Below are 136,354 nucleotides of genomic sequence, written 5' to 3' on the forward strand. Positions count from 1 at the left end.
AGAGACTGCCAAGACGGGCACGGAGTCACCATCGCTCAATCTCCCAAACTGGGCACTCGAGAACCGGTCAGGAGCCGGAGGAGGGTGGGCATCTGGGGAGCAGCCGGGCGAGGATGCTCCATTTAGCAACCAAACCATTCTAGAAAGGACAAGGAGCTCCACAGAGGTCATCGGATCCATCCCCCTGCCTCTGAATAAGACTGCCCCGCAACGGACCTGAAGGGAGAAAAAACAAAATCAGCATCCGCCCACCTGAAGAGGCCGGGGGCTCGGATCCCCCCTCGGCCCCTTCCGATCCCCAGATTTGGTTCGAGCCGAGCCGGGCCTGGGCCCACGGCCGACCTCCGTCTTGGCCGACTCCTTGGGCGGCGGCCAGGGACCGACGAGGGGACACGCTTTCTTCCTGGAAGGATTCTTGGCTCCAATTCCCGGGTCCGCTCCGTCCTCCGTCTCCCCTCGGGAGCTGTCCCCACCTCCCACCAGGGCCTTGGCTCCTGCCGCCCCCTCAGCGACTCCTTCTAGGGATAGGGATAGAGAAGCAGCGTGGCTCAGTGGAAAGAGCCCGGGCTTTGGAGTCAGAGGTCACGGGTTCAAATCCCGGCTCTGCCAACTGTCAGCTGGGTGACTCTGGGCAAGTCACTTAACTTCTCTGTGCCTCAGTTACCTCATCTGTTAAATGGGGGATTAAGACTGTGAACCCCCCGTGGGACAGCCTGATCACCTTGTAACCTCCCCAGCGCTTAGAACAGTGCTTTGCACGTAGTAAGCGCTTAATAAATGCCACCATTATTACTATAATTATTATTATAACACATCGGGGGCCATCCACACAAACTCAGTTCAACGGGGTCAGCTCTTTCTTTTTTTTTTCAACGGTATTCATAAAGCACTTACTAGGTGTCAGGCGCTGTACTAAGCACTGGAACAGATACAAGCAGCGTGGCTCAGTGGAAAGAGCCCAGGCTTTGGAGTCAGAGGTCATGGGTTCAAATCCCGGCTCCGCCAACAGTCAGCTGTGTGACATTGGGCAAGTCACTTAAGTTCTCTGTGCTCCAGTTCCCTCATTAGTAAAATGGGGATTGGCTAAGAGTGTGGGCCCACCATGGGACAGCCTGATCACCTTGTATCCTCCCCAGCACTTAGAACAGTGCTTGGCCCATAGTAAGTGCTTAACAAATGCCATCATCATTATTATTATTGTTATTATACAGGCTAATCCAGTCCGCGTGCCACATGGGCCGCCCCACGTAAATCTCCATTTCACAGACGAGGGAACCGGGGCACAGAAAAGTTAAACGACTTGCCCCGGGTCACGCAGCAGACGAGGGGCGGAGCCAGGATTAGAACCCAGGCCCGCGTTCTATCCACTACGCCAAGTGCTTCAGATTCCTCATCACAATCAATCGTATTTATTGAGCGCTTACTGTGTGCCGAGCACTGTACTAAGCGCTTGGGAAAGGCACTGAAGACCCGATCTTTCTCCCCCGAGGACTGCAAGCCCCAAGCGGAACCTGATCATTCGTACCTACCCCAGGACTTGGCACAAAATCAAGACTTAATACAACGATTATTAAACTCTGAATTGACCACGAGCTTCAGCACAGGTAGACTGGTTCCCCCAACTAGGCTTCCATCATCCACCACCAACAGGGAATGGGGGAGAAGCAGGCTTCACCCAGGTCTCCGTGCCGACTGGGAGTCGCCAACTCTTGGAGTTTCACCTCTGGGAATGGCCCACGGGAAGAGAAAAAACAATCACACCCCTTTCCTTCTATCGGGTGCCCTTCTGCAAGGATCTCGAACCCTAAATCTTGAACTCGAGCGGTTGGATTTAAAAACTGTCTTCAACTGGCAGCCAGAAAGCCCAGGGGGACCAGAGTCGATGCCGTGCTAAAGGAGCGGGGGAGTCCCGGGCCTCGCTCCCAGCCCGGGAGTCCCATAAGACTCACGGCATTTGGGGGGAAATCAAGGGGTGGGAAATCTAAGGAAGGCAGGGACAGACATCCCCACTCCAGGACAAACCAGCCAGCGCTATTTTATTATTTCCTTTTTAATTTTCCGGAAGGATATACACCAAATATCCCATTGGCAGTAAAGCGCATTCAATGTGTTTTATAAGCCAAACAGTCACTTTGTTTAAGCAAACACAATTACAAAGTAAAAATGAGACCACAAAATAATAAAACGCATGTTCATAACATACAAAGAAAAAAAAAAAACGCCACCTACTCAGTAGGCAACTTCAACATTCCAACTCCTGAATATGTATTTATAAATTTACATTTTCACTTACAAAAATAGACTTCTGTGAGTTCGGATTTAATTGTTTTTTTTTTTTTTTTTGTTTCGTTTTGTTTTTTTGCTTACATTCTGGAGAAACGAAGCCGACAGCTTTCAACCTCCCAACCTCCTTCTCCTCCTCCTCCCCCCAAAGACTCCCTGTTGTCTCTCTGTCCACCTTAAGACCAGAATCAGGCACGTCCCACACAGAAACCATGTGTCAAGGCGGCAGCCAGAGGCGTCACAAAAAGGCACCAAGACGTGGAACTTCTTCAAACCGAAAGGAACGACGAAAACCAAACCAAACAAACCTCCAAAAAACTTTTTTTTTTTGCCACATGTGAGAGTACGGTCAGTTGGTATTTACAAAATAAGTGAACGGGACATCACTCTGACACATGCTTGGGTTAATATCTAGAAGTGCTGTTTCAGCGAGAAGTTTCAAACGTGGCCAAGCGTAGTCGCCAAAACGGAATCGCCGCGGGTTTCGTTTTCTTTTTTATACAAAATGAGGCCCTGACTCCGAACGATACGACGTGAACTGGCCAGTCGTCGTCACATCGAGAGTACCCCAAGGAGAACAAAATCTCTGGCACGGGGACAGCTGTACAGAGGCCGGCGGGGGGGGGACGGACCCGAAGGCCCCGGCTCCCCGCCGGCCGACTTTAGGTTTTAACGTTTTAAAGGGGGAGGGGGTGGAAATCAGGAGGAGACCGTCTATCCGGAGGCCACGCGGCCCAGGTCCTTGGATCGAGGCGATGGATTTCGGCGTGGCTGTGGCTTTTTCAGGCAGCTGAAGTTAAAAGGGGGGGTGGGGGGAGGCGAGGAGCGGGGACGAGGAGTCGGACGCGGAGGGAGGGGACGCCGCCCCCGACCCGGGGACCCACCAACGCCAGTCCTCCCGCGGCCCCTAACAGATCTCTATTGTCCTGGGCGAGAAGGCGGCCGCCATGTCCGAGAGGGCCGTCGAACCGCCGAAGGAGCCGGCCAGGCCCGGGGCCGCGAAGCCGGGGACTCCCTGGGGCGGGAAGGCGGCCGCGATGGAGGAGAACGTGGAGGCGATGGAGGGCGAGGGGAACCCGCTGTGGGCCGGGGACGGATAGGACGACGACGACCCGGGGGACGGGTAGGAGGTGGGGGCCGGGGACGGGTACGAGGCGCCGGAGGAGGAGGACGAGGACGACGACGACGACGAGGAGTAGGAGGAAGAAGAGGAGTAGGAGAGGGGCGGGAGCGAGGCGGGCAGGGCCGGGGCGGCGACGCCGGCCGGGCCCTTGTCCGCCTTCTTGTCCTTCTGCCGCAGGTGGATCTTTGTGTGTCTCTTGCGCTCGTCGCTGCGGGCGAACTTGCGGCCGCAGATGTCGCAGGCGAAGGGCTTCTCGCCCGTGTGCGTGCGGATGTGGGTGGTGAGGTGGTCGCTGCGGCTGAAGTTGCGCATGCAGATGCGGCACTGGAAGGGCTTCTGGCCCGTGTGGATGCGGATGTGCCGGGTCAGCTCGTCCGAGCGGGAGAAGCGCCGGTCGCAGGACTCCACGGGGCAGGCGTAGGGCCGCTCGTGGGGCGGGGTCTTGCTGGGCCTGTTGGGGTACTTGCGCAGGCGGCCGGGCTTGGCCGCCTGGGCCGGATAGGCCGCCCCGAGGGGCTTGGGGTCCTGAGAGCCCGTCGTCGTCGTCGCCGCCGTCGTCTGCGTGGCGAAGGCCTTGATGGTGGACAGGGGCGTGAGCGACAGCTGCGGGCCCCGGCCCTCGGGGCCGGCGAACGGCTTCTGCTCCGCGGGGCCCGGCTCCCCCGGGCCCGGCCCCGGCGGGAACAGGTAGTCCGGGATCATGGGCACCTGGAAGCCGGCCTTGGCGCCGGGGTAGGCCGGGGGCGGCGGGTACTGCAGGCCGCCGGGCCCGCCCGCGGGCGCGGGGAAGGCCGGGCCGGGGGGCTCGGGGTACAGGTCCGCGCCGGCCGCCGGGAACGTCGGGGCGGCCGAGTAGATGGGGCCGTTCTCCGTCGACTGGACGGCGCAGCTGAGCGGGGGGCTCTGGGCCGACGACGCCGGCGAGGCCGAGGCGGCCGGCGGGTTGGTCATGCTCACCAGCCCGCTCACCAGGCTGAACAGGGGCTCCGGCCACAGGGGGTTGGCCCCGTTGGGGGCCGGCTCCAGGGAGAAGCGGCCCGTGTAGGTGATGGGCGGCAGGCGCGTCGTCTGGTTGGCGTACCCGGGCTCCGCCAGGGCCTTCTCGGCGCCCAGGGAGATGTCGGGGAACGTGTCTAGATGGGCGGGAGGGGGGAGAGAGAGAGAGAGAGAGAGAGAGACCGGTGGTGTTACTCGGGGAGGTTCAGCGGGGGTCTTGGAGGTTGGCGGGGTGGGGGGGAGGCCGCCACCGGGGCCCGGCCCGCTTAATAATTGATAGCGGCAGATTGCAATGTTCCTGGAAGGCCTCCAGCGGCAGAGCCCGCTTCTTGACAACAGCTGACGCAAATCTGGAGAACCCCCCTTCCCCTTCGCTGCGGCTCCCCGGGCACCGCATCGGCGCCCAGCACGGGCATCCCCCGCCCCGGTCCACCCCCGGGCATCCCCGGGCATCCCAAGCCGGACCCCTCGGGCCACTGCGGGCGGGCGGGCGGGCGGGCGGGGCACCGTGCCAACGCTCCCTCGCTCCGCAAAACAAGCTCCCCCCGCCCCCGCTCGGCTCCCCCCAGTCATCCCCCCCCCCCCCCCGCCACCAGCGCCAGCAACCGGCTCGGCGACCCTCCCCTTCCAAGGGGGGAAAGGGAAAGGGGGGCTGGGGCGAGAAAGGGGGGGGGGGGCTGGGGGGAGAAAGGAGGGGGGGCTGGGGGGAGAAAGGGGGGGGCTGGGGGGAGAAAGGAGGGGGGGCTGGGGGGAGAAAGGAGGGGGGCCGGGGGGAAAAGGAGGGGGGCTGGGGGGAGAAGGGAAGGGGGCCGGGGGGAGAAAGGAAGGGGGGCTGGGGGGAGAAGGGAGAGGGTCAGAAAGAAGGGGGGGCTGGGGCGAGAAAGAAGGGGGGCTGGGGGAGAAAGAAGAGGGGGGCTGGGGGGAGAAAGAAGAGGGGGCGGGGGAAAAGGGAAAGGGGGCTGGGAAAAGGGAAGGGGGGCTGGGAAAAGGGAAGGGGGGCTGGGAAAAGGGAAGGGGGGGCTGGGAAAAGGGAAGGGGGGCTGGGGAAAGGGAAAGGGGGCTGGGGAAAGGGAAGGGGGGCTATGGAAAGGGAAGGGGGGCTAGGAAAAGGGAAGGGGGGCTGGGGGGAGAAGGGAAAGTGGGTCTGGGGGGAAAGGAAAGGGGGGGCTCGGGGTCTCCCCTCCCGCCCCCACCCCTTGCAACCCGCAAGGCTGAGCGGGGGAGGTGTCTGTGTGTGTGTGTGTGTGTGTGTGTGTGTGTGTGTGTGTGTGTGCGTGTGCGTGTGTGTGTGTTTGTGCTTGTTCCCCGGGGCGGGGGGGGGGGGGGGTCCCGCGGCCGCCGCTTACCTGCGGCCAGGTGCTCCAGGGGCCGCTCTCCGGCCTCGCCCGCGGGGGGGAAACCCCCGCCGCCGCCGCCGCCGCCGGGGCTGCCCGCCGCCCCCGCCGCCCCTCCGGCTCCTCCGGCCCCTCCTCCGGCTCCGGCCCCTCCTCCGGCTCCGGCGCCCAGCAGCAGCATCTCCTCCAGCTTGGGGTAGTTGTCCAGCGCCGGGGACTGCGGGAACGGGGAGCCGAACGGGTCCGGCAAGGGCAGCGGCGCCAGCAGCTGCAGCTCCGCCTTGCCCAGGGCCATGCCGGGGGGACCCACCGGGGGGAACGGACGGAGGGATGGAGGGAAGGGATGGGATGGGAAGGGATGGGAGGGAAAGGAAAGGAGTCCGGGGCTCCGGGGCTCCTGCCCCTCTCCTGCCCGCCCGCCCGCCCGCCGGGATCTCTCGCGCCTCCCCCGCCGCCCGGCCCCTATATCAAGCGTCCGGCCCCGCCGGCCCCGCCCCCTCCGTGACGTACATGGCCATATATGGGAACGGAGGAAGCCCTTATATGGCAGGGCGGGGACGGGAGGACCCGCCGTGACGTCACGCGCGCTCCCCACCCCACCCCCCACCCCCGGCTCCCCCAGCCTCCGGCTCCCCCGACGGGCCGGCCGGCCGGGCGGGCGGTTCCCGGCCGGACGATTCCCGGCCGGACGATCCCGCCAGGACGATCCCGGGAAAGCCGGGACGCTCCGAGGGACCTTCCCCACCTCCCCCCCCGCCGAGGGCCGGGCCGGAAGCCCCCGCCGCCATATTAGGCGCTGCCCATATAAGGGCGGTTCCGGCGGGGGATTCTTCCTGCGCCTTATATGGCGCTTCCGGGCGGCTCGGCGGAGCTCGGGCGCCCCCCCAACCCGTCCCGGCGCGCATGCGCGCGGTCTCCTTCCCACCCCGAGCGGGAGAGCCCGTGCACGACCCCCCATCACCCTTCCTGGCGCGCATGCGCGCGCTCTCCCTCCCTCCCCAAGAGGGAGAGCCCGCGCGCGCCCCCCCTTCACCCGTCCTGGCGCGCATGCGCACGCTCTCTCTCCCTCCCTCACTCCCCGAGCGGGAGAGCCCGAGCGCGCCCCCACCACTCGGCCTGGCGCGCATGCGCACTCCCTCCCTCCCCGCCCGGGGCCGTGAGAACTCCGGGCTCCAGCCAATGAGGACGCAGCTTTTCGGGGGAAACCGAGGCAGCCCCTCCCCCACGTTTGGGGGGAGGGAAATCCCCCCCCCCCTCGACCGGGCCCGGGATGGACGGGCACACTCACCCCCCCGCCCCCCCAGAAACGAGCCCTGGGGACCCCCCCCTCCTCCGGGATGCCCTCCGGGATACCCACCGGGGATGACTTCCGGGATGCCCACCGGGATGACTTCCGGGATGCCCCCCGATACGCATTTATATGTTCGTGCGTATTATTTATATGTTTGTACGTATTTATTACTCTATTTATTTATTTATTTTAGTCTTTTAGACTGTGAGCCCACTGTTGGGTAGGGGCCGTCTCTCTATGTTGCCAACTTGGACTTCCCAAGCGCTTAGTCCAGTGCTCTGCACACAGTAAGCGCTCAATAAATACGATTGATTGATTTTACTTGTACATATTTATTCTATTTATTTTATTCTGTTAATATGTTTTGTTTTGTTCTCCGTCTCCCCCTTTTAGACTGGGAGCCCGCTGTTGGGTAGGGGCCGTCTCTCTATGTTGCCAACTTGGACTTCCCAAGCGCCTAGTCCAGTGCTCTGCACACAGTAAGCGCTCAATAAATACGATTGATTGATTTTACTTGTCCATATTTATTCTATTTATTTTATTCTGTTAATATGTTTTGTTTTCTTCTCCGGCTCCCCCTTCTAGACTGTGAGCCCACTGTTGGGTAGGGACCGTCTGTGTATGTTGCCAACTTGGACTTCCCAAGCGCCTAGTACAGTGCTCTGTACACAGTAAGCGCTCAATAAATACGATTGATTGATTGATTGATTTTACTTGTACACATTTATTCTATTTATTTGGTTTATATGTTTTGTTCTCCCTCTCCCCCTTCTAGACCGTGAGCCCTCTGTTGGGTAGGGACCGTCTCTATATGTTGCCAACTTGGACTTCCCAAGCGCCTAGTACAGTGCTCTGCACACAGTAAGCGCTCAATAAATACGATTGATAGATTGATTTTACTTGTCCATATTTATTCTATTTATTTTATTCTGTTAATATGTTTGGCTTTGTTCTCCGCCTCCCCCTTCTAGACTGTGAGCCCGCTGTTGGGCAGGGACCGTCTGTAGATGTTGCCAACTTGGACTTCCCAAGCGCTTAGTCCAGTGCTCTGCACACAGTAAGCGCTCAATAAATACGACTGAATGAATGAATGAATGAGGGGAGGGGGCTTCCGACGCAGTGAGCGCGCAGTGAGCAGGCGCCGCCCGCCCCGCAGGGACACGGGGATCCCCACCTCCCCGAGAAGAAAAATAATAAATAACTGAGGCATTCATTCATTCAATCGTATTTATTGAGCGCTTACTATGTGCAGAGCGCTGGACTAAGCGCTGGGGAAGTAATAATAATAATAATGATGGTATTTATTAGGAGCTTACTGTGTGCAGAGCACTGGACTAAGCGCTGGGGAAGTGATAATAATTATAATAATGACTGTGAGCCCACTGTTGGGTAGGGACTGTCTCTACATGTTGCCAACTTGGACTTCCCAAGCGCTTAGTACAGTGCTCTGCATACAGTAAGCGCTCAATAAATACGATTGATTGATTGATTGATTGATTATTTATTAAGAGCTTACTGTGCGCAGAGCACTGGACTAAGCGCTGGGGAAGTAATAATAATAATAATAATGATGATGGTATTTATTAAGAGCTTACTGTGTGCAGAGCACTGGACTAAGCGCTGGGGAAGTGATAATAATAATAATAATGACTGTGAGCCCACTTTTGGGTAGGGACTGTCTCTATATGTTGCCAACTTGTACTTCCCAAGCGCTTAGTACAGTGCTCTGCATACAGTAAGCGCTCAATAAATACGATTGATTGATTGATTATTTATTAAGAGCTTACTGTGTGCAGAGCACTGGACTAAGCGCTGGGGAAGAACTAATAATAATAATGGTATTAAGCGCTTACTGTGTGCAGAACATTGGACTAAGCGCTGGGGAAGTAATAATAATAATGGCATTTATTAAGCCCTTACTATGTGCAAAGCACCGTTCTAAGCGCTGGGGAGGTGACAAGGTGATCAGGTTGTCCCACGGGGGGCTCACAGTCTTCATCCCCATTTGACAGATGAGGGAACTGAGGCCCAGAGAATAATAATAATAATAATAATAATAATAATGATGGTATTTGGTAAGCACTTACTATGTGCAAAGCACTGTTCTAAGCGCTGGGGGGATACACGGTGATCAGGTTGTCCCAAGGGGGGTCACAGTCTTCATCCCCATTTTCCAGATGAGGTAACTGAGGCCCAGAGAAGTGTAGTGACTTGCCCAAAGTCACCCAGCTGACAATTGGCAGAGGCGGGATTCGAACCCACGACCTCTGACTCTAAAGCCCGGGCTCTTTCCGCTGAGCCACGCTGGGGAGGGTCTTTGGGTCCGGGGGTGGGGTGGGGGGCTCTACACCCCTGAATGGGAGAGGTGGCGAGGAGAAGGGTGGGTGAGCAGGGAACATCTCTACCAACTCTGGTAAGCGCTTAGCACAGTGCTGTGCACACAATAAGCGCTCAATAAATACGATTGAATGAATGAATGTTATATTGGACTCTCCCAAGCGCCTAGTACGGTGCTCTGTACTAGACTGTAAACTCATTCTGGGCAGGGAACTGTTAATTCTGTTGCATCGTACTCTCCCAAGTGCTCAGTACAGTGCTCTTTTAAGCGCTCAGTAAATACCACTGATCTGATTGCCCCGCGCATCTTAAGCGCTCCATAAATACCATTGATTTGATTGCTCTGCACACAGTACGGGCTCAATTCCTTCATTCATTCAGTCAATCGTATTTATTGAGCGCTTACTGTGTGCAGAGCACTGGACTGAGCGCTTGGGAAGTCCAAGTCGGCGACATCTAGAGACGGTCCCGACCTAGAAGCGGGAGACGGACAACAAAACAAAACAAGTGGAGGGGTGTCAAGTCGTCAGAATAAATAGAATTAAAGGTAGATGCACAGCATTAACAAAATAAATAGTAAATATGTCCAAGTCAAATAAATCGAGTAATAAATCTGTACCAACATATATCCAGGTGCTGTGGGGAGGGGAAGGGGGAGGGCGGGGGGATGGAGAGGAGGAGAGGAAAAAGGGGGAGTCAGTCTGGGAAGGCCTCTTGGAGTAATGGTGGCATTTATTAAGCGCTTACTATGTGCAAAGCGCTGTTCTAAGCGCTGGGGAGGTTACAAGGTGATCAGGTTGTCCCACGGGGGGCTCACAGTCTTCATCCCCATTTTACAGATGAGGCCCAGAGAAGTGAAGTGACTTGCCCAAAGTCACACAGCTAAGTGGTGGAGTCGGGATTTGAACCCATGACCTCTGGCTCCAAAGCCCGGGCTCTTTCCACTGAGCCACGTTTACTCTATTTGTACATATTTATTCTATTTATTTTATTTTGTTAATTTGTTTTGTTCTCCGTCTCCCCCTTCTAGACTGTGAGCCCACTGTTGGGTAGGGACCGTCTCTAGATGTTGCCAACTTGGACTTCCCGAGCGCTTAGTACAGTGCTCTGCACACAGTAAGCACTCAATAAATACGATTGAATGAATGAATGAATGCCAGCTCCCAGAATGGCAAGACTGATACCCCAAACCACCCCCCCCCGGTCCTTCAGATAATAATAATAATAATGATGGCATTTATTAAGCGCTGACTATGTGCAAAGCACTGTTCTAAGCACTGGGAAGGTTACAAGGTGATCAGGTTGTCCCACAGGGGGCTCGCAGTCTTCATCCCCATTTTCCAGATGAGGGAACTGAGGCACAGAGAAGTGAAGTGACTTGCCCAAAGTCACCCAGCTGACAGTTGGTGGAGGCAGGATTTGAACCCATGGCCTCTGACTCCAAAGCCCGGGCTCTTTCCACTGAGCCATGCTGCAGGGTGTTTTTGAGAAAGGACTTAATACAGCCACATTACAAATATATAACAAACAAATGTACTTCCCAAGCACTTAGTACAGTGCTCTGCATTCATTCAATTGTATTTATTGAGCGCTTACTGTGTGCAGAGCACTGTACTCAGCGCTTGGGAAGTCCAAGTCGGCAACACCGTACTCCTCATCCTCAACCTTGAGACTGTAAGCCCATTATGGGCAGGGAACAAATCCGTTAATTCTGTTGGATTTCCTCTCCCCAGCGCTTAGTACAGCGTGCTGCCCACAGCAGGTGCTCAGTTGATTGTCACGACATCGATTTGGGGTTCTCGTTCCCCACCCCGCCTTGCTGAGAGGCAGCATAATCTCATGGGAAATAGAAAGAGCACCCCCCAACTCCGCTGTAGTGAACGCTCCCCGGCACTTAGTACAGTGCTCTGGTCGCAGCAAGCGCTCAATAAATACCCTCCCCCTTCTAGACTGTGAGGCCGTTGTTGGGTAGGGACCGTCTCTATATGTTGCTGATTTGTACTTCCCAAGCGCTTAGTACAGTGCTCTGCACACAGTAAGCGCTCAATAAATACGATGGAGTGAATGAATGAATGAAATCCCATGGATTCATTCATTCATTCAATCGTATTTATTGAGCGCTTACTGTGTGCAGAGCACTGTACTAAGCTCTTGGATTGAAAGCGCTGCAGAGCACTGTACTAAGCGCTTGGATTGAAAGCGCTTCCTTGGTTCAGTGGAAAGAGCCCGGGCTTTGGAGTCAGAGATCATGGGTTCGAATCCCGGCTCCACCACATATCTGCTGTGTGACCTCGGGCAAGTCACTTAACTTCTCTGAGCCTCAGTTATCTCATCTGTAAAATGGGGATTAAGACTGTGAGCCCCACGTGGGACAACTTGATCACCTCGTATCCCCCCCCAGCGCTTAGAACAGAGCACATAGTAAGCGCTTAACAAATGGCATCATCATTATTCAGCGCTTAGAACAGTGCTTTGCACATAGTAAGCGCTTAATAAATGCCATTATTATCATTATTATTGAAAGAGGATGAGGCTGGGAGTCAGGGACCTGGGTTCCAGTCCCTCTCCTGCCCCTGGCTTGCTAGGTGACCCTGGGCAAGTCACCTATAACCCGCCCTGGGCCTCAGTTTCCTCAACTGTAAAATGGGGACAACGCACCACTCTCTCCCTACCTCACGCGGATGTTGGGAGCCCCGAAATGAGAGAAAGCTGTGTTGCCTGCTGGAAAGAGCCTGAGAGTCAGAGGACTTGAGTTCTAATCCCAGCTCCACTACTCACCGGCTGTGTGAGCGTGGGCCTCAGTTCCCTCATCTGTAAAATGGGGATTAAACCTCTGAGCCCCATGTGGGACAGGGACTGTGTCCAGTCTGATTTACTCCAGCGCTTAATCCAGCCCAGTGTCACGGGGGGCTCACTCCCTTCTCCTGCAAAATTCTCCATCTCCCAGACCTGCCCTTCCGAGCACAAACTGGAGAAACTGAGTCACGCCCTCTCCACCCAGTGATGAACCCTTCCCCTCGTTACTGCCTCCTGTTATTTCATTTAAGTTTGCCCCTTTTCCTGACATCTTCTCCCTGGATTCACCTCCCCAGTGCCCACTTTGGAGTTTCGCACCCCTCTTCTACACTGTAAGCCCGCCGTTGGGTAGGGACCGTCTCTATATGTTGCCGACTTGGACTTCCCAAGCGCTCAGTACAGCGCTCTGCACACAGTAAGCGCTCAATAAATACGATTGATTGATTGATGGATTGATTGTGAGCCCGCTGTTGGGTAGGGACCATCTCTATATGTTGCCGACTTGGCCTTCCCAAGCGCTCAGTCCAGTGCTCTGCACACAGTAAGCACTCAATAAATACGATTGAATGAATGAATGAATGAATAAGCCCTCTTGACGGACTGCTAGAATGGAGGGGCTAGGTCTTACTGTTTCCTTGTTAATAACAACACTAATAATAATAATAATAATAACACTAATAAGAGGCACAGCAGAAGAAGCATGGCATTGGAGACTTGTGTTTTAGCTTACTACGTGAACTTGGACAAGTCACACCACTTGCTACCCTCATTTTCTCCTCCAAAAACTGGGGAGAAAGTATCTCTCCTCACCACCCCACAGTGGGATAGACACCGACTCTCAACTGATTGTCTCAGATCACCCCCACCCACAGCGCTCAATTTATAGTAAGTGCTTAATAAACATGATTGTGAACACCTTGAGCTTGTTTAGGAACTTCATTTCCTCAGAAGGTTTTCACATGAGCTCTCACATTTTCCTCCCACACCATCTCAGGGGCGGAGTAATTAACACCCCCACCTCACGGGTGGAGAAACCGAGGCCACCCAGCTGATCGGTGGCCAACCTTGGGCTGATAATAATAATAATAATAATGATTATGGTATTTGTTAAGCGTTTACTATGTGCCAGGCACCGACCTAATCGCTGGTTTGGCTACAAGCAAATTGGGTTGGATACAGTCTCTGTCATTCATTCATTCAATCGTATTTAGTAAGCGCTTACTGTGTGCAGAGCACTGTACTAAGCGCTTGGGAGGTACAAGTTGGCAACATATAGAGACGGTCCCTACCCAACAGTGGGTTCACAGTCTAGAAGACCGTCCCGCCTGGGGCTCACCGTCTAAATCCCCATTTTACGGAGGAGGGAACTGAGGCCCAGAGGAGTGAAATGACTTGCCCAAGGTCACACAACAGACGAGGGGAAGAGCCAGGATTAGAACCCATGACCTTCCAACTCCCAGGCCCACCCTCTATCCACTACACCAAGCTGCTTCCCTAAAACGTGGGCCTTTGGGGGCTCATAAATTCTTGCTCCTTCAACTCATTCATTCATTCAATTGTATTTATTGAGCGCTTACTGTGTGCAGATCACTGTACTAAGCGATTGGGAAGTCCAAGTCGGCAACAGATAGAGACGGTGCCTACCCAACAACAGGCTCACAGTCTAGAAGACTCATTTCCTTTGGGTCCAGGGAAGTGCACGTAGTGCTTTGCACATAGTAAGCACTTAATAAATGCCATTATTATATATATATATACACACACACTTAGACTATGAGCCCCATGTGGGCTTATAAGCACTTAAAAAATACAACAACAATTAGAAAATGAATAATATATACCTTTATACACATGTTTACATATACATTTAGGAAAGTATTCCTTAGGGTCTATTATACACATGTACATATACACATGTGTAGATTACATAGACATATATATTACATATATTATATGAATGTAATAGGACCTAAATAAAAATGATAGTAGTCAGTCAGTAAGTCGTATTTATTGAGCTCACAGTCTAAGCAGGAGAACAGGTATTTTATCCACATTTTGATGTTGAGGAAACGGAGGCCCAGAGAAGTGACGTGACTTGCCCAAGGGCACCCAGCAATCTGGGGCTAAAACTGAGGTCCTCTGAGTCCCAGGCCCTTGCTCTTTCCATTAGGCCGCACTACTTCTAGTGATAATAATAATAGTAATAATGAATAATAATAATGGCGGTATTTGTTAAGCCCTAAACTCTGCCAGGCACAGCACTGGGGTATATTCAAGCTAATTGGGTTGGACGCAGTCCCACGTGGGGCTCCCAGTCTTCATCCCCCTTTTCCAGATGAGGGAACTGAGGCCCAGAGAAGTGAAGCCGCTTGCTCGAGGTCACCCAGCAGACGAGTGGAAGAGCTGGGAATCGATTGATCGGTTCTGACTGTTTCCCCTCTGTCGTGGACGAGGGAGACTGAGGCCCTGTTTATGGACCCGGAGCCTGCAGGAGGGGCAGGAGGTTGGCTCTCCCCACGCCGGCCGTTTCCCTATCATTGTTCTCTGGCCGGAACGGACGGACGGACGGATGGAGATTTCCAAGCCCTTTTCACTGGCTCCATCCCAAGCTCCCGTGGAGGAAGGAAGGGCGGGGACGGCGGCTCTCGGGCCACGGGAGAAGTCGGCCCTGCTCCTTGGGAGATGCCCATTCCACCTGCTGTCTCCTGGCCACCGCTCCCATGGAGCGAGGGAAGAGCTGGCCTGTCCCCTACCACCCTTGTCATGATACAATTTATATAAATACAAATACTATTTATTTATCTCTATTTATTTTACTTGTACATAGCTATTCTATTTATTTTATTTTGTTAGTGTGTTTGGTTTTGTTCTCTGTCTCCCCCTTTTAGACTGTGAGCCCGCTGTTGGGTAGGGACTGTCTCTAGATGTTGCCAATTTGTACTTCCCAAGCGCTTAGTACAGTGCTCTGCACATAGTAAGCGCTCAATAAATACGATTGATGATGATGATGATGATGATACCATAATAATTATGGTACTTGTTAAGCGCTTACTAGGTGCCAAGCACTGTTCTAAGTTGCTGGGGTTAATAATGGTATTTGTTAAGCACTTCCTATGTGCCACGCACTGTACTAAACTCTGGGTAGATACAAGCAAATCGGGTTGGACACAGTCCCTGTCCCATGTGGGGCTCACAGTCTTAATCCCCATTTTACAGATGAGGGAACTGAGGCCCAGAGAAGTAAAGTGACTTGCCCAAGGTCACACATTCGGTCGTATTTATCGAGCGCTTACTGTGAGGGGAGCACTGTACTAAGCGCTTGGGAGAGGACAATACGACAATAACCACATTCCCGGCCCACAACGAGCTTACAGTCTAGACCGGGGCTGAGGGTTCCGGCACAGTGGAAAAAGCACAGGCCCGAGAGACAGGAGGATCTGGGTTCTAATCCCGGCTCTGCCACTTGTCTACTGGGTGACCTTGGGCAAGTCACTTCACTTCTCTGGGCCTCAGTTCCCTCATCTGGAAAATGGGGATTAAGCGTGGGAGCCCTATGTGGAACACGGATTGTGTCCAACCCGATTAGTTTGTAAGACTGTGAGCCCACTGTTGGGTAGGGACTGTCTCTATATGTTGCCAACTTGTACTTCCCAAGCGCTTAGTACAGTGCTCTGCACACAGTAAGCGCTCAATAAATACGATTGATTGATTGATTGATTGATTGATCTACCCCAGCGCTTAGAACAGTGCCTGGCACAGAGTAAGTGCTTATAAATACTTCCCCCAAAAAAGCACCAGCCTGTGAAGCAAGGAACTTGGGTTCTAATCAGAGCTCCTCCACTTGTCTGAGCTTCCTGTGTGCAGCACACTGTGCTAAGCGCTTGGGAGAGTACAGTGCCACAGAGTCGGTAATAGTAATAATAATAATGGCATTTATTAAGCACTTACTGTGTGCAAAGCACTGTTCTAAGCACTGGGGAGGTTACAAGGTGATCAGGTTGTCCCTCGGGGGGCTCACAGTCTTCACCCCCATTTTACAGATGAGGTAACTGAGGCACAGAGAAGTGAAGTGACTTGCCCAAAGTCACACAGCTGACAATTGGCGGAGCCGGGGTTTGAACCCATGACCTCTGACTCTAAAGCCTGGGCTCTTTCCACTGAGCCACACGTTCCCTGCCCACAAAGAGTGTACAGTCAAGAGACAGACATTAAAATGAATCATCGTCATCATCATCGTCAATTCACTCATTCATTCAATCGTATTCATTGAGCGCTTACTGTGCACAGAGCACTGGACTAAGCGCTTGGGAAGTACAAGTCGGCGACATATAGAGACGGTCCCTACCCAACGACGGGCTCACAGTCTAGAAGGGAGAGACAGACGACAAAACAAAACATGTGGACGGGTGTCAAGTCGTCAGAATAAATAGAATTAAAGCTAAACGCACATCATTAACAAAATACATAGAATAGTAAATATGGACTAGTAAAATAGAGTAATAAATCAATGATGTCCTTCCGCTCCCCACAGCACCTATATATACGTATATATATTTGTATATATTTATTACTCTATTTATTTTACTTGCACATATTTATTCTATGTATTTTATTTTGTTAATGTGTTTTGTTTTGTTGTCTGTCTCCCCCTTCTAGACCGTGAACCCGCTGTTGGGTAGGGACCATCTCTATATGTTGCTGACTTGGACTTCCCAAGCGCTTAGTACAGTGCTCTGCACACAGTAAGCGCTTAATAAATATGACTGAATGAATGAATGAATGAATGAATGAGTGCTTACTGCGTGCACAGCACTGTACTAAACACTCGGGAGAGTACAATACGACAGAGTTGGTAGCCACATTTCCTGGTTTCAGTCCAGAGGTGAGAGGTGTGCAATATGAATAAAGGATTTTTAATACGTAATATGACAGAGGGGAAATGAGAGAGTGAAAGGCTATGTAACATAATTATTATTTTAGTCTCCTTTTTAGTCAAGTGCTTAGTACAGTGCTCTGCTCACAGTAAACACTCAAGAAACATATATAACATAATTATTATTTTAGTCTCCTTTTTAGTCAAGCGCTTAGTACAGTGCTCTGCTCACAGTAAGCACTCAAGAAACATATAACAATTATTATTTTAGTCTCCTTTTTAGTCAAGCGCTTAGTACAGTGCTCTGCTCACAGTAAGCACTCAAGAAACATATATAACATAATTATTATTTTAGTCTCCTTTTTAGTCAAGCGCTTAGTACAGTGCTCTGCTCACAGTAAGCACTCTAGAAACATATATAACATAATTATTATTTTAGTCTCCTTTTTAGTCAAGCGCTTAGTACAGTGCTCTGCTCACAATAAGCACTCAAGAAACATATATAACATAATTATTATTTTAGTCTCCTTTTTAGTCAAGTGCTTAGTACAGTGCTCTGCTCACAGTAAACACTCAAGAAACATATATAACAATTATTATTTTAGTCTCCTTTTTAGTCAAGCGCTTAGTACAGTGCTCTGCTCACAGTAAGCACTCAAGAAACATACATAACATAATTATTATTTTATTCTCCTTTTTAGTCAAGCGCTTAGTATAGTGCTCTGCTCACAGTAAGCACTCAAGAAACATATAACATTATTATTTTAGTCTCCTTTTTAGTCAAGCGCTTAGTACAGTGCTCTGCTCACAGTAAACACTCAAGAAACATATATAACATTATTATTTTAGTCTCCTTTTTAGTCAAGCGCTTAGTACAGTGCTCTGCTCACAGTAAGCACTCTAGAAACATATATAACATTATTATTATTTTAGTCTCCTTTTTAGTCAAGCGCTTAGTACAGTGCTCTGCTCACAGTAAGCACTCTAGAAACACATATAACATAATTATTATTTTAGTCTCCTTTTTAGTCAAGCGCTTAGTACAGTGCTCTGCTCACAGTAAGCACTCAAGAAACATATATAACATAATTATTATTTTAGTCTCCTTTTAAGTCAAGGGCTTAGTACAGTGCTCTGCTCACAGTAAGCACTCTAGAAACATATATAACATAATTATTATTTTATTCTCCTTTTTAGTCAAGCGCTTAGTATAGTGCTCTGCTCACAGTAAGCACTCAAGAAACATATAACATTATTATTTTAGTCTCCTTTTTAGTCAAGCGCTTAGTACAGTGCTCTGCTCACAGTAAGCACTCAAGAAACATATATAACATAATTATTATTTTAGTCTCCTTTTTAGCGCTTAGTACAGCGCTCTGCTCACAGTAAGAACTCAAGAAACACTATCGATTGATGGATATTAGTTCCCCCCCGCCCCCCGCCTTGAAAGAACCAAGCTGAGGGAAAGAGAAGCAGCATGCCCTAGTGGAGCCAAGAGGACCTGGGTTCTAATCCTACCTCCGCCACTCATCTGCTGTGTGACCTTGGGCAAGTCATGGCACTTTTCTGGCCTCGGTGACCTCATCTGTAAAATGGAGGTTTAAGACGGTGAGCCCCATGTGGGATAGGGACTGTGTCCAACCTGATCGGCTTGTATCTACCCCAGCGCTTAGAACGGTGCCTGACACATAGTCAGGGCTTAACAGATACCATTTTAAAAAAAGAAATGTTTGTCCACCCTCTGAAGAGGTTGCCTCCCCTCCCCTCCTTTATCCCGATCCCACCCATCTCCCGGCAGCCAATAAATCGTCGTCGGAGCTCGAAGGGATATGGATGGGGCTGCAGGCCGGTAACCTCAGGGCCCTATCTGCAAGCTCACTTTAGCCGAGTCTGAGCGCCCCAGAGATAAGGGGAGGGCCCCCCACAAACCCCCATCCCCAACCACCAAGGAGCCTTTAGGTCAGGGTTGATGTTTTCGCTCAGATTTTCCTAGGGAAGACGGGGTGGGGCGGAAAACAGGAAAGAAACAGACGCTCACGTTCGAGTGGAAAGTCAAGTCAGCTGTAAACATCCTCTGCTCCGACCCGGGGTGCCGGCCTGCTCCGCTGAGGGTGTCAAAAATGTTCTATATCAGAAAAGGAAAACAGAACCTTTTTTTTTTCCACCCCAGTTTCCTCCCCTCCTCCCCGACCCCCCTACCACGTAAGCAGCCACCACCGCCGGCCGGGCCTGTGGTTTCCCACCGGGGCCACGGTGACACAGGAAGTGATTCTCCGTCAGACTTTCCGAGCGCTCACGGCGCGTCGGGCCGAGGCCGGCGGACCCCCCTCCTGTGACTCCCCTAACGATTTCCACCCAGTCCCGGCCCCTGCTCACCATTCCCAGGCCCAACCGAGTCGCCCAAAACGGATCCAAGATTCCCCACGATGGGAGAACCGTTGTTGAAGCCTCTGGAAGAGCTGTCTGGTTTTAATCCGCACGTCTGCTGTGCGACCTTGGACGAGTCGCTTCACTTCTCTGGGCCTCAGTTACCTCATCTGGAAAATGGGGAATAAGACTGGGAGCCCCAAGTGGGACTGGGACCGTGTCCAACTTGAATACCTTGTATCTATTTTGTTAGTATGTTTGGTTTTGTTCTCTGTCTCCCCCTTTTAGACTGTGAGCCCACTGTTGGGTAGGGACTGTCTCTATATGTTGCCAATTTGTACTTCCCAAGCGCTTAGTACAGTGCTCTGCACATAGTAAGCGCTCAATAAGTACGATTGATTGATTGATTGATTGATTGATCTATCCCAGAGCTTAGAACAGTGCCTGGCACAGAGCAAATGCTTAACAAATACCATAATTATTATTATTATCAATCTGGAGGGCCCGAAGGGGCCGGAATTGCGGGAGGGCGGGGAGGCCACGGAAGGGTCGGGGGAGACAGAAAGACATCCGGACTATTGTGGTCAATCAGCCCATCCATCCGTGGGATTTGTTGAGCGCTTACTGTGTGCAAAGCACTGTACTAAGCTCTTGGGAGAGTCCAACAGAACAAGGAACAGACACGTTCCCTGCCCACAACGAGCTTACAGTCTAGAGGGATGAGCTTACGGCCTAGGGGAACCAGACTACCCGACTGAGCGTTTGGAAAAGTACAGAAAAATGGAGTTGGTCAACGCAATCCCCGTCCACAGTGAGCTTACAGTCTGCAGAGGAAGACTTCGCAAACAGGGGAAGAATTGCAGATAGGGGAAATAGTAGCATATAAGGCTACAGACATAAGTGCTGTGGGGCTGGGGTCAGTATCGAAGTGCTTAAGGGGTATTTGGATATGTGCACTTGAATCTGTGATCTTTGAGCATTTGATATTAGCCCCATTCCCTCATTCGATCGTATTTATTGAGCGCTTACTGACTACAAGGCACTGTATTAAGCGCTTGGGAAAGTACAACCCAACAATAACCGGTGACACTCCCTGCCCACAACGAGCTCACGGTCTAGAGGGGAGGCCAGGTGTTAATATACAGAAATAAATAAATAAACGACAGATACAGACATAAGTGCCGTGGGGCTGGGAGGGAGGATGAATGAAGGGAGCAAGTCGGGGCGATGCAGAAGGGAGTGGGAGGACAGGAGAGGAGGGTTTAGTCTCGGAAGTCTTCTTGGAGGAGATGGGCTTTCAATAAGGCTTTGAAGCGGAGGGGAGCAATTGTCTACCTGAAAGGAGGAGGGAGGGCATTCCAGGCCAGAGATAGGATGTGGGCAAGAGGTCGGTGGCGAGACAGATGTGGTCGAGGTACAGTGAGAAGCCCTACCCCCAACCCCACAACCCTTATGCACGGATTTCTAAATTATTCATTCTAAAGGACTTATTTTATTCATATAAACGCCTTGCTCTAGATTGTAAGCTCATTATGGGCAGGGAATGTGCCTGCTAATTCAGAAGGGCAATTGCTCAGTGCCTACTGTGTGCCAAACCCTGTGGCCGATACAAGATAATCAGATTGGACGCAGACCCGGCCCCATAAGGGGCTCACAGTCTAAGTAGGAGGGAGAACAAGTTTTTCATCTCCATTTTACAGGTGAGGAAACTGAGGCTCAGAAAAGGGAAGCGACTTGCCCTAGGTCACCCAGCCGGCAAGTGATGGAGCTAGGATTAGAACCCAGATCCTCTGACTCTCGGGCCCGGACTCTTTCCGGTAGGCCACGTTGCTTCTCCATGGAAAGCAGCGAGATGGAGAGAGAGAAACAGAGGGGAGGGAGGGAGACTGAGAAAGGAAACGGGAAAGCAAAATGCATCCGGCTTGTGCGCTCTTCATCTCTGGATGGCCCTCACCCACAAGCTCCCTTCTGACCCAAATCCACACCTTTTCCTGCCGGGAATGCCTCATCTTTGCCCTCCTTCAGGGCAATCCATCGATCTTATTTATTGAGCACTTACCGTGTGCAGAGCACTGGACAAAGCGACAAAGTTGGTGGACACATTCCCTACCCACAACGAGCTCATACTCTAGAGGGGGAGACGGATGTTACTAGAAAGAAAGAAATTACTGATATGGACATAAGAGCCGCGGGGCAGAGAGGGGGTGAGTAAAGGGAGCCAATCAAGGCGACGCAAAAGGGAGCGGGAAAAGAGGAAAGGAGGGCTTAGTCAGGGAAGGCCTCTTGGAGGAGATGGGCCTTCAATAATAATAATAATGATATTTGGTAATAAGGCTTTGAAGGGAGGGGAGAGTGGTGGCCTGCTCAGAGGCGGAGGGATGGATGAGATGACCTTCCTAAGCTCTATCCTAGCTGGAGGATTTTAGGAGGGAAATGATGGGGATTTAGCCGGGATTTAACAGGGGTGAGAAGGGGGACACGGGGGCAGACTGGAGGTTCAGACCCCCACAGCCCCCTTCCCCAACCCCCAGAATCAGGATCCCCGAAAGGACGTTCAATGCCAAGCGGCTTCCTTCCTACGGATCCCTTTGTGCTTTCCGGCAAAGCCCCCAAATTTCCAGAAACGTCTGAAGGCGGAGGGAGGAGACACCGCAGAACCTTACATAAAAGCACACGGAGGGGACGGAACAGGCTCTCTGAGGTTCCTTTCTTTCTTTTTGGCCTCTCTTCTCTAAAAACCCATTCCAAAGGCTGAGCTAGAAAGTGCGAGGGCTCTGTTCCTCCCTCCGCGGCCCCCTCGCTCCCTACCGTGAGCTAGGCCCATTTTCGGTCGGTTCGAGCCGGTCAAGAGGGAAGCAAGATGCCATCCTAGCCGACGGAGTCCTCCTGCATCCCTTCGGAAGAAGCGATGCCGTCTAGAGGAAAGAGCCTGGGCCTGGGGAGTTGGGAGACCTGGGTTCTAATCCCGGCTCCGCCGCTTGCCTGCTGGGTGACCTTGGGCAAATCGTTTCTCTCAGTCTCCTCCTCTGTGAAATGGGGATTAAACTGCCCATTCTCCCTCCCTCTTGGACTGTGAGCCCCGTATGGATCAGGCTGATAAGGGCAAGTCACTTAACTTCTCTGTGCCTCAGTTCCCTCATCTGTAAAATGGGGATTAAAACTGCGAGCCCCCCGTGGGACAACCTGATTACCTTGTAACCTCACCTGCGCTTAGAACAGCGCCTTGCACATAGTAAGCGCTTAACAAATACTATTATTATAAGGCTGAGGGGAAACAGTGTGGCCTAGTGGAAGGCGCGAGGGTCTGGGTTCTCATCCCGGCTCCACCACCGTCAATCGATGGGATTTATTATGTGCAAAGCATTCCCACAGCACTTACATACATATCTGCAATTTATTTCTTTATATTATTGTCTGTCTCCCCTTCTAGACTGTACGTTCACTGTGGGCAGGGAATGCGTCTGTTACATTGTTGTATCGTCCTCTCCCAAGTGCTTAGTACAGTGCTCTGCACACAATAAACGCTCAATAATTATGACCAACCGATTGACTGACTCATTAAGAGCTTGGAAGAGTACAATGAAATTAGTGGACACACGCCCTGTCTATAACGAGCTTACTTAGACAAGTCACTTGGCTTCTCTGGGCCTCAGTTTCTTCATCTGTAAAATGGGGATTCGAGACCGGTTCTCCCTCCTCCTTAGCCTGTGAGCCCCGTGTGGGACAGGGACTGTGTCCGACCTGATTAACTGGTGTCTCCTTCGGTGTTTGGCTTAACAAATAGCATGTCCTAGTAGAAGCAGGATAGCCTAATGGATAGTGCTTGGGCCCGGGAGGCAACAGGATCTGGGTTTGAATCCCAGCTCCGCCTCTTGTCTGCTGTGCGACCTGGGACAGTTCTCCGTGCCTCAGTTACTCTATCTGTAAAATGGGGGTTAATTCCTACTCCATCCTACTTAGATGGTGAGTCCTTTGTGGGCCAGGGACTGTATTCAACCTGATAAACTTGTATTTACCCCAGTGATTGGCACATAGTAAGCGCTTAGCAAGTACCATATAAAAAAATACCACGATCATTATTATTATCACTGTCATCATTATTGTCATCCCTGCCCACAGCTCTCCCACCCGGGAGGCTTTCCTGCCTCTCTTCCCGCTCCATCCCAGCAGCCCCTCAGAGTGGGGAGGGGAGTTGGAAAGGCCTAAACCGGCCCCCCCCAACCCCAAGCCCCCCATTCCCCAGGTCAGGCCAGGTCCTGCCACCCCCAACCCACAAGAAGAGAGCCAAAAACCATAAAGGTAGTCCCTCACAGCTAAATATCCAGGAGATACAACGCTCATGACACACATGCGCACGCCGACAACAGAAACATCAGCACTTTATCCGGGCACAGGCGCAGATGCTGGGGGATTGCTGGAATGGGGCAAATGGATCCAGATAATCTGGGGGGGGGGGGGGGGCAGGGATTTAGAGTGAGTGTGTGGGGGTGTGTGTGTCTATGCTTGAAGAAGATTCATTCATTCGTCCATTCATTCATATTTATTGAGCGCTTACTGTGTGCACAGCAATGTACTAAGCGCTTGGGAGAGGACAATATAATAATAGATGGACACATTCCCTGTCCACAGTGAGCTACCTTGGATGGGGAGGTTTTCACCCTCAGTGACTGAAAAGGACAAGAATAATAATGGTATCTGTTGAGCTTGTACTTCCCAAGCGCTTAGTACAGTGCTCTGCACACAGTAAGCGCTTAATAAATACGATTGATTGATTTTACTTGTACATATTTATTCTATTTATTTTATTCTGTTAATATGTTTTGTTTTGTTCTCCGCCTCCCCCTTCTAGACCGTGAGCCCGCTGTTGGGTAGGGACTGTCTCTAGATGTTGCCAACTTGGACTTCCCAAGCGCTTAGTACAGTGCTCTGCACACAGTAAGTGCTCAATAAATACGATTGATTGATTGATTTTACTTGTACATATTTATTCTATTTATTTTATTCTGTTAATATGTTCTGTTTTGTTCTCCGGCTTCCCCTTCTAGACCGTAAGCCCACTGTTGGGTAGGGACCGTCTCTAGATGTTGCCAACTTGGACTTCCCAAGCGCTTAGTACAGTGCTCTGCACACAGTAAGCGCTCAATAAATACGATTGATTGATTGATTGATTGAGCGCTTACTATGAGTCAAGCACCGGGCTAAGCGCTGGGGTAAACACGAGCTCAGCAGGTCAGACACAGTCCCTGTCCCACATGAGGCTCACGGTCTAAGTGGGAGGGAGAACAGGCACCGAACCCCCATTTTACAGAGGAAGAGACCGAGGCCCTGAGAAGCAAAGTGGCTTGCCAAGGTCACACAGCAGACAAGTGACAGAAGGCCCAGGCACTTTCGGCTAGGCCGCGCTGCTTCCCACGCGAGCCCGCAGGCCGCCCCTCGTTACTTCGAGGCGTCTGTCGCTTGTGGGGTTTGCGCTCTTGCCCTCCCGGCCCCCCCAGGCTGCAGCTTTTCCATCTTCTGCTGGAGATGAGCTGCTCCTCCCCGGATCGCAGCATTCCCGGCCGGTCCATCTGAGGCTACGGGCTTCCGGGTTTCGGGGTGAAATTTCCCGCCTCCTTCATTTGAGCAGCAATCGGGAAGGCCATCCATCCCCCCGCCGGGAGATCCTGGGCCTGGCCTGAAATAAGGCGGGCCCACCCTGCTGTCCACCTCCTTCCGGGACTGAAACGGGGTCAGTTCAGCCCCTGTCCACCCCCCTGGGCCCGGGCCCGGAGATGGACCTCCCAAGAGAGGTTCTCGCTAACTGGGTTTCCCTCCCGCCGACTTCTCCAAGGAGGCTTCAGGTCTCCACCTCCTCCTCCCGCTCGCCCTCCACCTCCTCCCCGTCCTCCCAGCGCCTTCCTGCTGGCAACTGTACAAGGCTTTCTCGCTCTGGGGCTCTGAATCTAAATTGGGAGTGTGAAGTCGTCCCCTCCTCCCCCTTCTCCCTCTCCTAATTTAGCTTTTTATATTAAAGAGAGAGAGAGAGATGAGCTTGGTGGTGGCCACCCCCAGATCTCCCCAACCTCCCCCACCGTGGCTCCGCCTTGCCCAGAGTTGCCAGTCAGTGGGAGGGTCCCCCAGGCCCTCGGGAACTGAACCCAACTGAACTCCTTCTCTTCCCCCTTCCTGAGACCTTGAGCTCCCGAGGAGCCTCGTTTTCCCCGACCGCTTTCGCCGTGTCCTCACAACATCCCTGGGAAGCAAGGGGCGGGATTCATCTCCCCCAGTTTTACAGATGAGGACTCAGAGGCCCAGAGAGGTGAAGTGATTTGCCCAAGGTCCCACAGCAGGGCCTTGGCAGAGCCAAGATGAGAGCTCAGGCCTCCTGATTACCAGACTGTCATAAATAATAATAACTGTGGTATTTGTTAAGCATTTAGTGTGTGTCGATAAGTATTAATAATAATAATAATAATAAGGTATTCATTAAGCGCTTACTATGTGCCGAGCACTCTTCTAAGCACTGGGGTAGATACAAGGTCATCAGGTTATCCCACGTGGGGCTCACGGTCTTAATCCCCATTTTACCGATGAGGTAACCGAGGCACAGAGAAATGACAGCTCATTTTGCTCCCGACAGTGCTATTTTAGTTCTCCATCCTCTGCCTGCCATCATCATCATTAATGGTATTTATTGAGCGCTCACTGGGTGGCTTGCCTTAGGCCACACAGCTGACAAGAGGTAGAACCGGGATTAGAACCCACATCCTCTGACTCCCAAGCCCGTGCTCTCTCCACTAAGCCAGGCTGCTTCTCCATAATAACAAATACCCTAATAATCCCGGTATTTGTCCCAAGCACCCTACTAAGGGGTAGATACAGTCGGATTAGATGGGACACGGGGCGCTCAGTCTATGCAGTAGAACAGGCACTGACTCCCAATTCTGCAGATGAAGGAACTGTCGGTTTATTGAGCTCTTATGTGCGTAGAGCACTGTACTAAGCGCTTGGAAGAGTTCCATATAACAGTATGACTATAACAGATGCAGCCCCTGCCCACAATGAGCTTACAGTCTAGAGGACTCCCCTCTCAACCCCGTCTTCCCCTCACACGGCCCGTGGGGCAGGACCAGGGCAGGGGAGGGGAGTGAGTGCTCAATAAATACAACCGAATGGATCAATGGGGTGGATCCAAGCAAATCGGGTTGGGCCCAGTCTCTGTCCCCCTTGGGGCTCCCAGCTTAATCAGTTTATAAAACTGATTATCAGTTTATAAAACTGATTATACTGATGAACAGTTTATAAAACTGTAAGAGGCAGCAAGAGGGGCAATCGGTTTCCCTGTGAAGCCAGCGCAACGGAACTGAAAACGGGGAAGTGGGGCTGAGACTTACAGCTCATTTTGCTCCCGACAGTGCTATTTTAGTTCTCCATCCTCTGCCTGCCATCGTCATCATTACTGGTATTTATTGAGCGCTCAGTGGGTGCAGAGCACTGTACTAAGCGCTTGGGAGAGGACAAAAGAGTTGGTAGACAACATTCCCGGGCCTTCGACGAGCTTACTGTCCCTTGTCTCTCCCCTCATTCATTCTTTCATTCATTCAGTCGGATTTACTGAGTGCCTACTGGGTGCAAAGCACTGTACTAAGCGCTTGGGAGAGTACAATATTCTGGAGAACTCCCCAGTGGCATAAACCCATTTTTTAAATGGTATCTGTTAAGCAGCCTGTCCTAGTGTCAGGAGCCCGGGTTTGGGAGTCAGAGGACGTGGATTCTAATCCCGGCTCTGCCCCTGGTCTGCGGGGTGACCTTGGGCAAGTCATTTAACTTCTCTGTGCCTCAGTTACCTCATCTGTAAAATGGGGATTAAGACTGTGAGCCCCACGTGGGACAACCTGATCACCTTGTAGCACTGTAACAGTGCTTGGCACGTAGTAAGTGCAGAACAAATACCATCATTATTATTATTAATATTACTATATGCCAGGCACTGTACTAAGCACTGGCGTCGATACAAGCTAATCAGGTGGGACACTTTCATTCATTCATTCATTCATACAATCGTATTTATTGAGCGCTTACTGCGTGCAGAGCACTGTACTAAGCGCTTGGGAAGTACAAATCGGCAACATAATCACTCATTCACACGGAGCCCTCCCCATTGGTATCAAAAGAGAAGCAACGTGGCTCAGTGGAAAAGAGCCTGGGCTTTGGAGTCAGAGGTCATGGGTTCAAATCCTGGCTCCACCAATTGTCAGCTGTGTGACTTTGGGCATGTCACTTCACTTCTCTGTGCCTCAGTTACCTCATCTTTAAAATGGGGATGAAGACTGTGAGCCCCCCGTGGGACAACCTGATCACCTTGTAACTTCCCCAGCGCTTAGAACAGTGCTTTGCACATAGTAAGCGCTTAACAAATACCATCATCATCATCATCATCATCAGTGGAGGCTGTGAGGCTCGCAGAAATTGTCTGCTGAGCCCGATTCAACAAGTCTCATGCTGGGCCACTAACGGCCCCTGTGCATAAGTGCTTAATAAATGCCATCATTATTATTATTATTAAACAGATTCTGTTAGCTAGCGTGAATCACCTTGTAACCTCCCCAGCACTTAGAACGGTACTTTGCACATAGTAAGCGCTTAATAAAGGCCATCATTATTATTATTATTAAACAGATTCTGTTAGCCAGCGTGAATCACCTTGTAACCTCCCCAGCGCTTAGAACAGTGCTTTGCACATAGTAAGCGCTTAATAAATGCCATCATTATTATTATTATTAAACAGATTCTGTTAGCCAGCGTGCCAAGGAAAAGATGCCAGATAAACTGCTTTCTTATTATTAATAATAATCATCCTAATTAGAGTTTATAATAATACATGATAATTTTGGTTAAGCTGTTTTACGCATTGGTATAGATCCTGTCCCACATGGGGCTCACAGTCTTAATCCCCATTTTACAGGTGAAGATCACTGAGGCCCAGAGGAGTGAAGTGACTGGCCCAAGGTCACCCAGCAGACAAGTGGCAGAGGTCAAATTAGAACCCAGGACCTTCGGACTCCCAAGGCCGGGCTTTAACCGTGAGCCCGCTGTTGGTTAGGGACCGTCTCTAGATGTTGCCAACTTGTACTTCCCAAGCGCTTAGTACAGTGCTCTGCACACAGTAAGCGCTCAATAAATACCATTGAATGAATGAATGAATGAATGAATGAATGAATGAATGAAAAATCAGGAGCCCTGGAGGCGAGCGCCACCTAGCGGTCATCTCTCAGTGCTGCTCCAGAAAGGAGTTTCTTGGCCTGGTCATTCATTTAATAATAATAATAATAACAATAATAATGATACTAATGGCATTTGGGGGTTTTTGAATTTATTAAGAGTTTGCTATGTGAAAAGCACTGTTCTAAGCGCTGGGGAGGTTACAAGGCGATCAGATTGTCCCACGGGGGGCTCACAGCCCCAACTGCCCCATAACTAGACAAGTAACGACGGCTGCTACGTATTTATTTATATTTATATCCATGTCTGTCTCCCCCTCCAGACCGTCTCTATATGTTGCCGAATTGTACTTCCCATTCATTCAATCGTATTTATTGAGCGCTTACTGTGTGCAGAGCACTGTACTAGGCGCTTGGGAAGTACAAGTTGGCAACATGTAGAGATGGTCCCTACCTAACAGTGGGCTTACAGTCTATAAGGGGAAGACAGACAACAAAACAAAACATATTAACAAAATAAAATAAATAGGATAAATATGTACAAATAAATCAAATAGAGTAATAAATACATACAAACATATATACATATATACAGGTGCTGTGGGGAAGGGAAGGAGGTAAGGCTGGGGGGATGGAGGGGAGAGGAAAGAGGGGGCTCAGTCTGGGAAGGCCTCCTGGAGGAGGTAAGCTCAGCTCACCAATTAACATGCGATGGCAATAAAATAAGCAGATGACATCACAGAGAGCAGTTAACAATTAACACTAATTGACTGATTGATTATAATAATGATGGCGCTTAGTACAGTGCTCTGCACACAGTAAGCGCTCAATAAATACGATTGAATGAATGAATGGATGAATCGTTAACAAAATAAATAGAATAGTACATATGTACAAGTAAAATAGAGCACAAACATATATACAGGTGCTGTGGGGAGGGGAAGGAGGTAGGGCGGGGGGGATGGGGAGGAGGAGAGGAAAAAGGGGGCTCAGTCAGGGAAGGCCTCTTGGAGGAGGCTTCAAAGCCCTCTCACAGACATACATAATAATAATAATAATGGTATTTGTTAAGCGCTTACTATGTGCAAAGCACTGTTCTAAGCGCTGGGGGGAACACAAGGAGATGAGGTTGCCCCATGTGGGGCTCACAGTCTTAATCCCCATCTTACAGATGATGAAATGATACATCAGATATGAAAATAATCCCCAATTACAGTCTTAATCTCCATTTTACAGATAATGAAATGATACATCAGATATGAAAATAATCCCCATTTTACAGTGTATACATACTTACACATCTACCCATCCTGCCAAGGACTTGCCCATCTGCCCTCTGCCCATCCGCCGAGCCAGCTCTCTTCCTCCCTTCAAGGCCCTACAGAGAGCTCACCTCCTCCAGGAGGCCTTCCCACACTGAGCCCCTTCCTTCCTCTCCCCCTCGTCCCCCTCTCCATCTCCCCCATCTTACGTCCTTCCCTTCCCCACAGCACCTGTATATATGGATATATGTTTGTACATATTTATTACTCTATTTATTTTACTTGTACATATCTATTCTAGTTATTTTATTTTGTTAGTATGTTTGGTTTTGTTCTCTGTCTCCCCCTTTTAGACTGTGAGCCCACTGTTGGGTCTCTAGATGTTGCCAACTTGGACTTCCCAAGCGCTTAGTACAGTGCTCTGCACACAGTAAGCGCTCAATAAATACGATTGATTGATTGGTTGATTTAGACTGTGAGCCCACTGTTGGGTAGGGACTGTCTCTATATGTTGCCAACTTGTACTTCCCAAGCGCTTGTACAGTGCTCTGCACACAGTAAGCACTCAATAAATACGATTGATTGATTGATTGATTACACATACACATTTGCACAAGGAAACACTCACAGATCCCCCCCTCCCCAACCCTCCACCTTCCCTGCTGCGGGCCTGCCACTTCCTCTGAGCAGAAGCAGGCAGCTCTCTGGTCCCAGGCTAAATCTGGCTCAGGAGCTGAGAGCCTATTATTATTTCAGACTCGACGAGATGCAGAGAGCTGCAGTGCCCGGGGGTGGATGGGTGTTGGGGGGAGATGGAGGGAGGCAGGGGAGGATGGCTTCCCTTTGGCGTCAGAGCCTGGAAACCCCATTTTCTTGAGCGTGCTGGGCGCCCACGCAAAGAAGGGGCGGGGGGCGATGGGGAATGGGGAGAAGGAGCCCAGAGCAGAGGCTGGTTCTGAGATGGCTGCTTTCCAACACTTGGGTCCCTCTCTGTCATTTATCTATTAGGTTTAGTGGAAAGAACCCGGGTCAGAGGCCGTGGGTTCTAATTCCGGCTCTGCCCTTGTCAGCTGTGAGACTTTGGGCAAATCGCTTCTCTTCTCTGGGCCTCAGTTACCTCATCTGTAGATGATGGTACTCGTAAAGCGCTTACTATGTGCCAAGCCCCCGTTCTGAGCGCTGGGGGAGGTACGAGGTCATCAGGTTGTCCCAGGTGGGGCTCACAGTCTTCATCCCTATTTTAAAGATGAGGGAACTGAGGCACAGAGAAGTGAGGTGGCTCGCCCAAGGTCACACAGCAGACGAGTGGCAGAGCTGGGAGGTAAAATGGGGATGAAGACTTTGAGCCCCATCTGGGACAACCTGATAACCTTGTATCTCCCCCAGCGCTTAGAACAGTGCTTGGCGCATAGTAAGCGCTTTAACAAACACCGTCATTATTATTGATTTATTTCTATTAATGTCTCCCCGTTTAATTAATTAATTGATGATGGCATTTGTTCAGTGCTTACTATGTGCAGAGCACTGTTCTAAGCACTGGGGAGGATACAAGGTGATCAGGTTTTCCCAAGTGGGGCTCACAGTCTTCATCCCCATTTTCCAGATGAGGGAACTGAGGCACAGAGAAGTGAAGTGACTTGCCCAAAGTCACACAGCTGACAAGTGGGATTTGAACCCATGACCTCTGACTCCAAAGCCCTGCTTCTCTTAGACTGTAAGCTCGTTGTGGGCAGGGAATGTGTCTGTTGTCCTATTGTCCTCTCCCAAGTGCTCAGCCCAGTGCTCTGCACACGGTTAGTGCTCAATAAATATGACTGCCGGACGGACCCACACACAACTGCAAGCAGAGGAGGAAAGCTTGGATTTCGAGGATTATTCAGAGAGCATGAAGAGCCCCCTGCCCAGAGAGAGCGTCTCCCTTGAGCCCTGCTTCCCTTCAAGCTATGTGGGCACCCCCCATCCTTGGGGAGAGATGATGGGGGGCCAGGCGGACGGGGCTGGGCAGGCTCCCGCCCTTCGGAAGACTCCCTGGAGGAGGTGGTCCTGAAGCCGAATGTTGGAGGCCTGGAGAGACCCAATCTTCGAGGGGTCGGAGGTGGGAGAGTCCTAATTTTCCCCTCTCCGACAGAAGACAGGGGGTCCTCCGACCGCTCACCTCACAGGCGCCCCGGATTCTCCTCCCTTCACTGCATCACTTGTTCCCTGAACATATTTAGTTCCAGAATCCCGTGTTTCCATGACAACCAGCAGATGCATCTGCTAGGCTAGGCCTGACACCCGGCCCATTCCAACCCAGAAGCTCCTGCTTCCTGTCCCCCTCCCAACCGTGCCCGACCCCGATGCTATCTGACCTCCAGGATTCAATCCGCAGTTCTGGGTCCGGTGCCCTTTGACCCCACGGGCCGGGGAAGGGGCAGAGAGATTTGGGATGATTGGGTTCTAATCCCAGCTCCACCAGTTGTCTGCCGTGTGACCTTGGGGAAGTCACTTCACTTCTCTGTGCTTCAGTTCCCTCATCTGTAAAATGGGGATTAAGACTGTGTGCCCCACGTGGGACCGGGATTGGGTCCATCCTGATTATCTTGTAACTACCACAAGCGCTTGACACATAGTAAGCACTTACAAAATACCATTAAGACTGTGTGCCCCACATGGGAATGGGATTGGGTCCATCCTGATTATCTTGTATCTACCACAAGTGCTTGACACATAGTATGCACTTACAAAATACTATTATTATTATTATTATTATTATTATTACTATTATTATAGTAAGCACTTACAAAATACCATAATAATATTATTATAATAATAGTAAGCACTTACAAAACACTATTAATATTATTATAATAATAGTAAGCACTTACAAAATACCATAATAATAATAATAGTAATAATAATAATCGTCACCCAGTTGCAAAGGAGAAAACATCCGGGATGGGGGACCTAATCCACAGAAGGAAGAGTGTCTTAAATGAGAATGACCTTCCTTCCCACTCTCCCCTCCAAACTCCCTGACTGTAGGGGATTCCCCAATAATAATAAAAATAATAAAAAATGAAGGTATTTGTTAAGCACTTACTATGTGCCATGCATGGTACTAAGCTCTGGGGTAGATACAGGATAATCAGACCAGATATACAGATTTATTACTCTATTTACTTTACTTGTACATATTTACTATTCTATTTTGTTAATGATGTGCGTATAGCTTTAATTCTATTTGTTCTGACGATTTTGACACCTGTCTCCATGTTTTGTTTTGTTGTCTGTCTCCCCTTCTAGACTGTGAGCCCGTTGTTGGGTAGCGACCAACTCTATATGTTGCCAACTTGGACTTCCCAAGTGCTTAGTACAGTGCTCTGCACACAGTAAACGCTCAATAAATACAATTAAATGAATGAATGAATGAATACAAATTTATCGGGTTGTCCCCATCTTAATCCCCATTTTAAAGATGAGGTCACTGAGGCCCAGAGAGGTCACTGAGGCCCTCCTCCAGGAGGCCTTCCCAGACTGAACCCCCTCCTTCTCCTTCCCCTCCTCCCCCTCCCCCCCTCCCCATCCCTCCACCTTACCTCCTTCCCCTCCTCACAGCACCTGTATATATGTCTATATGTTTGTATGGATTTATTACTCTATTTATTTATTTATTTTACTTGTACATATTTATTCTACTTATTTTATTTTGTTACTATGTTCTGTTTTGTTGTCTGTCTCCCCCTTCTAGAATGTGAGCCCGCTGTTGGGTAGGGACCATCTCTATATTCATTCATTCAGTCAGTCGTATTTATTGAGCACTTACTGTGTGCAGAGCACTGTACTAAGTGCTTGGGAAGTCCAAGTTGGTAACATATAGAGACGGTCCCTACCCAACAGCGGGCTCACAATCTAGAAGGGGGAGACAGACAACAAAACAAAACACATAAACCAATATGTTGCCAACTTGTACTTCCCAAGCGCTTAGTCCAGTGCTCTGCACACAGTAAGCGCTCCATAAATACGATTGAATGAATGAAGTGACTTGCCCACAGTCATTTGGCTGACAAGTGACGGAGCTGGGATTAGAATTCATGACATCTGACTCCCAAGTCCGGGTTCTTTCTACTAAGACATGTTGCTTCTCCTACTTGTATCCCTCCCCAGCGCATAGTACAGTGCCTGGCACATAGTAAGCGCTTAACAAATACCATCATTATTATTATTACAGTCTAGAGGGATTGTGTGATGGAATGACTCTATCCTGTGGCCTTCTTCTCCCAGGGGCTTGGCCCAGGCCCCAGCTCTGCCCAAGGAACCCCTCTGTGAGGTGGGCATCTAGGGGCTGATGCCCCCCGAGACCATCATCATTACTATTATTACAGTCTGATGGAGGATTGTGTGAGGGAATGACTGTATGCTATGGCCTTCTTCTCCCAGGGGCTTGGCCCAGGCCTCCTCTCTGCCCAAGGGACCCCTCTGTAAGGTGGGCATCCAGGGGCTGATGCCCCCCAAGCCCTCCCTCTGCCAGCCTTGCCACCCTCCGCCAACCCCACTCTTACCTTCTTGCAGGGGACGGTCAACCCAAAGGACTGGAAGAGAACCATCTCGTCCAGTCCCCTGCCCCTGGCCTCCCACCTGACCCAACTGAGGTAGAGGAAAATTCCTCCCGAGGGGGCGTCCACCTTGTCCCGCGTGCAAGTCTCCCTGGGAAATTCTTCCGCGGGTCTAACCCAGATCCCTCCTGCTGCAGTTTTGGCTGATAGGCCGGGACAGAAGACGACCCCCACGTGACTGATTCCCCCTTAGCAGCTATTTCAGGCCTCCCTAGACTGTGAGCCAGTCGCTGGGCAGTGATTCATTCATTCAATCGTCTTTATTGGGCGCTTACTGTGTGCAGAGCACTGGACTAAGCGCTTGGGAAGTCCAAGTTGGCAACATATAGGGACGGTCCCTACCCACCAGCGGGCTCACAGTCTAGAAGGGGGAGACAGAGAACAAAAGAAAACATATTAACAAAATAAAATAAATAGAATAAATATGTACAAATAAAATAGAGTAATAAATCCGTACAAACATATATACAGGTGCTGTGGGGAGGGGAAGGAGGTAAGGCGAGGGGGATGGGGAGTGGAGGGGAGTTATTGCCTCTATTTGTTGCCAAATTGTATTTAATTAATGATGGTATTAAGCGCTTACTATGTGCAAAGCACTGTTCTAGGCGCTGAGGAGGTTCCAAGGTGATCAGGTGGTCCCACGTAGGGCTCACAGTTTTAATCCCCATTTTACAGATGAGCTCACTGAGGCACGGAGAAGTGAAGTGACTTGCCCGAGGTCAAACAGCTGACAGTTGCCGGAGCTGGGATTTGAACCCATGACCTCTGTCTCCAAAGCCCGGGCTCTTTCCACTGGGCCACGCTGCTTTCCAAGCGCTCTGCACACAGTAAGTGCTCAATAAATGATTGAATGAATGAAGGACAAGGAGGAATGGGGGTTCAATCGTATTTACGCTGTGTGCGAAGCACTGAGCTAAGGGATGGGCAGGGCAGCAGAGCTGGGGGTGGGGATTTAGGGAGGAGCCCCCAGCCCCATCCTGACCCCAGGAAGGAGACCCCAGCCTCTTTGGGCTGGGAGATGCCCGTTCACCCCGCCCCTGACCCCCGGCCTGGGGAGGGGTCCCAGAGAGATGACAAGGCCCCAGCTGGGACCCCCCCCCTCACCCCTCCTCACTGTGATGGACCTTGTCAGCGTCAGGGTGATGGGGTCGGGGGGATGCAGAAAGCCCCCAGCCCGGGAGATTGGGGTACCTGCAGCTCTTTGAAGCCCCAGTTCCCCTCTCTCATCAGCCGAGCACTCCACTGAGTGCTAATAATAATAGTATAATAGCACGATTAACAATATTAATATAGGAGTAATTAACAATAGTAATAATAAGTAGTAGTAGTAGTATGATATTTGTGAATAATGGTGTTTGTTAAGCGCTTACTATGTGCCAGAAACCTCACTAAGCGCTGGAGTGGATACAAGTAAATCGGGCTGTCCCATGCGGGGCTCCCAGTCTCCGTCCCCGTTTTACAGATGAGGGAACTGAGGCCCAGAGTAGGGAGGTGACTCGCCCGATTTGTTAAGCGCTTACTATGTGCCAGGCACTGTACTGAGCGCTGGGGTGGATACAAGCAAATCGGGCTGGACGCAGTCCCAGTCTCCATCCCCATTTGACAGATGAGGGGACTGAGGCCCAGAGAAGGGAAGTGACTCGCTGAAGGTCCCACAGCTAGATGAGTGGCGGAGCCGGGATTAGAACCCCTGACCTCGATTCCATGTCCCTTTCTCTCCGCTGGCCCTGGGGAGACCCTGGACCCCCCGACTCTCCAACCCCTCGACCCCATAGAGCCCCGAGCCCCCTCCCCGTCTCCCTTCTCCGCAGGCTCGATTAGGACCAGAGGCCGGGGAGGGGGCAGATGGGTTTAATGAGGATGCAGGGAGAGGGAGAGGGAGGATGGGGTGGTCTGATGGGGGGGACCCCGGAGGTGGCTGCCAGCAAGGCACTGAGGGAGCGGGAGAGGAGGGGTCCTCGTGATCCCTAGAATTTCCGGCGACCACCGCTTTGCTCCTCCAGTCGCCCACTGGGCCCTGAGACCCTCGAAGAGGGGGTTATCACGCCTTCCCCATCCTCAGGGGCTGGGGGCCTGGGACCCTTGGGATCCTTTGGGGCTGACGGGTGAGGTTGGGGTCCCCCCCAGGGCCGGGGACCCTTCCCCAGCTCCGCCCGCCCCGCGCAGGTGGGCCTGGTGGGCCTGGATAAGGGGGTTGGCCCTGTTGACCCCGTGACCCTAGGAGATCCCCTGTGTCCGGCATCAGGAGGGAAAGGGAAGCGGGGGTCCCGGGCCGGTAGCCCCCCAAGGGAAGGGGCGCGTGAGAGAGAGCGCGCTGCAGCAGCTTGTCCGTGTAAACAGCCCGGCCAGGGGTCAGGAACTGCGGGTCCAGGGTCCGGGGGTCTTGGCGGGGACTCCCTCCTCACATCATCAGGCCGAATCGCCGCCTCCGGACACCTTCCTCTTGGGGCGGCTCTTCAGGGCCTTGGCCGCAGGCTGCGGGGGTCAGGGGCCGGGGGTCAGGGGTCAGCCGGTCACCAAGCCCAGACCGAGGGGGCGGGAGGGACTGTCAGCTCCTCCGGGGTGGGGACCTGGTGTCTCTTCCTCCACTTTCCTGGGCGATTTATTTATTTATTCTATTGATTTGTATTGATGTCTGCTTAATAATAATGATGATGGTATTTGTTAAGCGCTTACTATAATAATGGAATTTATAAAGCGCTTACTATGTGCAAAGCACTGTTCTAAGCGCTGGGGAGGTTACTTCTCTGGGCCTCAGTGACCTCCTCTGTAAAATGGGGATGAAGACTGTGAGCCCCCCGTGGGACAACCTGATCACCTTGTAACCTCCCCAGCGCTTAGAGCAGTGCTTTGCACATAGTAAGCACTTAATAAATGTCATTATTATTATTATCATTATTACAAGGTGATCAGGTTGTCCCACATGGGGCTCACAGTTTTAATCCCCATTTTACAGATGAGGGAACTGAGGCCCAGAGAAGTGAAGTACCTTGCCTCCTTCCCCTCCCCACAGCACCTGTATATATGTATATATGATTGTTTGTATTTATTACTCTATTTATTTATTTATTTTATCTGTACATATTTATTCTAATTATTTTATTTTGTTAATATGCTTTGTTCTGTTCTCTGTCTCCCCCTTCTAGACTGTGAGCCCACTGTTGGGTAGGGACCGTCTCTGTATGTTGGACTTGGACTTCCCAACCGCTTAGTACAGTGCTCGGCACACAGTAAGCGCTCAATAAATACAATTGAATGAATGAATGAATGGACTTGCCCAAAGTCACCCAGCTGACAATTGGTGGAGCCGGGATTTGAACCCCTGACCTCTGACTCCAAAGCCCGGGCTCTTTCCACTGAGACATGCTGCTTCCCCACCGCTGTTCTAAGCACTCGGCAACAATAATAATAATAATGATGATGGTATTTGTTACGCGCTCACTATGTGCCGAACACTTGCACTGATGTCTGTCTCCCCCGCCTCTAATAATAATAATAATAATAATAATGATGATGGCATTTATTAAGCGCTTACTATGTGCAAAGCACTGTCCTAAGCGCTGCAGACTGCGAGCTCGTTGTGGGCAGGGATTGTCTCTCTTTATTACTATACTGTACTTTCCCAAGAGCTTAGTCCAGTGCTCTGCACACAGTAAGCGCTCAATAAATATGACTGAATCTAATTGAATCACTCGTGGAAGCCCATCTCCTCAAAGAAGCCTTCTCAGACTAATCCCCATTTTCCCTCATCTCTCACTCCCTTCTACGTCTTCCTTTGCTCTTCCCCCATCTCCCCGCCCACAGCATTTACTAATAGATCTATTATTTTATTTATATTTATTGATATCTGCTTCTTTGTACTGATGTCTGTCTCCCCCGCCCCCCTGGACTGCGAGATCGTTGTGAGCAGGGATTGTCTCTCTTTATTACTGTACTGTACTTTCCCAGCGCTTAGTACAGTGCTCTGTACACAGTAAGCGCTCAATACTGGGGAAACAGCGTGGCTAGAAAGAGCCCGGGCTTTGGAGTCAGAGGTCATGGGTTCAAATCCCGGCTCTGCCACTTGTCAGCTGTGTGACTTTGGGCAAGCCACTTCACTTCTCTGGGCCTCAGTGACCTCATCTGGAAAATGGGGATTGACTGTGAGCCCCCCGTGGGACAACCTGATCACATTGTAAACTCCCCAGCGCTTGGAACAGTGCTTTGCACATAGTAAGCGCTTAATAAATGCCATTATTATTATTAATAATAAATACAATTGAATGAATGAAAAATACTTGTGGTACTGGTTAAGCGCTTTCTGCGTGCCAAGCATTGCATGAGCTAATGAGGTCGGATGCGGTCCCTGTCCCACACGGGAGAGCAGGTATCTAATCACTATTTTACAGCTGTGGAAACTGAGGCCCAGAGAAGTGACTTGCCCAAGGTCACACAGAAGGCAAGTGGCGGAGCCAGGATTTAGAACCCAGGACCTTTGACTTTCAGGCCTGGGCTCTTCCCCCTGGAGCGCGGTGTTCCTTTATTGTGAGCTCCTTGTGGGCAGGGAAGGTGTCTATCAACCATTATCTTGTACTCTCCCAAGCGCTTAGTACAATGCTCTGCCCACAGGAAGCGCCCAATAAATACCATCAGTTGGTTGATGGTTCTCGGTTTTCTGCCAGCTGAGGTGATCCTCTAGGCTGTAAAGCTCGTTGGGAGCAGGGAACGTGTCTACCGACTCTCTTCCATTGTCCCCTCCCAAGCGCTTAGTCCACAATAAGTGCTCAATAAATACGATTGATTGATCGAATGATGGATTGGAGGGAGAGGGAAAGGAGAAGAGAAACGGGGGAGGGAGACGGTAACGGAAAGGGGGAACAGGAGGGATCCCGTGGGTAATAATAATAATAATGATGATGGCATTTATGAAGCGCTTACTATGTGCAAAGCACTGTTCTAAGCGCTGGGGAGGTTACAAGGTGATCAGGTTGTCCTCATGGGGGGCTCACAGTCTTCATCCCCATTTTACAGAGGAGGGAACTGAGGCCCAGAGAAGTGAGAAGCAGCATGGCTCAGTGGAAAGAGCCTGGGCTTGGGAGTCAGAGGTCAAGAGTTATGTTGCCAACTTGTACTTCCCAAGCGCTTAGTCCAGTGCTCTGCACACAGTAAGCACTCAATAAATACGATTGAATGAATGAATGAATGAGTTCTAATCCCGGCTTTGCCGCTTTAATAATAATAATAATGATGGCATTTATTAAGCGCTTACTATGTGCAAAGCACTGTTCTAAGCGCTGGGGAGGGTACAGGGTGATCCGGTTGTCCCACAGGGGGCTCACAGTCTTAATCCCTGTTTTACAGATGAGGTCACTGAGGCACAGAGAAGTTAAGTGACTTGCCCAAAGTCACACAGCTGACAGGTAGCAGAGCAGCATTTGAACCCATGACCTCTGACTCCAAAGCCCAGGCTTTTATCACTGAGCCACGCTGCTTCTCGTGAGAAACAGCGTGAGTTTCTCAACAGCGCTTGTCAGTTGGGTGACTTTGGGCAAGTCACTTCACTTCTCTGAGCCTCAGTGACCTCACCTGTCAAATGGGGATGAAGACTGTGAGCCCCACATGGGACAACCTGATTCATTCATTCATTCAGTCATATTTATTGAGCACTTACTGTGTGCAGAGCACTGGACTAAGCACTTGGGAAGTACAAGCCGGCAGCATATAGAGACGGTCCCTACCCAACAATGGGCTCACGACGTTGTATCCCCCCCAGTGCTTAGAACAGTGCTTGGCACATAGTAAGTGCTTAACAAATGCCATCATTATTATTATTATTAATTGGGCGTCCACGCAGCCCCCAGGACTCACCTCAGCCTTAGCCACTTTCTTCATGGACTTGAGCCTCTTGGGGCCCTTGTCTCCCGTGTCCTCCTCGGAGGCCTCGGAACGGGCGTCGGGCGACTGGCTCCCTCTGGACCGCAGGCTCAGGCCGGGGGCCTCCGCGGGCGGAGGACAGGACGGCGCTGGGGGCCGGGAGAGGGGGCGCAGCAGGGGGCTGGGTGAGGGGGGGTCCTCCTGCCTGGCTCCCCCCCACCCCCTTTTAGACTGTGAGCCCACTGTTGGGTAGGGACTGTCTCTATATGTTGCCAATTTGTACTTCCCAAGCGCTTAGTACAGTGCTCTGCACATAGTAAGTGCTCAATAAATACGATTGATGATGATGACACCCGCCTCCCTTGGCCCAAGCCTGGCCCTGCCCAGATGCCCTCCCTGGGGGTCCCTGCAACTGCCCCTCCCCGGCCCAGCGACCCCGTCGCGCACCCAGGTGTTGGCTGGGGTCCGGGAGACGGGGGGCCGCGTGTCGGAGTTGGGGGTCTGCGCCGCACGTGGATGACGCCTCGTCGTCTTCCCGGAGGAGGGTCAGGTCCTGCATGCTGAAACTGCGCAGCTTCTCGGACAGCACGCCCTGCCCCTGCCCGGGACGCTCCCTCAGCTGCGCCGGGCCCCCGACCCAATCCACCTGAACCAGACCCCACCCCAGCGCGTGGAGGGGATGGGGGGGGGGGGGAAGGGGATGGGGAAGCGGGGTCACGGAAGGGGAGGGGGCGACGAGGGCAGGGAGGTCATCCCCCTGCCCCGGTCCGGGCCTACCTTGGCGGCGGCGGTGACGGCCGCGTTGGCCGCCAGGTTGAGACCCCTCTTCCCTACCCGCATCATGGTCTCGTAGCTCTTGTCTCGGGCCTGTGTGATGTACTCGTCGATCTCCTGCGTGGGGCCGGGGGCCGGGCCCAGGGGAGGTCGGGGAGAACGAGAAGGATCACCGCGGTGCCTGTTAAGGCCTCACTCCATGCCAGGCGCTGAACTAAGCGCTGGGGTGGACACAAGTAAATCGGGGTGGACGGGAGAACGGGGATTGGATCCCCATTCTGCAGTCGGGGAAACCGAGGCACGGAGGGGCTGAGTGGCCTGCCCGAGATCGCGCAGCAGAGAGGAATTAGAACCCATTTCCTAATGTGAAGAAAAGGAGGACGCGCTTAGTACAGTGCTTTGCACACAGGAAGTGCTCAATAAATATGACTGAATGAATGGATGAAAGAGGAACCTAGGGAATTCCCACCCTCAGCCTCAAAGCACTTAATAATAATAATAATGATGGTATTTGTTAAGCGCTTACTATGTGATAAGCCCTGCTCTAAGCGCTTGGGTAGATACGAGGTAGGTTGTCCCACATGAGGCTCACAGTCTTAATCCCTATTTTACAGATGAGGTAACTGAGGCCCAGAGAAGTGAGGTGACTTGCCCAAGGTCACACAGCAGACAAGTGGCAGAGCTGGGATTTGAACCCCTGACCTCTGACTCCAAAGCCCGGGCTCTTTCCACTGAGCCACACTGCTTTCCTATGTACATATCTGTGATTTAATTAATCAATTTATTTTAATGTCTGCCTCCCCCTCCCAGACTGTAAGCTCTTTGTGGGCAGGGAATGAGTCTACCAACTCTATTATACTATACTCTCCCAAGTGCTTAGTTCGGTGCTCTGCACATAGGAACCAGCGCACTGAAAGAGCCTGGGCCTGGGAATCAGAGGATGTGGGTTCTAATCCCGGCTCTGCCACTCGTCTGCTGTGTGACCCTATTTATTCATTCATTCATTCAATCGTATTTATTGAGCGCTTACTGTGTGCAGAGCACTGGACTAAGCACTTGGGAAGTACAAGTTGGCAACATCTAGAGACGGTCCCAACCCAACAACGGGCTCACAGTCTAGAAGGGGGAGACGGACAACAAAACAAAACATGTGGACAGGTGTCAAGTCACTTCACTTCTCTGTGCCTCAGTTCCCTCATCTGTAAAATAGGGATGAAGACTGTGAGCCCCACGTGGGACAACCTGATGACCTCGTATCTACCCCAGCGCTTAGAACAGTGCTTGGCACATAGTAAGCTCTTAACAAATACCATCATTATTATTACAGTGCCTGGCACCTAGCAAGGCCTGTTAATACCACGATTACTGTGAGCCCGCTGTTGGGTAGGGACCGTCTCTATATGTTGCCAACTTGTACTTCCCAAGCGCTTAGTACAGTGCTCTGCACACAGTAAGAGCTCAATAAATACAATTGAATGAATGAATGAATAATAACAATAATAATAATGATGGCATTTGTTAAGCGCTTACTAGGTGCAAAGCACCGTTCTAAGCGCTGGGGAGGTTACAAGGTGATCCGGTTGTCCCACGGGGGGCTCACAGCCTTAATCCCCATTTTATAGGTGAGGGAACTGAGGCCCAGAGAAGTGAAGTGGCTTGTCCAAAGTCACCCAGCTGACAATTGGCGGAGCTGGGATTTGAACCCATGACTTCTGACTCCAAAACCTGTGATCTTTCCACCGAGCCCCGCTGCATAATAGATGCCATGGATTTAGACTGTGAGCCCGTTGTTGGGTAGGGACCGTCTCTGTATGTGGCCAACTTGTACTTCCCAAGCGCTTAGTACGGTGCTCTGCACACAATAAGTGCTCAATTAATACGATTGAATGACTAAACAAATGGATTGGGAGGTTGGGAAGGTGGGGGGCAAGTAGAAGGTGGAGGGTGGCTGGGGGGTCGTACCTTTTCCTTGTTAGAGAGCGTCGGGTGGACAAATTTGCGGTAGAGGACACTGGAGCCTCTGGTGTACGGGGACAGCAGCCAGATGACGAAGGCGATCTTCAGCTCGAAGTAAAAGGGGAACCTGCGGGGTGGTCGGGGGAGAGATAGAGACAGAGAGACAGGAGCGCGGCCGGACGTGTGGGGAGGACGGGGGGGCGGGCTGGGGCTGGGGGGTCTCACCAGGAGAGCACGATATCGGTGAGGGTCTCGGCCGTGGAGAAGAAGGCGAAGACGATCCAGTACATCATCCATTTCACCTGCGGGCAGGGCCGCAGAGCCGCTCTCTAAGGGGGTGGGAGGGCAGGGGGAGACCCGCAGCCCCCATAACCCACCCCCTGCCCCCGTCCCACCCCGAGGAGGCCCGGGCACTCACGTATTCCTTCACGTTTTTCGTCTTCACGGCCTTGTAGGAGGAGTAGGCCGGATACAGCGTGCCGAAGATCAGCCTGTGGGAAGGCAGCCCCTCAGTCAGTCCGATTTATTATTAATAATAATAATAATAATAGTATTTGTAAAACGCTTACTATGTGCCAAGCACCGTTCTAAGTGCTGGGGGGATACAAGGTGATCAGCTTGTCCCACGTGGGGCTCACAGTCTTCATCCCCATTTGACAGAGGAGGAAACTGAGGCCCAGAGAATAATAATAATAATGATGGCATTTGTTAAGCACTTATGTGCAAAGCACTGTTCTAAGCACTGGGGGGATACAAGGTGATCAGGTTGTCCCACGGGGGGCTCACAGTCTTCATCCCCATTTGACAGAGGAGGGAACTGAGGCCCAGAGAATAATAATAATAATGATGGCATTTGTTAAGCACTTACTATGTGCAAAGCACTGTTCTAAGCACTGGGGGGATACAAGGTGATCACGTTGTCCCACGTGGGGCTCACAGTCTTCATCCCCATTTGACAGATGAGGGAACTGAGGCCCAGAGAAGTAAAGTGACTTTCCCAAAGTCACACAGCTAAGGGGAGGAGTCAATCAATCAATCGATCAATTGTATTTATTGAGCGCTTACTGTGTGCAGAGCACTGTACTAAGCGCTTGGGAAGTACAAGTTGGCAACATATAGAGACAGTCCCTACCCAACAGTGGGCTCACAGTCTAAAAGGGGGAGAGTAATAAATCTGTACAAACATATATACATATTTACAGGTGCTGTGGGGAAGGGAAGGAGGTAAGATGAGGGGGATGGAGAGGGGATGAGGGGGAGAAGCTGCTTCATGAAGCAGAAGCCATCATGAGGCCAAAATGAAAGGGTTCTGCTGAAGCGATAGCAAGCCGAGACTAGATGGCTCCATCTTCACACCTCCTAAAGATGATTTTTTCCTTTGTCATTGGGCAGGCACTGACTTCAAACGTTTGTCTGTGGGGTGTGATGAAACCGATCCCATAATCTGTTTTTAACGCCCAACTCCTCCTCTAAACTCCTCGTGGGCAGGGGTCCCATCCACCAACTCTTTTGGAGTGGACCCTCCCGAGCGCTTTGTACGGGCCTCTCCACAAAGCAAGCGAGCGCTCAGTACATACCAGAGATCAATCGATAACCAGCGATAGATAAGCAGTACGGCATGGGGAGAGGGCACAGGCCTGGGAGTCAGAAGGTTTGCTGCCATTTGTCTGCTGCATAGGGTTAGGGCACGGGCCTGGGAGTCACAAGGTTTGCTGCCATTTGTCTGCTGCATGGGGATAGGGCACGGGCCTGGGAGTCACAAGGTTCGCTGCCATTTGTCTGCTGCGTAGGGTTAGGGCACGGGCCTGGGAGTCACAAGGTTTGCTGCCATTTATCTGCTGCATGGGGTTAGGGCACGGGCCTCGGAGTCACAAGGTTCGCTGCCATTTGTCTGCTGCATGGGGATAGGGCACGGGCCGGGGAGTCACAAGCTTCGCTGCCATTTGTCTGCTGCATAGGGTTAGGGCACAGGCCTGGGAGTCACAAGGTTTGCTGCCATTTGTCTGCTGCATGGGGATAGGGCACGGGCCGGGGAGTCACAAGGTTCGCTGCCATTTGTCTGCTGCATGGGGATAGGGCATGGGCCCAGGAGTCAGAAGGCTTGCTGCCATTTTTCTACTGCATGGGGTTAGGGCAAGGGCCTGGGAGTCACAAGGTTTGCTGCCATTTGTCTGCTGCTTGGGGATAGGGCAGGGGCCTGGGAGTCACAAGGTTCGCTGCCATTTGTCTGCTGCATAGGGTTAAGGCACGGGCCTGGGAGTCAGAAGGTTTGCTGCCGTTTGTCTGCTGCATGGGGACAGGGCACGGGCCAGGGAGTCACAAGATTTGCTGCCATTTGTCTGCCGCATGGGGACAGGGCACGGGCCTGGGAGTCAGAGCCATTTGTCTCCTGCATAGGGTTAGGGCACGGGCCTGGGAGTCACAAGGTTTGCTGCCATTTGTCTGCTGCATAGGGTTAGGGCACGGGCCTGGGAGTCAGAGCCATTTGTCTGCTGCATGGGTTTAGGGCACGGGCCTGGGAGTCACAAGGTTTGCTGCCATTTGTCTGCTGCATGGGGACAGGGCACCGGCCGGGGAGTCACAGGGTTTGCTGCCATTTGTCTGCTGTATAGGGTTAGGGCACCGGCCGGGGAGTCAGAGCCATTTGTCTGCTGCATGGGGTTAGGGCACGGGCCTGGGAGTCACAAGGCTTGCTGCCATTTGTCTGCTGCATAGGGCTAGGGCACGGGCCTGGGAGTCACAAGGTTTGCTGCCATTTCTCTGCTACATAGGGTTAGGGCACGGGCCGGGGAGTCAGAAGGTTTGCTGCCATTTGTCTGCTGCATGGGCATAGGGCACGGGCCTGGGAGTCAGAGCCATTTGTCTGCTGCATGGGGATAGGGCACGGGCCTGGGAGTCAGAAGGCTTGCTGCCATTTGTCTGCTGCATGGGGTTAGGGCACGGGCCAGGGAGTCAAAGGTTTGTTGCCATTTGTCTGCTGCATGGGGTTAGGGCACGGGCCTGGTAGTCACAAGGTTTGCTGCCATTTGTCTGCTCCACAGGGTTAGGGCACGGGCCAGGGAGTCAGAAGGTTTGCTGCCATTTGTCTGCTGCATGGGGATAGGGCACGGGCCTGGGAGTCAGAGCCATTTGTCTGCTGCATGGGGATAGGGCACGGGCCTGGGAGTCACAACGTTTGCTGCCATTTGTCCGCTACATAGGGATAGGGCATGGGCCTGGGAGTCACAGGGTTTGCTGCCATTTGTCTGCTGCATGGGGTTAGGGCACGGGCCTGGGAGTCACAAGGTTTGCTGCCATTTGTCTGCTGCATAGGGATAGGGCACAGGCCTGGGAGTCACAGGGTTTGCTGCCATTTGTCTGCTGCATGGGGTTAGGGCACGGGCCTGGGGTCAGAGCCATTTGTCTGCTGCATAGGGTTAGGGCATGGGCCTGGGAGTCACAAGGTTTGCTGCCATTTGTCTGCTGCATAGGGATAGGGCACGGGCCTGGGAGTCACAGGGTTTGCTGCCATTTGTCTGCTGCATAGGGATAGGGCACGGGCCTGGGAGTCAGAGCTATTTGCTGCATGGGGTTAGGGCACGGGCCTGGGAGTCAGAGCTATTTGTCTGCTGCATGGGGTTAGGGCACGGTCCTGGGAGTCACAAGGTTTGCTGCCATTTGTCTGCTGCATAGGGATAGGGCACGGGCCTGGGAGTCAGAGCTATTTGTCTGCTGCATGGGGTTAGGGCACGGGCCTGGGAGTCACAAGGTTTGCTGCCATTTGTCTGCTGCATAGGGATAGGGCACGGGCCTGGGAGTCAGAGCCATTTGTCTGCTGCATAGGGTTAGGGCACGGGCCTGGGAGTCAGAGCTATTTGTCTGCTGCATGGGGTTAGGGCACGGGCCTGGGAGTCACAAGGTTTGCTGCCATTTGTCTGCTGCATAGGGATAGGGCACGGGCCTGGGAGTCACAGGGTTTGCTGCCATTTGTCTGCTGCATGGGGTTAGGGCATGGGCCTGGGGTCAGAGCCATTTGTCTGCTGCATAGGGTTAGGGCATGGGCCTGGGAGTCACAAGGTTTGCTGCTATTTGTCTGCTGCACGGGGATAGGGCACGGGCCTGGGAGTCAGAAGGCTTACTGCCATTTGTCTGCTGCATGGGGTTAGGGCACGGGCCGGGGAGTCAGAAGGTTTGCTGCCATTTGTCTGCTGCATAGGGTTAAGGTACGGGCCAGGGAGTCACAAGGTTTGCTGCCATTTGTCTGCTGCATGGGGATAGGGCACGGGCTGGGAAGTCACAAGGTTTGCGCTCAATAAATACGATTGATTGATTGATTTACAGATGAGGAAACTGAGGCCCAGAGAAGTGAAGTGACTTGCCTAAGGTCGCCCAGCAGACGCATGGCGGAGGTGGGATTAGAACCGGGGAAACAGCGTGGCTCAGTGGAAAGAGCCCGGGCTTTGGAGTCAGAGGTCATGGGTTCAAATCCCAGCTCCACCACTTGTCGGCTGTGTGACTTTGGGCAAGTCACTTCACTTCTCTGGGCCTCAGTTTCCTCATCTGTAAATCAATCTATTTTATTTTGTTAGTATGTTTGGTTTTGTTCTCTGTCTCCCCCTTTTAACAATAATAATAATGATGGTATTTGTTAAGCGCTTACTGTGTGCAAAGCACTATTCTAAGCGCTGGGAAGGTTAGAAGGTGATCATGTTGTCCCACGGGGGGCTCACAGTTATAATTCCCATTTTACAGATGAGGTAACTGAGGCTCAGAGATGTGAAGTGACTTGCCCAAGGTCACATAGCAGACATGTGGCGGAGCAGGAATTCGAACCCATGACCTCTGACTCCAAAGCCTGTGCTGTTTCCACTGAGCAACGCTGCTTCTTTTAGACTGTGAGCCCATTGTTGGGTAGGGACTGTCTCTATATGTTGCCAAATTGTATTTCCCAAGCGCTTAGTACAGTGCTCTGCACACAGTAAGTGCTCAATAAATACGATTGATTGATTTGTCTGCTGCATAGGGATAGGGCATGGGCCTGGAAGTCACAAGGTTTGCTGCCATTTGTCTGCTGCATAGGGTTAGGGCACGGGCCTGGGAGTCACAAGGTTTGCTGCCATTTGTCTGCTGCATGGGGTTAGGGCATGGGCCTGGGAGTCACGAGGTTTGCTGCCATTTGTCTGCTGCATAGGGTTAGGGCACGGGCCGGGGAGTCAGAAGGTTTGCTGCCATTAGTCTGCTGCATGGGGATAGGGCACGGGCCTGGGAGTCAGAAGGTTTGCTGCCATTTGTCTGCTGCATAGGGTTAGGGCACGGGCCAGGGAGTCACAAGGTTTGCTGCCATCTGTCTGCTGCATGGAGATAGGACACGGGCCTGGTAGTCAGAAGGTTTGCTGCCATTTGTCTGCTGCATAGGGATAGGGCATGGGCCGGGGAGTCAGAAGGTTTGCTGCCATTTGTCTGCTGCATAGGGTTAGGGCACGGGCCTGGGAGTCACAAGGTTTGCTGCCATTTGTCTGCTGCATAGGGTTAGGGCACGGGCCGGGGAGTCACAAGGTTTGCTGCCATTTGTCTGCTGCATGGGGTTAGGGCACGGGCCGGGGAGTCAGAAGGTTTGCTACCATTTGTCTGCTGCATAGGGATAGGGCACGGGCTGGGGAGTCACAAGGTTTGCTGCCATTTCTCTGCTGCATAGGGTTAGGGCACGGGCCTGGGAGTCAGAGCCATTTGTCTGCTGCATAGGGTTAGGGCATGGGCCTGGGAGTCACAAGGTTAGCTGCCATTTGTCTGCTGCATGGGGATAGGGCACGGGCCTGGGAGTCACAAGGTTTGGTGCCATTTGTCTGCTGCATGGGGTTAGGGTACAGGCCTGGGAGTCATGAGGTTTGCTGCCATTTGTCTGCTGCATAGGGTTAGGGCACGGGCCGGGGAGTCACAAGGTGTGCTGCCATTTGTCTGCTGCATAGGGTTAGGGCACGGGCCTGGGAGTCACAAAGTTTGCTGCCATTTGTCTGCTGCATGGGGTTAGGGCACGGGCCTGGGAGTCAGAAGGTTTGCTGCAATTTGTCTGCTGCATGGGGTTAGGGCATGGGCTGGGGAGGCACAAGGTTTGCTGCCATTTGCCTGCTGCATGGGGATAGGGCACGGGCCTAGGAGTCAGAAGGTTTGCTGCCATTTGTCTGCTGCATGGGGATAGGGCACGGGCCTGGGAGTCACAAGGTTTGCGCTCAATAAATACGATTGATTGACTGATTTACAGATGAGGAAACTGAAGCCCAGAGAAGTGAAGTGACTTGCCTCAGGTCGCCCAGCAGACGCGTGGCGGAGGCGGGATTAGAACCGGGGAAGCAGCGTGGCTCAGTGGAAAGAGCCCGGGCTTTGGAGTCAGAGGTCATGGGTTCAAATCGCAGCTCCGCCACTTGTCGGCTGTGTGACTTTGGGCAAGTCACTTCACTTCTCTGGGCCTCAGTTTCCTCATCTGTAAATCAATCTATTTTATTTTGTTAGTATGTTTGGTTTTGTTCTCTGTCTCCCCCTTTTAATAATAATAATAATGATGGTATTTGTTAAGTGCTTACTGTGTGCAAAGCACTGTTCTAAGTGCTGGGGAGGTTAAAAGGTGATCATGTTGTCCCACGGGGGGCTCACAGTTTTAATCCCCATTTTACAGATTAGGTAACTGAGGCTCAGAGATGTGAAGTGACTTGCCCAAGGTCACACAGCGGACATGTGGCGGAGCAGGGATTCGAACCCATGACCTCTGACTCCAAAGCCTGTGCTCTTTCCACTGAGCCACGCTGCTTCTTTTAGACTGTGAGCCCACTGTTGGGTAGGGACTGTCTCTATATGTTGGCAACTTGGACTTCCCAAGCGCTTAGTACAGTGCTCTGCACACATTAAGCGCTCAATAAATACGATTGATTGATTGATTGATTGATTTGTCTGCTGCACAGGGATAGGGTACGGGCCTGGGAGTCAGAAGGTTTGCTGCCATTTGTCTGCTGCATGGGGATTGGGCACGGGCCTGGGAGTCACAAGGTTTGCTGCCATTTGTCTGCTGCATGGGGCTAGGGCACGGGCCAGGGAGTCAGAGCCATTTGTCTGCTGCATGGGGACAGGGCACGGGCCTGGGAGTCGCAAGGTTTGCTGCAACTTGTCTGCTGCATGGGGATAGGGCATGGGCCTGGGATTCAGAGCCATTTGTCTGCTGCATAGGGTTAGGGCATGGGCCTGGGAGTACAAGGTTTGCTGCCATTTGTCTCCTGCATGGGGATAGGGCATGGGCCTGGGAGTCAAAGCCATTTGTCTGCTGCAATAGGGTTAGGGCACGGGCCAGGGAGTCACAAGGTTTGCTGCCATTTGTCTGCTGCATGGGGTTGGGGCACAGGCCTGGGAGTCACAAGGTTTGCTGCCATTTGTCTGCTGCATGGGGTTAGGGCACAGGCCGGGGAGTCACAATGTTTGCTGCCATTTGTCTGCTGCATGGGGTTAGGGCACAGGCCGGGGAGTCGCAAGGTTTGGTGCCATTTGTCTGTTGCATGGGGACAGGGCACGGGCCTGGGAGTCAGAGCCATTTGTCTGCTGCATGGGTATAGGGCACGGGCCTGGGAGTCACAAGGTTCGCTGCCATTTGTCTGCTGCATGGGGATAGGGCACGGACCGGGGAGTCACAATGTTTGCTGCCATTTGTCTGCTGCATGGCGTTAGGGCACGGGCCTGGGAGTCAGAGCCATTTGTCTGCTGCATAGGGTTAGGGCACAGGCCTGGGAGTCACAAGGTTTGCTGCCATTTGTCTGCTGCATAGGGTTCGGGCACGGGCCTGGGAGTCAGAAGGTTTGCTGCCATTTGTCTGCTGCATAGGGTTAGGGCACGGGCCTGGGAGTCGGAGCCATTTGTCTGCTGCATTAGGGTTAGGGCACGGGCCTGGGAGTCACAAGGTTTGCTGCCATTTGTCTGCTGCATGGGGATAGGGCACGGGCCTGGGAGTCACAAGGTTTGCGCTCAATAAATGCGATTGATTGATTTACAGATGAGGAAACTGAGGAACAGAGAAGTGAAGTGACTTGCCTAAGGTCGCCCAGCAGACGCGTGGCGGAGGCGGGATTAGAACCAGGGAAGCAGCGTGGCTCAGTGGAAACGGCCCGGGCTTTGGAGTCAGAGGTCATGGGTTCAAATCGCAGCTCCGCCACTTGTCGGCTGTGTAACTTTGGGCAAGTCACTTCACTTCTCTGGGCCTCAGTTTCCTCATCTGTAAATCAATCTATTTTATTTTGTTAGTATGTTTGGTTTTGTTCTCTGTCTCCCTCTTTTAATAATAATAATAATGATGGTATTTGTTAAGTGCTTACTGTGTGCAAAGCACTGTTCTAAGTGCTGGGGAGGTTAAAAGGTGATCATGTTGTCCCACGGGGGGCTCACAGTTTTAATCCCCATTTTACAGATGAGGTAACTGAGGCTCAGAGAAGTGAAGTGACTTGCCCAAGGTCACACAGCGGAGATGTGGCGGAGCAGGGATTCGAACCCATGACCTCTGACTCCAAAGCCTGTGCTCTTTCCACTGAGCAACGCTGCTTCTTTAGACTGTGAGCCCACTGTTGGGTAGGGACTGTCTCTATATGTTGCCAACTTGTACTTCCCAAGCGCTTAGTACAGTGCTCTGCACACAGTAAGTGCTCAATAAATACAATTGATTGATTGATTGATTTGTCTGCTGCATAGGATTAGGGCACGGGCCTGGAAGTCACAAGGTTGCTGCCATTTGTCTGCTGCATAGGGTTAGGGCATGGGCCTGGGAGTCACAAGGTTTGCTGCCATTTGTCTGCTTCATGGGGTTAGGGCACGGGCCGGGGAGTCAGAGCCATTTGTCTGCTGCATGGGGTTAGGGCACGGGCCTGGGAGTCACAAGGTTTGCTGCCATTTGTCTGCTGCATGGGGACAGGGCACGGGCCTGGTGTCACAAGGTTTGCTGCCATTTGTCTGCTGCATAGGGTTAGGGCACGGGCCTGGGAGTCACAAAGTTTCTGCCATTTGTCTGCTTCATGGGGATAGGGAACGGGCCTGGGAGTCACAAGGTTTGCTGCCATTTGTCAGCTGCATGGGGTTAGGGCACGGGCCTGGGAGTCACAGGGTTTGCTGCCATTTGTCTGCTGCATGGGGATAGGGCACGGGCCTGGGAGTCACACGATTTGCTGCCAATTGTCTGCTGCATAGGGATAGGGCACGGGCCGGGGAGTCACAAGGTTCGCTGCCATTTGTCTGCTGCATGGAGTTAGGGCACGGGCCTGGGAGTCACAAGGTTCGCTGCCATTTGTCTGCTGCATGGGGACAGGGCACAGGCCTGGGAGTCAGAGCCATTTGTCTGCTGCATGAGGTTAGGGCACGGTCCTGGGAGTCATAAGGTTTGCTGCCATTTGTCTGCTGCATGGGGATAGGGCACGGGCCGGGGAGTCAGAAGGTTTGCTGCCATTTGTCTGCTGCATGGGGTTAGGGCACGGGCCGGGGAGTCACAAGGTTTGCGCTCAATAAATACGATTGATTGATTGATTTACAGATGAGGAAACTGAGGCCCAGAGAAGTAAAGTGACTTGCCTAAGGTCGCCCAGCAGACGCATGGCGGAGGTGGGATTAGAACCGGGAAAACAGCGTGGCTCAGTGGAAAGAGCCCGGGCTTTGGAGTCAGAGGTCATGGGTTCAAATCCCAGCTCCACCACTTGTCGGCTGTGTGACTTTGGGCAAGTCACTTCACTTCTCTGGGCCTCAGTTTCCTCATCTGTAAATCAATCTATTTTATTTTGTTAGTATGTTTGGTTTTTTTCTCTGTCTCCCCCTTTTAATAATAATAATAATGATGGTATTTGTTAAGCGCTTACTGTGTGCAAAGCACTGTTCTAAGCACTGGGGAGGTTAGAAGGTGATCATGCTGTCCCACAGGGGGCTCACAGTTTTAATCCCCATTTTACAGATCAGGTAACTGAGGCTCAGAGAAGTGAAGTGACTTGCCCAAGGTCACACAGCGGACATGTGGCGGAGCAGGGATTCGAACCCATGACCTCTGACTCCAAAGCCTGTGCTCTTTCCACTGAGCAACGCTGCTTCTTTTAGACTGTGAGCCCACTGTTGGGTAGGGACTGTATATGTTGCCAACTTGTACTTCCCAAGCGCTTAGTACAGTGCTCTGCACACATTAAGCGCTCAATAAATAGGATTGATTGATTGATTGATTGATTGATTTGTCTGCTGCACAGGGATAGGGTACGGGCCTGGGAGTCAGAAGGTTTGCTGCCATTTGTCCACTGCATGGGGATCGGGCACAGGCCTGGGAGTCACAAGGTTTGCTGCCATTTGTCTGCTGCATGGGGTTAGGGCACGGGCCGGGGAGTCAGAGCCATTTGTCTGCTGCACAGGGTTAGGGCACGGGCCTGGGAGTCGCAAGGTTTGCTGCCATTTGTCTGCTGCATGGGGACAGGGCACGGGCCTGGGAGTCAGAAGGTTTGCTGCAACTTGTCTGCTGCATGGGGATAGGGCCTGGGTCTGGGATTCAGAGCCATTTGTCTGCTGCATAGGGTTAGGGCATGGGCCTGGGAGTACAAGGTTTGCTGCCATTTGTCTGCTGCATGGGGATAGGGCATGGGCCGGGGAGTCAGAGCCATTTGTCTGCTGCATTAGGGTTAGGGCACGGGCCAGGGAGTCACAAGGTTTGCTGCCAGTTGTCTGCTGCATGGGGTTAGGGCACAGGCCGGGGAGTCACAATGTTTGCTGCCATTTGTCTGCTGCATGGGGTTAGGGCACGGGCCTGGGAGTTGCAAGGTTTGCTGCCATTTGTCTGCTGCATGGGGACAGGGCACGGGCCTGGGAGTCGCAAGGTTTGCTGCCATTTGTCTGCTGCATGGGGTTGGGGCACGGGCCTGGGAGTCAGAGCCATTTGTCTGCTGCATGGGTATAGGGCACGGGCCTGGGAGTCACAAGGTTCGCTGCCGTTTGTCTGCTGCATGGGGATAGGGCACGGGCCGGGGAGTCACAATGTTTGCTGCCATTTGTCTGCTGCATGGGGTTAGGGCACAGGCCTGGGAGTCACAAGGTTTGCTGCCATTTGTCTGCTGCATTGGGTTAGGGCACGGGCCTGGGAGTCAGAAGGTCTGCTGCCATTTGTCTGCTGCATGGGGTTAGGGCACGGGCCGGGGAGTCACAAGGTTTGCTGCCATTTGTCTGCTGCATGGGGATAGGGCACGCGCCGGGGAGTCACAAGGTTTGCGCTCAATAAATGCGATTGATTGACTGATTTACAGATGAGGAAACTGAGGCCCAGAGAAGTGAAGTGACTTGCCTAAGGTCGCCCAGCAGACGTATGGCGGAGGCGGGATTAGAACCAGGGAAGCAGCGTGGCTCAGTGGAAAAGGCCCAGGCTTTGGAGTCAGAGGTCATGGGTTCAAATCCCAGCTCCGCCACTTGTCGGCTGTGTGACTTTGGGCAAGTCACTTCACTTCTCTGGGCCTCAGTTTCCTCATCTGTAAATCAATCTATTTTATTTTGTTAGTATGTTTGGTTTTGTTCTCTGTCTCCCCCTTTTAATAATAATAATAATGATGGTATTTGTTAAGCGCTTACTGTGTGCAAAACACTGTTCTAAGCGCTGGGGAGGTTACAAGGTGATCATGTTGTCCTACGGGGGGCTCACAGTTTTAATCCCCATTTTACAGATGAGGTAACTGAGGCTCAGAGAAGTGAAGTGACTTGCCCAAGGTCACACAGTGGAGATGTGGCGGAGCAGGGATTCGAACCCATGACCTCTGACTCCAAAGCCTGTGCTCTTTCCACTGAGCAACGCTGCTTCTTTTAGACTGTGAGCCCACTGTTGGGTAGGGACTGTCTCTGTATGTTGCCAACTTGTACTTCCCAAGCGCTTAGTACAGTGCTCTGCACACAGTAAGTGCTCAATAAATACGATTGATTGATTGATTGATTTGTCTGCTGCATAGGATTAGGGCACGGGCCTGGGAGTCACAAGGTTTGCTGCCATTTGTCTGCTGCGTGACCTTGGGCCAGTCACCCAACTCCCCTGTGCCTCAGTTCCCTCATCTGCAAAATGGGGATGGAGACTGTGAGCCCCACGTGGGATAGGGACAGGGTCCAACCCGATTTGCTGGTTTCCACCCCAGCTCTTAGAATGGTGCCTGGCACGTGGTAAGTGCCTAGCAAACAACTAATAATAATATTGGGAGTCAGGATTAGAACCCACAACCTCTGGCTCCCAAGCCCAGGCTCTTTCCACTGAGCCATGCTGCTTCTCTACTGAGCGCTTACCGTGTGCAGAGCACTGGACTAAGCGCTTGGGAGAGGACAACAGAACAATACAACAGACTAAGTCCCTCCCCGTGACGAACTTACAGTCCATCCTGTGTGGCAGTCAGTCAATCGTATTTATTGAGCACTTATGTGTGCAGAGCAATGTGCTAAGCGCTTGGGAGAGGACAATAGAACTGTCAAATTCCCCTTCTAGACTGTGAGCCCACTGTTGGGTAGGGACCATCTCTATGTGTTGCCAGCTTGTACTTCCCAAGCGCTTAGTACAGTGCTCTTGCACACAGTAAGCGCTCAATAAATACGATTGATTGATTGATTGATTGGAAGAGGACAATAGAACTGACCCATTCCCTTCCCTGAAGGAACTTTCATTCTACAGTCAATCGTATTTATTGAGCACTTATGTGTGCAGAGCAATGTATTAAGCGCTTGGGAGAGGACAATAGAACTGACCCATTCCCTTCCCCGAAGGAACTTTCAGTCTACAGTCAGTCAATCGTATTTATTGAGCACTTATGTGTGTAGAGCAATGTACTAAGCACTTGGGAGAAGACAATAGAACTGTCAAATTCCCTTTCCACAAGGAACTTTCAGTCTACAGTCAGTCAATCATATTTATTGAGCACTTATGTGTGCAGAGCAATGTACTAAGCGCTTGGAAGAGGACGATAGAACTGACCCATTCCCTTCCCACAAGGAACTTTCAGTCTACAGTCAGTCAGTCGTATTTATTGAGCACTTATGTGTGCAGAGCAATGTACTAAGCTCTTGGAAGAGGACAATAGAACTGACCCATTCCCTTCCCACAAGGAACTTTCAGTCTACAGTCAGTCAGTTGTATTTATTGAGCACTTATGTGTGCAGAGCAATGTACTAAGTGCTTGGAAGAGGACAATAGAACAGACCCATTCCCTTCCCACAAGGAATTTTCAGTCTACATCATCATCATCAATCGTAACATCCATCAAACATAAAGATATTTACAAATCGGTCAAGATAAATAAAGTGAATGAAGATATAAAAATTACGGTACGTGTTAAGAGCTTACTATATGCCAAGCACTGGAACAGATACAGAGTAATCAGAGTAATTAATCCCCATTTTCCAGATGAAGTAACTGAGGCCCAGAGAAGTGAAGCGACTTGCCCGAAGTCACACAGCGGACAAGTGGCGGAGCTGGGATTAGAACCCATGACCTCTGGCTCCCAAGCCCGGGCTCTTTCCACTGAGCCACGCTGCTTCTCTTGTGACCTGATCATCAGGTCAGACACGGATCAGGTCCGTGTCTCCGGGGCCTGGCTAAGGCTGGACTTTTTGCTCACAGAACAGCCTCCTCCAGCCTCCCCTCTAGGCCGCGGGCCTCCCTGTGCCCAGGCCGTGCCCCCACCAGCCTTGGTCAGCGGGACGGTGTTGGCGACGGGCCAGCCTGGCACCCCGGGCGGCCGACAGACTGACGAAGAGCAGGGGGATTTCCACTGAAGCCACTGCCAGGGGCCTCCCTGCCTCCATTACCTCCCGGCCACGTCGAGGGGTGCCACTCCACTCTGCCACCCTGGGAGCGGCCGGGGCCTCGCTGGTTAGGAGGGGCAGAGGCTGCCCTGGGGAGACTCAATGGGCGCGGAGGCTGGGGGATGGAGGCGATGACCTCCAGAGAGCCCTCCTGGGCTCCTGGCCTAGGGACCCTGACACTGGCTTTCCGAGCTCCCACCCGCCACCATCCCCCCTCTGCCCACCTGGGTGAGAACCGGACATCCTGACAGAGCGGCTGAGGTGGTACCCAGGCCAGACCACCCCCCTCTCCTCCATCCTCAGTGCTTCAGCACTTAGAACAGTGCTTTTCACATAGTAAGCGCTTAATAAATGCCATTATTATTATTATCCTCCCGGGAGTTGGGGGAGCTCGGCGGGCCAGGAGGGCAGGTGGATTTAGGGAATAAAACCCGCCCCCCTCTTCCCTCTCCCTCCGTCGGACTCCTCTCCCAGTCCCTTGGGCCTACTGGTCAACCAGCGCTTAGTACAGCGCCTGGCACCCAGTAAGCGCTTAACAAATCCCACAATTATCATTATTCTCATCAACCCCTCGTCCCTGTCCCCCTCCCAGTCTTGGGATGGAGCCAGGCCTGGGGGTTTGGACAAGAAGGAGGACTCCCCAGACCCCTCAGTTTCCCCCCCCCCCCCCCCAAATGTGTCCAGGCCCCCAAACTGTGGGTTCCTCTCCCCCAGCCCCCCATCCACGCCCCCTCCCCAGCCCCCCACTCACACGACCAGACGGGAGATGATCCAGGACACCATGGCCGGGCCGGGGGGGGGGGGGGGGGGGGATCGGGGAGGGTTTTGGGGGGGGTTATGGGGGGGCCGGAGGATGGAACCGCCCCAGCCCCAGTCGCCCTTAAAGGAGAGGTTCCTGCAGCAACCGTAGGGCCTGGGAACGGTGGCAGCTCTTAAAGGGAAAGGGGCGTCTGTCGGCAGCCACTGAGCCCCTCCCTCTCCCCCTCCCACCTCCCCCGGGAGGGACCCAACCGCCCCCCCATAACGGTCCCCCTCCCCACAAATCTTCCAGGTGGCAGAGGCGGCCCTGCTCCCAAAGGGGATCAAATTTCCAAGGGCTGTAAAGGGAGAGACCCTGCCCCCCAAAGCCCACCCCCTTCCCCAACCTCCATCAAACCCGGGACAGGTTGCCGTGGCAACCGTGATGCAGCATAGTGGCCTGGTGCATCCGAGCCCCGGGCCTGGGAACCAGAAGGACCTGGGTTCTAATTCTCCCCCTCCGCCCCCCCGCCACTTAAACGAAATAGAATAGTGATGGCATTTGTTAAGCGCTTACTATATGTGCCGAGCGCTGTTCTAAGCGCTGGGGAGGAGGCAGGGCGATCGGGGGGGTCCCACGGGGGGCTCACAGGCTTCATCCCCATTTTACAGAAGAGGGAACAGAGGCCCAAGAAGTGAAGTGACCTGCCCGAAGTCACCCAGCTGACAAGTGACGGGGACTAAGATTAGAACCCACATTGGCACTTGACCGTTGTGTGACCCTGGGCAAATCACTTCACTTCTCTGTGACTCAGTTACCTCACTTGCAAAATGGGGATTCAGACTGTGAGCCCCATGTGGGACAGGGATTGGGTCCAACCCGATCAGCTTGTGTCCACCCCAGCGCTTAGCACAGTGCTTGGCACATAGTGAGGGCTTAACACCATATAAACAAAACAAAAAACACGTCAGAGCTGCCCCCACCCCCATAATTCCACGGCCCTGAAACCAGGGAGAGTGTTCTGGTCTTATCTTTCCGGCAAGCTGGCGTCACCTTTTTTCGCACAACAGCCTGGGTGTTCCTCCCAGAGGCTGAAAGAAAAATAATAATAATGTCAAGTGCTCACTACGTCAAGCACTGAGATACAATGCAATTAGATCAGACCCAATCCCACAGTAAGCGCTCAATAAATACGACTGAATGAATGGTTGCATGAATGAATGAACGGGACTCAGTCTAAAGGGCATTTTTAATCCCATTTTACAGGCAAGGAAATTGAGGCCCAGAGAAATTGAGTGACTTGCCCAAGGTCACAACAGCTGGCCAGTGGTGGAGCTGAAATGAGAACACAGGTCTCCTGACGCCTAGGCCCGGACTCTTTCCGCTGCTGGCATCCCGTCCTACGCAGATTCCCAGATGCCAGTCCGTTTGGAAAGGAGAGGGGAGGCAGACAGGGGGCCCAGCGGGCACGGGAGGCTCAGGAGAGCAGGGGGGTAACATTTGCCAAGGAGACCCGGGGGCCTCTTCCCTAGAGGACAGCTCAAAGATTCTCCAGGAAAATGATCCACATGCTCTTCAAAAATGCTTGAAATCCAAGACTCAGGGGAGAGAGCCTCCATCTCTCCAAGGCCCCTTGCCGAGCTGGTCCGGTCCACCCCCTAACCCACCACCCTCACCAGAGAAAGGTGGTCCTCACCCTTCCACGAGAAGGACTTTCCACTACAGGTTGTGGACAGAATCCGTGGCCGCCACCTTGGGCCGGGCCCCAAGATGGTTTCCGGGAAGCACCCGGGACAGTATCGCGCTCCGGGATGGGTTTCCGCCTGGCACCGTGGTCCAGGGAGGCCCTGCGGTTGCCTGGATACCACCTCTCCCTGCTTCTCCTCAGCTTTAATTCTATTTGTTCTTTCGATTTTGACACCTGTCTACATATTTTGTTTTGTTGCCCGTCTCCCCCTTCTAGACTGCGAGCCCGTTCCTGGGTAGGGACCGTCTCTATATGTTGCCGACTTGGACTTCCCAAGCGCTTAGTACAGTGCCCTGCACACAGTAAGCGCTCAATAAATACGATTGAAAGAATGAATGAATAAATCTCTCACTAACCGGGGTGGGTGCTTGCTTATACTCCCGAGCCACCCCTTTCCCCATGCCTGGCCCTCAGGTGATGCGGACTAAGCCTATCCTTGATGAAGATGCCACCTGGGCACCTTCGGTGAGCCTTAGGTGACCAGAGCCTTGAAGCGCTCTTCCGGGACACCGATCCGGTCCCAAAAAGTCACTGGGGTCCAAAATGGGCAGGGTGAAAACCCGGCTCACGCTGAGAAGTCCCCGTCGCTGCCCTAGTTTTGGAGACATTTTTAGCCAAAATGTAGGCTAGTCCCCGTCCTTATTTCTCCTGAAGCGGCAGCAGAATGCCACTTCCCATTGTCTTCTGCCTGGGTAGAAGGCCACCTTTGCAACCTGATTTCCATGACATTTCCAAAGCCTCTTTTCTGTATTTTTATGTGTTTCAGAGGCGGGAGGCGGTGAACAGAGTTCTCCAGTTTCCCCCACGGGCCGCCAAGACACTCAGAGGTCAGAAACATCAAACTCTTTCGCCAAGAACGTTTCCCGGGGCAATTTCCCCGAATCGCTGTCAATGTATTTATTGAGTGCTTACCTGGGGCACAGCACTGTACTAAGTGCTTGGGGGAGTACGATAGAACAATCATTTCCCTGGCCACAACGAGATTACAGTGTAGAGGGGGGAAACAGATATTAATAGAAATAAATTCCAGGTGTGGACATAAGTGGTGGGGGGCTAAGACGGGGGAATGAATGAAGGGAGCAAGTCACGGCGATGCAGAAGAGGAAAGGAGGGCTTAGTCAGGGAAGGCCTCTTGGAGGAGATGGGCCTTCAATAAGGCTTAGAAAGAAAAGGGATGTCGGCAGCTGAGCCGTGACTCGATTCTCTCCGACCATAGGCCTTACGGATTCTGGATCAAGCGAAGCACTCACTTGGAGGAATGAGGGGAAGTTCCTCAGACCATGAGACCAAGGCTTCTGCCTCCAGTCTCTCCTCTCGGCGGAAAACAACTTCAAGAAAGGTACAGATAAAAACTCCTTGCATCTCCGGTAACTCCCCACCAACATCCAGAAGCAGCGTGACCCAAAGGACAGAGCCCGCGGCCTGGCAAGCAGAAATAATTAATAATAATAATAGCATTTATTAAGCACTTACCATGTGCAAAGCACTGTTCTAAGCACTGGGGAGGTTACAAGGTGATCAGGTTGTCCCAAGGGGGTCTCACAGTCTTAATCCCCATTTTACAGATGAGGTAACTGAGGCACAAAGAAGTGAAGTGACTTGCCCAAAGTCACACTGCTGACAATTGGCGGAGCTGGGATTTGAACCCATGGCCTCTGACTCCAAAGCCCGGGCTCTTTTCACTGAGCCACGCTGCTTCTCTGACTTGGCTTCTAATGCTGCTCTGCTTCTAGTTACTGGGTGACCTTAGACAAGTCAATTGACTTCTCTGGGTCTGTTTCCTTATCTCTAAAACTGGGATTCAATATACGTTCTCTCCATTATGGGACCTCATGCTCTCCTATCTATCCCAGGGCATAATACGGTGCTTGGCACCTCCTAAACGCTTAACGAATACCACAATGATTATTATTCTAATCCCGGGTCTGCCCCTTTTCACTGGGTGACCTTGGGCAGGTCTTTTCACTTCTCTGGGCCTCGGTTACCTCAACTGTAAAAAGGGGACAAAGACTGGGAGCCTCATATGGGACATGGACTGCGTCCAACCTGATTGACTGTGAGCCCCACGTGGGACAACTTGATCACCTTGTATCCCCCCCAGCGCTTAGAACAGTGCTTGGCACATAGTAAGCGCTTAACAAATGCCATCATTATATTATTATTAGCTTGTATCTGCCACAGCTATCTGGCACATAGGAAGCATTTAATACCATTCAAAACAACAAAAAACCACAACCAAAACCCAAAGTGAACCAGGAAGTCCCCCACTCTGAGGCACCCCGATATCACCTGGGCTAAAACCCGGCCCCAAGGAGCTGGGGACCCCCGGGAGGAGGGAAACACGTCAAACATCCTGTGGCAAAATAGACACTGCCAAGGAGCTGTGAGGCCGGTGGTAGGAGAACGCGGAGAACAAATTAGTCCAGTCCACGCGGATTTGTTATATTTTAATAAGAACATGGAAATCCTAGTCAGCCCTTCACAAAATGAAAATACAGAAAGTGAAATTAAAAGGATTCTACAGTAAATGACTTTTTATTATTATTTTTTTTTAAAAAAATGAAGTAACTGTGAACATATAAACAAGCCTGCAAAGGGGCACAAAGTACTGCGGGAAAGAAGGTAGAGAACAGTTTCCAAAAGTACTTTCTGGACATTGGAATCCATCACTCTCAGGTGTCGACGCTGAATCCGGGAAAACAACTTCCGCTGAGCCGGAAGGTGCGGAGGAAGGGGGGCGGCGGGGGGAACCACCTTTCTGGGCGAGAGAGAAAAAGAGAGAGAGAAAAAAACAAAACAAAACAAAAAACAAACCCCAAAAAACGAAAACCAAACTGGCCTGTTGGAAAGTCGATTCCCCTTTCGCGTCTGGAAAGCCGCAGGAGCCCCGAGGTGAGGACGGCCGGCGGAGTCACCGGCGTGGGCCGACCGTGGTTCCCGGATGAGGCGGGGTCCCCCTTGACTCCCGGGATCCCCCCTTTTCCCAGGCGGCTCTCGGGAGAGGCCGCGGCCGGACGGGGGAGGATGGGCAACCGGAGGCGGAAGCGTGGCCCGGCCCGGTTCCCCCGAGATCCGCTTTGGCTGTTTTGTGCTATCGTGGGGCCTCTTGGTTTTCGCCCGGCTGTTTTCTCTTTGAGGGGACCGGAGGAAGACTGGCGGTCCTGGGCCTTTCCGTGAACCCGGGAAAACGGTCGCGGTGTTTCAAAAATTCTAAAAATATCTACTTTCAGGAAATCGTAACTGTCTCACTACAAACCTAGTTCTTCACTAAATACACAACGCTCCCAACCCCGGGGCCACCTGGGAGAAGCGAGTGGATCCCTCCCCGGCGCTCAGGGAGGGCGCGCGGGGGGCCGGGGGGACGGTGTTGGCGGGGGAGGGGAAGGGGGGCCCCGTCTCCCTCCCCGCCGGGGTCGGGCGAGTCCAGGTGGGCGGCCGGGCACCGTCCCGTCGGCCGCTCCCTGCTGACGTCCGCAAGCGGGACGACCCCCCCCGAACGAGGCTGGGCGTGGGTGGACAGGACAGAGGGCCCACAATCTCGGCGCCCCGTCTCTCCCAAGGGCCCGGAAGGGCCCGCGGCGGGTTTCGGGAGGGCCCAGTTCCCGGAGGGCCACGGGCCGGGGACCACGCGCGGCCCCGAGTCGGGAATCGTGAGTGAGGAAGAGGGCGGCTCGCCCGTTCAGACCTTCAGTGTTGAGGCAGCGTAGGAAACAGTGGCCAGAGAGTTTGTAATACTGAGCACCGCGGCTCCCGGGCTGGGGGAGGGTGAGGGGGGCGGAGGGGGCGGGGGCGGCTCTGCTCCAGCAGAGACCCCCGGGCGGCTCCCTGGCGGGGCTGTGAGTGAAAGGCCTGCTTCACAAGGGGCGGGGGTCCGACTGGCCGCTCCTACGACCGTGCCAGTTTGGATTCGTGAGCCTTCAGTGTGCCGACGGCGTCCTTGACCGCGTGGTAAATGATGTTCTTGACCTGCGGGAGCGGGAGAGAATCGGTCTGAGGGCCTGTTGGGCCCCGGCCCGCCCCTTCCTCCGCCCGGCGGAGGGACCCCTCGAACCCCGCAGCTGGCGCAGGGGAGAGGGAGGAGGAGATCTCTGGTTGGCAGCTCCCTCGTGGTCCCCAGCCAGGCATCGCCAGAGAAACCGGTCGCTGTGGGGTACCATGGTTTCACCGAGAGATCTTCCCTTCCAGCCCCATGGGGCACTAACCCTTTTCAGAGCTTGGGTAGGGGGCAGGCGGGCGGGTGCCCGGCTTCCGGAGGAGGAGAGAGCCTTGTTAGTATCGACCGAACCCCCGCCACCCGCTCTCTGGCCACGGAGGCCGGTTCTCGAGACCGAATGCTTTGGATGCTACGGGGACAGCCTCCGTACACCCAGAAAGGAGGTCTGACCTCGGACTCCAAATTAAGCTCGGTGGAGACAAGCGGGGCCAGATTCCCCAGCAGAATCCTTCCGGCCCGGGTTCCGGAGCTGGGTGGGCTGTCCAGGCGGCGGGGAGGGGGCTTAAAGCCAGTTGGAGGGGGTCCCCATGTTCCCATACAGAAAGTCCCCTGCCTGGAGGAGGGGATCCTGGGGGAAAGAAGTCAGATTGCGGCCAGAGAGGAGCAGTTGGGAAGGGATTCCCAGAAGCACATGGGGAGCCGGGAGGTCAAAGGCTGAGAAAACAGCACATGGCTATGGAGCGGCCGCCCCCCTCCTTCCCTGCGACTTCCCGGAGCCATCCTGGAAGCGTCACCTGCAGCTTATCCTCGTGGTTCGTGTGAGTATTGGACAGGTGCCTGAACTCCTGGGTCAGGCGGAAGCAGTGCTTTACGTGTTCGGGGGATACAAAATCTTCCGCCACCTTGATGCAACTGTACAGATTGTGAACCTGGGAGGGGGGAGAGACGGGGGCCGGGCGTCAGGCAACCGAATTCCCGGGCCCGGCCGTCGTTCCTTCCCACCTCCTCCCCTCCGGGCACTCGCCTGGTGGGGGGCTCCGGCGGGGATAAAGACGGCGTCTCCCAGGAACTGCACGATGGCCCAGCCCTGCACGCCGTAATCCTCGTAGAGGCGCTTACGCAAAGTCTGGTCCAGGTACCAGCTCTGGTCGTGGATCGGATCGTGGTCGGGAGGATTTTCCTGGCCCTGCTCCTCTCCCACCTGCAGTCATTCGTTCGCACGGTCAATCGTACCGATCGAGCGCTTACTCTGTGCAAAGCTCTCGAGCCCAGCGGCCAAGGACGGCCCGCCCCGGGGGGTAACGGGCCGGCCCGGCTGCTTGAATCTTTGCTACGGAGTTCTCTGCCCAAAGGGAAAACCCCACCGGGAGCCTTGTGGGAATCCGTCTGCCACAAACTGGGTACCTCATTGTCTCGGCAACCCCCCGAGCCCGCAAACATGCGTTCAAAGTTGGAGCCGTGTTGGGAAAACATCAGGGAAAAGGCCCCGCTCCCAGCAGACCACCTCGTCCAGACCCTTGGGGCAACTGTGTCGTCTGGATGAAGATGGGGGACTCCGAGGACATAAGAACGTCTTGTTTTCCCCTTGGCTTATAAGGTCTTGGATAAATGGGAACAGGGGAATTTTGGCGCAAAGGACGGTCGTTCTGAGCCAAAGGTAATACTAAAGATCGGAAGGGAAAATTTGGAAGGATAATTGAATCTGGATTTTTTTTCACCCATGGGAATTAAAGGAGCTAATTAAAGTTCCTCATTCACCGTTTCCCACAGACTCCTTCAAATTCACCCGGGGGGTGGATAGAAGAGTCCAATTGTTTTCCAATCACCTTGAGACAACGGTTGACATGGGGTGATTTGGAGGGGGGGCGCCGAGGGTTTGGGTGTTCGTTCCTTCCCCCCCCACCCAGCAGAGGCTGAGCCTGAACTGGTGCTAACTGGGCAGGGATTGGTGACCGAAGTGGTCTTCCCTCACCTCTGTCACCCAGGGGGATGATGATGATGATAATAATGGTATCTGTTAAGAGCTTACTATGTGTCAATCACTGTTCTAAGCACTGGGGTAGATCCAAGCTAATTAGGTTGGACACGGGCCAACCTAATTACCTCACCTCACCGTCTTAATCCCCATTTGACAGATGAGGGAACTGAGGCCCAGAGAAGTGAGGTGACCTGCTCAAGGTCACCCAGCAGACAAGCGGAGGAGCTGGGATTAGAACCGGGCTCCACCCGCCGGGTTGGACTGGTGGGGGGATCGGAGGGGGGCCCGCGGCTCTACCTTTCTCAGCAGCTCCCGGATCTTTTCCGCATCCTTCGCCGCATAGATATGCCACAGGGCCCCAGGCTTCTCCTTCCCCTCATGGATCCGCTGTTTCGTCACCTCGTCCGCATCCCCTTCGTCGATCGTCTTTAGGACCTCTGAAAGGAGGGAACGGAAACTCTAAATGGGCGAGAAGGAATGGAATCCCCTACATCGCAAGCTCGGTGTGGGCAGGGAACGTACTGGTCAACTTGGTTGTAGTGGGCTCATCCAAGTGCACAGAAAATGAATACTAACTCACTGGGACGGAGTTTGTGAGACTCACAGACTCGCAATTACGACACTCAAATCCCACCCCCGCCGCAGTGGGTGCTGAAGAAATACTATCGATGATGAGGAATCAAAATCTCACTTTGATCATAATAATAACCATTATGGTATTTGATAAGCGGTTATTTTGTGTCAGGCACTGTACTAAGCACTGGGGTGGATACAAGCAAATCGGGTTGGACACGGTCACTGTCCCGCATGGGGCTCACAGTCTTAACACCCGTTTTAAATCCTACTCCCTCCTATTTAGACTGTGGGAAGGGGACTGCGTCCGACCTGATTAGCTTGTATCTATTCCAGTACTTATCCCAGAAGAGGAAGCTGAGGCCCAGAGAAGGGAACCGCCTTGCCCAAGGTCACACAGCAGACAAGAGGCTGTATTGGTATTAGAACCCAGGTCCGGGCTCTATCCACAGTGCTTCTCTTGATACTTTGGGAAAAGAGGGGTGGGAATTTCCGGACAATAGCGATCCAGGAGCTCGGGGAGACGGGTCTCTGGCAGCCTCCTGAAAAAAGTTCCCTCCCGCCAGCTGCCGTCTCCCGGGTCCCGGCGGCCCTCCTCTCTCTGGCCACCAGTGAAAGGGTCCAGGGGTCACAGGTCAGGCCAGCGCTACGGTTGACACCTGGCTAAAACTGGAGCTCCCGTTTCCGGGGCACCCCGGGGCCTGCAGCAGACGGGGAGGGAGGGCACGGCGGGGTCTGGGAGCCTTACCCTCGTCGTGGGCCCCCTCGCCGACGGGGATGCCGACGTACACCATGACGTTAACCGCGTCCGACACGTCCAGGTGCAGATTGGTGGTGCCCACTCGCCGATCCTCTGCCGTTATTAAGCCTGAGAGGGCGAGAAAAGGAGGTAGAAGGAGAGACGGTTTTGTCCTGACATCCAGAGCCCCCTCGGGAGGGACCCTCGTGGACAACTAAATCGAAGAACACGTACCCTCACGGCTAACTTCCGCTCAGCATCCGCTCCTTGAGGGCAGGGATCACGTCTACTAACTCTAGTGTATGCTCCCAAACGCTTAGTCCAGTGCTCTGCACTCGACAGCTCCTCGAGGGCTGGGACGCTACTGTACAATCCCAAAAGTTTAGCCCATTGGGCTGCGCTGAGTTATCTGAAAGCTCCTTTTTTGGGGGGGGTGTTTGGTAAGTGCTTACTATGTGCCAGGCACTGTTCTAAGCGTTGGGGTAGATACAACACAATCCGATTGGCCACAGTCCAAGTCCACCATGGGGCTCACAGTCTTAATCCTCATTTAACACATGAAGGAGCGGAGGGACACAGAACCGAAGTGACTTGCCCACCGTCACCCAGCGGACAAGCGGGGGAGCCAGGATTAGAACCCAGGCCCTTGAGGGCAAGGATCCTGTCTACCAACTCTATTGTATTATACTCTCCCAAGTGCTCTGCACACAGTAAGCGCTCAATAAATACAACCGAATGAATGAACGAACTTCCGCCTTCCCCAGATATGGGGCGGGGGGGAAGCGCCTTCCGTTCCCCCCGCGCTCTCCTGCTGCGATGCCTAGAAGCAGCGTGGCTCAGTGGAAAGAGCCCGGGCTTTGGAGTCAGAGGTCATGGGTTCAAATCTCGGCTCCGCCAATTGTCAGCTGGGTGACTTTGGGCAAGCCACTTCACTTCTCTGGGCCTCAATTACCTCACCTGTAAAATGGGGATGAAGACTGTGAGCCCTCCGTGGGACAACCTGATCACCTTGTAACCTCCCCAGCGCTTAGAACAGTGCTTTGCACACAGTGAGCGCTTAATAAATGCCATCGTCATTCATTATTATTAACAGGGCAGGGAGGGGAGGCCGGCAGGGGATGCCACCCTACCGTAGGCGTTGTACATCTTGGGCCCCAGGTCGGGCCGGACGAAGTAGCTGGGCAGCCTGGAGGCCAGGTTCAGCCGGCCGTCTCGCTTGGTGTATTCTGGGAGAGGGAGGTTCTCCATCAGGTCTTCAAACCTACGGAGCGGGGCAAGACGGCGGGAGGGGACTTTGGTTAGGCGGCTGCAGGAGGAGAGAGGAGCGGGGGGCGGGCACGCCCGTGGCTCGTCTTGCCGAGCGACCCCCACGTGATGGTGGGGCTGGGGAGGGGGACGGACGGACGTCGGCCCTCACCCACCTGGTGGGCATCATGTCCCGGAAGTCCTCCCCGGGCGGCCAGTCCTTCAGCTTCAGGACCATCGGCTGCCCGTCTTCCGACCGGAGCCGCTCTGCCAGAGAGGAGAAACGCTCCTGAACGTCCGGGCCGATTCCGCGGGGCCCCTGGGCTGCCCTTCGGGGCAGCTCTGGCCCAAACTCATCCCTGTGACTCCCCGTTTTCTCTCTTCTCCAAACCCATTGGACTCCACCTCCCCGCCTGCGCCCAGACAATCCCGCGGGGAGCCTCTACGGGACCGGAGCATCCCGGCGGGATGGAAGACGGCTGGCCCGGGGATGGGGGGCAGTTCTGCCTGGCCGTGGCCAAGAAGTCATCTGGGAGGTCGGCACCGGGCTGACCAGTAGCAGGGAGGAGCCCCGGGGGCCGCTGGCCTCCTTCCCTGGCTGCGCTTACTGGAAATGATCTCGAACCCATCCCAGAAGTCCCGCACTTTCACGTCGGAAATGATGGCGCAGTTCCTGCAGTTGACGAGGTCGACGTCCTGGTCCCCGAATTCCAGGCTGAAGGCTTCCGGCTTCCAGAGTTCCGACTTGAGCTTCTTGTGGACGCCCGACACCAGGACCGGCTGGGGAGAGGGACAGGCCCCAATTACCTCGCGTCTACCCCGGCGCTTAGTATACAGTGCCGGGCACCTCCGGCCATCCTCCTCGCTCTGCCCTGAGACCGTCAGTTGTGTCCTTCTCTTTTTACGACACCCTCTGCCTCCCGGCCCCTGCGATTCCGCCTCCTCCAGGAAGCCCACTGGAAAGGAAACCAACCCACACCCCAGAGTTTCGGAGTGGCGGCAGTAAAACCGAAGAATAAGGAGAGACCAGCCCAACTCTGCAGGTTCCCAGGCCTGATGTCAGTTAAGGTTACCAAACACAGGGCCAGGGGCTGGGACGGCGGAGGTAGGGGAGTGAGGGGAGAGAGGTTAGAGTCGTCGAAATTCCTTCGCTCCCAACCACCTCCCTCCCAACCTGGCTCCTCGCTTATCCGTCTCTATATGTTGCCAACTTGGGCTTCCCAAGCGCTTAGTACAGTGCTCTGCACACAGTAAGCGCTCAATAAATGATTGAATGAATGAATTTTATTTGGTTTATATGTTTTGTTGTCTCCCCCTTCTACACTGTGAGCCCGCTGTTGGGTAGGGACCGTCTCTAGATGTTGCCAACTTGGACTTCCCAAGCGCTTAGTACAGTGCTCCGCACACAGTAAGCGCTCAATAAATACGATTGAATGAATGAGGCCCAGGAGTGGAGCGACCAGCCCCCCTGCCCCGTCCCTCGGGTGGGTACCTGGCCCTGCTTCCAGCATTCCCGGAAGATTTTCCAGTTGTTCTTGTTGCTGGGGTCGTGGAGGCAAAGGAGCCGGCCGTCGCAGAGCCACGAGTGGGAAGTGTGGGGGTCCAGCACGTTCAGCCCCATCACCATCTCCTTCACCTCCCTCTGGGTGTCCGTCAGGCTGCTGGCCCTCTTGGCCGCGTCCGACGTCTTCTTGTTCTCCACCACCGAGGCGATGATGTGGTCCAGGAAGTTGGGCAGGCTGGCTTTGCTCTTCACCCCCTGTGGGGAGGCAAGTCCGCCGCGGGGCGGGGGGATGAGTGCCGGGGTCCCACCGCGCCCCCCAAACCCCTCCGGGCCGCGGCGGGGACGTGACCGGAATGGCCCAGACCTCCTCACGGTCACCCGACCCTCACGGGAGAGTCCAGGACGGGAGGCGTGGAATGTGGGAGTCACTTCCCGCATTTGGATTCGTACCCTCTATTCACCCCCCGAACGGCTTACGCCCATAACCGCGGTTTATTTCTACTAATGTCTATATTCCCTAGTTGAGGGCATGGAGCGTGTCTACCACCTCAGTTGGACTGTCTTCTCCCAAGCGCTTCCTACAGTGCTCTGCACATAGTAAGCGCTCAATAAATACCACAGATTGATTAAGGGGGTTGGGGACGCTCTCTTCTCACTCCCTCCTTGAATGTCTCCTTCCTGGTCGCTAAAGGATGAAGGAACCCAGAGAGGCCTTGCTTTGGGTGTGGAGTGAACTCTCGCACCTGGGAGGAGGCGGGAGGGGAGGGGGTGCAAAAAGAAACTCCGTGAAGGGCCTCGGAAATCAGGTTTCCCCGGGCAACCCCTCCGGCCCTGGGCCTGTAGAGTGGGAGCTCCTTGTGGGCAGGGACCGTGTCCACCGACTCTTACTACCTTGTACTTTCCTTAGCATTTAGTCCAGCGCTCTGCACCTAATAAGTGCTCAGTAAATGCCATAATAATAATTAAGGTACTTGTTAAGCACTTACTATGTGCCATGCTCTGTTCTAACCCCTGGGGTAGACACAAGTTCATCAGGTTGGGCACAGTCCCTGTCCCACATGGGGCTCACAGTCTTAATCCCCATTTTACAGATGAGAAAACTCGGGCCGAGAGAAGCCAAGTGACTTGCCTAAGGTCACCCGGCAGACATGTGCGAAGCTGGGATTAGAACCCAAGGTCCCGCTGACTCCCGGGGCCTGTGTTCTATCCACTGAGGCGCACTGCTTCTTTACCACTGATGGATGGATTTGGTTTTTTCCCCCCGGGGCAGGGAGGACTGGTGGCCATGTGGTCTCCCTTCCCCTGTGCTTCCGGAAAAGCCAGCACTGGGGCGTCCGGGGCCTCCCCTCCCTTCACACTCCGGAAACCCCACGGCCCCCGAACTTGGCCACCTCATGCACCAAGGGTGGCGTCAACCCCACCGGCTGCAGAGCGAGAGAGGCCCCCCCACCCAGACCCACCGCGGACGAGGGGCAGGGAGGGCGGAGGGGGACGCGACACTGACCGCCGAGGACGCGGAGAAGACGGGCGGGAAGGGGATGCCCGTGTCGAGAGGGGCCTGCGGGAGCTTCCCGGGGCCGGAGTGCAGCAGGTCTCGGAGGCTGGAGCCCTCCGCCTTGTTAGCCGAGGCGGCGGGGCCCAGGAGCAGGCTGTTGAACAGCTTGGGGGTTAACAGAGACACCTTGGCGGTGGGGCTGAATGAGTCCAGACCGAAGGCGGAGTGGGATTCTTTACTGAGCACTGACCTCAGGGACCCGGCTTCTGAAAGACAGAATCACAAGGGTGAGGGATGTAGTGGGGAGGGGGATGTGGGGGGTGCACCGACATCTCTTCTAGACTGTGAGCCCACTCTTGGGTAGGGACTGTCTCTAGATGTTGCCAACTTGTACTTCCCAAGCGCTTGGTACAGTGCTCTGCACACAGTAAGCGCTCAATACGATTGATTGATTGATTGATCTCCTTCAGAAAAGTACTAGCCCTCACTTCCAGGGTGGATAAGCGGAGCCAGGGACAGCGATATGCCTACCAGAGGGCGAGGGTCTCCTCACAGTCTTTCACTGGTCAGAAGACTTATTCCCTGGCCCTTATGTATGTGTAATATATATAATACAGCTATATATACTCACCCCCTCCTCTCTCTCCTCTTGATATCATCATCATCATCAATCGTATTTATTGAGCGCTTACTATGTGCAGAGCACTGTATTAAGCGCTTGGGAAGTACAAATTGGCAACATATAGAGACAGTCCCTACCCAACAGTGGGCTCACAGTCTAAAAGGGGGAGACAGAGAACAAAACCAAACATACTAACAAAATAAAATAAATAGAATAGATATGGACAAGTAAAATAAATAAATAAATAAATAAATAGAGTAATAAATATGTACAAACATATATACATATATATAATATCTCCCTCCCTCTTTCTCTCCTTGATTGGCCCAGGGGCGTGCCCCTGGAGAAAGCCAATTAACTTCTGGGAAAAATGCATGCATTCATTCCTGCTGCCTGGGGTCAACCCGGACAAGCAATGTTTACAAGAACACTGGGAATGGTATAGATTGTATATTCTCTGCCCACCTGTAGACACTTTCATTCATTCATTCATTCAATCGTATATATTGAGCGCTTACTGTGTGCAGAGCACTGTACTAAGCTCTCGGGAAGTTCAAGTTGGCAACACATAGAGACGGTCCCTACCCAACAGTGGGCTCATACAAGTCTTCCTTATCCGAGGACCTACGCTCATATTAACAACTGCGGGTTTTGTTAAGTGCTTACGGTACTTCAGAACTGTGCCAAGCGCTGGGGCAGATATTAGATAATCAGTCAGACGCAGTCCCTGTCCCACGCAGGGCTCACGGTCTTAAGTAGGAGCAAGGACCAGATCTTGAATCCCCATTTTACTGACGGGAAAAGTGATGCTCAGAGAAAGGAAGTGACTTCCCTCTAGACTGTGAGCTTGGGGCGGGCGGAGAACAAGTCTACCAACTCTGCTGTATTGGCGTCTCCCAGGCGCTTAGTACAGTGGGGGTGCACCCCCAAGCTGGGGAGAGGAGGAGGAATTTTAGGGGGTGGGGACCTTGCCCGGAGACTTGACCAGAGATCGAAAGTCCGGTTCCAACAGCTGTGGAGTGGGCCAAATGTCCCCCCCGTCAAGCCCCGTCGCCTCCCAAACCCCCTCCCGCCTTCCTCCCTGCCTCTTCCCCTGCCAGGGCTGCGACATCCGATCCCGGCTGGGCTGAGATTGTAACCAGGGCGTTGCTAGTACAGTGCTCACCTTGGCCTCTCGGGAGACGTTTCCTTTCGCCGCTTGGATGGGCGTCCTTCCCACTCAGAGCCCTAGGCTTTAGGGGTTCCTCTGGTCATCAAGCCCCCCTCCCTTTGACTTTGAGGACACACTTAGTGCTGTACCCCATAAGCAGTTTGATATACCAGCTCTGTTGGACTGTCCTCTCCCAAGCGCTCAGTACAGCGCTCTGCCCCCAGTAAGCACTCAATAAATACCATCGATTACGATGCCAACCTCATGGGGCTTATGGCCGTAACCTTCTTCTCTGTCGCTTCCCCAAGCAGTCACGTGCTTCCATTTCTGCCTCCCCCAATAGAGTACAATCAATCAATCGTATTTATTGAGCGCTTACTGTGTGCAGAGCACTGTACTATGCGCTTGGGAAGTACAAGTTGGCAACATATCGAGACAGTCCCTACCCAACAGTGGGCTCACAGTCTAAAAGGTACAAGCACCTTGAAGGCGGGGATCAAGCGCTTAGTACAGTGCTCTGCACACAGTTAGCGCTCAGTAAATACTATTGAATGAATGTCGGCTGACTGGATTATTTTATAGATAAGGTAACAGGCCCAGGTAAGTGAAGCAACTTGCACAAGGTCACACAGCAGACAAGTGGGGGAGCCAGGATCAGAACCCATGACCGTCAGACTCCCCAACTAACTCACTCCCCAATCCACCCCCTATTCCCTTGACCAACTGATGGGCAACAGGGACCCTGAGGAGCGAGCTGGACTTGAACCTCTAGGCTGTAATTCCGATGTGGGCAGGGATTGTCTCTCTCTGTTGCCAGATTGTGCTTTCCAAGCGCTTAGTGCAGTGCTCTGCACACAGTAAGCGCTCAATAAATCTATTGAATGAATCTTGGGCATCCTCTCTGCCATCTCAGCCACCGACCAGTTGAACGCCATGAGATGCTTCTCTTCTAGACTGTGAGCCCGTTGTTGGGTAGGGACCGTCTCTATATGTTGCCAACTTGTACTTCCCAAGCGCTTAGTACAGTGCTCTGCACACAGTAAGCGCTCAATAAATACAACTGAATGAATGAATGAATGACTGGATTGTATCAGCCACCCCTGGTGCTCTGCAGCCAGTGAGCCTTTAATAAACGCCGCGGGTCGGTCGACTGGCCTGGCAAAAATTACCCCGAGCTCGTTCTGCCTCCTGGATTTGGGGAAATGCTCCCCCACAGCCGCTGATTTTCTTCTCCACCCTCCCCGTGAACCCCTTCGCCGCACGGGGACCGTGCCCCACCTGATAGCCTTGCATCATCATCAGTCGTATTTACTGAGCGCTTACTGTGTGCAGAGCACCGTACTAAGCGCTTGGGAAGTACAAGTTGGCAACACATAGAGACAGTCCCTACCCAACAGTGGGCTCACAGTCTAAAAGACTTGCACAGACCCCAGCGCTTAGGACGGCGCTTGACACGTAGTGAGCGCTTAACGAACGGCATGAAACGAGGCAAAGATGGATGGACAAAACCAGGAGGGGGATGGGGAGGGGCCCGCTCACCTTTCGTCTCTTCCTTGGCCTTCTGCGTCGCCAAGTCGGCCAGCCAGTGCAAGGCGGAAGAGGGCGGGGGTGGGGTCTCGGCGGACAGCGGCCTGGCGGCCTTGGTCTCGCCGCCGCTCGTGGCCGCCGCCGCCGCCTCTGTCTTGAGCGCCTCTTCGGCGGGGGCGTCGGGTTTGGGGAGGTGGTCGGCTTCCGGCGGGGCCGTCCCCGTCCCCCCCGGCGCCGCCGCCCCACCGCCTCCGCCGGAGAAGGGGGCTTCGTTCCCGGAAGAGGAGGTGGCGGGGTTTATGCTGGGAAGCTGGAACGCAGAGGGAGCAGACGTTGGCGCTTTAGGGAGCGCCTCGGGGGGCCGGGGAGAGGCCGCCGGGGTGGTCCCCGTCACCCAGAGCGTGGGGTTCTTTAGTCAGTCAATCGCATAAGCAGAGCACTGTACTAAGTGCTTGGGAGAGGATGAAACAACAACAGACACATTCCCTGCCCACACCGTTAACTAGCTTATAATAATAATAATAATAGCATTTATTAAGCACTTACTATGTGCAAAGCACTCTTCTGAGCGCGGGGGAGGTTACAAGGTGATCAGGTTGTCCCACGGGGGGCTCACAGTCCTCATCCCCATTTTCCAGATGAGGGAACTGAGGCCCAGAGAATAATAATAATAATAATGATGGCATTTATTAAGCGCTTACTACGTGCAAAGCACTGTTCTGAGCGCTGGGGAGGTTACAAGGAAATCAGGTTGTCCCACCGGGGGCTCACCGTCTTAATCCCCATTTTACAGATGAGGTCACTGAGGCCCAGAGAATAATAATAATAATAATGATGGCATTTATTAAGCGCTTACTATGTGCAAAGCACTGTTCTGAGCGCTGGGGAGGTTACAAGGAAATCAGGTTGTCCCACGGGGGGCTCACCGTCTTAATCCCCATTTTACAGGTGAAGGAACTGAGGCCCAGAGAAGTGAAATGACTTGCCCGAAGTCACACAGCTGACAACTGGGATTTGAACCCATGACCTCTAACTCCAAAGCCCGGGCTCTTTCCACTGAGCCACGCTGGGCTCATTAGGAAAAGTCTTTGGGACAGAAGCAAAAGGGAAACGGTGTGGCCCGGTGGATAGAAGCCGGGCTAATCAGGTTGGACCCAAGCCCTGTCCCACACGGGGCTCACACTCTGGGGATCCCTAAATTCCACATCAGAGAACTGAGGCCCAGAGAAGTGAAGTGACTTGCCCAAGGTCACCCAGCAGACCAGCCGCGGAGCCAGGATGAGGACCCAGGTTCTTCTCACTCCCAGGCCCGGGCTCTAGCCACTAGGCCACACTGATTCTACTGTCCTGGAAGAGACCTCAGGGGCCACCCTAAGCTTGTTGTGGGCAGGAATGTATCTGTTTAGTGTTAAGCTCTTACTACAGTGCTTTGCACACGGTAAGCGCTCAATAAATACGACAATGAATGAACGAGGATGATATCGGGCTGCCGAGAGGGCCCGTGGGCCTCAGAGGAAGCTTGCCCGTGACGACGCCCGCCGGGGCCCGCGAGGGCATCAGGCCCGGCCCCTTGACTATCTGGCTCCTTACCTGGGCCATCCCGTTGGTGACGGCGGGTCTCAGCACGGATTTGTTCTGCCGATTAATACAAGGGCAGTTAGCTTTAATCCCCCACTTGCCCCGGGCCGCGTGTACCATGTCTCCGATGTTGTAAAGAGCTAGAAGAGAAGGGGAGTTTCGTAACCGGCTGGAACGGGTGACCGATGGAGGTTCAGGGAGGGAAACGGGGAGTGGGGAGGACGCCGAGAGTCCTGGGAGGGCGAGGAGGAAATCCACCCGGATTTCTAAGGCTGAGGTCAGGGTGGAGGCCTTAGCTATCGCCGCCCTGGGAATCGGGCGGGGACGCAGTGCCGCCGGGCCGGAGAGGGGCTCAGGCCACGCAGCCGGCCCCACTGCTCGCAGAGGGATGGAAGTGCACGACGCGGCTTTCTCCGTCCGTCGGAACCACCAGTGACGGGCGGGTGCGTCTTCGCCGACGGGTTGGGGCGACACGATGGGGTGAGGCTAGCCTCGGGGTAACGGAGGGGGGCCCGCACGCTCGCTCGCCTCCGGGCGGACTCCTCGGTGGGTTTGGGGGGGGTGGGGGGTGCCCGGTGCGCCTGGAGGCCCCGTGGGTTCTGGGACGCCCCGGCCCGACGGTCCGGGGGCCTGCTTTCTCTCGGCCGGCCAGAGAAGGAGGCCGCTCTTCCCCTGAGCCATTTACCTGTGCCAGGAATGATCTGCGTGGGCATAAGGGTCTCGGGTTCGTGGGGCTGGCCCTTGGCACACTTCAGCCACGAGAAAACCTCTTCGTCCCCGATCTCCTCTGTCTCTGAAACGAGGAAGGGAGGGGGTAGGGGACCGTGGCTTCCTCTGGCGGGGCAGCTTGCCTTGCCCATCTTCCCTGAGACGTTTCGACCCGCCACTCGCCCCAACGGAGCCGCGGCGGGAGAAGCGGCACGGCCCCGGGGACGGAGGGCAGGAAGGAGACCCGGGTTTCCATCCCGGCTCCTCTCCGGGCCTGCTGGGCGACCTGGGACCCAAAGCTTCACTTCCCTGGGCCTGTTTCGTCTTCTGGAAAATGGGAATGAAACACCTCCCTCCCTTCCCCTTAGTCTGTGTCCAACCTGATTATCTTTTATCAACCCTAAGCACATACTGTTGACAGAGCCACGAACCAGGCACTTGAGAAATAAAAGATGTGCTCCCTGCCCTCCAAAGCTTAGCATCTAGACTGTGAGCCCGCTGTTGGGTAGGGACCGTCTCTCTATGTTGCCAACTTGGACTTCCCAAGCGCTTAGTACAGTGCTCTGCACACAGTAAGCGCTCAATAAATACGATTGATTGATTGATCTAAAGTGCAAAGTCTCGTCACCCTAAACTTCTAACTTCTCCTGGCTGAGACATGGAACCAAGATTGTTAAGATGTACATATTTATTACTCTATTCATTTATTTATTTTACTTGTACATATTTATTCTACTTATTTTATTTGGTTTATATGTTTTGTTGCCTGTCTCCCCCTTCTAGACTGTGAGCCCGCTTTTGGGTAGGGACCGTCTCTATATGTTGCCGACTTGTACTTCCCAAGCGCTTAGTACAGTGCTCTGCACACAGTAAGCGCTCAATAAATACAATTGAATGAATGAATGAACCCCAACGCTTAGGACAGTGCTTAGCACATAGCACTTAATACCACAATTATTTTACTATTATTATTGTACTTACTGTAGCCAATCTGATTACTTTGTATCTACCCCAGGGTTTAAAACAGTGCTTGGCACAGAGTAAACGCTTAACAAATACCCCAATTATTGCTATTATTATTTCTACAGTGTCCAACTTGCTTACCTTGTATCTACCCCAGTGTTTAGAACAGTGCTTGGCACATAGTAAGCGCTTGACAAATACCACAATTAGTATTACTATCGTATCTACCGTGTCCAACATGATGCCCTTGTATCTCCCCCAGCTTTTAGAACAGTGCTTGGCACAAAGTAAATGCTTACACAAATACCACAATTATTATTATTATATCTGCAGTGTCCAATGTTTTTACCTTGTATCAACCCCAGCGCTTAGAACAGTGCTTGGCACATATTAAGCGCTTAAGAAATACCACAATTAGTATTACTGTTGTATCTACCGTGTCCAACCTGATGATCTTGTATCTCCCCCAGTACTCAGACCAGTGCTTGGCACAGAGTAAACGCTTAACAAATACCACAATGATTATATCTACTGTGTGCAACTTGTATCTGTATTCCTTGTACTGCATCCCCTTGTACCTACCGCAGTGCTTAGAACAGTGCTTGGCACCTAGTAAGCGCTTAACAGATACCACAATGATTATTTTTATACCTGCTGCATCCAACTTAATTGCCTTGTATCTACTGCAGTACTTGGAACAGTGCTTGGCGCCTAGTAAGCGCTTAGCAAATACCACAATGATTATTTTTATGTCTGCTGCATCCAACTTAATTGCCTTGTATGCACTCCAGCGCTTAGAGCAGTGCTCGGCACCTAGTAAGTGCTTAACAGATACAACAATGATTATTTTTATATCCGCTGCATCCAACTTAATTGCCTTGTATGTACTCCAGCGCTTAGAGCAGTGCTTGGCACCTAGTAAGCGCTTAACAGATACCACAATGATTATTTTTATATCTGCTGCATCCAACTTAATTGCCTTGTATCTATCGCAGTGCTTAGAACAGTGCTTGGCACCTAGTAAGCACTTAACAAATACCACAATGATTATTTTTATATCTGCTGCATCCAACTTAATTAACTTGTAATTACCACAGTGCTTAGAACAGTGCTTGGCACCTAGTAGGCGCTTAACAAATACCACAATGATTACTTTTATGTCTACTGCATCCAACTTAATTACCTTGTATGCACTCCAGCGCTTAGAACAGTGTTTGGCACCTAATAAGCGCTTAACAAGTACCACAGTTATTACCGCTGAATCTGCTGTGTCCAACCTGATTACCCTGTATCTTCCCCAGCGCTCAGAACACTGCTTGGCACCTAGTAAGCGCCTAACAAACACCTCAACTGGTATTACTGTTGTATCTACCGTGTCCAACCTGATGACCTTGTATCTCCCCCAGCTCTTAGAACAGTGCTTGGCACATAGTAAACGCGAACGGTGCCTGGCACACGACGGTGCCGCCACTCACCGCTGCGGGGGCGGCTCTTCCGGAGCCGGTAACAGTCCAGGCAGACGCCGAACCCGCACTTGCGACACACCCAGTGGATGTTGAAGAGGGTGGTCTCGCACACGTCGCACATCTCGCGGACCCCGCGGACGGCTCGCTTCCACGCCACTTTCTCTGCCGACAAGAGCAGAGGGGAGGATGGCTCGCCCGTGCGGGCCAGCCCGGCTTCCCGTCTCGTCCCCGTGGGAGGGCAGGGGCCGGTCATCCGGAGCCGGTTGGGGCCTGGGGCGGTGTCTTGCGCTCGGCAGGATCCCGCGGGACCCGAATTCAAATCCAAGCTCCGCCACTTGCCTGATGGGTGACCTCGGGCAACTCACTTTACTTCTCTGTGCCTCAGTTCCCCCATCTGTGAGCCTTATGTGGAACAGGGTTGTAGCCCCCCTTCCAGTGCTTAGAACGGTACTTGCCACATAATAAGCGCTTACCAAATACCATTCTATATCTATGCATTCCCCATGCCTCAGTTTCCCTGTCTGTAAAAATGGGGACGAGACACCAGCTCTCCCTTCCTGTCGGACTGTGAGCCCCATGAGGGGTCGGGGCTTGGCCCAATCTGACCATCCTCTACCTACCCCAGTCCTTGGCACATAGTAAGCGCTTAAATACCCCAATTACTACTCCCGCTACTGTTATATCTGCAATTTTTTGTACTGCTACGAATCCTATCCAACTACTAAGTCACAAACCGAGTTAGCAGCTTAGTAACTATTACGATTAATATTTCTCCTTCAACTACTCGTATTGCAACCGATATTACGCTTACTGCTACACCCAATATGCGGTGAGGCGCTCATTAGCGCTAGCGCAACGAATGGGATACTCACCCCAGCCCCACGGGCCTTATATAAATATCCTTCTACTCTCCTTCCTATTTCCCCAACCTATAAGCTATTTTCACGCCTGTCTCCCTCAGCAGCTTAGTGGTTGATGGTCCTGACCCAGTGAAAGTGTTGGCTGTATTTATGGGGTCCGGATTTCTCATGAAACTCGGCAGCCGCCTGCTCTCGGGGGCCCGCTGCTGAGAAACTCGACGGGAAGCTCCTCGCGGGCAGGGATCGTCCCAGGCGCTTAGTACAGTGCTCCGCACACGAGAAGCGCTCGGTAAGGACCGCCGCCAGGAAACGGATGAAGGGCCGCACTCGTCGGAGCGCCGAGCAGCTTAAAAGATTGGGGGACTCCCTCTCCGCGTGGCCTGGATTTCCCGGGTGTTTTCTGGGTTGGGGAAAGGGGTCGTAGCCGCCCCCCGCTCCGTGAGCGAACGGCCGATTCTTTGGAGCGCCGGGCCTCGGCTTCCTCCCCGGAAAATGGGGACGGGGAGCCCCATCTTGCAGGCCAGGGGCCGTCTGCTCTGATCGTACCCACCTCCGGGCTTAGCGCAGTGCTTGGCACACGGTAAGCGTTTAAGATACGCCCGACGTCGTTACCGTCACGGGAAATTTCCCGCGGCAAAGACGCGGTGGGGGTCACGGCTCCCCGGCTGCTTTAGCCTCCACGGAATCCCGTGAGCTTCCCGGCGGGAGAGGCGGCTCTGAACGGGTTTGGGGGGCGCTGGGGGGGATGGGGGGACGAACAGCGCCTTACGATGGGGCTCCACCATCATCATGGCCTCCTTCTCCGACATCACCAGCTGGCAGAACTGGTCCCCGACGTTGGCCAGGATATACTTGGAGGTCTCCAGGTCGATGCCCTCGGCCAGGGAGGAAGACGGAATCCACAGGTTCATGGCGTCAGGGTCGCTCTGCTGGGGGCTCAGGAACCCTTCCACGCGGAGGATGCCCTTCCGGGTGAAGATGAGCCTGGAACGGGATGGGGGCGGGAAGCCCCCGTAAGTCAGCCCGGGCCGCGGGACGGGCGGGTGGCCGGAGAGGCGGATCCCGAAGGGGAACTGGGCGGGAACCGGGAGGATGCGGCCCCGCGTCGAGAGACCTGGGTTCTAATCCCGGCTCTGCCACAGGAGAAGCAGCATGGAGCAGTTGATACTCCATGGAGGAGATGGAGCTGTGAGAGAAGCAGCGTGGCTCGGTGGAAAAGAGCCCGGGCTTTGGAGTCAGAGGTCATGGGTTCAAATTCCGGCCCCGCCAATTAGCAGCTGTGTGACTTTGGGAAAGTCACTTCACTTCTCTGGGCCTCAGTTCCCTCATCTGCAAAATGCGGGTTAAGCCTGTGAGCCCCCCATGGGACAACCTGATCACCTTGTAACCTCCCCAGTGCTTAGAACGGTGCTTGGCACATACTAAGCGCTTAATAAATGTCATAAAAAAAAAAGATAAAGCCTGGGCCTGAGAGTCAGATCATTGGTTCTAATCCTGGCTCTGCCACTTATCTGCTGTGTAACCCTGGGCAAGTCACTTCTCTTCTCTGTGCCTCAGTTCCCTCATCTGTAAAATGGGGATTGAGACTGTGAGCCTCAAATGGGACATATATACTTGCAATTTATTTATTTATATCGATGTCTGTCCGTCCCCAGCCCAGACCGTAAGCTCGTCGCGGGCACGGAATGTGTCTGTTTTCTGTGGTACTGTACTCTCCCAAGCGCTTAGTACAGTGCTCTGCACACAGCAAGCACTCAATAACTACAACTGAATGAACGAATGGACCAACCCGATTTGCTTGTATCCACCCCGGCGCTCAGAACAGCGCCTGGCACATAGTGAGCGCTTAACAAATACCATCTCTATTATTTCTATAAGAGAGAGGCAGCGTGGCTCAGTGGAAAGAGCAGGGGCTTTGGAGTCGGAGGTCACGGGTTCAAATCCCGGCTCCACCAATTAGCACTGTATGACTTTGGGCAAGTCACTTCACTTCTCTGTGCCTCAGTGACCTCATCTGTAAAATGGGAATTAAGACTGTGAGCCCCACATGGGACAACCTGATCACCTTGTAACCTCCCCGGCGCTTAGAACGGTGCTTTGCACATAGTAAGCGCTTAACAAATACCATCGTTACTATTAAGTGGCGGCCGTGGCGGTGAGGGGTGGGCGGGGGGAACGGAGGGGAGGCGGGAGGGGAGTGGAGGGAGGGTCCGCCCGGCACCTGCGGAAGTGGAAGAAGCGACAGGCCACGGTGGAGTCGTCCTGCTCCTGCTCCTTGAACTTGCGGTAGCGTTCCAGGCGACACTCGCGGCATTTGTGCAGGTGAGGGGCCACGTTGATGCAGGACCCGTCCTGGAGGAAGGGCTCGCCCGACTGCTTCAGCTTCCGCACCTTGCTCATGTCCTTCAGCACCGACTGCCCCACTGTGCGGCGGGAGGGAGAGGAGAGAGCGGTCAGAGACGGCCCCTGGCCGCGGCCGGGGGGCCCGGCGCGTCGCCCGCGCAGCGTGGCCCCGGTGGATCGGGCCCGGGAGACGGAAGGACCCGGGTTCGGAGCCCGGCCCCGCCCCTCCTCTGCTGGGTGACCGAGGGCGAGTCACTTTGCGTCTCGGGGCCTCGGGTTCTGGAAAACGGGGACGAAGACCGTGAGCCCCAGGTGGGGCCCGATGACCTTGTATCTTCCTCGGGGCTTAGAACAGTGCTTGGCACGTAGTGAGCGCTTAAGAGGTTACCGTAATTATTGTGATTCATTCGATCGTACTTATCGAGCGCTTACTGCGGGCAGGGCACCGCGCTAAGCGCTTGGGAAGTACAAGTCGGCAACGGATAGAGACGGTTCTTTGCTTTACGGAGGGGGAGGAGGTCACCTTTGAGGGGGGCCGTGCGCGGGCGGCCCTTGGGCGCGGTCTTCCCCTTCCCCTTGCCCAGCAGGAGGTCGGCGGCCCGGCGGTCCCCGTGGGCGCCCAGCTTGCCCATGAGGTGGTCCGGGACGCCCTTGAGGCCGGCCTTGGCCTGCTGCTGCAGCTGCTCCTCCGAGTCGCTCATGTCCGACAGGTCGCTGTTGGTGCTCGAGTCCGAATCCGGCTTGGACGTCAGGCTGCGCTCGTCCAGGGAGAACCGCTTGACCGCCTCGAAGGGGGCCGCCCGGCCCTCCGCCCCGAAGCCTCCCGCCGGCCGGCCGAACGCGCCGGCGAAGGTCTTCAGCAGCGGGTTGTCCTGCTGGCCGGGCCCGACCGCCGGCTTCTCCTCCGTCGGGCTGGACGCCAGGGTGGGCATCTCGATGGGCTGCGTCAGGCCGCCCGGGGGCGAGGCCGACCGCCCGTTGCCCACGGCGGACAGGCCGGGGACCCCGCCCGGGCCCGGGGCCCCGGGGCCCGGCCTGGAGGGGTCGGTGGCGATGAACAGGGTCTTCTTCTTGGCCAGGGCGGCCGGGTCCGCGGCCGGGGGGTCGGGCCAGCCCGGGGCCGCCTTGGGGCCCCCGGCGGCCGGAGGGGCGAAGCCCCCGAAGGGGCCGGGGTCGGCCTTGTCGGCGAAGGCCAGGAACGGGTTGGAGGGCTCCTCGCGGGACAGTTTCGGCGGCTGGAGGAACAGGTTCTCGTGGCCCTCCGGGGGCCGGGGGGCCAGGAGGCTCCGGGGGAAGGCCGGCGTCAGGGTGGGCATGGCCTCGGCTGGCGCCTTCCGGTCCGGGGCGGGCCCGGCCTTGGGGTCCGCGGCCCCCGGGCCCTGCTTGAAGGCGGCGCGGGCCGGGGGCTCCTCGGCCAGGCTCTCGGAGATGGTGGTGAAGTAGTTACTGGAGGGCAGCGCCTGGGACATGCACTGAAAGAACAGGTTCTTGGACAGGGGGGCGTCCTTGGGGGCCTCCGGGGGGCCGCCGCCGAAGGCGAACGCCCCCGCCGCCTTGCCCTCGACCGCCGGGACCCCGTTCGACTGGCTCCTCCCGCCGCTGAAGGCCAGGGGTGGGGACGGGCTCGCCAGCGTCGCTCCCAACCCGGAGGGCGCCGGGAGGGAGTTCCGGGGATTCTGCAACGAGGGAAAGAAACGTGAGCGGCGGAGGAGAGGGGGGCGAGGGGAAGTGGCCGGCCGGTGTGGGGGACGCCCATTCCTTCGCTCCCGGGCACCTCCTCCTCTGCCGACCGCTGGGACTTTCCCGGCAGCCCTCGCTCCAGCCCGGGAAGCGGAAAGAGACTCGGGCGGGGAGAAGCCTTCGCGACCTCTAGGAAGCCTGGAGGGAGCCGGTCCCCACGACCTGACTGTTTCTGCCCGACACTTCCCCGCTCCTGTGGCCGGGGACTCTGTCAGACTCTGAGCCGCGCGGCGCCTGAAACACTATTCCCCGTGCCACGGTCCTCTGATGTCCTTGTCCTTGTCTTTTTATTCATTCATTCAATCGCATTTATTGAGCGCTTACTGTGTGCGGAGCTTGGGAAGTCCAAGTTGGCAACAGATGGAGACGGTCCCTACCCAACAACGGGCTCACAGTCTAGAAGGGGGACAGACAACAGAACAAAACAAGGAGACGGGTGTCAAAGGCTCTGCACACAGGAAGTGCTCAAAAAATGCAACTGACTAGTGGCTAGAACCAGGGCCCGGGTTCTAATCCCACCTCTGCCACTCACCTGCATTGTGACCTTGGACAACTCACTTCCCGTGCCTCAATTACCTCAATGAGAAGCAGCGTGTCTTAGTTTTTATGTCGTCTTCGTGTTCCTGTGTGTGTGTGTATGTCTGTGCGCCCACCACCCTAATTCTGACCCTGAGGCCTAATCGCCCCGTGCTTTGCACACACGGTAGGGGCGTAAAAAATACGATCGCTGTCCCCGCCACCGCTAAAACTCAGTCTCCCTCACCACTCTGGGCAGGCTGTCCGTTTTCCTCCTGAGCCGCGCCGGGGGAACCTGCAATTTCCTCCTCGCCGAACGACCGCGGAGGCTATTTTGATCCGGGAGGGAAGTTATCGTTTACCGCTGGGTCGCGGCCGGCGGCCCCGCCGTTCTACCGCGCTGTGTCTCCCGGGAATTCAAATGCCGATCAAATACGTTGTCTTTCCTTGGGCACCCCGGAATTCCTGATCCCACACCCCAAGGGAAGCTCGCTGAGGGTAGGGCCTGGGTCTGGTTTCCAGCTCGGGAGAGCGCCTGCCACTCTCTGCTGTACCCTGTGACGGACCTGACTGTATAGCCCAACATCCAGTGCCATCTGCAAAACCTTACGCTAAAACCTGAGCACTCTTGTTTTTCTGAGTTTTTCTAAAAATCCGAGGACACAAGCCCAGATCTCGACACACGTTTCACAAATACCGAAAAAATCCCTCTTCTTCCCCTTTCCAAATAAAAAGCCCCCAAGCAAAACCACCCCGAACGAACCAGAGCGGCGTTAAAGGAGCCAGCTTGTTGGTTCTGGCCTCTGGGTTGTCAGCCGGTGCCCAGCAAATGCCACCCGGAGATCAGAGACCAGCAGCCCCCGACCCGTGGAGGAAGACGAGGGTGGGACCAAAGAGGTCTTGGCTCCGCTTCAAAAGCAGGGAGGCGGGGAAACAAAAGAGGCAACCCGTGGGCACGTTTCTTTTCCAGAAGGCAGCCCCCGTGGGGGTTGGAAAGATGGTCGGCGCTCTGGCTGGATGGTTTGAAAAGGGGCCTTTGAAAGGAACATATTCGAGACAAACAGGAAGACGCAGTTTGGGCAGTTTGGGCAGCCGGCTCGGCGGTCTCCCCGCCGGATTTTCCCCAGGGCTGCGTCCAGGTGCGCGGAAACGAGGGTCTCCGGGGGACGGACGGACCTGGCAACCGACTGGGGTCGGCCTGCAGGCGCTGGCCGGTTAACGTCCCCCTTAGTTTTAATAATAATAATAACGATGTCATTTGTTCAGCGCTTACTATGTGCAGAGCACTGTTCTAAGCGCTGGGGGGGGATACAAGGTGATCAAGTTGCCCCACGTGGGGCTCACAATCAATCCCCATTTTACAGATGAGGGAACTGAGGCCCAGAGAAGTGAAGTGACTCGCCCGAAGTCACACAGCTGACAATTGGCGGAGCCGGGATTCGAACCCACGACCTTTGACTCCAAAGCCCGGGCTCTTGTCGTTCCTCTCTCTTCTCCGGCCCTCCCACACGGACACCACCGGCAAGGAGAAACGCACGCGGGGCTGGGGGCCGGGGCTCCCGGGGTGGGCCGGCAGGGGGTTGACCTGCTCCCCGCCCGCCCTCCTTTTTTATTTTTCCTCGGAGCTTTGCCTTTTCTCCCTGCTTGGGTGCCCGCTGAGGCGACACATTGTGCAGCACGTTACGTGAGCTACGCGGCCGCTCCAACTGAGGGAGACGGGGTCGGGGGTTGGAGGGAAGGTCTCTGGGAAGAGGAGGGAGATGGAAAGGAAAGTTCAGGATTCCCCTTTTCTGGAATGAGTCTCCTGGAGAGGGCATGGGGCCGGAGGTCGAGACCCTGGTTCTAATCCCGGCTCCGTCGCCGGCCTGCTGGGTGACCGCAGGCAGGTCACTGAACCTCTCTGGGTCTCACTCGATGGTACTTCCTGAGCGCTTAACGTGTGCAGAGCACTGTACTAAGCACTTGGGAGAGTACTGCGTGGTTCAGTGGAGAGAGCCTGGGCTTTGGAGTCAGAGGTCATGGGTTCGTATCCCGGCTCTGCCAATTGTCAGCTGTGTGACTTTGGGCAAGTCACTTCACTTCTCTGGGCCTCAGTGACCTCATCTGTCAAATGGGGATGAAGACTGTGAGCCCCCCGTGGGACAACCTGATCACCCTGTAACCTCCTCAGCACTTAGAACAGTGCTCTGCACATAGTAAGCGCTTAATAAATGCCCTTATATATAGATACAATATGTATTATGTATATATTATGTATGTACATACAGTATCGTGTATATATACTTATGTGTGCGTATATATATATATCATCAATCGTATTTATTGATACGAGATATATCGTATATATATATATATATATATATACACACATATATACACACACACAGTGCCCCAGAGTTAGCAGACACATTCCCTGCCCACAACGAACTTGCATTCTAGAGGGGGAGAGATACATGACTCAGTTTCCTCCTCTGTAAGGCCGGGGAAGCCTCTTCAGCCTGGGAGCTCCACGTGGGAGCGTCTTGAATCTACCCCGGGGGCTGTGTGACTTAGGGCAAGTCACTTGAGTCATTCGTTCATTCAATCGTATGCAGAGCACTGTACTAACCGCTTGGGAAGTACAAGTTGGCAACTTCACTTCTCTGGGCCTCAGTTCCCTCTTCTGTAAAATGGGGATTAAGACTGTGAGCCCCATGGGGGACAACCTGATTACCTTAGAGAGGCAGCATGGCCTAGTGGAAAGAGCACGGGCTTTGGAGTCAGAGGATGTGGGTTCTAATCCCGGCCCTGTCACTTGTCTGCCGTGTGATCTTAGGCAAGACACTTAACTTCTCTGTGCCTCAGTTACTTCATCTGGAAAATGGGGATTGAAACTGGGAACCCCAAGTGGGACAACCTGAATACCCTGTATAGTGTTCGGCACGTAGTAAGCACTTAACAAATGCCATAATAATAATAACTATTATTATTATTATTAATAAATGCCATAATTATAACTATGAACGACAGAAGGCATCACTTCAATCAGCAACCACTAGAGGTCGCCAAACCTCCCCAGCGCTTAGAACAGTGCTATGCGCATAGTAAGCACTTAATAAATGCCATTATTATTATTATTATTGTTATTATTATTATTATTACTAAACAGCCCCACACCTCCAGCTCAACGCTCAGACCTTTGGGGCAGAGGATTGGGAAGACGGAAAAAACGGGATGGGGGAATCTTGTGGCTCTGGAGACCCCGGAAAATCTCGGTGGATGGAAAGAGCAGTCTCAAAAAATTAAGAAGGCTGGGAGTCCCCCGTGGGACAGGGACTGAGTCCAACCTGATTACCTCCTATCTACCCCAGCGCTTAGTACAGCGCCTGGCACATAGTAAACACCTAACAAGTACCATTTCTTTAAAAAAAGTGCAGCAATAGAGGCCCTCACAGACTCTTAATTATAGCACCAACTTTCCCGGACGTGACCCTGGCCTTTGATAGGCTTTGGGAAGACTGCAACTGTTCCTTGAACCAAATGGATAATTGAATTAATTTTAAAAAAGACAACCGCCACAAAAACACTCCCCACCGGAAGCTTTTTTGCATCTCGTCAAATGAGCCTGAATCATCGGTTTTTCGATTAACCAAGTGCCGGGAAGTTATTCAAAGGGACCAACCTGCCTCGACAGATCTATCAATCAATCGATCCACCGATGGCTTTCGCTGAATGCTTACCGCGTGGAGAGCACTGAACTAAACGCTCGGGAAAGTACGCTGCTACAGAGTTGGGAGGCGTGACCCCTGCCCACACAAGTCGGGACGCGTCAAGGCCCTGGCACGGTCACCGCCAACATCATCCTCCCCGAAGGCTTAGAGAAGCAGCGTGGCTCAATGGAAAGAGCCCGGGCTTTGGAGTCAGGGGTCATGGGTTCAAATCCCGGCTCCGCCAATTGTCAGCTGGGTGACTTTGGGCAAGTCACTTCACTTCTCTGGGCCTCAGTTCCCTCGTCTGGAAAATGGGGATGAAGACTGTGAGCCCCACGTGGGACAACCTGATCACTTTGTAACCTCCCGAGGGCTTAGAACGGTGCTTTGCACATAGTAAGCGCTTAATAAATGCCATTATTATTTGATGTCGCGGACAAAATTAGCGTTGAGCTCCTTGAGGGCAGGGATAATGTCTTCCAACTCTGTCGTTCTCTTCCAGGCCTTTGGTTCACTGCTCTGCACACGGTGAGGGCTCGATAAATACCACTGACTGAATTAGTAGGAATGTCCGTCTCCCCCACCGGACCGTCGGCTCGTTGTGGGCAGGGAATGGGCCTGTGTCCTCTCCCAAGCGCTTAGTCCAGTGCTCATATATTTGTATAGATTTATTACTCTATTTTCCCTGTACATATTTACTATCCTACTTGTTAATGATGTGCACATAGCTATAATTCTATGTGTTCTGACGATTCTGACACCTGTCTCCATGTTTTGTTTTGTTGTCTGTCTCCCCCTTCTAGACTGTGAGCCCGTTGTTGGGTAGGGACCGTCTCTATATGTTGCCGACTTGGACTTCCCAAGCGCTTAGTCCAGTGCTCTGCACACAGTAAGCGCTCAACAAATATGACTGAATGAATGAATTTATTCTATTTATTTTATTTTGTTAATATGTTTTGTTCTCTGTCTCCCCCTTCTAGACTGTGAGCCGGTTGTTGGGTAGGGACCGTCTCTATATGTTGCCGACTTGGACTTCCCAAGCGCTTAGTACAGTGCTCTGCACACAGTAAGCGCTCAATAAATACGATTGATTGAATGAATGAATGAAAGTAAGTGCTCGATAAATACCCTCCCCCTCTCCACCGCCCGCTCGCTCCCTTTACTCTACGCCCCTCCCCGCCCTACAGCACTTGGGTACAGCTGTACGTATTTAGACTTATAGTTCTATTTATTTATTAATGATGTGTATATATCTACAATCCTATTTATTTATAATGATGCTACTGATGCCTGTTTACTTGTTTTGATGTCTATCTCCCCCCTTCTAGACTGTGAGCCCGTTGTGGGCAGGGACTGTCTCCACTTCATTCATCCATTCAATCGCATTTATTGAGCGCTTACTGCGTGCTAAGCGCTTGGGAAGTCCAAGTCGGCAACACATAGAGACGGTCCCTACCCAACAACGGGCTCACAGTCTAGAAGGGGGAGACGGACAACAAAACAGAACACGTGGACAGGTGTCAAGTCGTCAGAACAAGGCTAAATGCCCATCATTAATCAATCAATCAATCAATCGTATTTATTGAGCGCTTACTATGTGCAGAGCACTGTACTAAGCGCTTGGGAAGTGCAAATTGATAATAATAATGGCATTTATTAAGCGCTTACTATGTGCAAAGCACTGTTCTAAATGCTGGGGAAGTTACAAGGTAATCAGGTTGTCCCACCGGGGGCTCACAGTCTTCATCCCCATTTTACAGACGAGGGAACTGAGGCCCAGAGAAGTGAAATGATTTGCCCAAAGCCACACAGCTGACAATTGGCAGAGCCGGGATTTGAACCCATGACCTCTGACTCCAAAGCTCGGGCTCTTTCCACTGAGCCACGCTGCTTCTGCATCATTAACAATGCACTTCGTTATTTGTTGCTGAATTGTACTTCCCAAGCGCTTAGTGCAGTGCTGTGCAGACAGTAAGCGCTCAATAAATGACTGACTCTCCCTTGCTCTCCCTTTAACTCGGTCCAACGCTCCGCACAATGTACTCTGTAAGCTCCTTGAGGGCAGGGATCTTGTCTATTAAATCTAACGTCCTCTCCCAACCGCTCAGTACAGAGCAGGCCATCGGCTCCCCGACGTTAGGGATCGTGGCTTCCAGCTCTGCGGCATTCCCCCCGCCGGCGCTCGGTCCAGTGCTCCGCCCGGGGCAGGAGATGGAGCGATCCCGCGGTCGGTGCCACTCACCTCCCCCGGCGCCTGCGTCCGTGCCGCCTTCTGCTTCTCCTGTCCGCCGACCGTCGCCAGGCCCGAATCCGAGATCCTCACCGTGGTCGGGGCGGGGGCGGCCGCCCCGGGACCAACCGGCTCCGGGGCCTTGCCCGCCTCTTTGCCGCCCGGGCCCCCGGCGTCCGAGCCCGGGGGGGCCTGCGCGGCGGCCGGAGGGTACGGGGGGTAGGGCCCGGCCTCGTCCCCGCCCAGGGGCTCGTCCTGGACCACCAGGGTCCGGCCGTTCTCTTTGGTGTAGGTGGCGAAGCGGATGTTCCGGTTGAGCGGGGGGACGAAGGGAGGCGGCGGCGGCGGCTTGGTCCTGTGGTCGGGGTCCCCTCCGGCGGCGGGCCCCTTCCAGGCCCCCCTGCTGACCTCGCCCCCGTCGCCCCCGTTGCTGTCCGCCTCGCCCCTCTCGCCCTTCAGCCTCTTGGTGGCCGGGTCGCAGGGGGCCTCCGGGCCGCCCTTCCTCCGCCGGCTGTCCTTGACCTCCACGCTCTCTCTCTTCTTCTTCCCCTTGGAGTGCTTGGCCGCTTTCAGGGCGCTCCCCTGACGGACAAATTCGGAGAGGTCAGGACGTCGTAAGCGCCTCCTCTGAACGTGGTATTTGTTAAGCGCTTACGACGTGCCAGGCGCCGCTCTAAGCGGTGGGGTGGAGACAAGCACATCGTCCCCTGCCTCACATGGAGCTCACAGTCTTCATCCCCATTTTACAGATGAGGTCCCTGAGGCCCAGAGGAGGGGAGTGACTTGTCCACAGTCACCCAGGAGACTCGGGGCGGGGCCGGGATTAGAACCCATCTCTTTCTTCCCAGGTCCGTGCTCTATCCACTAGGCCACCCTGCTTATTTACTGAGCGCCCAATGGGTGCAGTCATCAGAAGCACAAACCACATTCCCACATTTTTTAGACTGTGAGCCCACTGTTGGGTAGGGACTGCCTCTATATGTTGCCAATCTGTACTTCCCAAGCGCTTAGTACAGTGCTCTGCACACAGTAAGCGCTCAGTAAATACGATTGATGATGATGATGATGATTCCCTGACCTCAAAGAGCTCCTTGTCGGCACGGAATATGTCTGTTTACCGCTGTATTGTACTCTCCCAAGCGCTTAGCCCAATGCTCTGCATACAGAAAGCGCTCAATAAATACGATCGGCGGAATCAACCGCCCCCCCCCTTCCCGGGCTCTCTCCGCTGATTCCACAGAGAGGCAGACCCGGGTGGAGGGGCTGGTTTTCCAAGGCTGATTTAAATGGGAATAAAAGAAGGAGACGAAGAAATGAAAGGGGGGAAAAAAAAGGAGGCCCGGCAGCTCGCCTCCGAGGTTTTCTGCCTGGCAGCCGAGAGCCCACGGGGTACGGCGGGGGTACAGACCTCTTGTCCGTACGGAAGCCATTTTTGGGCTGGCTCGTGTCGCTCTGAGGCAACGGCCCCCGGTGACTGGAAAAGGCCGGTCTGAGACACCCACATCTCCTCCCTTTCCAGTTCGGCTCCTGGGCCACCCCGAGAAGCAGTGTGGCCTAGCGGAAAGAGCCCGGGGCCCGGAGTCGGAAAGACCTGGGTTCTGATCCCACCCCTGCCCCTCGTCTCCTGGGTGACCCTGGGCCAGTCACGTCACTCCTCGGGGCCTCAGGGCCGGTCGCGCCACTTCTCGGGGCCTCAGTTCCCTTATCTGAGAAATGGGGATGAAGACTGTGAGCCCTCCTGTGAGCCCAACCCGATTATCTCGACCCTACCCTGGCGCTTAGACTGACGCCTGGCACGTCATAAGTGAAGCACGTAATTAGAGAAGCAGCTTGGCTCGGTGGGAAGAGCCTGGGCTTTGGAGTCAGAGGTCATGGGTTCAAATCCCGGCTCTGCCAACTGTCAGCCGTGTGACTTTGGGCAAGTCACTTAACTTCTCTGTGCCTCAGTTACCTCATCTGGAAAATGGGGATTGAAACTGTGAGCCCCCCGTGGGACAACCTGATCACCTGGTAACCCCTCAGTGCTTAGAACAGTGCTTTGCACATAGTAAGCGCTTAATAAATGCCATTATTATTATTATTAAGTGCTTAAATACCGCAATTATTATTATTACTCTTTCTGCTCAGTATGGGCAGGGAACGTGACCACTTCTGTAGTACTCTCCTTAACGCTTAATATCATGCTCTGCACGTAGTAAGTGCTCAATAAATACCACTGATTGTCTGGGGAAAGGCGTCCTGAGCTTCAGGGCGCCACGTCTTCCCCGTCCTGCCCGGCAGCTTGCCTTCGAGGCAAGGTTTTCCGCCTGGCAGCCGAGAGCCCCAGGGGTACGGGGAAGGACGGGGGGCTTCATGCCCCAGCAGGGAAGACGGCCCTGACGGGATCGGAAGGAGCGCTCTGCTGCTGTTAAGGCACCAAGATCCGAGCTGGGCATTTTCTGCGGGCCCGAGAGGGCTGAAGGACCCACGCTGCGGAGTCATTCAGTCCACTGGATCGACTGAGCGCTTACTGTGTGCAGAGCACTGTACTAAGCGCTTGGGAGAGTACAAGAGAACAGACACATTCCCTGCCCACAACAAGCTTCCTGTCTAGAGCCGCGTGGGGCTCGCAGGGGAGAGCCAGATTCGAGGCCGGGCTTGGCCGCCGCTCCGTTGCGGGACCCTGGCCAGGTCACTTTGCCTCTCTGGGCCTCAGTTTCCCCATCTATAAAATGCGGGTGGGATCCCTCGGCTGCCGCCCCTTCTCCCAAGCGGGATGGGAGAAGATATTTATTTATTTATTTTACTTGTACATTTCTATCCTACTTATTTTATTTTGTTGGTATGTTTGGTTCTGTTCTCTGTCTCCCCCTTTTAGACTGTGAGCCCACTGTTGGGTAGGGACTGTCTCTATGTGATGCCAATTTGTACTTCCCAAGCGCTTAGTACAGTGCTCTGCACATAGTAAGCGCTCAATAAATACGATTGATTGATTGATTGATTGATTGATGGGGACTCGGTCTGATGGGATTTCGATCGTATTTATTGAGCGCTTACTGTGTGCAGAGAGCACTGTACACAGCGAGATGGGATCATCTCGCGTCGACCACCGTGCCTGGCTCATGGGAAGCACTCGATAAATGGCATTATTATTACTACCGCCGATACGGTACCTCGTTCTGAGGGGCGGAGGAGTTGTCCATCAGCATCACGTGTATCAGCCTGGGATCCACCGACTTGATCTCGCCAGTCTGCGGTTTTGGGGGTTGGACAGCGGCGGGATGGTAGGGAACGAGAGGATGAGAGAAAGAGAGAGAGAACATATTCGATCAACTTTCTCGCTCGAGAGGGAACACGCCGACCTATCGTATTTCCCCAGGGGGCTTTAAGTGGAAAGACAAAATGGAAGTCGTTAAGGGAAGCCGTTGAGACCCTCCCCAATTAGACCGGCGGCCCTGTGGGGGCCCGGGGCCTGGTGTTCATCTGTTTGTGCTGCCTCTAGCCCCCCCACAGTGCTATAATAATAATAATAATGGCATTTATTAAGCGCTTGCTATGTGCAAAGCACTGTTCTAAGCGCTGGGGAGGTTACCAGGTGATCAGGTTGTCCCACGGTGGGGGGGCTCACAGCCTTCATTCCCATTTTCCAGATGAGGTCCCTGAGGCCCAGAGAAGTGAAGTGACTTGCCCAAAGTCACGCAGCTGACAACTGGCGGAGCCGGGATTTGAACCCATGACCTCTGACTAATCAGGATGGACCCAGTCTCTGTCCCACCTGGGGCTCACACTCTTAACCCGCATTTTCTAGATGAGGGAACTGAGGCCCAGAGAAGTGAAGTGACTCGCCCCAGGTCACCCGGCAGACAGGTGGCGGGGCCGGGATGAGGAGCCAGGTCCTTCCGATTCCCAGGCCCGGGCTCTACCCACTAAGCACGCTGCTTCGCCTTCACCTACTACTCCAGGCTTCTCTAGATTGATGGGCATCCTCCTCCCAGGGGAGCGGGCATCCTGGGCGGGCCCTCACCTCGGACACGGACACGTCCATGAGCCGGGTGATGGGGTCCTGGTGGCTGACCACGCCGCCCAGCCAGCTCTCTTCGCCCTCCGGCTGGTAGACCTTCACCCTCTGGCCTTGAACGCTGTACGGACCTAGAGGAAAGACGGTCAACGGAGGACACCGACGGTCACCCGGGCCGCGGAAACCGCGGCCAGGGGCCAAACCTCCGGGCTCCTGGAGGGGAGGCGGGTGGCAAGGAGGGACGGGCAAGGCGTTCTTCCGGCCCCAAGAGACTTTGGGATTCCTCAAATGCTCTGGTGGCCGCAGTCCTGACTATCTGGAGGGCCAGGGAGGGCTTCCTGTCCACAAAGGTGTCTTCCGCGGGTTCCGCCCTGGGCGGCAAAACTGGCACGGCAGCGTTGTGCCCTCGGCGGGTTCTAAGCTAGGCTCTCTCATCCCCGTTTTCCAGGTGAGAGGACGGAGGCCCGGAGAGGGGAAGTGACTGTCCCCAGGCCCCTCGGCGGGCCGGGGGGAGGATCCCGGGCTCTTGGACTCCAAGCCCCGGACCCCATCCTCCCGACAGGAGGGAGGCGGAGATGGAATGGGCGTCTCTGACGTTTTGGGTCGTTCTCCGGCCCCACGTCTCCGTCCAAGGAGGGGCTGGAGGTCTGGGGGTGAGGGAAGGGAGGCATCAGGGGACACCGGGGCAGGGAGGGCAGTAAGGGAAGACCCCATCCTTCCTCCCGGGACCGTCCCCGGGCTGAGCTACGGAACGTGGGAGGCCCGGGCCGAACGGAAGCAGCGCGGGAGGGCGTGCGGAGCCTTCTGCTCGGGTCGGGGAGATGGGACTACTTTCTGGGCGGGCCCTCCCGGGGGACGCTGCGCCAGGCCGCGGGGGCCTGAGGAGAGGGTCTCACCTCTACTGAAGATCTCCTGCAGCTTCTGGTCGCTGATGAGCGCGTTGACCGTCTCTCTGAGCGCCGCCTGCTCCAGCAGAATCTGGTTCTGGCTCTCCGTCCCCATCTAACGATCACAATCACAACTGTGGTATTTGTTAGGCGCCTATTACGTGCCAGGCGCCGTACTAAGCGCTGGGCTGGATACGAGCAAGTCAGGTGGGAGCCAGTGCCCGTCCCGCCTGGGGCTCACAGGCTTCCTCCCCATTTCACAGGTGAGGCCCAGACAAGAGAAGCGACTTGCCCAAGGTGACACAGGGGACAGGTGGCGGAGCCGGAATTAGAACCCGGGTCCTTCTGACTCCCACTAGGCCATGTTGCTTCTCTCTTTCTAAAATATATACAAACACACCCCCACCCCAGACACCCCTCCCACCCCTCGCCCCCCGACCCCGCCGCAAGGGATCCATTTCCGCAGAACCAGCCGTACCTGGAACAGACGCAGCCCACTGGCATCCGACAGGAACCTGAGCTCTCGATCGAGAAGGAATTCCACCGGAACCACCGAACCCAGACCCAGCTTATCCACCAAAGGGGTGAAGGTCTGAGGAGGAGAGGGGCCGGAAAAAGGATAACGGTCCTTGCGGTATTTATTAAGCTTGTTGTTTGTTCTTTTAAAACGGTCTTTGTTCTGTGCTTACTACGTGCCGGACCAGTTAATCGGGTTGGACAGAGTCCCCGTCAATCAATCAATCAATCAATCGTATTTATTGAGCGCTTACTGTGTGCAGAGCACTGTACTAAGCGCTTGGGAAGTACAAGTTGGCAAATATAGAGACGGTCCCTACCCAACAGTGGGCTCACAGTCTAGAAGGACAAATACCATCATTATTATTATTGAGCGGCAGAGCCGGGATTTGAACCCCTGACCTCTGACTCCAAAGCCCGGGCTCTTTCCACCGAGCTGCGCTGCTTCTCTATATACGCCGTACTGTAGATATACTGTACCTAACGCAGTGCTTGGCACAGAGTAAGCGCTCAACAAACCCCCTACCAAACAAAAAACAAGGGGGTGAGGCAGGTGGCGGAGCCGGTTTCTGCTCTAGCCTCGCCAGGTGGGACTCATTCAATCAATTCAATTCAATCGTATTTATTGAGCGATTACTGTGTGCAGAGCACTGGACTAAGCGCTTGGGAAGTCCAAGTTGGCAACATCTAGAGACGGTCCCTACCCAACAGCGGGCTCACAGTCTAGAAGGGGCAGACAGAGAACAAAACAAAACATATTAACAAAATAAAATGAGTAGAATATGTACAAGTAAATAGAGTAATAAATCCGTACAAACATATATACATATATACAGGTGCTGTGGGTGCAGAGCGCTGGACTAAGCGCTTGGGAAGTCCAAGTTGGCAACATCTAGAGACGGTCCCTACCCAACAGTGGGCTCACAGTCTAGAAGGGGGAGACGGAGAACAAAACAAAACATATTAGCAAAATAAAATGAGTAGAATAAGTATGTACAAGTAAATAGAGTAATAAATCCGTACAAACATATATACATATATACAGGTGCTGTGGGTGCAGAGCGCTGGACTAAGCGCTTGGGAAGTCCAAGTTGGCAACATCTAGAGACGGTCCCTACCCAACAGCGGGCTCACAGTCTAGAAGGGGGAGACAGACAACAAAAAACATACTAACAAAATAAAATAAATAGAATAGATAAGTACAAGTAGATAGAGTAATAAATCCGTACAAACATATATACAGGTGCTGTGGGTGCAGAGCACTGGACTAAACGCTTGCGAAGTCCAAGTTGACAACATCTAGAGATGGTCCCTACCCAACAGCGGGCTCACAGTCTAGAAGGGGGAGACGGAGAACAAAACCAAACATATTAACAAAATAAAATGAGTAGAATAAATATGTACGAGTAAGGAATCCAAACAAACATATATATGTGTTAGAGAGGCAGCGTGGCTCAGTGGAAAGAGCCCGGGCTTTGGAGTCAGAGGTCATGGGTTCGAATCCCGACTCCACCAATTGTCAGCTGGGTGACTTCGGGCAAGTCACTTCACTTCTCTGGGCCTCAGTGACCTCATCTGGAAAATGGGGATGAAGACTGGGAGCCCCCCCCCATGGGACCTCCTGATTACCCTGTCACCTCCCCGGCGCTTTGAACAGTGCTTTGCACATAGTAAGTGCTTAATAAATGCCATCATTATTATTATACATGTATAGAGGTGCTGTGGGGAAGGGAAGGAGGTAAGGCGGGGGGGATGGAGAGGGGGAGGAGGGGATGGAAGCTGGAGGGGCCGGCCCCCCGCTACTCACCAGGGCGGGCCACTGCGGGATGGAGACCCTCGTCCCCTGCAGCAGGAAGGGGTCTTTCCGGGGGACCCAGACAAGGGAGCCCTCCAGCAGCAGAACGATCACCTCTTCGGCGTGGACCTTCACCCAGGAGTGCTGCTTCCAGTTGCAACCGTCGAACTCCACGAAGATCTGTGCGAGACACCCGACCCGAAGGGGCTTCAGGCGGCGACGCCCCACCCGGTCCTCTCCCCTGCCACCCCCCCTCAAAACACACACACACACACACAGACACCTTCTTCGTCTCCTAGTAATAATAATGGTACGACTGAATGAATGAATGGTAATAGTTAATCTTCATCATCAATCATATTGATTGAGCACTTACTGTGTGCAGAGCACCGTACTAAGCGCTTGGGAAGTACAAATTGGCAACATATAGAGACAGTCCCTACCCAACAGTGGGCTCACAGTCTAAAAGGGGGAGACAGAGAACAAAACCAAACACACTAACAAAATAAAATAAATAGAATAGATATGTCAGCTGGGTGACTTTGGGCAAGTCACTTCACTCCTCTGGGCCTCAGTTCCCTCATCTGTCAAATGGGGACTAAGACTGTGTGCCCCACGTGGGACAATCCGATCACCCGGATCATCCAATCCGATAGCATTGATTAATGCAATCACTCATCCTCTCCCGCCTGGATTACTGCATCAGCCTCCTCGCTGATCTCCCGGCCTCCTGCCTCTCCCCACTCCAGTCCATATTCCGCTCTACTCTGGATCATTTTTCTACAAAAACGTTCGGGGCACGTCATCCCCCTTCTCCAAAAACTCTAGGGGAATCACTCATCCTCTCCCGCCTAGATTACTGTATCAGCCTCCTCGCTGATCTCCCAGCCTCCTGCCTCTCCCCACCCCAGTCATCATCATCATCAATCGTATTTATTGAGCGCTTACTATGTGCAGAGCACTGTACTCAGCGCTTGGGAAGTGCAAATTGGCAACATATAGAGACGGTCCCTACCCAACAGTGGGCTCACAGTCTAAAAGGGGGAGACAGAGAACAAAACCAAACATACTAACAAAATAAAATAAACAGAATAGATATGTACAGGTAAAATAAATAGAGTAATAAATATGTACAAACATACATACATATATACAGTCCACACTTCACTCTGCTGCCCGGATCGTTTTTCTGCAAAAACGTTCAGGGCACATCATTCCCCTTCTCAATAAACTCCAGGGGTTGCCCATCCACCTCTGTATCAAACAAGAACTCCTCACCCTTGGCTTTAAAGCTTTCCCCTCCTACCTCACCTGGTTTTCTCCTTCTCCAACCCAGTCCGCACCCTCCGCTCCTGGGGGGCCACTAACAATCACTCAATCAATCAATCGTATTTACTGAGCGCTTACTGTGTGCAAAGCACTGTACTAAGCGCTTGGGAAGTCCAAGTTGGCAACATCTAGAGACAGTCTCTCCCCAACAGTGGGCTCACAGTCTAAAAGGGGGGAGTCTAACCTTCTCACTGGGCCTCATTCTCGCCTGTCCTGCCTTCGACCTGCCGCCTCTGGCCTGGGACGCCCCCCGCCCTCCTCAAATCCCACAGCCCATCACTCTCCCTCACTTCAGAATCTTAATCGAATAATAATAATAATAATAATAATGGCATTTATTAGGTGTTTAGTATGTGCAGAGCACTGTTCTAAGCGCTGGGGAGGTGACAAGGTGATCAGGTTGTGGGGCTCACAGTCTTCATCCCCATTTTCCAGAGGCCCAGGGAAGTGAAGTGACTTGCCCAAAGTCACCCAGCTGACAAGTGGCGGAGTCAGGATTTGAACCCATGACCTCTGGCTCCAAAGCCCAGGCTCCTTCCACTGAGCCATGCGGGCCCATCTCCTCCGAACCCCCCTTTTCCTCATCTCCCACTCCCTTCCGTGCCTCAGTGGAAAGAGCCCGGGCTTTGGAGTCAGAGGTCATGGGTTCAAATCCCGGCTCCGCCCCTTGTCGGCCGTGTGATTTTGGGCAAGTCACTTTACTTCTCTGGGCCTCAGTTACCCCACCTGTAAAATGGGGGTTGAGACTGTGAGCCCCACGTGGGATAAGCTGATGACCTTGTATCTACCTCGGTGCTTAGAACAGTGCTTTGCACATAGTAAGCGCTTAAAAAATGCCATTATTATTATTATTAAAATGGGGGTTGAGACTGTGAGCCCCACGTGGGATAACCTGATGACCCTGTATCTACCTCAGCGCTTAGAACAGTGCTTTGCACATAGTAAGCGCTTAAAAATGCCATCATTATTATTATTATTATTAAAATGGGGGTTGAGACTGTGAGCCCCACGTGGGATAACCTGATGACCCTGTATCTATCTCAGTGCTTAGAACAGTGCTTTGCACATAGTAAGCGCTTAATAAATGTCATTATTATTATTCTGAGTCGCCCTGACTTGCTTCTTTGCTCTCCCCAGCCCCTGCAGTCCTAAGCGCTGGGGTAGACGCAAGACATGTTGCCAACTTGTACTTCCCAAGCGCTTAGTACAGTGCTCTGCACACAGTAAGCGCTCAATAAACACGAATGAATGAATGAAAGATAATCATCATCAATCATCATCAACCGTATTTATTGAGCGCTTACTATGTGCAGAGCACTGTACTAAGCGCTTGGGAAGTGCAAATTGGCAACATAATGTGTCCAATCAGATTGGACACAGTCCCTGTCCCGCGTGGGGCTCACAGTCTCAACCCCCATTTTACAGATGAGGGCGTGGAGGCCCAGAGAAGCGAAGCGACCGCCCAGGGTCACCCGGCGGGGCCGGGATTAGAACCCAGACCCTTCCGACTCCCAGGCTCGGGCTCTGAGTCGCCAGGGATGGGGGGGGCGGAAGGAAAAGCTGTGTGTTTTCGCCCTTCGCGTCCCGGTTTTGGAAAGACGGGTCGATCCCTCCGGAAACTGGTTGGGTCAGTTCTGCCGCTTCTCCCTCGGACAGACGTGCGCGTGGGGCGCGCACGGGGGAGCTGACCCCACGGCGGGAGAGAAGCAGCGGGGCTCAGTGGAAAGAGCCCGGGCTTTGGAGTCACAAGTCATGGGTTCAAATCCCGGCTCCGCCACTTGTCAGCCGGGTGACTCTGGGCCAGTCACTTCACTTCTCTTCACTTCATCTGTAAAATGGATGTGAGCCCCCCGTGGGACAACCTGATCACCTTGTCACCTCCCCAGCGCTTAGGACAGTGCTTTGCACATAGTAAGCGCTTAATAAATGCCACTATTATTATTATTATTATTATTTACCTCGGTGTGGGGCTGGCCAGCCCGGCCCAGGAGCCCAGGCCTTAGGTGGACCGGCCCGTCTCGGCTCTGGGGGGGACCGTAACCCAACTGGAAGCTGCCCCCCGCCCCCTAACTACCCCCTCCCCAGCATTTCTCCTATCCCCCCCACCTCCCGCAACCCCAAAATTACTGGTTGGACGCATTTCAATAGCGGGAACTGGAAGAGGGGGGCTGGTCGCGTTTTGCAAGTTGGTTTGAAAAGCAAAAAAAAAAAAAAAAGGCGAAGGCGGATAAATTACAAAACTTCTGCCAGGCTGATGAAAAAGGTCTTACTTGCCACCCTGCCGGCCCTGACCGCTCTAGTACATACTTTGCAAGCGGTTAGTACAGTGCTCTGCACACTGTAAGCGCTCAATAAATAGGACTGAATGAATGAGTATGTGTCAGAGAGAGAGAGAGAGAGAGAGAGAGAGAGAGAGAGTGGCAGGGGGGCTATCTGCTCTGCCTATTCTTGTTTTCTTCTTTTATGGCACTTATGGCATATATACAGCACCTGTATATATGTTTGTACATATTTATTACTCTATTTATTTTATTTGTACATATCTATTCTATTTATTTTATTTTGTTAGTATGTTTGGTTTTGTTCTCTGTCTCCCCCTTTTAGACTGTGAGCCCACTGTTGGGTAGGGACTGTCTCTGTGTGTTGCCAATTTGTACTTCCCAAGCGCTTAGTACGGTGCTCTGCACACAGTAAGCGCTCAATAAATACGATTGATGATGATGATGATTTGTTAAGCGCTTACTATGAGCTAAGCACTGCCCTAAGCGCGGGGGCAGATACAAGATAAGACTAATTGTGGTATTTGTGACGAGCTTACTGTGCGCCAGGCACTGCACTAAGCGCCAGGATGGATCCAATTTGGGCATGGTCCCCGTTCCACGTGGAGCTCACAGTCTCCATCCCCATTTAACAGATGAGACAACTGAGGCCCAGAGAGGCGAAGTGACTCGCCCGAGGTCACACAGCCGGCGAGGGGCATGGCCGGGATTAGAACCCAGGTCCTCTGACACCCCAACTCGGGCTCTGTCCACACTAGGATAGGGCGCTTCCTCTCCGTTTTGTCTTCCAGCGGGCATCCGGAGCTCCGCCCGGCTGGAGAGAGCAGTTTGGGATTCAGCAGGCTGGGGATCATCATCATCACCATCAATCGTATTTATTGAGCGCTTACTATGTGCAGAGCACTGTACTAAGCGCTTGGGAGGTACAAATTGGCAACATCTAGAGGCAGTCCCTACCCAACAGTGGGCTCACAGTCTAAAAGGGGGAGACAGAGAACAAAACAAACATACTAACAAAATAAAATAAATAGAATAGATAGGTACAAGTTGGGGATATGGGGATGCGCTCAGTACATAGAACTGGATGACACCCGGCCATCAGCGAGCACTTAATGCGACCAAGTGTTTGGGAAACACAGGCACCAGAGAGATGACACGAGGTTACAGGGTCCCCTGCCCCCCGGCTTCCCGACAACCAAACCGTTGTCTTGAAAACCCGCAAAACCGCCTAAATAGCGAGTCCCCTGAGCCCCCTGGTTGATTCGGTCATTCAGTCGTATTTATCGAGCGCTTACTGTGTGCAGAGCACTGTACTAAGCGCTTGGGAACATCTAGAGACAGCCCCTACCCAACGACGGGCTCCCGGTCTAGAGGGGGAGGCAGACAACGGAACACAACACGTGGACTGGTGTCGTCAGAATAAATAGAATTAAAGCTAAATGCACATCATTCACAAAACAAATAGACGGTCGATGAGGATCAGATGGGGAAGGAATGCTATTTACTGAGCACCTACTGAGCGCAAAGCGCTGTCCCGAGGCTGAGATAGCTGGGGCTTTTTTAAAAAAAAAAAATTCTTCAACCAGGCCAAGGTGCTTATGATGCGCTAAGCACTCCGCTGAGAGCTGAGGGAAGGGAGATCGGATCATCCCCGAGCTACTTTATAGCACATTCTCCCTAGCTGGGTATAATAATGATGGCATTTATTAGGCGCTTACTCTGTGCAAAGCACTGTTCTAAGCGCTGGGGAGGATACAAGGCGATCAGGTTGTCCCACGGGGGGACTCACAGTCTTCAGCCCCATTTTACAGATGAGAGAACTGAGGCCCAGAGACTTGCCCCAAGTGGAGCCGGGATTTGAACCCGTGACCTCTGACTCCAAAGCCCGGGCTCTTTCCACTGTGCCACACCGCTGCTCTATAATAACATTCACTCAATCGTATTTATTGAGCACTTACTGTGTGCGGAGCACTGGACTAAGCGCTTGAGAAGTACAAGTTGGCAACATATAGAGACGGTCCCTACCCAACATGTCTAGAAAAATAGACATAATAATAATAACATAATAATCCTAATAATTAATAACCAATAACAACATTACTTGTTATGGAAAGTTTAAACTGCATTCTCCCTGGCTGGATTTTAAAATAATAATAGTAATAATAGTAATAGCACTTGTTAAAAACTTACTATATAATAATAATAATAACGATGGTATTTTTTAAGCACTTACTCTGTGCAAAGCACCATCCTAAGCGCTGGGGAGGTTACAAGGTGATCAGGTTATCCCACGGAGGGCTCACAGTCTTAATCCCCATTTTCCAGATGAGGGAACTGAGGCCCAGAGAAGTGACTTGCCCAAAGTCACCCAGCTGACAGTTGGCAGAGCCGGGATTTGAACCCACAACCTCTGACTCCAAAGCCCGGGCTCTTTTCCACTGAGCCGCGCTGTTCAAGTTGGACAAAAATCCCCGTCATTCATTCAATCGTATTTATTGAGCGCTTACTGTGGGGCGCACGCTATTCATCCCCATTTTCCAGATGAGGGAACTGAGGCCCAGAGAAGTGAAGTGACTTGCCCAAAGTCACCCAGCTGACAGTTGGCAGGGCCGGGATTTGAACCCACGACCTCTGAGTCCAAAGCCCGGACTCTTTTCCACTGTGCCGCACTGTTCAAGTTGGACAAAAATCCCTGTCATTCATTCAATCGTATTTATTGAGCGCTTACTGTGGGGCGCACGCTATTCATCCCCATTTTCCAGATGAGGGAACTGAGGCCCAGAGAAGCGAAGTGACTTGCCCAGGGACACAGAGCAGACGAGTGGCGGGGCCGGGATGAGAACCCACATCCTCAGACCCCCAGGCCCGGGCGCTAGCCACTAAGCCGCGCTGCTTCGTGGCTCAGTGGAAAGAGCACGGGCTTTGGAGTCAGAGGTCATGGGTTCGAATCCCGACTCTGCCACACGTCCGCTGTGTGATCTTGGGCAAGTCACTTAACTTCTCTGGGCCTTAGTTACCTCATCTGTAAAATGGGGATTAAGACTGTGAGCCCCACGTGGGACAACCTGATCAGCCTGTATCCTCCCCAGCGCTTAGAACAGTGCTTTGCACATAGTAAGCACTAAACAAATGCCAATAATAATAATAATTATTATTATTATTATTATTAAGCGTTCGCCATGTGCCAGGCACTGTTCTAAGCACTGCGGATCCGGCTCCCGCCCCGTAACAGGCTGAGGGCCTCGCTCTCCGTCGCACGGATGAGGCGCGGGGAAGTGACTTGCCCAGGGCCACCGGGCGGCGGAGTCGGGATTGGAACCCATGACCTTTGGACGACCAGGCCTGGGCTCTTCCCCTCTCTAACCCCCAACTTAGGCCGCACGTTTACGAAATTCCCCCTTTTGTTTTCCCCTACTCCATTTAGAGAAGAAGGGAGGCACAACGGATAGAGCCCGGGCCTGGGACACTGAAGGTCAGGGGTTCTAATCCCGGCTCCGCCGCTTGTCCACTGGGAGGTCTTAATAATAATAATAATAATAATAATAATAATAATAATAATAATGACATGTAATAAGCGCTTACTATGTGCAAAGCACTGTTCTAAGCACTGGGGAGGTGACAAGGTAATCGGGTTGCCCCCCGAGGGGCTCCCAGTCTTCATCCCCATTTGACAGATGAGGCCCAGAGAAGTGAAGTAATAATAATAATCATGATGATGGCATTTATTAAGCACTTACTATGTGCAAAGCACTGTTCTAAGCACTGGGGTGGTGACAAGGTGATCGGGTTGCCCCCCACGAGGGGCTCCCAGTCTTCATCCCCATTTGACAGATGAGGGAACTGAGGCCCAGAAAAGTGAAGTAATAATAATAGTAGTAATGATGGCATTTATTAAGTGCTTACTATGTGCAAAGCACTGTTCTAAGCGCTGGGGTGGTGACAAGGTGATCGGGTTGCCCCCCGAGGGGCTCCCAGTTTTCATCCCCATTTGACAGACGAGGGAACTGAGGCCCAGAGAAGTGAAGTAATAATAATAATAATGGTGGTGGCATTTATTAAGCGCTTGCTATGTGCAAAGCACTGTTCTAAGCGCTGGGGTGATGACAAGGTGATCGGGTTGCCCCCTGAGGGGCTCCCAGTTTTCATCCCCATTTGACAGATGAGGGAACTGAGGCCCAGAGAAGTGAAGTGACTTGCCCAAAGTCACCCAGCTGACAATTGGCGGAGCCGGGATTTGACTCCCAAGCCCGGGCTCTTTTCACTGAGCCATGCTGCTTCTCTAGCAAGTCCCTTCTTTTCGGGTAGGGATTGTCTCTATCTGTTACCAAATTGGACTTTCCAAGCCCTCAGTCCAGCGCTCTGCACACAGTAAGTGCTCCATAAATACGATCGAACGAATGGATGAATGAAAAAGAGCCCGGGCTTGGGAGTCAGAGGTTGTGGGTTCTGATCCCGGCTCCGCCACTTATCAGCTGGGTGACTTTGGGCAAGTCACTTGACTTCTCTGCAAGTTCTCTCATCTGTAAAATGGGGATTCATTCTGTGAGCCCCACGTGGGACAACCCGATGAACCTGTATCAACCCCAGCGCTTAGAACAGTGCCTCGCTCATAGTAAGCGCTCAACAAATACCACCATCATTATTATTATTCTCTGGACCTCGGTTCCCTCATCAATAAAACGGGGATTGAGACTGTGAACCCCCCGTGGGACAACCTGATCACCTTGTATCAACCACAGTGTTTAGAACAGTGCTTTGCACATAGTAAGCGCTCAAATACCATCATCATCATCATTATTCTCTGGGCCTCAGTTCCCTCATCAGTAAAATGGGGACTGAGACTGTGAGCCCCACGTGGGACAACCTGATCACCTTGTATCAACCACAGCGCTTAGAACAATGCTTCACACTTAATAAGTGCTCAACAAACACCACCATCATCATCATTATTATTATTATTCTCTGGGCCTCGGTTCCCTCATCAGTAAAACGGGGATGGAGACTGTGAGCCCCACGTGGGACAACCTCATCACCTTGTATCAACCACAGTGCTTAGAACAATGCTTCACCCTTAATAAGTGCTCAACAAACATCACCATCATCATTATTATTATTATTCTCTGGGCCTCGGTTCCCTCATCAGTAAAACGGGGATTGAGACTGTGAGCCCACCATGGGACAACCTGATCACCTTGCATCAACCACAGCGCTTAGAACAATGCTTCGCACTTAGTAAGTGCTCAACACCACCATCATCATTATTATTATTCTCTGGGCCTCAGTTCCCTCATCAGTAAAACGGAGATTGAGACTGTGAGCCCCACGTGGGACAACCTGATCACCTTGTATCAACCCCAGAGCTTAGAACAGTGCTTCGCTCATAGTAAGTGCTCAACAAATACCACCATCATTATTATTATTCTCTGGACCTCGGTTCCCTCATCAGTAAAATGGGGATTGAGACTGTGAGCCCCACGTGGGACAACCTCATCACCTTGTATCAACCACAGCGCTTAGAACAATGCTTCACACTTAATAAGTGCTCAACAAACACCACCATCATCATCATTATTATTATTCTCTGGGCCTCGGTTCCCTCATCAGTAAAACGGGGATTGAGACTGTGAGCCCCCCATGGGACAACCTGATCACCTCGTATCAACCACAGCACTTAGAACAATGCTTCACACTTAGTAAGTGCTCAACAAACACCACCATCATCATCATTATTATTATTATTCTCTGGGCCTCGGTTCCCTCATCAGTAAAACAGGGATTGAGACTGTTAGCCCACCGTGGGACAACCTGATCACCTTGTATCAACCCCAGAGCTAAAAACAGTGCTTCGCTCACAGTAAGCGCTCAACAAATACCACCATCATTATTATTATTCTCTGGACCTCGGTTCCCTCATCAGTAAAATGGGGATTGAGACTGTGAGCCCCACGTGGGACAACCTCATCACCTTGTATCAACCACAGCGCTTAGAACAATGCTTCACACTTAATAAGTGCTCAACAAACACCACCATCATCATCATTATTATTATTCTCTGGGCCTCGGTTCCCTCATCAGTAAAACGGGGATTGAGACTGTGAGCCCCCCATGGGACAACCTGATCACCTCGTATCAACCACAGCACTTAGAACAATGCTTCACACTTAGTAAGTGCTCAACAAACACCACCATCATCATCATTATTATTATTATTCTCTGGGCCTCGGTTCCCTCATCAGTAAAACAGGGATTGAGACTGTTAGCCCACCGTGGGACAACCTGATCACCTTGTATCAACCCCAGAGCTAAAAACAGTGCTTCGCTCACAGTAAGCGCTCAACAAATACCACCATCATTATTATTATTCTCTGGACCTCGGTTCCCTCATCAGTAAAACGGGGATTGAGACTGTGAGCCCCACGTGGGACAACCTCATCACCTTGTATCAACCCCAGCGCTTAGAACAATCCTTCACACTTAGTAAGTGCTCAACAAACACAACCATCATCATCATCATTATTATTATTATTCTCTGGGCCTTGGTTCCCTCATCAGTAAAACGGGGATTGAGACTGTGAGCCCCACGTGGTACAACCTGATCAACTTGTATCAACCCCAGCGCTTAGAACAATGCTTCACACTAAGTGCTCAACAAACACCACCACCACCATCATTATTACTATTATTCCCTGGGCCTCGGTTCCCTCATCAGTAAAATGGGGATTGAGACTGTGAGCCCCACGTGGGACAACCTGATCAACTTGTATCAACCCCAGCGCTTAGAACAATGCTTCACACTAAGTGCTCAACAAACGCCACCACCACCATCATTATTACTATTATTCTCTGGGCCTCGGTTCCCTCATCAGTAAAACGGGGATTGAGACTGTGAGCCCCACGTGGTACAACCTGATCAACTTGTATCAACCCCAGCGCTTAGAACAATGCTTCACACTAAGTGCTCAACAAACACCACCACCACCATCATTATTACTATTATTCCCTGGGCCTCGGTTCCCTCATCAGTAAAACGGGGATTGAGACTGTGAGCCCCACGTGGGACAACCTGATCAACTTGTATCAACCCCAGCGCTTAGAACAATGCTTCACACTAAGTGCTCAACAAACGCCACCACCACCATCATTATTACTATTATTCTCTGGGCCTCGGTTCCCTCATCAGTAAAACGGGGATTGAGACTGTGAGCCCCACGTGGGACAACCTGATCACCTTATATCAACCCCGGCGCTTAGAACAATGCTTTGCACTTAGCAAGTGCTCAACAAACACCACCATCATCATCATTATTATTATTATTCTCTGGGCCTCGGTTCCCTCATCAGTAAAATGGAGATTGAGACTGTGAGCCCCACGTGGGACAACCTGATCACCTTGTAACAACCCCGGCGCTTAGAACAGTGCTTTGCACATAGTAAGCACTCAACAAATACCATCATTATTATTATTATTCTCTGGGCCTCAATTCCCTCATCAGTAAAATGGGGACTGAGACTGTGAGCCCCCCGTGGGACAACCTGATCACCTTGTGTCAACCACTGTGCTTAGAACAATGCTTCGCACTTAGTAAGCGCTCAACACCACAATCATCATCATTATTATTATTATTCTCTGGGCCTCGGTTCCCTCATCGGTAAAACGGAGATTGAGACTGTGAGCCCCACGTGGGACAACCTGATCACCTTGTAACAACCCCAGCGCTTAGAACAGTGCTTTGCACATAGCAAGCACTCAACAAATACCATCATTATTATTATTATTCTCTGGGCCTCGGTTCCCTCATCAGTAAAACGGGGATGGAGACTGTGAGCCCCACGTGGGACAACCTCATCACCTTGTATCAACCCCAGAGCTTAGAACAATGCTTCGCCCATAGTAAGTGCTCAACAAATACCACCATCATCATCATTATTATTATTATTATTGTTCCCTGGGCCTCGGTTCCCTCATCAGTAAAACAGGGATTGAGACTGTGAGCCCCACGTGGGACAACCTGATCACCTTGTATCAACCACGGCGCTTAAAACAGTGCTTCGCCCATAGTAAGCGCTCAACAGATACCATCATTATTATTATTACTATTATTCTCTGGGCCTCGGTTCCCTCATCAGTAAAACGTGAGCCCCACGTGAGACAGCCTGATTACCTCGCGTCAACCCCGGCGCTTAGAACAGGGCTTCGCCCACAGTAAGCGCTCAACAAATACCGGCATCACCACTGCCAATTGTCAGCTGTGTGACTTTGGGCAAGTCACTTAACTTCTCTGTGCCTCAGTTACCCTACCTGTAAAATGGGGATTAAGCCCGTGAGCCTCACGTGGGACAACCGATCAACTTGTACCTATCCCAGCGCTTAGAACAGTGCTTTGCACATAGTAAGCGCTTAACAAATACCATTATTATTATTATTATTATTATTATACCCCGGGCCTCGGTTCCCTCACCTGTAAAACTGGGATTGGGGCTGTGAGCCCCACACGGGGCGGGGACTGGGTCCGACTCGATCTGCCTGTGTCGTCCCCGGCGCTTAGCACAGAGTGAGCGCTTAGCAAATACCACCATCGCGCCTCGGGACGAGCCGGGGCGGCCTGTTCAGGTCTCCCCGTCCGGCTTGCTCGAACCACAAAAACCGGCCTATTCCCCCGATCCCGGAGTTGTCCACCGCTGATCTCAAAATAGAAATCCGAAATACTTTCTGGTCGGCCTGACCAGTAAAATAAAATACTTATTTTATTTTGTTGGTATGTTTGGTTCTGTTCTCTGTCTCCCCCTTTTAGACTGTGAGCCCACTGTTGGGTAGGGACTGTCTCTATGTGATGCCAATTTGTACTTCCCAAGCGCTTAGTACAGTGCTCTGCACATAGTAAGCGCTCAATAAATACGATTGATTGATTGATTGAGGGGCGGGGAGACGCGGCCCTCTGTGCCTACTGGCCTCTGGACGGTAAGCTCGCCGCGGGCAGGGAACGCGCCCGCCTGTCGCCGTCAATCCATCAATCAATCGCATTTATTGAGCGCTTACTATGTGCAGAGCACTGTACTAAGCGCTTGGGAAGTACAAATTGGCAAATTGGCCGTCCTGTCCTCTCCCCGGAAGCGCTCAGGAAGTACGACCGAATTCATGGACCAAGAAAGCATCCAACGAGGCCCGGATCCGGGCGTCCACCCGAGCTGCCGGGAAGCAGCGTGGCTCGGTGGGGAGAGCCCGGGCTTTGGAGTCAGAGGTCGTGGGTTCAAATCCCGGCTCCGCCGACTGTCGGCTGGGTGACTTTGGGCGAGCCACTTCACTTCTCTGGGCCTCAGTGACCTCATCTGGAAAACGGGGATGAAGACCGTGAGCCCCACGGTGGGACAGCCTGATCGGCTTGTATCCCCCCCAGAGCTTTCCACATAGTAAGCGCTTAACAAATAATAATAATGACGGCATTTGTTAAGCGCTTACTATGTGCAAAGCACTGTTCTAAGCTCTTCTTCTCTTTTCTCCTCCTCCTCTCCTTCCCTTATTATTATTAGTTGGGAGGAAATAGCTACCAGGCGGCAGAGTGACCGCAGGAAAAACAACCCACTTCTACTCATTCATTCAATCAATCGTATTTATTGAGCGCTTACTGTGTGCAGAGCACTGTACTAAGCGCTTAGGAAGTCCAAGTTGGCAACATCTAGAGACGGTCCCTACCCAACGGTGGGCTCACAGTCCGTGAGCGAGCTCGCGGTGGGCGGCGAACGTGTCTGCTGACGGTCGGGTTGGACTTTCCCAAGCGCTTGGCACGGTGCTCTGCGCACAGTAAGCGCTCAATAAATAATAATAATGATGGCATTTATTAAGCGCTTACTATGTGCCGAGCACTAAATACGATCGAACCCCCTCTCTTTGGCCGTGCTGGCTTCCCCGAAGCGAACCCCGAAGGGCCGGAGCCCACCAGACGGAGGAGGAAGGCCGAGGAGGCCACGGCAGCGTGCCCGCTTGACCCCAGGTCCAAGCTGAAGCTGCCGAGCGGCCCCTGCCCACGACTGGCATCGCCCGGCGGGCCCAGCACGCACCCAAACAAATGCACGCTGTCTCCGACAGCCGTCGATTTGAAGTTTACACGTGAGATTCCTCTCGCCCTCCCTGTGCCCGCCGCCAGCCGGCTGCCCACCTGCCCCCAACCCCGGGGAGCAGACTGGGGGAGCCTGGGGCACAAACCACCCTCCTCCTCCTCCTCCTCCTCCTCCTCCAGCAGAGAGAGGCCTCGGAGCCCAACTGGACTTCGTGCCCAGGGAAGAGGAGGAGGAGGAGAGGAGGAGGATGAGAAGAGGAGGGGGAGAGGACGACGAGAACAGGAGAAGGGGGTGGAGGGGAGGAGGAAAAGAGGAAGAGGACGAGGAGGAGGATGTGGAGAAGAGGAAGAGAATGAGGAGGAGAAGAGGATGATGAGAAGGGGAGGAGGAGGAGAAGAGGAGGAGGAGAGGAGGAGGAGAAGAGGAGGATGATGAGAGAGGAGGAGGAGGAAAAGAGGAGGAGGGGAAGAGGAGGAGGAGGAGAAGAGGAGGAGGAGGGGGAGGACGATGAGAACAGGAGGAGGAGAAGGGGAGGACGATGAGAACAGGAGGAGGAGGAGGGGGAGGACGATGAGAAGAGGAGGAGGAGGAGGAAAAGAAGGGGAGGACGATGAGAACAGGAGGAGGGAGGGTAGGGGGAGGAGGGGAGGAGGGAGGAGGATGGGGAGGAGGAGGACGTGGAGGAGAAGAGGAAGAGGACGAGGAGGAGAAGAGGATGAGGAGAAGAGGAGCAGGGGGAGGAGGAGGAGAAGAGGGTGAGAAGAGGGGGAGAAGAGGGGGAGGAGGAGGAGAAGAGGAGAAGGGGAGGAGGAAGAGACGAGGAAGAGGAGGGGAAGAGGGGGAAGAGGAGGATGGTGAGAAAAGGAAGAGAAGAAGGGGAGAAGGAGGAGGAAAAGAGATGGGGAAGAGGAAGAGAAGAGGAAGATGAGAGGGGAAGAGGAGGAAGGGGAGGAGGAGAAGAGGAAAGGAGGAGGAGGAGGAGGAGAAAGGGAGGAGGAGGGGGGAGGAAGGGAAGGAGAGGAAGAGGAGGACGCAGCTGTTGCTGTCACCCAGGAAGCCCAGGGGGTGGAGGGGAATGGGGGGGGGGGGGAGGGGGGAGGGCACGGGTTGGGACACACGGACACGGGGACACACACACACACACACACACACACACACGGGGTGGGGGGGCGGCACCAGAAGGAAGTGTCCGCCGGGGAGGAGAGGGGGCCCGGCTCCGTGTGTGTGTGTGTGTTTGTGTGCCCCCCCCCGTGTGTGTGTGTGTGTGTGTGTGTGTGTGTGTGTGCGCTCCCCCCCCCCCCCGCCCCCGTGACTCACCGCCAGGTCCTGGGGCACCGCCCCGCTCATGGCCCGCACCGTCCCGGCCCGCCACGACCCGCGCCGCGGCCACGGCCCGGGCCCGGGCACCGGGGGCCCCGCCACCGATGACGGGCTCCCCGCCGGTGGGCCCCCCGCCGGTGGGCCCCCCGCCGCCGGGCCCCCCGCCGCCGCCTCCGCCAGCAGCAGCAGCAGGCGCTTCCCCACCGGGGAGGCCGCCGCGTCCGCCATGGCCGGGGCCCGACGAGCCGAACAACGGCCCAACCAACCGAGGCCCGAACCGAACAACGGAGGCCCGCACGGAGGCCCGAACGGCGGTCCGAGGCCCCAACCCTGCCCGAGCCCAGCCCGAGCCCGAGGCCTCCCTCCCTCCCTCCCTCCCGTCCCTCCGCCGCGCAGCGCCCGGCAGCGCCCCCCGCGGCCGGGAGCGGACCCGCCCACTCGACCCCCCGCCGCCCCGCCAGCGCCCCCCCGCGGACGGACCCCCACCGCCCCCACAGCGCCCCCCGCGGACCGGAGGGGAAGCGCGCTCCGGGACCCGCCCGCCCTCCCTCGCCTACAGCGCCCCCCGCGGTCCGGAGGGGAAGCGCGGTCCGGGACCCGCCCGCCCTCCCTCGCCTACCGCGCCCCCCGCGGCCCGGGCCCCGCCCCCCTTACTCACCTACAGCGCCCCCCCGAGGCCCGGAGGAGAAGCGCGGTCCGGGCCCCGCCCCCTCGCTCGCCTACAGCGCCCCACGCGGCCCGGAGGGGAAGCGCGGCCCGGGCCCCGCCCCTCCTTGGTCTCCTACAGCGCCCCCCACCTCGCGGCCCGGAGGGGAAGTGCAGCTTGGGTCCGGACCCCGCCCCCTATCGCCGTCCTACAGCGCTCCCCGCGCCCCGGAGGGGGACTGCAGCCCACGGAATCCCATCCCATCCCATCCCTTCCCTTCCCTTCCCCAGATTCCCCCTTAGGGCAGGGGGTTGGGGTTCCCCTGGTGAGGAGTGGCATTCACCCGGCCCCCCAACCCAAAACAGGAGAGCTGGCTCTTCTACCTCAGTCCCAAGACCCCTCAGGACCCCAGTCCGACCCTTGTCCAACTCTCTCTGAGCAAAGGATGAGTGGGGAGGCAGGGACCAAATGCATAAGTCAAAAAAAGGGCCCAACTTTTTTTTTTTAAGCTCCTTTCCCTGAAATGTCAAGTCATACCCGCCCATCCCATTGACCCCCTCAGGCCTACTACTTTCTTCTTTCCCATTGGCCCAAGACCCACCTAAAGACTAGGCCTAGGAGTACCTGTATATATATGTTTGTACAGACTTATTACTCTATTTATTTATTTTACTTGTACATATTTACTCTATTTATTTTATGTTTCATTGTCCGTCTCCCCCTTGTAGACTGTGAACCCGCTGTTGGGTAGGGACCGTCTCTGTGCGTTGCCAACTTGGACTTCCCAAGTGCTTAGTACAGTGCTCTGCACACAGTAAGCAGTCAATAGATACGACTGAATGAATGAACGAGGCCCTAAAGACTAGGCCTAGGGGTACCTGTATATATCAATCAATCAATCAATTGTATTTATTGAGCGCTTACTGTGTGCAGAGCACTGTACTAAGCCCTTGGTAAGTCCAAGTTGGCAACATGTTTGTACAGACATTACTCTATTTCACTTGTACATATTTATTCTATTTATTTTATTTTGTTAATATGTTCTGTTTTGTTGTCTGTCTCCCCCTTCTAGGCCGTGAACCCGCTGTTGGGTAGGGACCGTCTCTGTGTGTTGCCAACTTGGACTTCCCAAGTGCTCAGTACAGTGTTCTGCACACAGCAAGGGCTCAATAAATATGATTGAATGAATGAATAAGGCCCTAAAGACAAGGCCTAGGAGTACCAGTGTATATGTTTGTACAGACTTATTACTCTATTTTACTTCTACATATTTATTCTATTTATTTTATTTTGTTAATCTGTTTTGCTTTGTTGTCTGTCTCCCCTTTCTAGACTGTGAGCCCTCTGTTGGGTAGGGACTGTCTCTATATGTTGCCAACTTGTACTTCCCAAGCGCTTAGTATAGTGCTCTGCACATAGTAAGCACTCAATAAATACGATTGATTGATTGATTGATTGTACTTCCCAAATGCTCAGTACAGTGCTCTGCACACGGTAAGCGCTCAATAAATACGACTGAATGATTTCCTTCTCAAAAGTCCAATGGCCAACCTCTTCGTTTCTGCACACGGTAAACGCTCAATAAATACGACTGAATGATTTCCTTCTCAAAAATCCAATGGCCAACCTCTTCGTTTCTAATTGACCCATTCTCCAGGGGCTGTCGCCTCTCCTTCCCCAAAAACCTACGGTCAATTTGAGGATGATCCCAGTGCTCGTTTCGGCATCACTCCCCGGCAACGATCCCCGTTTGGAAATGCCGACTCTTCTTCCAGGCAACGCCTAACGGAGAGACGTTTCTCCGGGGGCAACTTGCGTGTTCTCTGACGACCCGTCCTCGGAGCCGAGGAGCTCTAAAAGAAGAATTTCCTCCTCTCGGGCCTGTCGCTTCTGTCCAAGGGGAAGAGCAATGCCGGGGGTGGGAAGAATCACAGCACAGGACAATGTTTGGCTCACGGAAGTTGGCTCTCTGCTCTGGCTCGATGTGGAGCTGGGCCCAGGCCCAATTTCAGTCGGTCGATCGACGGCGTTTACGGAGCGCTCACTCTCCGCGGAGCGCGGGACTAAGCGCTTGGGAGAGTACGACACCATTTAGGATGGGCAGATGCCCGTTTTTGCCGACTGTGGCAGGAAATTCTTCAGCAGCGCACGCGCGCGTTGTCATTTCCATGCTGGGGTCATTTCCATGCTGGGATGGACAGTCCAAGCCCCTTGCTCCCCTTCAGAGGGGCATCTCCGTGCCACCGAGGCCGCCCTGCAGTCTGCCACCGGGCCACCGCTTTTCGGAGAAGCAGCGTGGCTCGGCGGAAAGAGCCCGGGCTTTGGAGTCAGAGGTCGTGGGTTCAAATCCCGGCTCTGCCAACTGTCAGCTGGGTGACTTTGGGCAAGTCACTTCACTTCTCCGGGCCTCGGTTACCTCATCTGGAAAATGGGGATTAAAACTGCGAGGCCCCCCCGGGACAACCTGATCACCTTGTAACCCTCCCAGCGCTTAGAACGTGCTTTGCACATCATCATCATCATCATCATCAATCGTATTTATTGAGCGCTTATTATGTGCAGAGCACTGTACTAAGCGCTTGGGAAGTACAAATTGGCAACATAGTAAGCGCTTAACAAATACCATTATTATTATTATTATTTCCCCATTGGATGAGGCTGGCAAGGCTCTAACCCTAGTAGTCCCCTACGGTTAATCCCTCTAGCTGATAAGATGCCCTGTATATATGTTTGTACGTATTTATTACTCTATTTTATTTGTACGTACTTACTCTATTGATTTTATTACGTTTTGTTTTGTTATCTGTCTCCCCCTTCTAGACTGTGAACCCGCTGTTGGGTAGGGACCATCTCTATATGTTGCCAACTTGCGCTTAGTCCAGTGCTCTGCACACAGTAAGCGCTCAATAAATACGATTGAATGAATGAAGGAATGCCCAAAAGAAGAGCACCGTTGAGAGCACATCCGCCCCACTTCTTTTTCTTTATGGTATTTAAGCGCTTACTGGGCGCCAGACACCGTACTAAGCACTGGAATGGAGCTGGACGGTAATCAGGTCGGACGCCGTCCATTTCTCACGCGGGGCTCACGGTCTTAATCCCCATCTGACAGGCGAGGGAACGGAGGCCCCGAGAAGCGAAGCGACTCGCCCGAGGTCGCACGGCGAAGCCAGGATAGTGCTCTATCCATTAGGCCACCCTGCTTGCCCGCCATCCAGTCCTGGAAAGCAGAGGCTGTTCCTTCTGGCCGTCCCGTTTGGCCGCCGTGGACTTTAGCCCTCTTGGGAAAGACGGGCTTGCGAGGGAGAGCTCGGCCCGGGCCGCGCCAGCGGAGGGGAGGAAACGAGAGAAAGAAATATCTCTTTTCTGAAAGTGTCACAGAAGGGGGTCAGAAAGGATTTGCGGCCCGGAAATTAGGGCAGGGAAGGAAATCCCTTGGGAATCGGACCCGGGGGTGAAGTTGCGGATCCACCCTAAGGTTTCCCCGTCTCCAGGGACCCTTCCAGCGGTGTGTCTTTACGAATGGGCAGCTAAAAATGGAGTCTCCACGGAGCGGCCCGGCCCGGCGGAAAGAGCTCGGGTCTGGCAGCCGCGGGACCCGGGTTCGAATCCCGCTGGGTGACCTTGGGCAAGACACCGCCCTTCTTTGTGCCGCAGTTTCCTCAACCGCAAAATGGGGAATCACTCCCTCCTACCTGATCCGCGAGCCCCACGCGGGATAAGGGCCGTACCCAACCCGATAACCTCCTACCCATCCCAGTGTTTAGAACAGTGCTTGGCACCTGGTAAGCCCTTTTAACCCATGCCACGCTAGTAAGCGTTTAACAAATGCCATTATCATTATTATTATTATTATTAATTATCCCTCAGCCCTGGATCCACAGAGAGCAGTCTCCGTGCCAAGATGTCGGGAGGAGCCAGTGGCGCGGGATTTCTCCTCAGCGGCCAAGAGCCTTGGGAATGTGGGAATGCTAACGGGGGTGGCGGAGTCCGATCCTTAAAAGCCGTGACAGTCCTACCGCTGACGGGATCAGGACTTGCGGAGAGGAGGCGGCGGATCAGACCGCACGCTCGTTACGGGCAAAGGACGCGTCTCCCAAGTCTGTTGTACCGCGCGCTCCCAAACGCTCGGTACGGTGCTCCGCGCATAGTCCGCGCTCGATAACTACCCTCAATCGAAAGCCCCGCAGTCTCAGTCTAAGGAAGTAGAAATAATCAGCCAGGTTATACTGTTATTAAAAACAAGAAGCGGTAGGTCAGCTCGCCGTGGAGAGGGAACACGCCAGCCGACTCTGTGGTACTGAATCCTCCCACACGCTCAGTACAATGCTCTGCACAGAGTAGACGCTCAAAAATTACCATCGATTTGTTAGGCACTTTCTAAGTGCCGAGCAGTGGGGTGATAATGATAATGAAGGCATTTATTAAGCGCTTACTGCGTGCCGAGCGCTCGGCAGAGGCAAGAGACTCACACGGTGCTCGTAATCAAAGTAGGAGGGAGACAGGTCTTCAAACATAAAAGTCTGATAGAGCAGTCAGCCCCAGCCCATCACTGATGAGACTGGAAGCCCGTCGTGGGCAGGGAACCGACGTGGCGTACTCTCCCGAGGACCCGCTAAAGTGCTCTGCACAGAATGAGCGCTCAACAAATGTCATCGATCGCCGGCCCAGTACGTGACTGGGAGCTTTCACACCTGCCCCGGCGGGAAAACGACCACCTCCCAGCATATTCGATGTTAAGGCATAGCCGGGGCGAGTTTAAAAAACAACGGCAAAACGAAAAGACGACGACGGGGCGGCCGAGGAACTAGAGTTGGGGGTTTGATTCCCGTAGAACTCCTTTTGGGTAGGGAGAGCAACTACCGACTCGGTTGTATTAGTCACTTAACTTCTCTGGGCCTCAGTGACCTCATCTGTAAAATGGGGATTGGGATTGGGAGCCCCACGTGGGACAACCCGATTACCTTGAATTCCCCCCTCACCAAGCGCTTAGAACAGTTCTTGGCACATAGTAAGCGCTTAACAAATCCCATTATTATTATTATTTCTATTACTACGGCTCTGCCACATGTCTGCTGTGTGACCTTGGGCAAGTCACTTAGCTTCTCTGAGCCTCAGTTACCTCATCTGTAAAATGGGGATTAGGACTGTGAACCCCACGTGGGACAACCTGATCACTCTGTATCCCCCCCAGCGCTTAGAACAGTGCTTTGCACATAGTAAGCGCTTAACAAATGCCAACGTTATTATTATTATTATTATTATAATTACTTCCCAAGCATTTAGTACGGTGCTCTGCACACAGTAAGCGCTCGATAAGTACGACCGAATGAACTCTTCCAAGCATCTTGCACGGCGCTCTGCAATGGTAAGCGCTCAAAATCCACCCCCGCAGCTTGATTCTTTCAATCGTATTTATTGAGCGCTTACTGTGTGCAGAGCACTGGACTAAGCGCCTGGGAAGTCCAAGTTGGCAACATATAGAGACGGTCCCTACCCAACAGTGGGCTCACAGTCTAAGCGCTTAACAAATACCATCATTATTATTATTATTAGAAGTCTTGATGATCATTCTCCCTGTCCCTGCCGGCTCTCGTATATTCATGGCGGGGAAATCTCTTAGTCGCCTAATTACTCCATTAAAAAGCAGTTGCTCGTGACTCTCCCGAGCGCCTAGAACAGTGCTTTGCCCACACTAGGCGCTCCATAAATACGACTGATTGAACGAATGCCGGGGGCGTTCAGGCAGGCCGGCCTTGGAAGCGAAGGGGCCGGTCCCTAGTGACCTCTGCTCATCAAGATAAAGTCAGAGAGGAGGCAGCATCCTCCAGCCTCACCCCCTGCGTCATTCCTGTTGGAATTTCGAAACTCTTCCCCCCTCCGTCCCCCTTTCGTTCCATCGTATTTACTGAGCGCTTACTGTGCGCAAAGCACCAAGCTGAGCGGTGGGGAGAGTGCATTAAAACAACCGACGGATGCGTTCCCGTTCAGAGGGGGACAACTTCCTCCTTCCCGCTCCCCTGAGCGCCTCACTGGACCGCTCAACGGAGCAGAGGTGGGCTCCGTTTTCCACAGACCCTCGCTCCGAGGAACCGTCTTTCGGTCATCCCCCTCTAAACCGTAAGCCCGCTGCGGGCAGGGAACGGGTCTACCGACTCTGCTCTATTGGACTCTCAAGCGCTCAGTACAGTCCCCGCCCACGGTAAAGGCTCGGTAAATACGACTGATTGCGGGCTGGTCTGGAGCTGGAAGCGTCCTCCAGCTGCCTAGGAGCATGGGCCCCTGCTGAGCAATGATGGTCACAATCTCTCTGGGCCCCGCTTTCCTCATCTGTAAAATGGGGCTAAGCTACCGGCTCTCTCCTTCCGTGGGACGACAATCATAATGATAATTGCGGTACTTGCTAAGTGCTTATTATGTGCCACGCACTGTTCTAAGCGCTGGGGTGGCTACAAGGTAATCAGGTCGGACCCCAATCCCTGTCCCACACGGGGCTTTCGGTCTTCACCCCCATTTTACAGATGAGCTGAGGCCCAGAGCAGTGAAGTGACTCGCTCAAGGTCACACAGCAGGACTGGCTCGTAGTCTGAGGGCCTGGTGCCTACTAAGCGCTTAGATATCCTAATGGTTATTAAGACAGGGACAGAGAGAGAAAGAGAGAGACACAGAGAGAAAGGAAAGCAACCTGTACACTGCCATAAAAGCCGGTTTAGATCCAGGGAGCTGGGGGATGGAGAAGAGGCTAGTCTACACCTCCCTGCAAGGAAGAGGGGGCGGTCAGAGACCCTACCTGTGATGGTCACCCCCCGAGATAGGACTTGTTCTCACCAACTTTTATTAGTTCGAAACACAGCCACGGAGGCGGGACCTCATGTTTGACCACACATACAGACTTTTCCTTTTAATAGAAAACAGAAAATTTACCAAAAGTGTTTGCCTTTTTTGTTGTGTGTTTGTTTCGGTTTTGTTCTTTTTTTTTTTGAAATCCCATTCCCGGTGGGCCTCTGGCAGCAGGCGGGGGTGGGGATGGAGAGATGGAAGAATGGACAAGCACCTGTCTGAGGGGCTCCATCTAAACTTGCGCCGCCCCCCGCCCCCGCCACCACGCACGCATTCACACATGCACGCACACACACACAGACACACCCGGGGGCGCGGAAACGGTCACTCACGGACGCCAGCTGAACGCTTTTTACGTCAGTGACTTCCCACAATGTCAAGGGCCCTGAAGATAGAGGGCCAAAACGGCGGGGGAGGAGGAAGGGGGGTGGTCCCCAAAGATTATTACGACAAAACAAGAACCAAATCCTCTCCCTGCCTTCCCTAACTTCCGATTCTCACGAGGTGGAGAGAGATCTCCGCAGCCGCCGGGGCCTGGGTTGAATTCGAGCCCGCGGGGGCATCGCCGAGGCTGGGGCGGCTGGGTGGGATGGAGGTTTGGACGCTGCCCGCCCCCGGCCTTCTAGAGGGCCTCTCCGTTGGCACAGGCCTGGCCCCGGGCACCGTCCGGCTGCGTGGGCCCGGGGAGGGGTCCGGCCAGGGGAAGCCCACCCGCTTCATCCTCCGCCCCCGGCCCCGCTGGGAGCCGTCGCGCCTGCTCCGCGGGGAAGGCCCAGAGCAGTCGGTCTGGTCCCCCGGTCTTGGCGGGGGTCCCGTGGACGTGGGCGTGTGGCTCGGCGGCCCCGCCCCCGGCTGCTGGGGCCACTTCCCTCACCCCGTCCTCGGGGGTCCCGGCCCCACGGAGGGCAAAAAAACCAAAAAAGCAACAAAAAAAACCACAGGCCCCGGCCGCCGTTCCACACCACCGCCTCCCGGGTGGCCTCTCGGGAGGGGGAGGTGGTCAGGGACAGGGGGCGACCACCCCGTCCCCAACTGCGGCCCACGGGGTCTCCCGCGAAGGGGGCTTGGCGGGGGACTCTTCCCGGCTCTGCCAGGGTCCTGCCCGAGGGGTGGGAAGGAGGGGAGAGAGGAAGGGACGGGACACAGGGGAACGGGGTGGGGGCCGGACTGCCGGCCGACGCCGTACCTTCCTCGGCGCTCAGTACAGTGCTCTGCACATGGTAAGCACTCAAGCATCGTTGACCGATTGCGGGGGGGGAGACAACATCTGCCGTCGGCATGGGGGAGGACGACGGATGATTAACTGCCCCTTCCCACCCTCGGACCCCGAGTCCACCGAGGCGAGTGGTCCCCGAGGGAGCCCCCAGGCCCGGGCTCCGGTTGGCACATCCCACCTCTGGCCACCCGGGAGCAGGAGGGATCGGCTCGGGTCAGGAGCCCTGACCGTTCCCAGTCTATTCTTCGGCCCCCTTGGCTCTAGGTGGGCGCCACTGCCTTAGCTGAAGGGCGGGCTCATTCTCCCCTCGCCCATCTCAGGGCCCGGCCCCCACCAGTGGGGAGGAGGAGAAGGGCAGAAGGGGATGGGAGGGCGGGGGCGCGGGGGTCCCCGATCCGAACCCTCCGGCGACCCAACCGAGAAAGGCGGGAGAGGCTCTGGCACCGGGGTGGGCCGTGCCGGCTCACGCGACGGCGGCAGAGACCGCCAGTGCGGGTGCCCGCCGGCCTCGCCCCGCTTTCAGTTTCACGTTTTCGCCCCCGGCCGCCGGCCCCGGGCGCTGCCAACCTCCTCCCGTCTCTGGCAACGGCTCCAGCCCATCTGACGCTGGTATCCACCGGCCGTGGGGCACTCTGAGAAGGCCCTGCCCTCCCCGGGGCACTCCGGGAAGGCCCCGCGTGCTCTAGGAGCGCTCTGGGAAGGCCCTGCCCACCCTTGGGTGCATTGGGAGGGCCCCGCCCCGCCCCGGGGCGCTCTGGGCGGATTCTGGTTGCCCAGAACCAACGCCCCTTCACTCACTCAGGCAACCCCGCACCCCGCCCATCACCTTATTCGTGGCCATGAAGTTCGCTGCCCCCCAGGCTTCAGCGGCCCAACGCTAGTTCTCCTCGATCAGATTCAAGTCCAGGTCCCCAAAATCCTGCTGGGACAATGTTCGCTGGGGGAGCAGGATCCGGTCCCACCTCCCAGCCCCCTCCTCCTCCTCCTCCTCGTCCTCCTCGTCCTCGCTCTCGCTCAGCCCCCGTTCGTAGCCACCGGTGGGGCTGTAGGCCATGAACCACGGCGGGGGCGGGGAGCTCTGGCCGTCCTCCTGGCCTGGGAGACGGCGGTTCTCCGAGTATGGCTTCTGGCAAACAAAAGGGAGGCGTTAGGGGTGTCCCCCCCAGCCCCCGGCCCGCGCCGGAGAGGGCTCCATCGCCGTCGGGAGGAACGGGTGCAGTGGACTGGCTCTCCCCCCTTCTAACCTGTGAGCCCGCTGTTGGGTAGGGACCGTCTCTATATGTTGCCAACTTGGACTTCCCAAGCGCTTACTACAGTGCTCTGCACACAGTAAGCGCTCAATAAATACGATTGATTGACTGACCATCCTCCTCTTATCGGGCAACCACCTCCCAGCATCCGGAAAGGGGGTCGTCACCGGGCCTGCTCCTCCTCCTCGCAGCCCGGAGAAATTTCCAGCCTCGTTTTTTTTTTGAGACCAGCCAGGGCAGAAATTGCATCTCGTCACGCTACTGCGCTCTCCCTGAACGGGAACACGGCGGACGGTCAGGTCCTCAAAGGCAGGGATCGTGCCTCCTAACTCTATTGGACTCCCCCCAGGTGCTCAGTAATAATAATAATAATGATGATGGCATTTATTAAGCACTTACTATGTGCAAAGCACTGTTAACTCTATTGGACTCTCCCCAGGTGCTCAGTAACAATAATAATAATGATGATGGCATTTATTAAGCGCTATGTGCAAAGCACTGTTAACTCTATTGGACTCTCCCCAGGTGCTCAGTAATAATAATAATGATGATGGTATTTATTAAGCGCTTAATATGTGCAAAGCACTGTTAACTCTATTGGACTCTCCCCAGGTGCTCAGTAATAATAATAATGATGATGGTATTTATTAAGCGCTTAATATGTGCAAAGCACTGTTAACTCTATTGGACTCTCCCCAGGTGCTCAGTAATAATAATAATGATGATGGCATTTATTAAGCGCTTACTATGTGCAAAGCACTGTTAACTCTATTGGACTCTCCCCAGGTACTCAGTAATAATAACGATGATGGCATTTATTAAGTGTTTACTATGTGCAAAGCACTGTTAACTCTACTGGACTCTCCCCAGGTGCTCAGTAACAATAATAATAACGATGACGGCATTTATTAAGCGCTATGTGCAAAGCACTGTTAACTCTATTGGACTCTCCCCAGGTGCTCAGTAATAATAATAATAATGATGATGGCATTTATTAAGTGCTTACTATGTGCAAAGCACTGTTAACTCTATTGGACTCTCCCCAGGTGCTCAGTAATAATAATAATAATGATGATGGCATTTATTAAGTGCTTACTATGTGCAAAGCACTGTTAACTCTATTGGACTCTCCCCAGGTGCTCAGTAATAATAATAATAATAATGATGATGGCATTTATTAAGCGCTTACTATGTGCAAAGCACTGTTAACTCTATTGGACTCTCCCCAGGTGCTCTGTAATAATAATAATAATGATGATGGCATTTATTAAGTGCTTACTATGTGCAAAGCACTGTTAACTCTATTGGACTCTCCCCAGGTGCTCAGTACTAATAACAATAACAATGATGGCATTTATTAAGCACTTACTATGTGCAAAGCACTGTTAACTCTATTGGACTCTCCCCAGGTGCTCAGTAATAATAATAATAATGATGATGGCATTTATTAAGCGCTTACTATGTGCAAAGCACTGTTAACTCTATTGGACTCTCCCCAGGTGCTCAGTAATAATAATAATAATAATGATGATGGCATTTATTAAGCGCTTACTATGTGCAAAGCACTGTTAACTCTATTGGACTCCCCCCAGGTGCTCAGTAATAATAATAATAATGATGATGGCATTTATTAAGCGCTTACTATGCGCAAAGCACTGTTAACTCTATTGGACTCTCCCCAGGTGCTCAGTAATAATAATAATAACAATGATGGCATTTATTAAGTGCTGACTATGTGCAAAGCACTGTTAACTCTATTGGACTCTCCCCAGGTGCTCAGTAATAATAATGATGATGGCATTTATTAAGCGCTTACTATGTGTAAAGCACTGTTATAGTCTGTCGCACTGCCCGCGACAGACTATGATGATGATATAGCATTTATTAAGCGCTTACTATGTGCCAAGCACTGTTCTAAGCGCTGGGGAGGTTACAAGGTGATCGGGTTGTCCCACGGGGGGCTCACAGTCTTCATCCCCATTTTACAGATGAGGTCACTGAGGCACAGAGAAGTGAAGTGACTTGCCCAAAGTCACACAGCTGGCAGTTGGCGGAGTCCGGATTTGAACCCATGACCTCTGACTCCAAAGCCCAGGCTCTTTCCACTAAGCCACGCTGCTTCTCTATAAGGACTCTATAAGGACTCTCTATAAGGACTATAAGCTCCTCAAGGGCCAGGATCACAGCTACTTAACTCTGTCGGATTCTCCCAAGCATTGTTGCCAACTTGTACTTCCCAAGCGCTTAGTACAGTGCTCGGCAACAGTAAGCGCTCAATAAATACGACAATGAATTTAGCACTGTGCTCTGCACACAGTAGACTGAAGTTCCTTGAGCGCTGGGATCGTGTCTTCTAATTCCAGTGTGCTCTCCTAGGTTGTCGAGAAAAGTGCTCTGCCACCCATCAATGGTATTTATTGAGCGCTTACTACGTGCAGAGCACTCAACTAAGCGCTCGGGAGCGTACTCGGGAGAATTAGCAGGCACGTTCCCTGCCCACAGTAAGCTTACAGTCTAGAGGGGGAGATATGAATATGAATAAATAGTAGGCACATAGTAAGCCCTCAATAAATACAATTAATTGGTGGAAGCGGTTAAATCAGGTGGTCTTTTTAATCAATCAATCGTATTTATTGAGCGCTTACTATGTGCAGAGCACTGTACTAAGCGCTTGGGAAGTACAAATTGGCAACACATAGAGACAGTCCCTACCCAACAGTGGGCTTCCGATCTGTGACCCCCGTGCTAGGGGAAGGATGGATTTTTTTTTACTCCTTATCAAAGCTGGATATTTGAGGCAAAAGAGCACCCCCCCTTCCTAAAATCCCCAAATTAAACGCCCCAAATCACAGCCTGACCAACGGCCACCACTTGGGTTTGTTTATCCAACTGTCGAGCCAACTCTGTATTACCTTTTTTGACGGTACCTGCTCAACTCTTACCGTGTGCCCAGCGCTGTACTGAGTGCTGGGGGAGATACAAACTAATCCGGCTCCTCAGGAGACTCCCAGTCTTAATCCCCATTTGACGGATGAGAGAAGTGAAGTGACTCGCCCACGGTCGCCCGGCCGACAGGCAGCAGAACGGGGATTAGAACCCAGGTCTTCTGACTCCCGGCCAGGGCTCTTGTTGTACTTTACCAAGCGCTCAGTAAAGTGCCTCAAAGACGCTCGATAAATATCCTCACGGGTGACCCAGAGGATCCAAGCGCTTAGTACAGTGCTCTGCAGACCGTAAGCGCTCGGTAAATACGACTGAATGAATGAATGAAGTTCTCTGAGGTCAGGGAATGTGGTTTGTGCTTCTGATGAAAGCGCTTAATACGGTGCACGGCACCCACTGGGCGCTCAGTAAATAACCAACATGGCCTAGTGGAAAGAGAATGGGCCTTGCTAATTAGCTGGTATCTCCCCAAGCACTTAGTACAGTGCCTGACACCTAGTAAGTGCTTAACAAATACCACAATTATTATTACGTTAATTAGCTGGTATATCCCCCAGTGTTTAGTACAGGGCTCTGGCACATGCTAAGCACTTAAACACCTCTATGATCATTATTACTATTATTGTCATGCTGAATAGCTTGTCTCTAAACTCAGCACTTAGTACAGTGCCCGGGACACAGTGAGCACTTAACCACAATTATTATTACTATGATCATTATTATTATTAAGCTGGTTAGCTGGGATCTAGCCCAGCGCTTAGTACAGTGCCTAGCCTGGCACGTAGTAAGCGCTTAACAAATACCACCATTATTATTTTTACTATCATCATTATTAAGCTGATCAGCTTGGATCTAGCCCAGCGATTAGTACAGTGCCTGACACATATTAAGCGCTTAACAGATACCACCATTATTATTTTTACTATCATCATTCTTATTAAGCTGATCACCTTGGATCTAGCCCAGCGCTTAGAACAGTGCCTGGCACGTAGTAAGCGCTTAACAAATACCGCCATTATTATTTTTACTACCATCATCATTATTAAGCTGATCAGCTTGGATCTAGCCCAGCGCTTAGTACAGTGCCTGGCACAAAGTAAGTGCTTAACAGATACCACCATTATTATTTTTACTATCATCATCATTATTAAGCTGATCGGCTTGGATCTAGCCCAGCACTTAGTACAGTGCCTGGCACATAGTAAGCGCTTAACAGATACCACCATTATTATTTTTACTATCATCATTATTAAGCTGATCAGCTTGGATCTAGCCCAGTGCTTAGTACAGTGCCCGGCACATAGTAAGCGCTTAACAGATACTACCATTATTATTTTTACTATCATCATTCTGATTAAGCTGATCAGCTTGGATCTAGCCCAGCGCTTAGTCCAGTACCTGTCACCTGGGAAGTGCCTAACAAACACCAGAAGTAGTATTACTATTTTTATTTAGAGGAAAATTAGGTTGTATCTAGCCCAGCGCTCAGTACAGTGCCCGGCACGTAGTAAGCGCCTAACAAATACCACAATTCTTACTGGTAAAGCAGTAAGAACTGAGAAGTAGAAGCACTAAGAAATGAAAAGCAGCGTGGCCTGGCGGAAAGAGCCCGGGCTTTGGAGTCAGGGGTCACGGGTTCAAATCCCGGCTCCGCCAACTGTCAGCTGGGTGACTTTGGGCAAGTCACTTCTCTGGGCCTCAGTTACCTCATCTGGAAAATGGGGATTAAAACTGTGAGCCCCACACGGGACAACCTGATCACCTTGTAACCTCCCCAGCGCTTAGAACAGTGCTTTGCACATAAATGCCATTATTATTATTACTATTTTTAGTAAGAGGAATACTAGGTTCATTCATTCATTCAATCAATCATATTTACGGAGCGCATACTGTGTGCAGAGCACTGTATTAAGCGCTTGGGAAGTACAAGTTGGCAACATATAGAGACGGTCCCTACCCAACAACAGGCTTATCTAGCCCAGCGCTCAGTGCAGTGCCCGGCACGTAGTAAGCGCTTAACAAATACCACAATTCTTACTTGGTCAAGGGGAGAGTCGGGGGCACGTCTGCTGTGTGACCTTGGGCAAGTCACTTAACTTCTCGGAGCCTCAGTTACCTCATTGTTGCCGTCTGCCTCCACGCGTCCGGCAAAATGGGACCATTGGCCATTGTTGTAAAATGGGGATGATGACTGTGAGCCCCACGCGGGACAACCTGCGCCCCAGCGCTTAGAACAGTGCTTTGCACATAGTAAGCGCTTAACAAATGCCATTTAAAAAATAAAAATCTGTCCCGTGTCCCCAGCTCCCGCCCCGGGCGGGTCAGGGGTCGGCCCGGGCCCACCTGGTTCATCTTGTCGAAGTCCAGCGAGGGCCGCTGGCGCCGGGGGTCATCGTCGTGCGGCCGCTTGACCGCGCTTCGGCGGGCGTCCAGGCCGCAGGGCTGCGAGCGGCTGCGGGGGAGGGCGCAGGCCCGCCGGGCCGGCCCCGGGGAGCGCGACGGCGAGCTGCGGGCCGAGGGCGGGCGGCGGCGGCGGTCCCCGGCCGGGCCCGGCGACAGGGACAGACGACGCTGCGGACCGGGCGGGCATCCCCGGCCCAGGGCCAGGCTGAAGAAGGGCGGGCTGCGGGCCCGGGCGGCCGGGAGCAGGCCGAGGCTGGACCCCCGCTTCGGGGGGCTCTGGTGCTGCGGCGGGGGGCCCGCCCCGGCCCCGGCCCCGCCCCGCCGCTTGACGGGGGTCCACAGTTTGGAGGGGGCCGGCCGCCACTGGGGCCGCCAGCGGGACAGGTCCACGGGCACGGACAGCGAGCGGCAGTGCCTCTTGGACGGGGGCGCCGGGGCCGGCGGGGGGCCGGGGGGCTCCGGGGCGGGCGGCGGGTCCGGAGGCCGGGGCTCCCGGCCGGGCGCGGGGAAGCGCGGACTCCCCGGGCCCGGCCACGAAGCGCCCTCTGCAAGACACACAAAAACAACGGCCGTTACCGGGGCTCCACGACACCTCTAATAATAAGGATGGCATCACTATGGGCCAAGCACTGCACTAAGCGCTGGGGGTCATCAGGTCGTGGGGCTCACGGTCTTCATCCGCATTTTACGGACGAGGGAACTGAGGCCCGGAAAAAGTGAAGCGCCTTGCCCAACGTCACACAGCTGACAGGCGGCGGAGCCGGGATTAGAACCCACCACCTCTGACTCCTAACCCCTATGCTGCTTATATATACACATATACATATCAATAATTCTACTTATTTATATCAATGCCCGTTTACTCGTTTCGATGTCGTCTCTCCCCTCCGCCCTCAGACCGTAAGCCCGCTGTAGGTAGGAATTCTCTTTATTGCTGTATTGTGCTTTCCAATCAATCAATCATATTTATTGAGCGCTTACTATGTGCAGAGCACTGTACTAAGCGCTTGGGAAGTACAAATTGGCAACACATAGAGACAGTCCCTACCCAACAGTGGGCTCACAGTCTAAAAGGGGGAGACAGAGAACAGAACCAAACATACCAACAAAATAAAATAAATAGGATAGAAATGTACAAGTAAAATAAATAAATAAATAAGTAAATAGAGTAATAAATATGTACAACCATATATACATATATACATATAATGCTTTCCAAGCATTTAGTACAGCGCTCTGCACACTTTAAGCGCTCAATAAATGCAACTGAATGAATGAATCAACGAATGAAATCCCTCCATCTCTTTTTCTTTCTAATGGTATTTGTTAAGCGCTTACTGTGTGTCGGGCACCGGTCTAAGCACTGGGGGAGATACAAGCTAATCGGGTTGGATGGTGATGGCATTTGTTAAGCGCTTACTACGTGCAAAGCACTGTTCTAAGCACTGATACAGTCCACGTCCCACGTGGGGCTCAAGGGCTTAATACCCATTATACAGATGAGGGGAATGAGGCACAGGGCCTAGTAATGATAATAATAATAATAGTGGTATTTGTTAAATGTTTACAAGGTGCCAGGCACTGTACTAAGCGTTGGGGCGGAAACAAGTTAATCAGGTTGGACACAGTCCCCCGTCCCACATAGGGCTCACACTCTCAATCCACCATTGTATGGATGAGGGAACGGAAAACGTCATCACCATCACAATAGTAACAATAATTGTGGTATTTGTTTAGCGCTTTCTATGTGCCAGGCACTGTACTAAGCGCTGGGCTAAATACAAGCAAATCAGGTGGGACACAGTCCCTGTCCCATGTGGGGCTCACAGTCTCAATCCCCATTTTGCAGCACAGCTCAGTAGAAAGAGCCCGGGCTTTGGAGTCGGAGGTCACGGGTTCAAGCCCCGGCTCCGCCAACTGTCGGCTGTGTGACTTTGGGCAAGTCACTTCACTTCTCTGTGCCTCAGTTACTTCATCTGTAAAATGGGGATTAAGACTGTGAGCCCACCCGTGGGACAACCTGATCACCTTGTCACCTCCCTAGTGCTTAGGACAATGCTTTGCACATAGTAAGCGCTTAATAAATGCCATTATTATTATTATTTTGCAGATGAGGTCACTGAGGCCCAGAGAAGTGATTTGCCCAAAGTCACCCAGAGGCGGGCACCTCCGGCCCTTCCATCCCTTCAGGCGGGGCGAATTTCCCGCACGCGATGCCTCCACCTCTCCCCACACGCGCGGGGGTGCGTATACGCGTGTTCGCACGTGTGCACGCGTGCGCAGGCCGCCGTCTTACCGGACACGAGCTGGAACGGGCGGGCACAGCTGGAGACTTCTGCATGGTCGGGTAACGCCTGGGGGAGGAAGCAGGATTGCGGGCCGGGTCAGGTCGATTTATCGTATTGATAAATACGACTGACGATGACCCGGCTGGACGCCCACCCGGGAGGGACGGGGAACGGCGGCCAAAGGGGATGGTGGCAGTGGTCACGCGGCCCTCTGATGTGTCAGGGGAGACCAGAGGCCGACTGCCCGGGCAGGTGGGGTGTCACCCCGCTGGACGGACGGCACCCTCCGTCCCCGGACGCTGCCGGCCGGGGGGTCCCAGGGAGGCCCAGGGGCGTGCAGGAATTGACACCAGGGTCCCGGGAAGCGGTGGACTGTACTTTCCAAGCGCTCGGTACAGTGCCCTGCACACAGTAAGCGCTCAGTAGATAGGATCGAATGAGTGAATCTCACCAGGCTGATGCTGAAGGGTGGGCAGGTCAGCTCCTCCAGGCTCTGATTCCGGAGCTGCTCGGTGATCAGGGTGATCATGGTGCGGGTCGGACGGCGGAGCCGGCGGGGGGCCGGACGGGCCTCACGCCCCGGTCAGCCCGGCCCCGGGTCCTACGGCCGGACGGCCCCCGTGAGCCATCCCTGAGGGGCCCGGGGAACTCACAGGGGGCCCCCCGCCCCCGCTCCCACCCCCGCCCCGCTTAGAAGGGGAGCCCGGCCCCACCGATTCTCGGGATCGGCCGGTGGCACTAATTTTTTTAACGGTACTTATTAATAAGAACAATAACGCCTTGTAATAAGAGGCTATTACGTATAATATGTATAATAAAAATAAGAAGACTACCTATCCCCATTTAACAATAATAACAGCATCTGTTAAGCTCTTATTACGTGCTGTAGTAAGTGCCGGGGTGGATACAAGCTAACTGGATTGGACGCAGCCCCTGTCCCACGTGGGGCTCACAGTTTCAATCCCCATTTTCCAGATGAGGGAACTGAGGCCCGGAGAAGTGAAGAGACTGGCCCAAGGTCACTCGGCAGAAAAGTGGCGGAGCCAGGAGTAGAACTCACACCCTTTTGATTCCCAGGCCCTATGCCATGCTGCTTCCAGCTTACTACGTGCCAAACGGTGCCCCGAGCGCTGGGGTACGTCCAAGCAGCGTGGCTCAGTGGAAAGAGCCCAGGCTTTGGAGTCCGAGGTCATGGGTTCAAATCCCCGCTCCGCCAATTGTCAGCTGTGTGACTCTGGGCAAGTCACTTAACTTCTCTGTGCCTCAGTTACCTCACCTGTAAAATGGGGATTAAGACTGTGTGCCCCCCGTGGGACAACCTGATCACCCTGTAACCTCCCCAGAGCTTAGAACAGTGCTTTGCACATAGTAAGCGCTTAATAAATGCCATTATTATTATTGTTATTTCACTTCTCTGGGCCTCAGTTCCCTCATCTGTAAAGTGGGGATGAAGACTGTGAGCCCCACGTGGGATAACCTGATCACCTTGTATCCCCCCCAGCACTCAGAACAGTGCTTTGCACATAGTAAGCGCTTAACAAATACCATTATTATTATTATTACAAGTTCAGTAGGTCGGACACAGCTCACAAGCTCGGAGGGATCTCATCCCCATTTCGCAGAAGAGGAAACTGAGGAGACTGATCGATTGAACCAAAAGAAGGGGGAACTGAAGTACGGAAGAGTTTTTGACTTGCCCAGGGAGAAGCGTAACCTAGGAGAAGCAGCGTCGCCTAGTGGAAATAGCCCAGGCTTGGAAGTCTGAGGACCTGGGTTCTAATCCCCGGTTGGCCACTTCCCTGCTGTGTGACCTTGCACAAGTCAATAAACCTCTCTGGGTCTCAGTTTCTTCATCTGTAAAATGGAGAGTCAAAGCCCATTTTCCCTCCCACTTAGACCGTGAGTTCCATACAGGTCACGGACCGGGTCTGACCTGAGTATGCTGTACCTTACCCCGGCGCTTAGTACAGTCCCTGGCACACAGTAAGCCCTTACCGATACCATTAATAATAATAATGGTATTTGTTAAACACTTACTATGTGCAAAGCACTGTTCTAAGCATTGGGGAGATGTAAGGTGATCAGGTTGTCCCACGTGGGGCTCACAGTCTTAATCCCCATTTTACAGATGAGGTCACTGAGGCACAGAGAAGTTAAGTGACTAGCCCAAAGTCACACAGCTGACACTTGGCGGAGCTGGCATTTGAACCCATGACCTCTGACTCCAAAGCCCGGGCTCTTTCCACTGAGCCACGCTGCTTCTTATTACTTACTTACTATTACTATTATTTACTCATTGCTATTATTATTATTATTACTACTACCCAGTAGTAGGCCAGTGGCAGATCTGGGATTAGAACCCAGGACTCCTATTCCCATACGCTTTCCAAGAAGTCACACCACAGAATTGAGCGGTAAGGACTCCAGTACTGAATACTTGTTAATGATGAGCATTTAGCTTTGTTCTGACGACTTGACACCCGTCCACGTGTTTTGTTTTGTTGTCTGTCTCCCCCTTCTAGATTGTGAGTCCGTTGTTGGGTAGGGACCGTCTCTATACGTTGCCAATTTATACTTCCCAAGCGCTTAGTACAGTGCTCTGCGTCCAGTAAGCGCTCAGTAAATACGATCGAATGAATAGAGATAATCCGTTTGGTCCCTTCCTGCTGGAATCGACCACTGGGATTCCCTTCTCGCGGATTCGGTTGTTCATCCGGTAACGTCGGAGTGGAGCTTGAACAGCAGCCCGGGCCCTGATGACCCGATTAGATGGACTACGGAAAATACGATCTTGGGTTGGGTCAGGGCAAAATGGTGGAGGCCAAATGGGCACACAGGTGGGAATGATCCCGTCGGCTTGGGAAAAAGCTTTTGGACACTCCGCTGACACGCTGTGGGACTTCCGTAAGGCAGTGGACCTCTCTGTTCACTCCGGTCAGGGGGAAGAAGGCTCCCGCCGAAGGATGTGTTGGGGGACCAGCGGGAAAGGACAAGGTCCCCAGGTGAAGACCCAAAGCTCCGGAAGGTATAGATCAATAACAACTGTGGTATTTGTTAAGCGCTTACTGTGTGCCGAGCACTGTACTATCAGGCGATCCTATTTACCGAGCGCTTACCGTGTGCAGAACGCTGGACTGAGCGCCTGGGAGAGAACGATATAAGCACTGAGGTGGACTCAACGCAATCAGATCGGACTCAGTCCCGGTCCCACACGGGTAACGTGAGAGGGTGGGAGAGTGGGTATTTTAACCCCATTTTACAGACGGGGTAGTTGAGGGACAGAGAAGTGACTCCCCCAAGGTCACCCGGCGGGCAAGTGGCAGGGCCGGAATTAGAACCCCGGTCTTCTGACTCCCATCACGTTCCCTCCGCTCTTTGGCCCAGATCAATCCTTCAGTGGTATTGACTGGGCGTCGAGCGCTGTACTGAGCGCTTGGGAATACAATGCGGTGCAGTTGGTAGGCGCGATCCCTGCCTACGAGGAGCTTCTAGTCTCCAGTGCTAAGATGGATGGGGAAGACCCTCGTCCAAAGGAATCACGCGCCCCCCCCCTGCCCCCCAACCTTGAAGGCCCAAAGCCAGTGTCCCCCAAGCTAACAAAACTTTGATCTCCCCCCCCACCCCCAGTCCATCACTAAAACCTCCTCTCCTCCCCGGGGCCCTCCTAAGACCAAAGTCTTCCCATTCTCTCCGGGGCCTTTTGGGTCTGCGGGACTCAGACCGTTGCCACAGCGGTCACACAACCAACAAGGATCAACACAACCAACAACACACTCGGCTTCCTAAAATAGGTAAGGCAGAAAGAGGGGGGCTGGGGAGGGAAAGAAGCCATGAGGAATCAAACCAGGACACAAAAGAAGCCAAACCAGTCCACCAGGGGCCTCTCTCCCAGGCGGTCTGAGCTCCGCTCCGGCCTAAGAGGGGGAGAGCCCCCCATCTCTACCCCCTTCCATCTTGTATCTCTGGGGGGGCGCTTAGGACAGCGCTGGGCACCCAGGTGAGTGCTCAGTAAATACCACTGATGGATCAAGGCTAGCCTGGGCCCGCACCAAACAAGTTAAAACTTCCCAGTGCCAAACAACTGGAATTGGTATGTGGTTGGGGGGGCGGGCTGGGCTGCTGTTGGACATTGGGACCCTAACCCTTCTGGGTCCAGAGGTGGGGTGGGATACTCTCGCCTGTCCTGGGGTGGGGGAGGTCCAGATTTTGGGGTTTTTTTTGAGGTGGGGGGGTGGTTGGCAGTTTCTTGGGCCTGGTGGTGGGAGGATGGAGGGGTGTAACTATCATGCTGAAAGCCAGCCAGGCTGGATGAGCTCTTTCCCTGCAGGGGAGGGGAAGTGGGGAGGTGAAAGAAGGGACCCAAGACCACCCCAACCTTAACCCTGGTGGGGGGCTGATTGCGTGAGCCATAACGAAAGCCCCAGACCCACTGGAAGGGGTGGGAGACCAGGGGGTCCAAGTGGGGAGTGGGTGGGTGCATCCTTCCAGCTGGTCAGCACAGAGGGGGTAATTGGGGGGTGGGGGGCAAAAAGGTTGAGATCCCTCGTTTTCCAAAAGGGCGACCCCGGGCTCGAGCTAAGGAGGGAAAAAGGGCAGCGGGAGAAGCAGCAGGTCCCACCCCGAGGCCCGACTACCACCTACCGCGACGGCGGTAGATCCTGCTCCCTCTCCTGCCGCCAGGCCAGCGGCCGGGGCAGCTCTGAGCGCTCAGCTCGCCCCGCCGCGCCCTTAAATACCCCAGGACCGAACCAAGCGCTCCTCGGGGGGGACCGCCTCCATCCAGGCGCCCCAGCGACCCTCCCGCCCCGCCAGAACCCACGAAGACCCCCCTACTAACCTTATTAAAATCATTAATTTGGATAAGGTCCGATCTTGGGGTGGGACTGTCCCGAACATCAACCGGAGAACCGTCGCTCTCCTCCTCACCCCCCCCGTAGCGGGGAAAATGGACGGGTCCAACTCGGGGGGCTGAACCAAGTCGGGGCGGGCTGGACCAAGTTCTGGGAGGGAGAGAGGGGGGACGTAAACAAGCCCCTCGCCCCCCGCGACCCTTCCCCTTCGCCCCGAGAGATTTCCAGGACACTGAACTGGGATTAAATTGGGAATCAGTCTCGTCTACCGGTTCTTCCCGTCCCCAACCGCCGTCGCCCCTCAACCCTTCTGAAAACCTCCTCCCCATCTTCCTGAGGCGAAACTACGGCCCAGACCCAAGGATTCTGGGAAATGTAGTCCCCGGGCCTGCTCTTGGTCCCCTAGAGATGCTCTGACTTCATTCATTCAATCGTATTTAATGAGCGCTTACTGTGTGCACAGCACTGTACTAAGCGCTTGGGAAGTCCAAGTTGGCAACATATAGAGGCTGTCCCTACCCAACAGCGGGCTCACAGTCTAGATATTCATTCATTCAATCGTATTTATTGAGCACTTACTGTGTGCAGAGCACTGTACTAAGCGCTTGGGAAGTCCAAGTTGGCAACATATGGAGACGGTCCCTACCCAAAAGTGGGCTCACACTCACACTTCATCACTAGTGGGTGGAGGGTCCGGCTGGTTCTTTTTTTCCCCTTCCCCTCCTTTAATAATAACAATAATAATGATGGGATTTATTAAGCGCTTACTATGTGCAAAGCATTGTTTTAAGTCCTTTCTGCCCTCCTCCCCATCCCTCTCCCTCCACCCTTCTAATAATAATTATAATAATGATGGTTTTTGTTCAGCGCTTACTATGTGCAAAGCACTGTTCTAAGCGCTGGGGGGGGCGGATACAAGGTGATCAGGTTGTCCCACGTGGGGCTCACAGTCTTAATCCCCATTTTACAGATGAGGGAACTGAGGCACAGAGAAGTTAAGTGACTAGCCCAAAGTCACACAGCTGACAATTGGCAGAGCTGGGATTTGAACCCCTGACCTCTGACTTCAAAGCCTGTGCTCTTTCCACTGAGCCACACTGCTTCTCTAGTGGATGGAGGGGCCAGCTGATTCTTTTTTTCCCTTCCCCTCCTTTAATAATAATAATGGCATTTATTAAGCGCTTACTATGTGCAAAGCACTGTTCTAAGTCCTTTCTGCCCTCCTCCCCATCCCTCCCAGCCCACTCCCTCCACCCTTCTAATAATAATAATAATAATAATAATAATAATGGTTTTTGTTAAGCACTTACTATGTGCAAAGTACTGTTCTAAGTGCTGGGGGGGGCTATACAAGGTGATCAAGTTGTCCCACGTGGGGCTCACAGTCTTAACCCCCATTTTACAGATGAGGGAACTGAGGCCCAGAGAAGTGAAGTGACTTGCCCAAAGTCAGCCAGCTGACAATTGGCAGAGCAGGGATTTGAACCCATGACCTCTGACTCTCAAGCCTGTGCTCTTTCCATTGAGCCACGCTGCTTCTCTCTTTGGGTAGCGACGATGTCATC

At 53.3% G+C, this 136,354-nt stretch overlaps 4 protein-coding genes across 5 annotated transcripts; all 4 read right to left on the minus strand.

Annotated features, from left to right (window-relative positions):
• Positions 1-2,098: 2,098 nt before the first annotated feature.
• On the minus strand, positions 2,099-6,075 carry EGR1 (early growth response 1). Its single transcript, XM_038771587.1, has 2 exons — positions 5,749-6,075; positions 2,099-4,539 (listed from the first exon to the last, which is right to left on the minus strand). Exons 1-2 carry the CDS (start codon positions 6,029-6,031, stop codon positions 3,191-3,193), a joined length of 1,632 nt encoding a protein of 543 aa, XP_038627515.1. The 5' UTR covers positions 6,032-6,075; the 3' UTR covers positions 2,099-3,190.
• Positions 6,076-36,298: 30,223 nt separating this feature from the next.
• REEP2 (receptor accessory protein 2) lies at positions 36,299-57,620 on the minus strand. 2 transcript variants are annotated; one of them, XM_038771202.1, is made up of 8 exons: positions 57,580-57,620; positions 43,459-43,531; positions 43,266-43,342; positions 43,047-43,167; positions 41,088-41,201; positions 40,758-40,902; positions 40,305-40,459; positions 36,299-36,932 (listed from the first exon to the last, which is right to left on the minus strand). In XM_038771202.1, the coding sequence occupies exons 1-8, from the start codon at positions 57,609-57,611 to the stop codon at positions 36,867-36,869; spliced, it is 783 nt and encodes a 260-aa protein (XP_038627130.1). In that variant the 5' UTR covers positions 57,612-57,620; the 3' UTR covers positions 36,299-36,866. The 2 variants fall into 2 exon arrangements, with proteins under 2 accessions (XP_038627130.1, XP_038627129.1); XM_038771201.1 differs by having other exon boundaries at positions 40,758-40,908.
• A 5,457-nt stretch (positions 57,621-63,077) lies between these two features.
• Positions 63,078-112,619, minus strand: KDM3B (lysine demethylase 3B). The gene is made up of 24 exons (XM_038770968.1): positions 112,351-112,619; positions 97,382-97,549; positions 95,537-95,650; positions 95,068-95,173; positions 94,178-94,302; positions 93,327-93,404; positions 90,187-90,756; positions 82,523-83,675; positions 81,878-82,079; positions 80,426-80,640; positions 78,806-78,958; positions 76,345-76,452; positions 75,672-75,799; positions 74,094-74,391; positions 70,792-71,048; positions 69,276-69,542; positions 68,392-68,563; positions 67,960-68,050; positions 67,669-67,799; positions 66,548-66,667; positions 65,524-65,663; positions 64,273-64,449; positions 64,043-64,177; positions 63,078-63,280 (listed from the first exon to the last, which is right to left on the minus strand). The coding sequence occupies exons 1-24, from the start codon at positions 112,579-112,581 to the stop codon at positions 63,200-63,202; spliced, it is 5,220 nt and encodes a 1,739-aa protein (XP_038626896.1). The 5' UTR covers positions 112,582-112,619; the 3' UTR covers positions 63,078-63,199.
• Positions 112,620-120,124: 7,505 nt separating this feature from the next.
• FAM53C (family with sequence similarity 53 member C) lies at positions 120,125-130,503 on the minus strand. The gene is made up of 4 exons (XM_038771214.1): positions 130,391-130,503; positions 129,948-130,005; positions 127,592-128,196; positions 120,125-122,181 (listed from the first exon to the last, which is right to left on the minus strand). The coding sequence occupies exons 1-4, from the start codon at positions 130,466-130,468 to the stop codon at positions 121,933-121,935; spliced, it is 990 nt and encodes a 329-aa protein (XP_038627142.1). The 5' UTR covers positions 130,469-130,503; the 3' UTR covers positions 120,125-121,932.
• Between the last annotated feature and the right edge of the window lie 5,851 nt (positions 130,504-136,354).

The sequence above is a fragment of the Tachyglossus aculeatus genome, chromosome X2 (genome assembly GCF_015852505.1).
Source record: "Tachyglossus aculeatus isolate mTacAcu1 chromosome X2, mTacAcu1.pri, whole genome shotgun sequence".
Lineage (NCBI taxonomy): Eukaryota > Metazoa > Chordata > Mammalia > Monotremata > Tachyglossidae > Tachyglossus > Tachyglossus aculeatus.

Coding starts and splice junctions, on each gene's coding strand:
- KDM3B (XM_038770968.1), bottom strand. CDS start 112,581: ATGGCGGACGCGGCGGCCTCCCCGGTGGGGAAGCGCCTGCTGCTGCTG. Junction 76,453..78,805: donor GAAGAGCCGCCCCCGCAGCG/GTGAGTGGCGGC, acceptor TCCTCGTTTCAG/AGACAGAGGAGATCGGGGAC. Junction 66,668..67,668: donor CAAGATGTACAACGCCTACG/GTAGGGTGGCAT, acceptor TCGCCCTCTCAG/GCTTAATAACGGCAGAGGAT.
- EGR1 (XM_038771587.1), bottom strand. CDS start 6,031: ATGGCCCTGGGCAAGGCGGAGCTGCAGCTGCTGGCGCCGCTGCCCTTG. Junction 4,540..5,748: donor CCTGGAGCACCTGGCCGCAG/GTAAGCGGCGGC, acceptor CCGCCCATCTAG/ACACGTTCCCCGACATCTCC.
- REEP2 (XM_038771201.1), bottom strand. CDS start 57,611: ATGGTGTCCTGGATCATCTCCCGTCTGGTCGT. Junction 43,532..57,579: donor ATCATCTCCCGTCTGGTCGT/GTGAGTGGGGGG, acceptor GCCTTCCCACAG/GCTGATCTTCGGCACGCTGT. Junction 43,343..43,458: donor CGAAAAACGTGAAGGAATAC/GTGAGTGCCCGG, acceptor CCCTGCCCGCAG/GTGAAATGGATGATGTACTG.
- FAM53C (XM_038771214.1), bottom strand. CDS start 130,468: ATGATCACCCTGATCACCGAGCAGCTCCGGAATCAGAGCCTGGAGGAG. Junction 130,006..130,390: donor CACCCTTCAGCATCAGCCTG/GTGAGATTCACT, acceptor TTCCTCCCCCAG/GCGTTACCCGACCATGCAGA. Junction 122,182..127,591: donor ACTTCGACAAGATGAACCAG/GTGGGCCCGGGC, acceptor TTTGTTTGCCAG/AAGCCATACTCGGAGAACCG.